Below are 141854 nucleotides of genomic sequence, written 5' to 3'. Positions count from 1 at the left end.
TTACAGAACTTTGCAAATAAACGCAAAGGAAAAAGAGGTACATTTTTGCATTCTGATAGCATGCAAAACAAAGGGTGGTAAAAATGTTTTTACCCACAAGTAAAATATTTATTTTTATTTATTTGGGCTAGAAAGTGCATGGTGCCCTACTTGCCTTCTTCATGAAGAAGATTGTAATTGACTTTTTTCATTTTCATTTCTGTATCCATAAAAGAAATACACAGAAATAGTTTCTCTTTAACAGGAAAATGTGAATTTGTAACTGGCATTTTTCTTCCTTTAAGGAATTTCTCTTTGGCAATCTTGCATCCACTGTGATTAAATTTTAGGGGATTTTGTGTTTGTGGGATTTTTTTAAAAGATCTGACTGAAAAATCTCTGACCAAATATTTTGGTAGGACAATACCAGTTTTAATCATAGTGGGTTTTGTGGCAATACGTTGATATAGTTAATTTTACTCATAAGAGTTACCTTAGTTCAAGAATGGAAAAAAATCTATTTGTTGAAATTTTATCTCGGTAACTTTCTGGTTCTGCCCAAGTGTGTACTTAGAAAGGTCAGTGGTGGAGGACTTAGCACATTTACCCAGTCCATGGCTTGTCAAGCCTCACAGGAGAACCTTGGTCTGACACATTTGGGCTGTGAACTCTAATCAGGGGAGTTGCTTTTTCTCTGTTTTCTAAAAAAAGCTGAGATCCATCTCACAGAGAAACAGAAAAACTGAGAATTTGTGGGAAAATAATTTCCATTCTTAGACTTAGTGAAAAAGCAGTAAAAACAGTAAGCCATTAGATCCAGAAGGATCTAATTTCCAATTTTATTTTAAAGTGTACTTTTAGACAAAAAAAACCTTTACCTTTGCATGAGTCAGGCAAAAAAAAAAACACAGAGGATAATACATATGGGTTAAATATATCAGCATTTCTGACCCACTGCTCTGTTTTCTACCATTTAATGGGACTTGGGAGTCAATAAATAAAGCCTGCACCCTAGTTTATAATGCAGGGAGCCCTAGAGTCCATCTCAGATTAGAATTGCAGCAGGGAACAGCTAATTTTTATTTTCTTTTAATATGGGATGAACAGCAGGAGAAAGAAAAGCCATCAGAAAATCAATTAAATGAAAACTAACTTGTTTCCAATGCCAACATTCCTCCAGTCATTTTCCCAAATACCTACCTGAGTAATAGTAATCTTTTAAAATCTTGTCAGTGTTAATCTCACAGTGCAAAACTCAGCTCTTGAAGCAAATTAGATCAATTCCATCTGTGCTGAAGTATGTGTTCTTGAAAGCTTTTAAAACATGATGGAAAGTATGACTACATACATAGTACTCAAAAAATTAAAGCAGAGAAAACATCCATGACTGTGAAAGGTCAGAAAATAGGTACAGTCATTTATGATCCCTTTATTCACAATAAAAGATAATTCACCTGAAGTCTAATAAAATAGATATGAGTTAGATATGAATTAAATATTAGTCTTTCTGGAATTCTTCAATGTATCTGAAAGTCACTGTGAAATATAAAACCCAGAAAATATATGTGTGAGTTTTGGGGGCTTGCATTCAGTTATCCCAAAATGCAAGTGTTCTGGGAGAAGTAGGACTATAGCTCTGTGAAAAATTATGTATTTAAATATGAAATTGTCCCTAATTTCTCATCTTGTGTTACAAGATCTCTCATTAAGCTTTTTAGCTAAAATCTTGTTGATATGTGAAACCTGGCTTGTGATCACACTAGAGATTTTTGATGTTATAACTGACATACTGGGAATTAGATAATACAGATGTTTTTGAAAGAACATGGAATAGACTCAAGGCCCCAGTTTGGAAACCATAAGCATTAATTATCTCTTCCTTGTTTTCCTAGCTCCTGTACGCTACTTTCAATGTGTCTTCCTAAATGGACCTAATGGATTTGGGCTGCAATTTCCTATTAATCCCCCTTCAAACAAGGAAGAAAAGACTCACTCAAAGACTTCCAAGAGAAAGACAAGGAAACCGGGGCAGTAGAGAGACTGAGTCCTGTGATCACTGACATTTTGCACTTTATCTTTTCTGCTGAGGTCCACAGTAGCAACAGTGGTACTTGTCGTTGCAAGAATGTGATCCACTTGCACGCATGTACCTGGAAATGCTTCCATGGGGCAGCGGCAGAACAAGCAGTAACGAACGGTGTTTAACAAAGATAGAAATGTAAAAGTGCCCAGTTTCTCATGGAAAGGCTGCAATGCTAACAAGGCATTGATATGACTGTGTGTGTGAGCATGTGCGTGTGTTTTCATGCCTCTTTCGTTCTTGTTTTTCTTTACCTACATGCTCAGCATTGAAGTGAGTCTGTTTTCCATTTAATCTTATCTAAGGAGTGAAAGGTTGAATGTAGCTCTTATATCAGCAAGATTGCAAGACTAGCTGCAATCCTAAACCATTTCTTCTTAATGTTCAATCAAATTGCTGACAGGAAAATTCCTCACTAAGTCATGAAAATGTGCTCTGTGACTGGTGCTATTTTTATGTGTCATTGACCAGTGTAGCCTGAAGCTCACACTTACTCGGAACAGCTCAATACACAATAAGTGAGTTGACTCCACAAGAAATGTTAATGATGAATATTTCTGTTTAACCTGAAACTGTAAATGGACTGTTTGCCCTTCCTGTTGGTGAAATACAAGCTCTTCTCTTCCTAAGGCCCTTAGTGAGAAGAGAAAGTGAAACCACTTGGAAAAGGTTAGGAAAACCACTGTTTCACTGACGTGAAGGTCCGAAGAAACAATTGAAGTAATTATAGTGCTTCCACTTTTCTTCTGTGGCTCAATCAGATTGTTTTGCAGTAAAAGCCATGTAAATGGACAATATACCAGCCAACAATTTGCTATTAGCTTAAGCCAGATGAAAAGCTAGGATTGTGAGATGCCATTTGCGAAGCTAAAGCAACCCAAATTTGCAGTAATTATGAGAATTTGATGCTATCTCAGATCAGTGAACAAAAACAAAAATCAAAACCAAAACCAAACAAAAATAATCAGAAAAAATGAAACATAAACACATGAAATAATCCAGGTATCTCATTTTACTAGATGAAATGAAAGAACTTCCTTGCAGCACACTACTGTAAATGGCTTACAGTAGAACTGAAAGTAGATGTGCTTGTCCTCAACCTTCTTTTGTGCATTTATGAAGAAATAAAGAATTTTTTGCCCTAAAAAAGAGACAAGATGACATTTGATCCATTTAAAGGCACATGAATGAAAATTGGCATCTCACCAGTCTATGTCTGGCAATGTAAATAATGCATTTTTGCACGCTGCTATTTGTTTGCATTTCCTTACTATATTTTTTGCATTTAGTCTGGGAAATATACAGCAGTGACCTTAGTTATATTGTTGCCTGCTGAAGCAACATGATCCTCTTTGTATAAACCTACTACTTGTAGAGTCTGAACGTGCCAAAAACTTTGGCATGTATATCACTTTTTTATTTTTAGTATAGACCAAGATAGCATTGGCCTCGTCCCTCTTATTACATTCTCCCTGCCCATCTATCTTACTTTAATCAAATAATTGACTCACATGAGTTTTGGACAACAGATTCTTTGACAGATTACTCCAATTCAGAAAGCTTTGCTATTACACTGCTGGGTCCAGTTGGTATTTTCTGATTACTGGTCATGGCCTTACGTGAACTGGATCCTTGGTCTTAATGTGCTCTGATATTGCACAGGTCATGTGCTGCAAAAATTGTCAATGCAACAAGCAGTTTAGGCAGTGGTGACCAGAAGGAGGTAGGAACAGCTCCTGCTCTAGAAGTAGCTATTCCCATGTAGAATCACACCATAGATATGAGTGTTCATGGTGAATGTCCCCACAGACCCCTGTGAAATCTGCTCTGGAGATAGCACTGCCAACAGCAAATTTTTTGATGGTAGAATTATGATCTTAAATTTTCTTTTGGTGTCTCTTTTTATATTTCCAGCAACTTTATCCTTCCCAATTTGTGATTTTGTATATATTATGATGGATGTTATTTCCCTAAGTTTTTACTGTGAAAGCTGTCTCAAAAATGAGATTTTAATTTTCTGAAAAATCAGTTAATTCAAGATTTTATCTAATGTAAATAATCAGGACAAAAAATTATATACTACAAGCCTGTATTTTTTTCATATTCTTTTGGAATTTTTTTTTTCATTATAGTTAGCCTTAATCCTTACTTCCTGTCTGAGATGGGAGATAACAAGAATTTGTTCTGGATCTCATTTCCATAATGTTTCAATTAGGTATATTCCAATGTTAGATATCTGAAAGCTTTGGAAATATAGACAGTAAATATAATTGCATAAGTGATGTAAAATCAGTCATTTAATTTTGTTTCCTAATCTACGTCACTGCCTGGAAAAACAGAAAAAACAGGTCCACTCTCAGAGAGGCAAGCATTTTTCTCTTTAAATTCACCTGGAAACTTAAAAAAATTTCCTGGTTTGCATGGTTTTACTCAAACTAGCCTGAAATATTGCACAAACTTTGCTGATTGTTATACATTTTGGAAAATAAAAAATATAAACCCTGCTTCAGTGGCCGTGATATGTTGTTCTGTGAATTCAAAAGTACAGGACAAGGTTTACGTATGCAAGCTCTAGAAACCTTTTGATTATAAAGATGCATTTAGGCTGGAAAAATTACTAATCCAGCATTGTATTTACTCCTAATGTGCTTTTAGCAGTACTTAGCCAGTTTTTTTACACACTTTATTGATTACACTCTGACATATGGAAAGCTAAATGGTTGCCGCAGTCATTCAAGGTAGGACTTCATCTACACCAAATCATTTATGTTCATCAAAGTGCTTATTTATAATACAACTGCACAACCAGTACAGACAAAGCTGTGATCTTCAATGACAAGTTAATAGTTCAGACAATTAAAATGGCCACCAAGAAACTGAGAGTGCAAAAAATGGTGAGATTCCCTACTCCCACACCCCACAGTAACTATGGCTTCCCTATGTCAGCAGTAGTTAAGGCAGATGATCTGTTCTGCACTGGGGTTCAAGAGTCCTTTGACCTGCAGAGTTTGGTGAGCCACCCCACGTGAGGTGTGTCACTCAGCGGTTTGCCTGCGCAATTTTCTCTGAGGTGCTAAAATCCTGATGAAGTCAATAGTAGTGTTCAATTTCCAGCAAGACCAGTGCGACAAGTTTTACACTGCTGCCTGACCCAGAGCTGTTCGCTTTTGCTGGTGCAGCCCTCAGACTCCATCCCCAGCCCTCAGTCCCTGTTCAGTTTCACACTTCTACCCATGTCACAGCTGGAGTCCAGTTTCATCCATTGTAAAACCTTCCAGCAAAATGGAGCTTTTCTCAATGACTCATTTCTATAGCACCAGTGAGTGAGGGAGTGCTCAGACAGTCTGGATAAGAAGACTTAGTCTTCTTTAGTAATTAAATATGCTGGAGCCCAGCGCTGTAGGTGCCCTGGTGCTGGTGGGGGCTGCAGGGTGACCTCTGTGAGGAGCAGCCCTGGGCAGGACACAGCCGGTTCCAGACAGCTCCAAAGCATCCAGCTCAGGGCACAGCTGAGCCCTGCTGCCATGATGGCGATGCCTCGGGGAAAGCATTTGTAAGGAAGGTTTGGAAATGCCACAAAGAGAGAGAGGAGGAACAAAAAGAGTGAGAAGCAGAAGGTGGAGCAAGATCAAAAGATGAAAAGGAAGAGGAGCTGCTCCACACCAGGGCAGAGGTTTCCCTGCAGCCTGTGAAACACCCATGCCAGAGCAGGCTGAAAGTCTGAGAGGGACAAAGCAGTAAAGAGGAATGACCGTGGGCCAACCATTACTGGTAGAGACTGGTGTGAAGGACTGACTTTAAGCTTGAGAAATGGGGAGGAAAGATTAATTTACTGTTTGCCTTTCTGTTTCCCACCATCCAAATAATTAAATTATACATTTTTGTGAGCTTATTTTCCCTGAGTCTTCTTTGTTCACAACAGTAATTAGTAAACATTCTGCCAGTCTTTAGCTTGACCCATGAGCTTCCTCATTCTAGTTCTTCCTATTTTCTCTCCCTGAGGGCAGGAGTGAGCAGCTGGGTGGAGGCTCAGCTCTTAACCAAGGCTGACCTACTACATCTAGTTGTTACACAGAGCCTATGCATGTCCTACTAAAAGTCAACAAAATGCTATTTGTCCCACACTTGGGGTCACCACTTAGAACACAATACAGAACATATGTAAATTGCCCATTGCCACAAAAATTTATCCTACCAATCCCCAACTCTAGAACTTTGCAGCTAGATTTTTTTTATACACAGCAACTGACTGCTTAGTGTAGTCTTGTTTAGATGCCTAATTCTCCATAATAAATACCCTAGGACAACATAATAGAAGTGCAGTAAACACAGTTTTAGAGAGATGTCTTTTTTGTGCTAGGACACAGGCACTCAGGAGAGCAGGTGAAACACTTTTCCCTTTCCTAACTCAAAACTTTTCTTCCACCACTCAGTATAGCAAGAAATGAGACTTACTCCCTTAGGGAGAACACTGGTCATTTAAGCTGCTTTGAACTTAAGACATTCAGCATCTGACTGCCTTCAGTTATGCACCATTTGCAGCACTTCTTTCCAGGGATTGAAGATTTTGGAAGCCAAAAAAAATTTGAAAGTATTACATGAATAGCAGTGTTGAAAGTGAAGATGTGAGGGGCTTATAATTGACAAAATAAAAAGAAATACAAAATGCTTTATAAGGGTTCCTAGGCAGAAACCACACTTGAAAGTAGTATTTGCTAAATATTCATCTTAAAGGAAGTGATATTTCTGCCATATTTTAGTTTTCCAGAAGGAAGAATTACAAAGGCAATTGAAAATATAAAACATGTATTATTTATAAACGTGTATTATTTATTAGACATCTAGCTTGCATACTATCCATTTATCCGGAATGGAGCTCTCCAGAAATGCCCAATTAGCCAAATACATAAAGATTATACATATTATTCACCTATGGGCAAAACAGAGTACACCTCCTAAGGCTGAATTCTTAGTCATTTGATTAAACAATGAAATAACCTAATATTTTTTGAATTTTCTCTTGGTTTATGGATTTTTGTGTATGCGTGTTGTTTGTGATACATACTCCGCAGAACAATTTGTCCCGAAATCCTCACATCTTAAGAACTGTGTTAGTTAATGTGATAAATACTTATCACACTGAAGAAGACTTTTCTTCAGTTTTCAGTTTTGTCTTTTATTATGATAAAGATTAGTACAATTTTTAGAATGCATTTTACTCTGCCTGGTCCAAAAGCCTAGCAATTTGTTCAGTAATGCTTCCTTTGGGAAAAGTATTGTAAAAACTGCACTTTCCAGATACCACTTTTATTACACAGCTCTTTTACCAATACTCACTAGATAAAATTTGTTTACAACTTTGAGCCTTTTTCTTTGGCTGAGTTTCTTATTCTCAAAGGGAAAAATATGCTCTTGCTCAAATAGTAACTCCTGTGTTCCCTTTGGCTTGATTCTTGCTCTATGTTAAGAAAAACCTAAGTTCAATTTTTCTTCTCCACCCATTGCAGGAAAAGACCGAGTTCAAAAGCATTTAAGGAACCTGAAGGTGCACAAGTCCATGGGACCTGACAAGATACAGCCATGGGTACTGAAAGAACTGGCTGAGGAAGTGGCTATGCCACTATCCAACATATTTGAGAAGTCATGGCAATTTGGTGGAGCTCCCACTGACTGGAAAAGGGGAAACATAATACCCATTTTTAAAAAGGGAGATAAGGAAGAACCAGGGAACGACAGGTCAGTCAGTCTCACCTCAGTGTCTGGCAAGATCATGGAGCAACTCCTCCTGGAAAATCTGCTAAGGCACATGGAAAATAATGAGATGATTGGTAGCAACCAACATGGCATCACTAAAGTCAAATCATGCCTGACAAATTTTTTGGCCTTCCACCGTAGGGTTACAGCAGTGGTGGACGAGGGAAGGGCAACAGGCATCATCTCCCTGGACTTGAACAAAGGCACTATCCCACATGACATCTATGTCTCTAAAATGGAGAGACATGGATCTGATGAGTGGGCCACTGGGTGGATAAAGAATTGGCTGGATGATCATGCTCAAAGTGTTGAAGTCAGTGGTGCAATGTCCAAATGGAAAGCAGTGCCAAGTGGTGTTCCCCAGGGATCAGTATTGGGACTGGTGCTTTTTAACCTCTTTATTGGCGACATGGACAGTGGGTTTCAGTGCACTCTCAGTGAGTTCACTGATGACACCCAAGTGTGTGATGCAGTCAACACACTGGAGAGAAGGAATAACACCCAGAGGGACCTTGTCAGGCTTGAGAGGTGGGCCCAGGTTATCACGATGAAATTCAACAATGCCAAATGTGAGGTCTTGCACGTGGTTTGGGGCAGTCCCAAAAACAACCTTAGGCTCGGCAGAGAATGGAAAGAGACTAGTGTTGAAGAGAATGACTTAGGGTTGCTGGTAGATGAAAAGCTCGACATGACTCAGCAATGTGTGCTAGCAGTGAAAAAAGCCATATGTATCCTGGGCTGCATCAAAAGCAGCATGGCCAGCACATCGAAGGAGGTAATTTTCTCCCTCTACTCTTCTCTGGTGAGACCCCACCTGGAGTACTGTGTTCAGGACTGGGAACCCCAACACAAGAAAGATGTTGACATGTTGGAGCAAGTCCAGAAGGGAGCCATTAAGTTGACCACTGGGCTGAAGCACATCTCCTATGAAGACAGGCTGAGAGAGATGGGGCAGTTCAGCCTGGAGAAGAGAAGGCTTCGGGGATACCTAATAACAGTCTTCCAATATCTAAAGGGGGCCTGCAAGAGAGCTAAAGAGGGACTTTTCACAACAGCATGTAGGGACAAGACAAGAAAGAATGGCTTTAAGCTGAAGGAGGTTGGGTTTAGTTTAGACATTAGAGAGAAAGTTTTTACTGTGAGGGTGGTGAGGCTCTGGAACAGGTTGCCCAGAGAGGTTGTGGACTCTCCATCCCTGGAGGTGTTTAAGGCCAGGTTAGACAGGACTTTGAGATACCTGGTCTAGTGGAAGGTGTCCCTGGCCATGGCAGGAGGGTTGGAACTAGATGATCTTTAAGGTCCCTTCCAACCCTTACCATTCTATAATTCTGTAATTCTAAAGTATACTCTGCCAACAGGCATACTCCTTCCCAGATTTGATTTTACCCGAAATGTTCTATTAATTTTCTTTCAGAATACCTAATGGTAATAAGCATGCCCATGTCTTAAGCCTTTGGGGTTTGTCTCAGTCACCAATAAAACTGTATTAGATAGTATGGCTGGTGGCTGAAACAGCAAACCGCTGAATTTGGGTAGTAGCAGAGGTAATAAGAAGTTTCTTCCTGTTAAGTGTGATATTTGCTTTCATAATTCGTTTTTTTTCATTTTTTGTGGTAAATTTTGCTCAGAATTTAATTTGTTCTTCCATTAATCCCATGTTAAGCTCCACCTACAAGAAAAAGCAATCTTCTTTGAAACTGAATCACTGAACTGAAACATCTTAGTTATGATAAAAAGTAACAGAAGTATTAATTAACTTGCTTTTTTAATTCTAAAGAGAGGTATTGCAAAATGGAGGTCTTCTTGGTTTTGAACCTGTCAAAGAAATGGGAAAATAAAGCTGCTAACATTAATACCCCAGGCATACTTTCCAGCTGAATGACAAAGATATAAATGCACATTTATCATGCAACCAACTCCTGTGGAGTTTCTTTTCCTTCAGAAAAGAAACAATGAAAAGGAGAAGTCTTGAGTATCACATTGTAAAATAAGGGCTTAGAAGAAGCGTTTCAGTGAAGAAAAGGCATGAAGACAACTTGATGACAGCCTTCCATACGTCTCTCTAAACTGCATCTTCCCGCCAAAGTCATGCAGCCAGCCTTCCCCAAAACAGCTGAGTCTCTTTTGCTTTGATGTGAGTGTGTATAAGCCTGCCTTGAGAAAATATTAATAAATCACTACTGCTTGATGGCTTTTCTTGAGTGTGAAAGTTAATACAGTGTTCTGCTGTCTTAGACATATAAGTGATTACATAGGTATACTAGCATACCTACATTCCAATTGGAATGACATGTTCTCTGATAAATCAAATTAGTAAACTAGAACACGAGCTGGAGTGATGAGTCAAATAACATCAAGGTTCTAAATTCACAAAAAATGTAAAAAAAAGAAGTTGAAGATAAAAACTAAAATACCCATTTTTCTAAGATTTTAAGACTTTTCCTGTTTAAATCATACAAATAATTCTCCTTTTTAGTTTATTGTCAAGAGTGTTTTTTCCTGTTAATGCCTTGCCAAGTGATTTATCATCTCTGGGAAGATGTAATAGAAGTGAATAGAATCCTATAGATTATAGGGACATTTGGATCCAGCTCCGAATTCACTTTTTTTAAACTGATTGATCATTTATCTAATTATTTTGGAATCTTCCCCAAAGACTAGAAGAGAAAATTGAAGTACCAAAGCCATTTTGTCATTTGTTTATTTTCAAAACAAAAGCTGAAAAGGCATTTAGAAAATTAGTACCAGTAACAGTGAGGTTATTAAATGCTGAATGTCATGAAAATGAAACATCTGGGTGCTTCAGCTTCCAGAAAATAAAGCCAGCAGCATGACTCTAATTTGCCCAAAAGTTAATGATTTAAAGGAACAAATAGTTTAGCATTTTTAACTGATAGGAATGTTGTTGATGTCCTACAGTTCAGTGGATTACAATTAGTGAAAATGACAAGTCAATGTAATCAAGGGCAAGAATACTTTAGAATTATTCCAGGTATGGGAGACCATTTCACATATTCATGGAGATATTTTACAAATTTATCAGTTTGTGGGCAGCTGTGTCATGGATGGGAGTGATTGGCAGACTACAGTGAAAAGGATTTCTGCAACGTAGTTGACAAATTCCCTAAAAAAAAAAAATCACAGAAATAGAGCACTTAAGTTTGGGTATGATCCCATTTGACAGCTATCACCCTTCATATTGAGACCTCTGCTATGAAGGGGTCTTTTATCACATGCAATCATTGTAATTATTTTTCTTCCAAAAAAAAAATATATATATATTTCTATGCTTTTATTTAGATAAATACATATGTCAGAGTATTAAAATCATTCTCTAACACTCTTTCCCTAACAGTGGTATGCTGTATAAATAATATCATCAACTAAGGTGCAAACAACTCAGTTGTAGGACAGAGCTGAGGACTTAAGGCTTGTAGTGGAATTCTCAGTTTAAGAAAATTCTGGTATCCATTTTTAGATCAGACCCTTCTTTTATTTTAGTCATATAAATGTCTTAATAAAAACTTTTAAGTGACAGAATATTATTCAAATTAAATTGTTTGATACTTTTAATGAGATCAAAGGAAGACCTTTTCCAATAATTTTACACATTTTAAAGCTTGTTTTTAAAAGATAGCAAACAATAATTAAATCCAGAAATACACAACAGAGGTGCTATCTTCTGAGATGCCAGCAATGAATGCTTTTCACACTGTGTCTGACTTCTTACCTACTGATGGCTCAAACAGGTATCACTTGAAAAATACATTTAGTGGAGCTACACCCTAGCTAGCTATCAGCACTTTGACTGTCATCTAAAGAAACACACAGAGAGTGAGGAGAAGAAATGTCTGTGTGTGTGGATGCAGCAAGGCACCTGGACTTCTGTGGACGTGCCCTTGCAGAGACCTATGCACACTCTCTCAGCACACATTTGTAAATTCCTGAAATTTAAAGCTGAAATAGGCCCTTATATATTAACCTGAGGCCTTTTATATGAAGTTATATATAATAACTCAAGCTGGAATGTAGTGCAATGCTTTAAAATCCGTTTCAGCCAAACTAAAGAAAGTTTTGTAGATTAAGCACTCTCTTTTTCCCATGCTGACTTTAGTCATAAGAGGTTTCAGTCTCCAGTGATGGAGACCTGTCGCTTCTTTCCACAAACAACTACAGTCACTTTAGTAATGGTTTATGTTACTGTTCTCCCATCAACACTGGTGAACCTATACCAATTTACTGTTATATGTGACTTGAAATTTTATTTTGCCAACTCTGAAGGTTCACATGAGGCAGAAATCTGAATAAATCACTTCAATGTAGTGCATTGATGAATCGATGCTAATCATTATTGTATTTCATTTTGAAAATCAGATTTTTCCTACTGGGAAAACCTTCAAGACACACAGATTCAAATAAACCCTATCACTGTTATTCTCCAGGAGATGGAAAAGTGGAAAAGCTGTAAATATTTTTAATTTTTTGTGTACTGAGATGTTTAGGTAGGACAACAACTTAGATCATGTTAACTGTGCACATATTTGTACATTAAAAATTAAGGTTTGTATATTAAAATTAACAAACTTAAATTATTTAAAAGTTTGAAAACTGACTTTATCTCAGTAGAAAGCCTTCCAAAACATCCAAACTAGTCACTGGTTTATGAAACCAATTTTAAACTTATGAAAAAAATGCCCAAAGAAAAACTATTGAGTGGAAAACCACACACATAATAGTGAGAGATTAAGGACACAAATACTAGTGCAACCGTGCTAGTGGAACCTCTCCTTCCTGAGAAAGACCTTCCACTCCTTCCCTCTCCCTCTCTCTCTCAGAGGTCAGATCTGCAAGTAATTGTTCACCCCAGGAAGAAATGAGAAGCAGGAGAACAGTGAAAAAAGATGAGAGCAAAGTCAAGGCACGAGGGACATGAGGCTCTGGGTGATTTGGAGGTAATGGAAACCAAGAAACCATAAGGTTAGATTTTACTACTCTCAAGAATTTTCTGGTCCTCTCTGGGGCAGTAGCATTCAATTTTGCAAGTATTTCTGAAGGGTTATCTTTGGATGTCCAGTTCTAATGTTCAAAACAGGAATTCAAGCCATTTCCCTTGCAAACCACAAGAAGGCTGTGTCTGCTTTTGTTTGGTTTTTTTTTTGTTTTTTTTTTTTTTTTTTTTTTTTTTTGTTTTTTTTTTGGTAATAGCTTTGATGGATATCAATCCCTGATCAAATAATTTGGCCTAGCCAGCATAAATCTGCAAGCTCTGCAGCTGAATCTGCTGACCCTCCAAAAAATAAGCACTCTCTTCCTTCATTCTCTGTTTTCTGGCAAGCACCCAAATACACTGAGATGTCTGTACCATACTGTACTGATGGACATACATCACTCTAAATTTTGACTGCTAGATCCTCTGGGGAAAAAAATGCCTCTGTGCAGTGTGATGCCAGTGCTCTTTGGAAAGCTGATGATCATGCACAGGATATTAGACAATGGAGGCTTGCATCTGTGATGTGCTGGAAAGCTTGGCTCTTCATGGGCACTGAACTGCTGTCACCTCACCAGCAACTAATTAGCTCACCCACCAGATATGGTCTAGGAAGTATTTATGGAGATAAGCTTCCTCATGTGTGTGAAGACTGGGAATTATCTGCTTCATTAATCTGTAAGAGCCCAGCTCATGTCAAGCAAGGCATGAGCTTGACATGAGCTTGACATGGGTCAAGTAGGGTGCTCCTGAACCCCTCTAGTCTGGTTCCTCTGTTAATTGTTGTTATTTGCAATCATCATTTGCAAAATATTTGCATGGAGTTTGGCACACATCTCAATAACATATAATAAAAATAATAATATATATTATTAATTATATACCATTATAATGATAGTTTAGCTAAAAAATTATCTTATCTTTAGCTATCAGGAGTCCAATGTGTAATATTGTGTTATTACTTGCTTTAATCTGAAAACTGACAAAACCAAAACAGTAACAGCTAAACTAATCTAGTTTAAAAACTTAGAAATATGTGGGATTACACAAAAATGTAATGAATTCTATTCCCTAACTCAATTTCAATGGAAAATAATTTCTGTTATACTCTCACTGGTACAAGAAAGGAAAACAGAAGGCCCCAGATCTCATCATTTTGTCTGACAGAAAACCAGCTCCCTACTAAAATTAATTAATTTTGCTCTTTTCTCTTCTTTTAATGTGTCCAAAGGCTTCTTCATATGCTTAATTTCTTTTATATTGGAGCAAATAATAGATAACGCAACTGTTCTTTCTTTGTCAAAGAAAAAAAATACTCACTAGTATCCCATGAGATGAGTATCTAAGCTCAGGAAGAGAAGTGCAGAGCCTGATATTACACCAGAAAAACTTTTCCCCTTCCCACAGCTCCTGTCTCAGCTTTCCACAAGATTCTATGAAATATTTGTTCCATTGCCTTCATTGTCTAGTCCCTCATGACAGAATAGAAACCAACTCAGTCTTTTTAACCACTATTTGTTCTTGCAAATAGCAGCCCTGGGTTTAATAATTCTGCCTTTGTGTTGCTAAAAAGTAAAACCTTATATAACAATACTAGGAATTCTCTATGTGGAACAAATATGTATATCTAACAGTATTTGTTTCCTGAAGAGTAGGCTCTAACTCTTGTGATCTGCATGGTGTATTGCTTCCAGAAATGTGATCCTGACTGCTGACTAAAATTCTGATGTGCAAGGACAAAAAGAAGAAAATGAGCACACTCGTCTCACTGCAGAAATAAAAATGGGATTAGATTCTCTGCCTAGCTCCAACTGTCAAAGCAAAAAATAAAAATACTTCAGGGTTTTGGTTAAATGTTAGATACCACTGGCTAGTTGTAAAAATGGTTAATAAGTGGGAAATTTTTAGACCTCACAGAATTTTAATAACTATTAAAGGAAAAGTTTGATAAACACATGTCAAGAGAGACACTGTAAGAGCTGATCCTGTCTAGGAGCAAGGATAATCGCCTCACAGCCCCCCTTCTAGCCCTAAATGCTATGGTTGAATTAGTCTATATATCCTTATTCTTTTCCTTGCTGTAGCAAGTAATACCTGAAGTAACAAGAAATTATATGCACCTTTAAATTTAACCAGCTTCTAAAACAGCTTTTGAGGTGTTTCATTGAAACTATTGCATTCGGACACACAACACTATGGCATATTTTCAGATATTTTTGAAGACAGTGGGATACGTTCAGTTTCTTTCTGATAAGTCAGATCTCACTTCAGTAGTAAAAGCTTTGTGAATCTTGCTGGCACGACTGCTCTTTCAGGAATGTTGAGCAGCACCAACATAAAGAAATTAAATCCTGTTGTTTAAGATTCCTGCAAATGGACTAACTTCTGCATCTGGAGCTGCTTTAATTTGTAGAGGAATGAAAAAAAATCCACTTGTATTATATATTTCTGTTACTTTAGTCTTTATGAGAATAAATTTATAAAACAAACTGTAAGCAGGCTCTGAGGCTGTACTTCTGATTTTCCAATGGGTCACAGTGAAGACATGTGGCTATATAGAAGAAAAGCTAAATCTCAGAGTGAATGCAAAACTGTATCACTCAAAAGGCACTGAATGCGATTTGTCTCACTTTATCTCTGTTTTGTCAGGTGTCCAGTCCAAGGCATTTAATGATAAGTCTGTAGTCAATGAAAGAGACTGGTAACTGCTGATGAGTTCACCTAATCTAAAATAAAAATCTGAGGGGTGGGATGAATCACCCATGAGAGGAACAAGCCTTTTTTCACTTGCTGTTAAGAGCAGATCTCAGTAGCTTTCACAAGACTAAAGCCATGTGAGACTCACCTATGATTCTGTGATGCTGTGTGACTAAAGTAAAGCTGGAAATGGATTTGGTTTTAGTATATGGCAATAATCTTGATGTACAAAAAAAAGTGCAATGCAGTGTATTTATGTCAGGATTTAGATGCCAAAACAAAAATAATAATATCAGATTAGGTACATTAGTGTAATTTCTCTTCTCTCTCCCTCTACCCTTTTAATTTGATGTCACCTAGTGAACTGAGATTCCACTAGAGTTTGTAATTGTATTTTTCTTCTCACCAAGTGAAGAGTCTTTGATGTTTTATGACATCTTTTAATACAGTACAGCTGCCTCTTACATCAGCATGGTTGAGCCAATTATGGTCCATCAGAAAAGAGAATACCTTCAGGTCTACAAATGTCCTGGTACTTCCCTGGAGGGGAGTTTTCAGAGCTGAGTCACTTGTGTGAGGACTTTGGCTCAATAAAAAGCACTATCCCACCTCACATGATTTTCAGCCTCTTCTTTTATCTTGTCAAAGATTGTACACTCTGGTGGCATCTGTGCACCCTGCTGCTTTTGCAAATGGCCAATTGTTTGAGTCATTAACCATTAACATTCCAGTCTCTCACACATGCCCAAATATCAGAGCTGGCTGCTAAGACCCTGATCTTTTAAAAATTTCATTTCCCTCCTGTTTCCTTCAAGAACAAAAGAAATTAACATAAGAAACAGTCTAAAATCAGAAATATACACAGGTGGCATTCAAACAAGAAGAACATAAATCAGCTCAAACTCAAAAAAAAAATTTTTACAATATCCCCTGATATTCCCCATTCCCACAAAATTATGTAGAACATAAGGATTACTGGAATTTTTTTGGATCTTATAAAAACAGAGAAGAATTTCTTTTTTTTTTTTTACTGATACTACTTGTGTAGGAGTTTTGTTTATTTTTCATTTGATTTATTACAGTAGTCTTGGATTTACAGAGATTCAAACCACCCATTTCATAATCACCATTTCACACCTTTGCAGGGACACCAATCAAACCACTACAGCCAATCATAAAACTTTGGCACCTATCTTTTGACTTGAAAGCCTGAATTTGCACTGCTAGAGTTGACTGGAACATTTCCACTCCTCAAACCAATGGGAGGTCATGTCCTTGAAGTGGGGCTGCCTGTCAGGTGCAATACTAGAGTCAGGTGTGCCACTCACCATGAGAGAATATTTGTCCCTGAACCTCTCCTGCCCTGGCAGTGAGCTCCTCATCAATGGTGCTGGGGAGAGCAATCCCATACTGGGCTATATTTGCTCATCAGTTGTCCAGAGTGCAAGATATTTCTTCTGACTCAACTCCGAAGTGTATGACAAATTTAGAGCTCTAAGTACATGTTGTCTTGTGCTTCCTACATCTTTAATGAAAGTGAACATACTTTACCCCTATCTACCATAACGCATAGAGTGCCAACACTGCATTTTTTTTTGTCTAAATCTATTTTTAGACAAAAAAAACTGTGTCGTGCCCACTGTAGAACAGATCTCCAATTCTTTTCCTCAACTTACAAAAAAAAAAAAAAAAAAAAAACCTATTTTTTCAGATATATCATATTGAGATAGGCAAAGAGGGATCAAGAGCATGGATAAGTTATGAGGAAGGGAAGTCTGAAATCTGGACCTCAGAAGACATATCACCTTTTTTTGTTATAAAGAGAGACAATTGTTTTACTATCCTTCAATATCCTGATAAAACAGAAGCACTTAAATTGATACTGAATCTGTAGAGAACAAAGAAATATATTTCTCTATATACAACATGCTATGAAGATAATTATTCTAGTTGTTGAACCATAAAGAATGACCTATATACATGAAAACTGGTTTAAGAAAAATTTAGGGCTATAAAACTCATTAGATACCTTCCTTTTTGGTCTGATACCTTCACATACCTACAAGCCTATCTCTGACAAAGTGTAAAAGAGTCAAAACCTTTTGAGATGCTTCATGCTTATCATGGAAAAATGAAGCTTCAGGACATAGAGAGCACTGAAGACCCTCACAGGACCCAAGGTCTCACACATACTGCCATGGTTTTACCACAGCCAGCAACCAAGCCCTGTGCAGCCACTCACTCACTCCCCGACCAGTAGCACCAGGGAGGGAACAGAAGTGTAAAAGCTAGGAAACTCTTGGGATGAGATGAAGACAGCTTAAGAGGGAAAAGCTGCCCATACAAGCAAAGCAAAACAAGGAATTACTTCACTGCTTTCCCCCACTTTATATACTAAGCATCATGTCATATAGTCTGAAATATTCCTTTGATCCGTTGGAGTCATCTGTCCGGACTGTGTCTCCTCCCAGCCTTCCATGCATCCCCAACTTCTCTCTCCAGTGTATCAATATGAAAACTAGAAAAAGCCTTGGCCTTGTGTAAGCAATGGTCAGCAAAACCAAGAACATTTCTACATTATAAACCCTGTGTCCAGCACAAATCCAAAATACAGCCTCATACCAGCCACTGTGAAAAAAGTTAATTCTACCCCAGCCAAAACCAGCACACATACTCACAGCATGCTTAAGTTTTAATAAATAACACAAAAAACCCCTGGATTTTTAATTATTGTACTGAACAAGTCATTATACCTCTCAATTTCACTATACTGTTAACATTGTTGTCAATGTTTCTTAAGCACATTTGGAATATTTCTGAAGGAATCAGCTTCCTCAAAGAAACAGATTTAGATATCTGTGGATATTCTCAGTTCAGTCAAAGAAAAAAGGAGAGGTTTCTACCAGGCTGAGCCTGGGAAAGAGTCCGAAAGGAATGTAAATAATTCATTATCTCTCTTGTTCACATTGTTTATAGATATGTTCTGCCACCATGCTTCATTCACAACGCAACAATGGTGTGAGATGTTTTTACTTTAAGACCAATGAAATTGGTCTACACGATGTTCTCTTCTCGCCTTCTGACTTGGAGTCTTCATTGTTCCCGTCCTGCCTCAACGGCGACAGATGTCAGGTCACATAATATTTATACACAAACTCTAAATGGGTCTATGGAATTGAATAACCATCCCAACACAAGATATCACAATGTCCATAGACATTGCATTACATCCACTGTGACAGCATGAATTCATGGACACCATATCCACACAGTTTTGCCTGTAACTAAATATATTCTTGAATTATTTTTTAACAAGTTATATAAATATGCTGTTCTATCAGATGAAATGACATTTCTATTATAAAAGATTTTTATATCAGGAAAAATCTGTATGAATAACTGTCTTCTAAGCATTTCAGAAGACAAAGCTGTAAAAAAAAGGTTGTAAAGATTGATGAGGAGAAAATAGGAAAATAAAATTGAAAAGTTTTATCTTTATCTTAATTTACAGGTTTTTCCTCATATTTTTCAACCTTTTTGCACACTTTGCAGATAAACTTGGATTTTTACTAAGATTCCGTGTGTCGGCAATTTTTGTTTTACAAAAAGTATCATAATGAAAACACAGTCAATGTGATTCAGTTATTCATCATAAATGCATTTGTGGTTGCAATGGTTTTTTGCAGGTACCTTTTTTGAGTGATTAAGGTATAATAAAGATATACTGTAATACTGTTAAAGGATATCTATTAATAAGTATTTTTACTAATAATTTGTTAATTAAATCAGTGAAAAGTTCACTTAAATTAAAAATTATAACTAAAATCAAATTTGCAATACTTCATTAATAAATCAAAATAAACTTCATTTGGCATGTTCGTGCTGTAGATAAGGAACAGTTCCAATTTGTCATGGTTTGACACTGGTGCGATGACAGCGCCCCCATGAAAATATACTTTTCTAAATAATTGCTGTGAGATGTGATCAGGAACAGAGCAGAGCAGGCCCAAGCTTAGTAACAAAAAAAAGAACTTTATTAAACTACTACTACTATAAAAACTACAAACACTAAATCCTGGATGAAGACTTTCCAAAACACCCCTCCTCCTCCCACTTAATTTCCAAACAAACTCAACAATGAGACACCACCCAGGATCCTGATCAAGTTGCCACCCTTCAGATATTCAAATACTCAATCTTTCAAGGGAGACAGGAGTCTCTCCTGTGCCACAGACTCCCCAGGAAACACAATTGCCACCCTTGTGTTTCCATGTCACACATGGCAACCGCCCGGAGAAAATCTGCCATGGTGACACTCTCCTTTCCATGTCACAGTGCTCTCACCACCGTGCATGGACAGACTGCTCATAGGGCTCCTTTAAGGATGCTTTGCCATGGACCAAAAGAGACAACAGTTCAGCTTCTCATTTTGGGACTACAGTCCCCCCCATTTTCCCCTGGGGCTGAGGGTCCAAGAACAGAGGTCTTCTTCTTCTCTTCTTCTTCCTTGAAGATAGAGGGCTTCTCCATACCTTCTCCAACTCTCCTCTGTTCTCTCTACTCCTCTGCTGGTAATCACTGAAACAAGTCTCTTGGCACACCAACGCACCACCCTAAGTGCAGCTTCTGTTAGGAGAATTTGGTTCAGTCTATGGCTAACAAGAAAAGTCCAGCCACAAGCCACTCCATCATCTCCTTCCAACTCAAGAATTTCCTCTTCCATCATCTCGGATCCCAGACTGCCTCTCTTCTACTTCAAATCAAGGAGGAGTAATATTTTACGAAGCCTTCATTTCTCAGGAAAGGATTAAAAGCTCAGACTCCCTGGATGGCTGATATCTCTGCCCAGCAGCCGATTCCCAAGGCCAAGGCTGGGCGCCTTCCCCCCACTCCTTCTCCTCCGCGCCGGCAAAGTTACAGGTGCCGTCCGGACTTTCTGTCTCTTCCCTCTGGGGGGGGATGACAAAGACATCTCCGCTTCTCTCCACCCTTCTGTCCACAGGAGCCGGCTCAGTTCCAGTCCTTCTACCCCTCTGCTCACCTCAACCAGGCCTCATGGCTTCCCCTCCCCCACCCAGCCCTATGGCTGGGCAGGGGAGGTCTGCACAGCACCCTGACCGGAACCAAAGAGAGCGAGCTCTTGGGAGTTCCTGTTTTTAACCCCGTGTGTTCTCAGAGGCGTATCCCTATCTTCAGTGGTCACTTCAGGTGCCAATATCCAAACTTGACCACTGATTGGTTTGACCCAACTTCCTGAAAAAATCACTTCCATGTCAAACCACGACACAATTAAACAAAAATCATTAATAAAAAGCAGGGAATGACACACAATTTATGAATGCCTTGTCTGCTTCATTTAGCACGTGATAAAAAATTTTATTGTGCAAAATTTTTTCATGTAGATACTGATACGCATATTCATTTTTGTGATAACACTTAGCTATGCTAAGATTCTTCATAAGTACTTCACATATGGAGTGCATTCAGAGGACCATGTACATGAAGGGTTAATAGTGAACCACATTGCAAGTTACTGAATTGCAGCACCACTGACTGGGTTACATCACATACAAGCGCTTCTACCACTGGCTGAAGTTCAGGGCTTAAATTTCTCATCATCTTGTCCTTAAAATTTGGCTTTCTCTTGTTTTTTTCCCCTTATGTATGTTTTAAGAAAGAGCTAGTCAATGAGTCAAAGGATTTTATGTCCAAATTCATAATTGCTCTGAGTGCAACAGACAAAAAAGAGGCAATTTAAATAATTAAATTGAAAGTACTTTTTTCCTTTTTCTGTGATGGGGAAATGAAAGTCCTATCTAGCCAACAGTAGCATTTTAACCCCCCCACATTCTCCTTCCAACATGGCATCTATGATGAGGTGTGTCTTTATTTCAATATTATTAAAATATGTGGGCTCTCCATCCCACACCAACGGGACTAACTCCTACATTCTAACTTCTTCTTCAGTCTCTTAGCTATTCAACAGATTGAGGTAACCTTCATTCACTTTCCATGCCACCATGATCACACTGAATGCCTCTTCAGATGTCCCTAGTGAATTCTCTTCACCAAATACATCATATTTTGTGCCATGCCTTTTTTCAAATTCTGAATAATTTATTTCCCGTACATAACCTTCTTATGTCTCCTTTTTTTTTTTGTCTTGTACTAACTAATACGTAAATAAGGAGTATTAGTTTACAAAAGTTGTTCTCGGGAGTTAATTAACATTTATTGTGCAATTTCTGTTTAGCCTTCAGATAGTACACAGCTATCAGCTACAGAAGACTTCAGCTTCTGAAAGCCACATACATGCAAATGGTATAAACAGTAAATTACTCTCAGATTAGAGCACTTATCCATTACAATTATCAATGTTTTCAGACAATTAGAATCAAGCATTTAATGCTGTAAGAGTGGCCCAGTCAGTCAAGAGAGATAAGAGGTGAAACATGTAAGTTTCCCTGGCAATTGTAAGCATTCTCCAGATATGAAGCTAGGATGAACCCACAGGAAAGATGAAACATGAAAAAAGGGGAAAGGAACATCACCTAATGTCATGAAACTACTGAAAGCAGAGTTGCTTGGCAGAGTTCATTTTGCATACTTGTTAGGTTACAGCTGTATTGAAGTCTATGAGCAAGTTAGGTGAGTGAGTGGATTAGGATCCTGGAAGGATATTTAGAAATAGGTTGGGTAACTCTGCAGTACATTGCATTGCATTAGCTACACCAGAAGGGTCAACTAGATTGAGAGATATAACCAGGAATGGGAAGTCAGAAGGATTGCAATTCTCCTGTCTACTCCATGAGCAATTAACAATCTAAATGAAAAAGTCACACAGTATACACCAAAGATGAGGTATAGTAAGCACAGTCTCTACTAGGGCAATAAAACCACTTAACCAGACTAGAAACTTTTTCCACCCAAATAGAAAAATAGACATATTTTTGCTCTGCTTAGTCCAATGGCAGAAGATGCCTAGGAAATAGTAAGAATGGAGTAGATGTATAATAGTATTTTCTTTGGAAAATCAAAAATATCAGAAATAACTTTCCTGAACTAAGGCTCTAACTATTAATTTTAAACAAATTCTTCTTTCATGAGTTTAACCACTTTTTAAACTCTGTAAAATATTAACATCCAAAACATTTAGGAGTGAATGGGCTCCACCGTTTAGTAGTGTGTTGTGTGAGGAATCATAGCCTTCATTTTGTCTTCACCTGCCACTTGCTAGGTCCATTTGCTTGACCTCATTTTTGTACTAGAAGGTATTGCACAGTCATTTCCTACTGTTGTTCTTTATGATACTCCTGATTTCATGGCATTCTCTTGAATCCCAAACCATACAATTTTTTTCAACCTGATGAGCCCAAGCCTTCACTGTCATTCATCAGAGAAGAAATATTGAAACTGGGATGTCTTTAATTGTGCTGTTTTATAAAGGAATGAAATAAAGCAAAAGTGCACTAAACATTCATATCTTTTCCTGGTATAATTTTTTTTATCTTCAAAGTTTGTCAAGAAATGCATGTGTTAATTTCCACTAGTACTTGCACAAATGATCTAAAACACAGATTTCCTGTGAGGGTACGCTTGCTTAGGTGTTTATTTTGAACAAGTATCTGAGCTCTGAAGATCTGCAGTTCTGAAGGAAATGGGAGATATCTCTGGTAGTGGTTTTTCAATAAATCTCTGGGGCACATTATATCAGGGGTTTAGAGTGCAAGGCTAACGGGTTGCAGACTGTTGACTCCAGTATAGTGAACATATGCAATGCTGCTTGACTCTTAAGAAGCCATTAAGCTTAGAAGCTTATTACCAGTGTTTATTAATAAACACTAAGAATAAGCTCTGTGCTGAAATAATTCAGAATTAAACATCTGGTTCCCTTTTAAAAGTTCTTTCCATAGAGACAGCTTCTTCGCAGAAATCTGGCTGTGCCCAAGTGGTTTAATTTTAATATGGCCATTAAACTGAAATACAGTAGCCTTTTGCATATGTCAGGCCTGGAAGCCTCAATAAATGCTTGAATACTTCCAACACACAGATTGCAAACACACAGACTGACAACATCCAACTATTCTGCAATGGAGAGGCACAACCCTCTACCAAGCTGGAGAACCACAGGATATCTAGATAGATATTTGTATATATCTAGCAGATTAGGTAAAATCAGTCACAAAAATCATTCATGTGTAAAATTATAGACTGCAGTTGATACCTTGCATTTCAACTTACCAAATTTTTGGCTGTGAAAATAAAAAGTATAGGATGAAGTAATGAGATATGGGGCCTAAGAGCACAGCAGAACAGCAGAACCCAATAAAACAATTCATCTCCTGACAAAAATAATCAATCATCAGATATCTGTTGAAAATTAACCATTAATTTTCCACACCATGGTGTTCAGAGAACTTGTTATTGTCACATGACTAAATTTTATAATAATATTTATGGTATACTATTAAGAAAAGGTTCTCCTGTGCATGCTGACTCTATACAAGTTCACCTCACCCTAATGTTTAAAGCTGACTGGGTCTTCAAGCTTGGCAAGGACAATTTCTGACTCATCAGGGTGTATCCTCATGTCTCCCAGGGTTATTTATCAGCAAAATACTTCCAGCTAGAGGGGACATTTGGATGAATATAGTTGTATTCACCATTGGCACTGACATTTGCTGAAGCTTTGTTGTCTGTCCTCCATTATATTGCAAGCAATCATGAGTAAAGCAAATATGGTGATCCTTGACATGATTTATTTGTTTTAGTTGGGTGCTTGCAAGGGATACATCCAATGACCACATAAATACCAAAACAAAACTATCAGTAATATTTTAATTCCTGGTACTACAACATGTCAGAAATGCACTAAGCCAAAATCCATTATACTCTGTAAGACACATAACATTGACATGCTACCAGGAAAAGAATGTTCATTTGTATGAGGAAAGCACCTTTCTAGCAGGCTCCAAGGTGAAACGACTTTGGATTCTGATTCATCTTGATGCTCCCAGAGGGAAGTGTCTTCAGGTTTAGCCCTGTGAAGGCAGAGCTAAGTCCATCTGCATTTGATCCTTCTGTTGGGAAATCCCAGGGGAAAGATCCCAAATATTTAACAGCCTGTCAATGCTCAGCTGCGCTTATTCATATCAGGTGATTTTGTTGACTCTCCCTTAGAATCTAGCTCATAATTAATGTTAGACTCAGCTGCCTAATGAAAAATGTATCATAGAACAAGAGATTTCATAAAGAAGAAAAGGACTGATCATCTGAATATATATTGTGTATATAATGTGTTGCACTAACAGCTTTCATTATATATCTCAACAAACTGTTCATGACATGCTCTTAGGAAAGCCCTGACAGAATCTGAAGTGAGATCCTGAGTCATTGTTTTTTCTCATACAGCTCTGGCACAGGAACACTTGGGCTCCTTTTTATTAAGAACACAATGGCTTCACTCTCTCCATTAGAGAACAGTTATATTAAGAAGTGATCTGACAGCTGTACCACTTTTCCCCTTGATATATTCTGGTGCATCAACAAATAAGTTACCACACTACAGTGATTGCCTCCCACCAGATATATCTTGACTGGGGTATATCTATTCCATTCATGTATAAACATGTAATGGAGCCAGTGAAGATAGAAACTAATTCTGATTGCTCTGAATCACCTTCTGAAAGTGCTTATCACTCCCCATGGACTAGAAAGGTAGCCTAGGCAAACTTACCTACCTATATTAAGTTCCTTACTTATTCCCAAAGAATAATAAATACAAGCTGCAAATAAGTGTCTGAAACACGTAATTCCTGTGACTCGTAAGAAGTAGATGAATGAAGATGAATGAAGAATCACTGTCAAAGCATCCAAAAATCTAAGCCAGTCTTTTCAAAAAGTAATACCAATGATTAATCAGTGTGACTATTTACATGCTTTTTGAAACTTCCTAGGTTTTGCATTGACATTTGCTGTCTGATATACACTGTGCAATTAATTTACTCATTCCAGTACCACTCTTCTCCATTCTTAAACCTATCATACTGTATTAGATTTTTTCTTTTTTAAAAAGGCCTACCATTCTTCACTGTCTCCAAGATTCTTTCCAAAACGCTTTTGTAATCAGACCTTCTTTTTCACTAGTTCAGCAACACATTACTGGAGTTAATTCTCTCTATATAAAATTTTCATGGTACATCCTCACCAAAATAGGCTTTGCACAGTACCCTATTATTTTAAATAGTCTCACCTGGAGTCATGTTCTTCAGCAGATTAATAACATTTTTTTTAATTGTGTGCTTCTCTAAAATATGGAAAAAAGTATCATTACACATAAGAGCAAAGGAATAGAAAAGTAAAGATATTTGTTGGAGATCATAGTGGACAGCAGTGTTATTAATGCAGAATGAACAAATTAAATAAAGGATACAAAAACTAGTGTTGCTCTGCAGCAGCTGAATAAATGTAATACCCATTTCCTTCCATGACAGTAGTTTTCTTCCATAGTCTTGTAATTTTCCCTGTCTCAGATGTCTGCCAAACCTGCTCCCACAATGTCATGAGCCCCTCAACCCTACTTCATGGCACACTGCATTTTTCCAGCAAATTAAGAGGAGCTCAAGACACTCCCTGTTGGAGATGTCCTGAAGTGCATCACCACTTGAATGGCTTACTGCTGTTCCCATCTCCACATGTTTTTGCACCAAGAGAAGAACCAATAAGGCCACTTCTCTTCCACCTACGGACCACTTCCTGTGACATGTTCTGGAAGAAAGTCAATTTCAGAATAAACTCCTCTGAAAAAAAATAGTCATGAGCAGTCATAAAGTCTGATCAATGATCCTTAAGAAACTGTTCTTAAAGAAGTGCTCATACAACTCTGCTTTATGGCAGGCTTTCTAGTACTTAAGGTCTGTCTATAAAAATTGCAGATTGGTGGTTTAGTAATATTTCAGCACCAAACTGGAAATTTTTGATTACATAATATATTTTTATTGCCTCATTGTTTTCACATTGCTATCTACTGTGTATAGCTCTCTTTGGATGATAATATTTTGTCAAAACAGGTATGAAGTACCAGGTAACACTCAGTCATTTGGTAATTTTCCAATTTCCAGTTGCATTAATTAATTCCACCTTCCCTTTCTTTTTATTTGGTCAATTAATGGCAAATAAATTACAAACCTCTAATTTATGAAAACCAAACCAACTCTGCTACTTGTCAAAGAAGCCTTTCACCTCAGATATTTTCTTGCGACAATTCCTGTTAATGGGTGCTTTGTAACAATATTTCATTTCTGTTATTTCCTCTCCTAATTCTCCTGAACCTTATTTAGTAAAGAGTGGCAAAAGAAAAATTTCTGTGGGGGAGACTCTTTATTTCCCTTTCTCTTCAAGAAACTTTGATTTTGAAAATACTACAAGGTTGAACTTAAATCCATCTGAATAAAAATATTTATGAAGTCTGCAACCAAATAAATGAATAAACTAAAACACTACAAGAACTTTTCAAGTTAAATTTAAGACAATTATTCTGAAATAACAAAAAAAAATACTTGTTCTAATAATACAAATGTTAGGTATGATTCCTACAGGCTAATTAAGTGGACTTTTGCTAGCATGGAATTGGCCTAACCCCACTGAAATATCTGGAGAAACAAGATTTCTCTATCTCATAATTTACAAGCCAATGGTTTCCAAATAGAAACACTTTTAGTCATTTTAGAAAAATCCCACAGACTTTAGTCCAACTACTAACTACTTTTACAACCCCATATAAAGATGAAATCAGAGCAAACATCTACAGTTGCTGAATCATATTGGTACTATGCAGTCAGTATCAGCAGTGTGGTATTTGCCTGAACAAGCAATTCTTTTCTATCTGTGGAATGCCAGAGAAACAATGCCAATAGAAGTGGTATTATTGCCTATCAAAGAACAATTTTCACTAGAACAGAAGCTTCAAAAGTATGAAGAAATTTATTTTAGAAGAAGTAACTTATCATCATGCTTTGTGGGAGCTAGTTGGCAAAAATCAGAAAACCTGTTTATTAGACATCATTTGGTATTTAAATTGTAATTTCTTGATGGGGAATGAAAATATTTGAACATGTTAATGAAACAGATTTATCCCACAATAACTTTTCTTGTGTTGAAAGTATCAGCATTGGGACAGTAATAGTTCTCTTTTGATTCCTCTTCCCTTTTTCTAAAATCTCTTGAAACAGCAAGATAGCCTGCCTGGATTAATAATTAATAATTAGTAATTTGAAAATATTAATTAATAAGAAATTAATAATTTCTCTGGATAGATTCTTGTAACATATTTGGAAAGTACAATTCTCCTTTCTCATGTCTTTATTGGTTTGTCCCTATCAGTCAAATTCAAGTAAACATTCACAATTTCTTCTTTTATTAATTTTCCAGCTATTTCATTTGGAATGGAAAGAACCCCCCTTTAACTATAATTTCTGAAACAAAACATTTTTTCCTTTGCAATCCAAATGCACTGTGCAGTTGTCCCCAGGATAAATCTCAAAAAGAGGGCTAAAGCACAAAATCTGTGCACTCAAAAGGGTACTTTTCTTAAATTTTTATGCAGTGAAACAACTCCCAGCTGTGACGTATAATTTCTACCTTTTATAAAGAACTTGTATAGTATATAATGTTTTTTATATAATAGAAAAGCGTTTATGCAGCATGATGCCTTCTTAAATTTCTCAAATATGCTGCTTTTAACTGTGACAGACTGGTTTCTCAGTTCCTCACTGATATCTCTGGTTATTACATGTTAGAATAAATCACTCTGTGATTTAAATTTTAAGTCCTAGATACCAGTGCCTAAATGTTAATGTTTTTTCTAGGATCATGTAATTGTTTCAACATGTGATGTCTTAAAATATGTAGACAATTTATCCAAACAGGAAAGATACTTGATTTTATGTCTGATCTCTTCAGTGCTAGGGGGGCTTGAATTTCTTCAATTTTCTAGTAGAAAGAACTTTGATGAAACATAAAATGAAACTATAATTGCTTCTCATGTGTGAAAAAGATCCCTTTTGTAACCCATTGGAAATCAATATGCCAGGGTGGGGAGCACAATTACAGGCTGGAGAAATGATGGTTCAGAAGAAAGTTCTTCAGCAAAATTAATTTAATTTCCTAAGAATATTGTTGAGAACAAAATAACTAGGACTGTAATAATAAAACTTTTATAAGGCCTAATAAAGAATAACATTATCAATTCAGGGATAATAGGAAAGAACTAGATGATCCTCAAGACTGGAGTAACAGGAAGGAATGATACTGAGGACTACAAAGTAGAAGGTTGCTCACAGAGAGACTATGATCTTATAGTTAATAATTCTGAAATGAAAAAGCATGAGAATAAGGACTGGTGTTTGAGGGAATGGTTATCCATATGATGCAGCTATGCAAACATACACAAAAGAATGTGTCTAGGCAAAAAATACTGATGCAGTTCCCTGTAGACGAAAAAGCAAATTATAAAGCAAACATTAAACTTCTAGCTTCTTATTTGGGTTACATTGTTTCTCCTAAAAAGAATGTCTGCTGTTCATCTGAAATACTAACTGATCTAAATAAAATATATCTTTGCTTCCAATTTAAAATTATGATGATAAATAACAATTGTCCCAGAATCCATTGCCTGCTCTATTAAAACCTATATATTGTTTGCTGAAAAGCTACCCAAATTTGTTCACGTGGTTTAGTTTTCAGCTCCTGAGGGCAGAGCAATTTGGTCATTGGAATAAATCACTAGAAAAGCAGTTTTATTCACCATGGCCACATACTTCATGTCAGTTTCCCCTTAGTGAGTTTTCACAGCGTCTTTCCTAACGCATTATTCAGTTATTAGCTATAATGAAATCCAAGTCCAATTTGAGTTCTCTAAGATATGAACCTGTCATTTTCCACTCCCTGAAATCAGAAAAAAAAATCAAAATGAGGGAAAACAGCACTTTATTCGGAGCAAAGAGAGATGATACATTTGTAACAGTCTCCCTTAAAAGTGTATGCACTCTTTTTAAAATTGCTAAGACTGCTGAAAAAACAGGATGAAAGTTAACTTAAATAATTAAACATACCTAGGGCATCTCACCTATATACACTGACTTTCAAAGTATTAATTTGTGAGGAGCATTTCACAAGAGAAAACTGGGGTCACTGTGACTTCACATCCTCTATTGAAAAATAAATAATTCAACAAATAACGTCCTGGCTACATTGTGGAAAGCATTCATTGCACCAGTGGAGAAATGGGGAGACATCCAGTGGTGAACAGAGTTTTTTTTTTTTTTCCTTTTCTGATGAGGGAGATAAAAAAACCCCAAATTTTCTCCAGTGGGACACTCTCAGACTTTTAGTAAGGACCTTGCTCTGCTTTATTCTCTCCCAAAATGCTTTATACATACAACATTACCAGAAAAAATACTCTTTCTACTTTCCTCATGAAAACTCATACATTCCCTATAAATCATTCCACAGTCAAACAATTCAGGGCTGCTTCCTGGCATCAAACTATCAATTCTTAACCTCCAGTTCCTTACTTTCTTGTGGAGACTTGTTTTGGAATGCTAGCAAAGGCAGAAACAGATGAAATGACCCCATTGCCTATATTGTCAAGGCTCAGGACAGCATAGTATTCTGTACCTTCTAGATATTTCATATTTAGATGGAAATGAGATATCTTTAGCATCAGTGATTCCTATTCCAGATGAAAACATGAAAGAGGATGGGCAGTGAAATGATAGAATTGGCATCCAGGCAAAAGGTGGTGCACAAGGCTCTAAAAAAGAACCACCGGTTCTTGGTTCTGCTGGGTTAAAATGGTATGGTGAGAATATGAGTAAGATCCTTTGAGGTGAAGTGTCTGGTCAAATCCCCAAACTTAAGAAAATTCCTCTTGATATTTGTCTAAAATTCCATGTTTTCACTCCCTAACGCAGCAGGCCCAAGGCAAAAAACCACTGGAGAGACAGAAATCTCTGTGTAGTTGGTCCTATATCAAAGCACTTCCATGCAGAACATAAGGACAGTAGAAAAAAGGTTGTTTCAAAGATGTCTTTATATTCTTTCCTGTTGGAAGTTACATCTGATTTTGCTTCATAACTAAATACATAGATAGTAACTTTTTCTACAAGTCAAGCTCAGATCTTGCTCCACATTTCTAACAAAAGGCAAAGCTCACATAGGTCCATGTAATTTCCTTCAGGCTTATCAGTGACTTTGCACTAAGAAATCTTATTTTCCGAAGCTGCACTATTTGTAAGATTTATGGCATTTTAATTACATTTTTTACTGTTATGTTTCTTCTGAGCTGAAATTCTGCACAATAATTGAGGGAGAAGAATTGTAAATCTTTAACTTTGCTTCTAACAATGTTTTTTCACTGGTATGCATTCTGTGTTCCTTGAAGAGTCTCTAATTAGTCCAGCATTGGATTGTCAGTGTAAAATCAGAAAGTGTGACAGTTTCTGATGATAAAGTGTTAACAAAAAAGTTGAAGAATGGAAAAATATTATCATATTTCAGTGACTTTGCTCAATGTTATGCTTAAACCTGTGAGAGCATAAAGGAAGCATAAGACTCTAGATACTTTATAATCTTTTAGATCCAGAAATATATCTTCTCATGGAAATCCTATCCCAGGCAACTCAAGCAGAAAGCTTTTAGCTGAGAAAAATACACCAGTGTCATTCAAAGTATTTTATGTGATGAAATGAATATTTTATCAATGAAAGGGATGGTACTGTAAAATATATAAATAAACAGTCATGTACAAAATTTCTAACAGTATTAAATACTCGAGCTTTTGAAGAAAATCTTCAAGAAACCTTGAGGAGGACAACTGTCCAGAAAACCACCAATACATTATGGAAAACAAAAGAAGGTACTGTAATTAACTTTAAACAGCATTAGAATAAGTATTCTGAACCAGCCCTTCCAGATGTTATATTGTTAGGGGGGAAAAAACCAAAAACAACTATCTGTTTTTAAGATGAAGTTTGATAGGTTTATGAAAAGGATTTTATGCTGGAGTCATGATACTGGGACAGTAATTACCGTGATACTATCTGTTACAATTTCATATAAATTCTGACTCTCAATGCTTGGACAAAACGTTTGGGCATACTCCTTGTCCTTACACTATTTCACAGATCCTGAGCCTTAAACTATCACTTTGTAGCAGTTTGTAGAAAAACGTGAGAGTGCATCAGGGATTCCATGCATTCAGCATGGAAGAGAGGTTGTGCTTCATTTATCATGTCCATCGTCACACTCACCTCTGGAAGTCAGGATCCTGCCAGGCAGGCTGCTGACTGCAGTGCCCTCTGTGGGCAACTGGGGAACTCAGAGGCAAGGAATGGAACACTTGTCCTGACCACAACAATAACAGATTGGCCTGAGGCAATAGAAGATGCTTTAGAAAGGCTGGTCCGATGCCAACAAATTAAACAAAATCCTATTTAGTTCCTACTGTGTGGAGAGTACAAATACAGAAACATTAGTGTGTGGACTCCAGAAAGATATGCTCTGAATGAGCATAGACTTCAATTCTGTTATAATTTCAGTCTCCAGATGGTTGCAAAGTATAGTCCTTAGTAAAAATCATTGCAAAGTCTGAGCTCAAAGTAATAGATACTAAATGTGTGACTAAAGAAATAAGCCAAACCACACAACTAAATGAGAGTGAAGGACAGGGAGAAAAACTAGATCCCATCCTCCATAGTAACTCTCTGATTTTCTAATATTAGCAGAGAATTAGCTTCATTCCTATTTGCTGCTTTGAATCAAAAGTCCCAATATTCTCTTTGCGATCTGTTCCATAGACAGTGCTTTGATCCCTTCCAAATCAAACACCAGTCAGCCTCCCCTTGGCCCCAAACCCATCCTTATCTCAATATTAGATGCAGTTGCTATGGCTGGGTTGGGTGCTCTGCACGGATACAGCTGAAGGTCACAGGCTGGACCACTCTCACACCAGACCTACATTCAGGGAAGACAAAGGAAACGCTGATAACACCCCATCCACAGAAATGGAAAATACACCATGTCCTTGCTGAAATTCTCCTCAAGCAACATATGCAGAAACTTGACAAATTAGGATGGAGGTTCAGAGAAAAATAAGCAATTCCTACAGCTACTATAAAATGCATATACTTGTTAGAGATATTATATATCTGTAGAGAAGGCTAAGATATAAGAAAATATTTGAGTTTTAACTTTCAAAATCATCCAAATTAACCATTTTGATATTTTCTAACAAAACTCTTACATTTTTCTGCTTGGAAATAACTTTGTTTTTAAATTAGGCTTAATATAGTTGATCTAAGCACAATAATTTTTTTAAGATTTCAGTGAATTTTTTTTAATTAATGCAAAATATAATTTATTTGAACTGAAGATGCTTTGAACTTCCAACTTGCAAAGTTTTAGACTGTGATGCTTTATTCTAATTTAAAATAGATTTTTTATTATTATTATTCTTAAATTCATTTTCAAGTAAAATGAGAGAAGTTCTCATTTCCTTCTGAGGTTGTCCATGCAGATGCAATTTATAAAAAATTTTATGTAAAAAATATCTCCATCTGTGTATTATTCAGGTTATGGCTACTGGAACAATCTTGTTCCAGATTTCAAGTTGTTGAAAGATGTATTATTGTATTATCCAGACAGGCTCTTTTACTGAGATGTATGCTTCAATTTCTTTTACAGTCTTTGAGAATGGCTGCTGCATTGTGTGCAAACCCGGAAGAAAGCAAACAACATTTTATCAAAATAAATCTCTCTCAGTTGAAAAGGGCCAAATAGAGGTTAATCCAATTACTTAATGGTTGTCTCCTTTGGCCTCTTCCTTCAGGCAGTTTTGCTTTTACATATTCCATTTCTCTCTGCTAACATGATTCTTTAAAGCTCTTCCCTTCATAAGGGAAAAAGTGCTTCATTGTTCTCTTCAAACAAAATCTTTTTCCATTATGGAGGAATAGAAATATGGTCAAAAATTGTGCATATAGTGTTGAAGTTACTCCGTTAAATCAAGTATTTAATTTTCATTTAGAGTGAACAGACCACTGCTTTTAAATTTGTTTGACCTATTCTTGAGGTCAGAACTCTTACTGAATTAAATATATGGTAGGAATAACACTGCAAATTTGATCAATAGCATTAATTGATTTGTTTGATCACATTAATGTTTGACTCCAGTAAATACTTTACTCCAGAAAAAGCAGGATAAATAGCAATAGGAATCAAATATGCTTAATAGAATTCTAATTTAATGAGAACAAAATTTAATAAACTGCATGTAAAAGTTTTCAGCATCTCTGCTTCTAGGAAATTGAGTGTGATGACTCCTGCTAAGATTATTCCTCAGGAATTTTAATGCCCAATCAGTAACCTGCACAAAATGATAACTGTCCTACAGGGAGGGAGGGCAGCAAAGGAGCAGTGAATGAGATGGCTGGGACAGGTAATCTTTGGCATCCACTTGTAACTTGTGAAAAAATCATTCTGCTGCCTTTAGGACATGCCAGGATGTTCATAGCTAGAATACTCAGAACTAGACCTCCTGTGCAGATGCACAGCACTCCTCTCTCATCTTCACAAACATCCTTGTTAGTGATTTCTGGCACTAGCTGAGGTGGGCATTATTTATTACTCAGCCAGCCTGACTCAGTATTTCTCTCTCCCTGGAATAACACTACAATATTTATGCTATAGACATTGTCCAGAACAGCTTCTGATTGATAGTGTATTCAGACACAAAAATCACTCTTCACTGCTAAATGAAAATGGAAAACTTTCTTCCCCTGTGTACTTTTGCTGTCATTCACTCAGAGAGCAAAATTTTAAGTTATAGCAATGGAACTAGGAATACAGAAAACAAATTTAAAATAATCACTTTAAAATCTGGGGATGTGGACTGAATATGGACTAGACTACAAGATGGGTAAATCGCTTGCTGGACAAAAAACTAGCTCAAAGTTGGGATCAAAGATTCAAACTTCAACAAAGATAATTTTTAATGCCTTGGGACAGAAAAAGGAAGTTCAACAGTACAGGCTAGCAATTGGCTGGCTAGGTAATGATTCTGCAGAGAAAACATGTTAGAAAACAAGTTAAATATGAGGCAGAAGTGCATCCCTGCAATGAAGAAGGCTAACAGCATGCTGTGCTGCATTAACAGGCATACAGTAAGGGACCTGGGGAAAATGGTTATTCCCCTCTTCTTGACACTTTTTGAGCTATGTGCTGTCCTGTCCCCTGTTTTGCCACACCAATACAAGAGGTGTGACTGGCAGACAGGCCAGAGAAGGGCCAGTCACATTGTTAAAGGCTTGCATGGGGAAAGGCTGAAGGAAGAGGGATTTTTTTCAGCCTGGAGAAGACTAAGAGTAAAGACTAACTGCAGTCTTCCACAACCTAAAGTGCAGTTACAGAAAAGGCAAAACCAGGGTCTTCTCACAGACACTACAATCACAATTTCTAGTGAGGAAAAAAAAGAAAACCACCATCAGAATGGTAAGCACCAGAACAGGTAACCAGAGATACAGCATAAGATCCATCCTCAGAGATTTTCAAGATTTCTCTGGTCAGTTCTTGAGTAAAATGATATAATTTGGAAAACAGTTCTGCTCTGTGCAGGAGGTAGTACCAGACCACCTGAAGAGCTTCCTCCTAACCATAACTGCCCTGTGAGTCCCCTAGCCTAAATTCCAGCCTTGGTTCTGCTCTGTGTTGAATTAAGTTCCTACCATAATAAATCATTATCAAGGTCATAAAAAGCTGATCTATATGGCTTCCTACTCATTGCACGGGAGTTGTGAAACACATAAAACAGCAGATGTTCCTTCAAGGACCTAGCAAGGGTGATTTACCCAAGGTCATGGAAGTCTATGGGAGATCTAGAAAGAGAAATAAACACTGCTTTCCAGCCAGCTTCCTGATTAATCAGCTATCCATTCACAGTATGGTAGCTGCAGCTTCTACAGAAACAGGCCTGTTGAACTGATGCCTTCCATCTGCACACCAGACAAAATTTTTTACGTGGTCCAATAGTGATAAAAAAATGTAAATCTTCAGCTTCAACAAACTGGAAGCTTTACAAAAGAAACCCTGATGCTGTGTCCAGTTCTTCTTCATCTTTGAGTATGTATTTTTGTTTTTGGCAAAAGGTCAGAAGCATAACAATAATGCATTCATATCCCCTTCAGCAGAGATGTTATTTTGATTCAGCAACTCCTATGATCTTAGCTGTAAACAAAAGAACCTGACCAAGTATTAGAGAAACAGAGGTTAAAATGATGGGATGCTTTAGAAGGAAAGGAGCAATATAATAACAATTAAATTATTTACTATTTCTGTCTTTCTCTTTATGTAAAAGCATCATGACTCCTGGTCTCTCTCATTAGTGCCTAATAAAAACTCTTGCAGATTCACATTGATTTGTAGTTTTTTTTTAAAGTGCCTTATATTGCATCAAATATTATGGAGTTATTTATACAAAAGAGTGAATTATATTACCATAGCAATCATGCCTCTAAAGTAACAGATAACAAAACTGTAGATGTAGAAACATGTCTTGTAAAGAGGTCAGTCAGAAATCCTGTCTATATCCAACTGGGATCCAGAGTTGCCCAACAGCCTCGGTGCATTATGGAATTTTTCCTTGTTTTTTAAAAAACCTGAGATATAAGCTAGGGCAACAGGCAGGCTGCAGGGTGTGATGAGCCACTGTTTTGATCTGATATAGCGATCTTATCTTATTGTGATGAAAAAAAACCATATAGATACAAGAATCCTTTTCTATAATCAACAACATTCCTCACAATATTGACACAATTGTTCCTATATAATATGTTGATGTGGTGAAGAAAAATCAAAAGGCTCATGTCAACAATTATTTTTAAAGTACTCATCATTTTATAGCTTCGGAGAAAAATAAGATAGGAGAAGAGAGCCTTTAAAAACTCTGCATTGAGATCAGGTTAACCATGCCCATCATTTTGCTTTTCCCTATGTCTGTTCAAATATGAATTGCTGAATGCACAAATATCAATAAGTGCAACCTGTCCCTAAAAGCCTGACTCTCTTTCAAATATATGAGTTTTATTTGATCCATTGCCTTATGAAAGGGATGGATAAAATGCCAGAAATCTCCCTTTGTGAGAGAAAATTCCTTAACCTCCACAGGTTTTCTGCAGTGGAGAAAATCATTGCTGGCAGGGTATGCAAACATATTTCAAAGAACACCTCCATGACTTGCAGTAACAGTTAGGCTTTAAAGACAACTTGTGTTCTGTGCAGGCAAATTTGAGTTTGCAAAGTCATTCACAAGGCTCCCAGAGGAGGAGGCTAAAAGAGGAGATTCACCTGACTAAACAGCTATCTTTGCAACAAGTCACCACAGGATTCGTTTCTCGTGAATGGAGAACTTGTCCACATTGTCAAAGGTAAAATTTATAACACAAGCATCTGAAAGAGATGAACTGTAATCTTCTCCATTGTCTGCTGAACAAGTCTATACTGTCTAGCTCAGGCAGACCCCTTACCTCTGCTTCTGCCCAGGACATATTTTTCCATTATTGATAGAGGTGGTACAAAAGTGATTCTGGTAAATACTGTAATTTAATTTTTCTTGAATAAATGTTTTTAGGAGTTTTTTTCTGAGTATCATACATACTTACACTGCAGTTCAACTGATGCCAGTTTTTTTTGGATGGGACCTTGGGGTATTCCTGCTCCAGCTCTGCTACAGTGTGCTCAGCACTGAGGTCAGAAGGGAATGCTCAGGGCTGTGCCCCCTTGGGACTGGAAACCCCCAGACCAGAGCTGACACAGCTTCCCTGGGCACTCCACACCTCTGTCCCTCTGGCCCCAGAGGAGAAATACATTTTCAACTGCTGTAGAACTGAAAGGAGACAATGCATAAAAAAGAGCTGACATTGTCTTTCTACATTACCAAACTTCCTAGGAGACCTGCTGAGGTACCTGTACAACAGCACTGCTCCACCAGGGCATGTGCTCTGTGTCAGGACTCATTCCACTTTTCCTGTCCAGGAGGAGGTGACAGAGAATGTGGCGACAGTAAATCTCAACCTCGCTATGAATAAGAATTTAAGTTTTAAATACTGCTGAGAAAATAAAGTCAAGATAAGGTTAGAGATAATTGTACAGCAGTCAAAGCCACTATCACTTACTGCTGGTTTAACTACAGAAAAAAGCAGAACAGTGAAGAAATGCTATTTTTGGTACACTCAGCCTTCAAATATGATTTTCAGGCTGGTCTTTGATAACATGCCCAATTCCTACTTTATATCTGCAATCAAAAAAGAACAGATCATCATCAAATGTACAAAAATCCTCAAACTTTAAGTCTTAGAATTATGATTTCTGGACCTGTTTTTCTAACTGGATGTGGTTAAGTGAACACAGCAAAGTCATGAACTTATGCTGCTTTGGAGTCTTGGGGGTTTCTTTCCTGTCATATTAAATCATGGCAGGGAAATAAAAAAAAAATCTGAATGAGTGTCTTTCAGCAATATTACATTTGAATATTTTCTGAGCATTGTTTCTGAGTTTTTAACATAATTTCATATTATTTAATATCATGCTGGAAATTAATATTTCATGTATGTCTTTCATGATAATACAGTATTTTTTCAGTACAGTTATCAAAAGCAATATTATATACACAAAATATTTTAGAAGATTCTACACTTATTAAACTGCAGTCAGGTTATTAAATTCCAAATATTATATTTGAGTTTAAAATCACTATGTTCAGGGGCAAAATAATTGAAACCATGGTTTAAGAAAATCTACATCAGCTGAAAGAAACAAATTAATTCTAACAAGAACCAGCTATCAGCTTGTTTTGTTCTTTCCTGTGAGCAGGTAGTGTAAATAGATACGCATATTTCCAAAACATCCTTTGGTACAAGTACATCAATCTCTATGGTGATTAAATTCTGAATCAGATCTTCAGGACATATTTTATCACCTCTGAGATAATTTATTTTATGTTACTTGGAATCAGTTGTAGTTTTCTTGATTCCAGAGAAAGATATATTAGTTTACCAGAACAATTCCACATCACTGAGTTTAAAATAAAAGAGTGGTATTACATTCCTGGCAAAGAAATACACTAATTTAAGGAAGCCAGTGATAGGGCTTGTAAGTTACTAGATTGCATTGTTTATTACAAGGCACATTTTGTTCAGATCTGACAATTCCATTGGTTCAAAAACCATGAGCCAGTGTTTTCAAAATTTCAATATCTTTAAAACTGTAAAGATTAATTTTATCTAATTTAATTGAGACTTCATCATTCTATCTGCCCATCAGTCTCCAAGATTCACTGTTGCACATTAACTAATATTAATCACGTTTTGACAGAAGTATTGGGGTCTCACCAAGTTCCTGCAAGTGCAGGGAAAACCACGAGTCAGGTGGAGTGCCAGAGGTGCACCAGGTGGTGGAAGGGCAGGGGTTGACTGGCACTTCTCTTTCTTGCCCCACAACAGCAGCAGCCAGCAGTCACCTTCTCAATGGCTTTGGATCAATTGGTGCATGACCAAGCACCATTATAAAGAAACAGGGTTAGCAAATGGGGTTCCTGAGGAAGACCAGCGCCTTTTGATCTGTCAGGAAATAAAGTTCCTATTCTGACCGACTGAGGAGGGCTTGTAGGACAATGGGCAGTATTATGTTAGGGAACACAGAATAGTTGCAGAAAGTTGGAATTATGATGGTGGAGGAGCAAGAAATGCTGTGCTAGAGTCCAAAGGAAAGTTGGGTTCCTCAGTTCTGCTGTTCACAGAGAACTGAGTTTATTGTTAAATCGTCCTTGTGTTGTGTTCTCAGGCTATCTTGGAGTTAAGTATTCCAGCCTTTCTCCAAAGGTAGGAAGTTACTCTTAAGTTTTTTCATTGACAGCTAACGTTCTCACGGTTCTGAGAGATGGAGCTTAAAAGAAATAAGCTAAAATTTAAAAAATCCACCCATAACCAAAAGAAATAAAACTAAAATTTAAAAAATCCACCCATAACCAAAAGAAAAAAAAACAGACTAAACAAACAAACAAAAAGAAAGAAAACAATACAGTTTGAGATATGTGGTTAAAATCAATAAATAGAAAATTAAACTGGAAGGAATCTTGAGTATATAAGATAAACTGCACCTAAATTATTGCAAACAGATTTTTACATGTCTTATTTTTTAATCCCTCCAGTAATAGAGATGTAAGTTTTCCTAGGTCCCCTGTTCCAGGGCTTCACTATCTCTACATCAACCTTACCAACACCTCCTGCACCAGTAGCTGGCACTGTCATTGCTAATGCACTACTTCAGAATAGCAGGAAACCTCTTACCAAAAATAAATTGATGATCATTATAGGCCCTGAAAAACTGGAATTTTTTAACAATTTTAGAGAAAAAGATGACATCCGTTCCTTAGCCATAATACAAAGGTCAATGATCTTTTCCATTTGCCTTAACTTTTGATAACATTGGGAAGAAAGGACTTCAGAAAACCATCCTAACAATGAAACATTTTAATAGAAACCTGAGTCCAGCAAAATTAAGACAGAAGAGAAAGTCTTGCTTCAAGTTCTTACCATCCCATCTACAGCTACACAAGTTACACAAATGTAACGTACAAAAATTCTTATCAGCTGCTCGTAAGTAAAATACTTCCTTTAGTAGGAGACACGCTTTACATCACTTTAATCTCGGAAGAATTCTCATTAAAAAAGCTCTAAATTTTAAGTCAATCATATTACTTTCTTTGTATTTTGGACAGACACTTGCTGACATCCTTCTGTAGAAAACCAAGTAAAGGTTTCCTTTAAAGAAAAATTCAAGATGCCTCTTACATGCATCCTTCCAGCCTACTTTTTGCTACCTACTATTAAGAAATTTTAGGAGTCTCACACTATGCCACTTCTTTAAATGACAAGAAACTTGACCCAGGATTTGGCCATAGGCATATAGATGCATATGACAGATTGAGACATAAGAGTAAATTTAATTCATAACAATAACTCCTTGTTAAAATATTAGAAGGAAAGCAGCTTCTGCCTATGTTTTCTAAAGGCACAGAACAATTTTCTTCTAAGTTCTTCCTTAAACAATCAAGATTGCTGCAAGTCAAACTGAAATGTGACTACTATGAAACCACTTCATTGTGAATATTTGTCCTTCTGCAGGTTTCTGAAAGGAAAACCATCATTTAAATGTGATTACTTTAGCCCAGGGAAGAGAGGCACTTACAAGGAAAAATTCTGATAGCTGTAAACGGATCTTACAGGAGTATTAAAATAAAACCAAATAAATACCAACATACCAAATAAAAAGATCTTTCTCCCACAGAAATTATGAAACTGAGTTTTAAACATCAGTTTGTTTTGCTTCATATTTTGAAGAGAGTGCTTGTGTGAGTATATGTCTCATTATTTAATAGTGCAGAGATCCTTAGAGTTTGAAAAAACAGCTAGATTAATATGGCTATGACTTTGAATCTGAATTTGCAAAGATCAGTGAACTTTTTTATTGGCCATATAAATGGTGAATGTGTCATACTCCCTTCCCCTCTCCCAAAGGAAGCAGTAGCCACAGCCAAGCTTCCAATGAAGGAACCTGGTTTGTGTCAGGTTTTGCTGCACAGGCATCACTGAGAAATTAGGAGTCACACTGACACCTACTTAGATAGCCATCAGTGAGGCAAACCTCTCTAATTTCCACTGCCTCACATCATTCTCAAGGGTCACTGCTCCCAGCATGTACCTTGCAGGTACACAGTGGTCAGCAGGTATGGCTCTGGGAGCCCAGGTGATGTACCAGGCTGACAGGTATTTATTGTTGCCTAACTCAGCAGACAGAGTTCCTCTTTATCACTTTTAGAGTTACCTCTTTCTGCAGACTCAGAATACAAACATGTTTGCTAACACAAGCTTCATCACCACTGCCTGCCCAATCTGGCAGCCTGGTCCCTGGACGCCAGCCACTAAAGTAAGTTGCCAGGAATTGGATGGAGATGGATGCCTCCAAGCTGCCAACACACCTTAACCCAAGCTCACTGGCTGCTGCTGTTCGATCCAGTCCCCTTTGTTTCCTGCTTTCACTCAGACTCTTTTCACTCACCAATACCAGGCAGACTTTGCTATAAGACAAAGCAGAGTCTTATTTATCTGAGTCAGAGGTAGTGGATTCAGAAGCATAAATCTTCATTATTTTCTTTATGAAATCTTCATTAAAATAGCCAAATTATTAAAAAAAATTAAATCAAGTAATCATTAAAAGCTGTCACACCTATTTTATTAATTTTTTTACTTTTGGTGTTCTTCCAGCTTTTTGTCTGATGCTGCTTATGGCTTTTATGGACACAACTTCAGGAAAGATGGAAGATTCTGCCTGTATGAGTATTGACTTGTGCTCCCTCCTCAGTACCTGTTCCAGCTTCCCTGTGTCTGGATCAGAGCCAGAATGAGCTCCTATCAGAAATGCAGCATATGAGTCCAGGGGTTAGCACCATTTCCACAGATGCCTCCCAGAAACACTCAGAGCTTGAAGTCAGGGTAAGAAATGACAAAAAATAGACTGAAAGTCAGAGTAATTTTGTTCTTGAGAGACCTTGAGGATTATCCAACCCTGACAGCCCTGACTGCTTGGATTAGCCAAATTTCAGAGGGCTAAAGCCTTCATGACTGTTTCTCTCTTGGACACTGAAATTACCTGCAGACTGTCCTCAAGGACCCTCCAAAGGGACAAGCATATTAAGCCACTAAGTCACTCTTTTTCTGGAAACAGACACTAAATAAAGAGGCCAGAGGACAAAGTGCAACTGTAAATGTCTGTGAAACTATATCCTGCTGGCTTATTAAAATTTTTCAATTCTGCTTTTTGTTAAAAGACTATGTAATTACTAAGAACACATAATTCTAAATACAACTATAAAATAGCAGCATTATGTAAAGAATAGTTGGAAACAACCCTGAGAATATTAGTTAGCCCAGCTCTGGCAGGATCAATTATCCCTGTGTCACTCATGAAAGACATATGGCGAAATTGTTATTAATATCTCCAGCAATTAAGATTTTGCAACCACTGCAGATGCCTGCTCATACAGAGCAAATCTATGACTAGCAGTGTCATTTTCTTTTATAAGGAGGAAGTGTTTCCTAATATCCAAATTGATAATTTCTTAATGAAAACAAACCTTATCGCTGTTTTTTTATCTACCAAAAGCTTGGAAAACAATTTATCCTCTTTTTTTTTGTAGCACACTTCCATATGCTTAAATTCTACTACATTTTCCCAAGTATTTTCTATTCTGTCTTCTCCAGATCCTGTTTTTTCAGTATTTCCCAAAGACCACCTTTTCTAGAGATTCTCCTGGACTCTCTCAAGACTTTCTCAAAGTGTAACAACCACAGCAATGTAGCTTGGCAACAGAGGTCTGAGAGGAATAGAAACCTGTGGGCTGCATTGCTGATAATATGTCCCAGACATGATGTTCACAGCTGCACAACCCCATTAACTTATGTTTAGCTTGTGATCCACCATGCACCACATTCTGTCTCAAAGAACAAGTATTTCATCCTGTTTCCGTTCTGACCATTTTTCATACCTGCCATTAAGCTCCAACTTTGTCTTTCAGACTACTTCTTCTCTCCTTTCTCTCCCTCCCATCATATAGCCAACCCAGGACAATTGGGAAGATCTGTCTACATACCTGCAGTGTTACTTCCCTGTTCTTTTTAGCTATTAAACAGAGACTTTTGGGATATACTTTGTACTTTCAGTTACCGAGTACGTTATCTTGTATATGCAAGACAATATTTTTTGCTTCTCCCTTATTTGTCGTCCCTGACCTTAGTATACCAATTTTTGTTCATATTATAGTCATGAGTTATGTCATCTCTGTTATTGTGGTGGCGCGTTTTGGGGGGGGGGACCCCCCGGGGGTGCCCCTGGGGAGCCCCCCTAGGCTGTGAGTTCGCTGGTAGCAGCAGGCAGGCAAGGAGACTCCACACGGCTTCTGAGGGTGCTCATTAGATGAGGGTTTATTGGGGATCCTACCCCCGGGAGGCAGCATGGTTTCTGAGGAAGAGGGGGGAAAGGGGAGTGAGGGGGGAAAGTGGAGGGGGAGAGAGGAGCTGAGCGGGCACCAGCCAGGAGAGCTGGCTAAGAGAGAGTGAGCACCGTCCCCCCAGCCCACTTAACAGGGGGATTCAAAGTGGGCGCAGAACAGATTGGGCCAGTGGGATTACAGACACAGGATACTGCAGGGGAGGATCCCAGGCTTGGAATAAACCATACATTTTCGAGAGGTGAGACTGAGCATACCATTTAACTAAAATATAACACCTATTATGCTGTTTATTTCACAGCAGTGATGAGATTACGTTTTTTGCATTAATACATAGATGCCTATATAGTATCTATGGTATTTAGTCTAGAAAGCTTTGATGAGTTGACCAACTGTTCCCATTTTTATTCTTTCAAAAAAAACCTTTAGAGACTTAGTGGCTACTAAGAATAATATTTTTGTATCTAGAATCTTGTTGTTTGTATTTAGCCAGGATATTGTCCCGTATCATTGCTGATGCAGTCTGATACCCCTCCTTCCTAAGTCAGAAAGACAAACATTTAGGATTATCTAGGTTGGTGAGATAATTCTCCACTTTTCTGAGGCGAATTCAATTTGTCACTGGATCACTGAACTTCATTTCCTGCTGAAAGGACCAAAGCTCATGCTCTTGATGAACATTAAGATAGCCAAAATTTGAGTTTCAGTTTCAAAGAAAGTAATTACACATGCAAATATGTCAATTACTTATGGAAATTACAGGTTATATGAGTACCTGTTCATTTGCATGCACAATTACCCAAACTGAATAAGAAACCATGACAAATTTAATGTGCCAATTGGGTGTGCAGTCAGGCATTCAGCTAACTCATGCCTAACCGGGCACACTACATTTTGAAAATTATTTTCCCAGGTTTGTGTTTACCTTTAACATTTTGGGTGATGGCTCTATAGTAATTCTCTCACAGTTATAAAATTGAACAAATGGTAATCACAGCTATCCACAAAGAACACACAGCAGCACTGCCTTTAAGCCTTTTTTTCTATTTTTCTTTCCAGTTCAGTCTTGTCTGAAAACTATACAAGGTCTAGGCCATGATGTTCATGTGGTCATTAATCAGTTTACAGACTCCATTCCAGATAAATCAATTAATTTTTTTGAAAACACAATAGCACCAACATGCAGAGTTATAACTGACTTTTCTGACGGTTTTGGGATTTAAGGATTGAACTACATACGTCTAATGCTTGTTCAGCATGGAGTTATGTTTTTAACAAGGATGACATTTAATTCACTGGGGACCAGAATTTTGGTGACAGGCAAATACAGATATTTGTGGATGCCTGATATATGTGCATAAGTGTCAGGTGGGCAATCACAAATCAGATACCTGCACACATACCTACTTATATTGTGAGTAGCTCTGCACATAGGCAAACTGATATAGGTATACAGATCCACTCCTAAATCAGACATGGGTTAGTACCTGGGGTGCAGTACAGGCATTCACATTCATGTCAGTCACAGCTAAACTGGCTGAAAATAGCTGAAGAAGAGTCTCATCATAAATCATGAAAGATTTCAGGAGGAAACAATAAATGTAAAGTAAGTCTCATGAAGATAAGTAATTGTAATTCTGCATGTATAGCAGCAGCTTGCAATAAGATTTTATGACTCAAAAATGAGACTATGATGATCCTGTGAACAATTTGGAAATGTAAGTCCAGTACTCAATAAGTGTTACAAAAACAATTAGTACATGTGGATTATTTTTGAAATTAAAATGTAATTAATTTTTAAATTTTAAAAAATATTTTTTTAATCAAAAAGGTCATAGAAAACATGAATAAGAAGTATGGTATATTATTTTTTATAAAATATAAGTTAAAGGGTATAAAATGAAATTATAGGCAGCAGGTTTAACATTAACAAAAGGAAGCAAGTTTTATGAGGTATACAATTAAACTGTGAAACCTTTTGCCACAGGATGATTTGGATAGCAGAAATAATAACAGGTCCAGAGATTTCTGAATAAAACTTGGAAGTTACACTTAAGTATTCTAGAATATGATATTGGAGATGTCCATCCACTAAGCTTCTAATCTCAAGTGCCAGAAGTGCAGAGCATATCAGGAGAGGTAGCATTCTGTCCTTCTTGTATCTTGTAGCTTTTTCCTAAGTATGAAATGTTGTTTACTGTCAGAAATAGACAATGTTGGACTGTTGACTTTGGTCCATATGATTGTATTCATAATATATCTCGATCCTTTCCTTGGGAACTTCTAGCCGCCTTTTCCCTGTCTTGTGTTTTGTTCTTTTTTCATGTAAGTACAGTGTTTGTTCCCAGGTTTATTGAACTGCAACCTAGATTTTCTGACCATTTCTCCACCTTGTCAAGATCATGATATTTAAATCCACTTCCTCTCATCTTCTCTGCAACAATGATTACCTGATTGAATGGCTGACAACAGTAACACTAAATCTTTGAAGATCTACACAATAAAATTACCTTAAAGATCATAAAACTGACTGATGCCATATACAAGGGAATTATAGCATTTTAAAATTGTGATATAGATGTCAGAATAGATCTGGAAAGACGGAATATTATGTTTCCCAAAAGTCTATATGATTTTCCTTCTATGTGGTTATTTTGCATAATATCACTATTAGTATGGAATATCCTAAGAGTTGTTTCTGGCTTATTATAAATTTATAAGATTGGTGCAGCTACTGTTCTCAGTTTGTAGGCATATGTTAAATTAAGACAAGTTAAAAAAAATGTTTAATGTGATATTATTTTAAATTATTTCATATTACACTTTCAAAGTAGATTTTCCTTCTGTTACCAAATGGTGATACTTAGAGGCACAAAAACCTTAGTGCACTGAAAGACTGTCCTTAGGCTGAAGAACCCAGAGCTCATTATTTTCACTTCTGGCAGTAGGGCCAGGAAGGCAAAGACCTGCTATGTTCAACATAATGTTGCTCCCTCTGAAGAATTAAAGTATATTAATGCTAGCAAAGTTCTGTGCTAAATGACAGCTTGACTAGTGGAAACTTACATTTTCCAGGCTTAGACTGGGGGCTGCACATGCACAGGGATAGACAGCAACCTGTGCAATGGATTGCGCAAAGGCAGACTTGGGAGACATCTAAACTAATCATTCAGAAACAGAGATGGAAGGAAGGAGAGCAGGGAAGAATTTAGACATTTTATCCTGTTTTGCACCTCTTTCTCATCCTGCTCTGCCATCTTTTTTCAGAAGATAAGGAAGAGCCAGTGTTTTTTTTTTAAGTATGTCTGGAACAGAGGGCCTGCATAGCCACTCAAGCTCCCACTCTTTTTTTTTCAACACCACAGTGTACTAAGACCTCTCTCACATTTGAGGAGCAATGTATTCAGGCAGGAAACTGCCAGAAAGAGAGGAAAAAAAGGTATTTTTATTCACTTCCCCTGGAGATGATAGAACTTATACCAACTCACTTTTCATGAACTTAGCTGAAAGTGGACTACACCTGGATTAGAGGTCACACTCGTGATTCTAAATTCCCTCAGTGAAATTAGCCCTAAAGAAATATTTTAGTACTTTTCTCTTTAAAAGGTATTTTGATTCAGATTCTGTAACTTAGTCCCCAAGATGACTGCAGCTATGATTTTCTTTTCTGAGATTTCTAACTTGTTTGACAAAAGTAATTTGTAAAGTCTGCCTTTCATGAGGTGCTTGATTTAGTGCCACATATGAGTCTTATTACAAAATTAGTCTCTTTTACACCAGTAGAGAACATATTAAATGGATTAAGAATGCACTAATTGGCAGATGCCCAAATGCAGCTGTCAATGGAGAGTTATACTGAAGTGAAGAATATTCTAACAGGATGATCCCTGTACAGGGATTAATTCAATAATGTTTTATTAATGCTCTCTAATAATACACAATATCACTGTTGGTAAAATGTGTGGATGACACATAGATTGTCAGAATAGCAGATAATAATGATGTAGACATCTAATTTGTCAGTATGGGCCCTCTCAAACAAATGATCTTTTTAAATGCCAAGTATCTCTAGACAAAAGCATCTGGACCAGGCCTGGGAAACTAAGTATTGCATATGAAGCAGGGACTTGGTGACAACCAGACAGAATTAGCAACTGAGCATGAGATTCCAAAGTGATGATGAGGTGAAAGGGGGCTAATGAAGACACTGTCAGTATGCAAATAGTGGAGCTAAGGTTAGGGACAAGAGTGTATTTTGTTATGTGACACTGGTGACAACATGAATACTGGTGAAGAAATTTCCAACAATTGTCACTATCTTCACACACAAGCAGCAACCTTGCTCACGGCCAGTTGCTCATCACATCCTGTTCCCCTGTGTCACATCCTTTGGACAAAGCCTATGAGTTGGTTCAGGAGTAGGAGAGTGCTGTCAGCACTAGGCAGCAAAGCACTGCTGTGTGTGAAGCCCCTTTCCATCTGCCCCTACTCCTTAACACTTGGTATCACCTCTGCCCAGTGCCCTATCCCAGCAGGATGAAGCAGCAGACTCAACCCCATATCCATGCTCCCCCACAGCCTGATAACTTCATTCTTATAAAAAAACATGCAAGTATTTATCTCACCAATGAGGCCTGATGTATGGCCGCATGTTTTTGGACATTTGGACAGGCATAAATCAGATATGCTGTGGTATTCACAGTCTCTGAACAGAGAGAGACATGATTCTCTGTCCCAGGATTTTTCCTGGGAAGTTGTGAGACGCAGTGAGAAAGCTCAGAGAAACAAGAAAACAAGTCTTATCTCTATTTGCTGATCCTGTTGTTTGGCACATGTGGAATGTGTTATGGAGATTGTTTACCAAAGAGTGATTTGCTAATTGGACACCGGTGATGGTTGTTTGGATTGATTGGCCAGTTGGGTCAAAGCTGTGTCGTGACTGTCTGGAGACAGTCACGGGGTTTTTCTTTAGTATCTTTTTTAGTATGATATGGTTCTAGTATAGTATAGTATTAATGTAATATAATTTAGCTTAATAAAAGCAATTTATTCAGCCTTCTGCAACATGGAGTCAGAGCGCGCTATTCCCCATGAAGGGGGGTCGCACTGCTACGATATAATACACATTTTTTTTTAATAAGATATATCTTTACACACCCATTATATTCTTGATATTTTAAAAAATATTTATGTTTATATAGTAAAACAATTAGATAAAAGTTTTATAAATCTTCAAATAAGATTTATAACAATAACAAATCTAGACCCACAAGGTTTCTCTTCTTACTACAAACAATATAAACAACACAAAAAACACATTATAGATTTATGCTATAAAAACAACTTCCCCCATCCTCAACGTCTTCTTTTCATCAGATTACATAGCTGAAATAAGCGTATATAAACTATTATTGTTGACTAAGAAGATAACAATTTATTGAAAACAAATCTACCACCCTTGAAGTCACAGCACTACTGAAGATTAAGATTCAAGCTGCTTAGAAAACACAGAAATGTCTAATAAGGTTTTTGATACTAAAACTTTCCAGTTAACTAGTTAAGACTGCTCACAATAACATTTCAGACTCATACATAAATACATCATTAGATAAATCAGTTTTGTTACTCTGCTAACTGGAACCCTTTTTTCCACTAAATGAACTTATGCCCAATGCCCAAATACTGTCTTCAAAACTTTTAGGTACTCATCCAAAGTATACCTGCTTTTCTGCTTGAATATGTAATATTTAAAACACTCAGTAAATACCTTCTTAAATATTGAAATAGCAAATTTTGACAAATACAATATCATGGTCACTCCTTATACTCTCTCTCATACACTTGAATTTGACAGGAAGGTTCCTTCAGGTCATCCCTATATCAGAAAAGAAATTTGACCCCTGACCAGCCCATACATGAGAGCGGGCAGACACATGCATCACATTAAGCACGCACTCTTGTTCTCTTCCTAAAGCAGACAGAGAGAAGGACCTTCTCCACCCAGCTGAAAGGGTGCCTTGCCTTCACATCCAAAGACAGAGACAAGCACATGCAAGTTATAATCACAGTGAAAGCTAAAGATATAGCTGGAAATAGAATGTCTATCCCTCCTTAAAAGAGATGTTTTGAGTTGTCCTTTATAGCCTCCCAGCACTCCAAAGAGCTCCATGCCATCCAAACTGAAGACCCAAGCTCTAGCCTACTCTTCTCACTAATGCCTTTCAGAGACACAGTACAAGACACCATGATGTGAAGCAGAGGATTGCAGTTTCGTAGGGGATGGGGAAAATAATGCAGACTTTCTCAAAGGAGGGCCTGAAGCTGCAGTCTGAAGTGCCAAAACCACCTAAATCTGATATCTCATAAATTCTTCCTTCCCTTACATTAAAGTTGTTTTGTTTTGTTTGTTTGTTTGTTTGTTTTTTTAATGAATAATGCACCAATCCTCTAGCATGAAACCAAGCTAGCTCCAAATCACCCCAGGCTGATTCCCCAGAATCCCAGAGGAAGACTGTGATCAATATATAACGTCTTTTAGCAAGACTTTAAACACAGTAGGACTACAACCAATTAATGTATTTTAGAGAAGCCAGCCATCCTAAATCATTGGTAAACACAAGTCCAGAAGATTAGACTGCTGGAAAACCTATCAGTGAGGTGCAATAGATTGCTATTATTAAAGTTTCTAATGGGTTCCCATGGAAGGAGTGATTGATTTCCAGTAAAAGGCATTGGATTCACAATAGGAAAGCTACCACCAGGTTCTGTTTAAAAAGAAGGTCTGAAATGTATAAAGTAGTTTGTGTACAGCTTTCTCTTTTCCTGCTGTTAATTCTTCAAATTACCTTTTAACTGCTACTGATACCATTTCTTTTTCATTCATTAGTCTTAGGTGGCCCTATCACAGAATTCTCAAAACAAACAAGAAAATATCCTTCAAACCTTTATAGCCAACATTGTTACCATCCAACACTTCACAGAAATGTGACTGTATAATGAAACAACACATACTCAGATGTATAGACAATTCCATGGCTGGAGCCAGAAGAACATAGTATAAGGATGTACAAGAGGGTAAGAGCTATTCCATGTGTTACAAGCTCAGACAGGTCATGGAAAGGCAGAAAGAAGGGTTTTTTTTCAAATTAAGAGGAGCAAGTTGCCATTCTGAAATAAATTTGGGCCACAGAGAGTTCTGATTCCTGCTGAGATGGATACTGCCAGGCCACACTTGGTTTTCAGGCTCCCAAATTTTCTGATGATGCCCTCAGTTTTTCAGGAAAAAATAGCCGAACTCAGACACACCAGCAATAGGCTGTGATTATGCAGCCTGCAATTTTTGAAGGAGAGCCATACACCTGTTGGTCCATCTCCAGCTTCCTGTGTCTGCACAGCAAGCAGTGCCTTTGGCTGCTTGCAATACCCCATGGCAAAGGGTGGGTGGCTGCTTAAAAAACTATTAAATTTGAGAGCAGCTTCCAACATTGGATAAAGCTCCAACAAACACATTGAGGTAGACATCCTAATACATTGAACACTTTGCTGCCATCCCTTCTCTCACTTCCCTTTTACTCTTTTGCCTGCCTTAAATCCGCCACATATGGTTAGTTGTCTTTTTAAATTATGGAACAAATGAGTACCAAATTTTTTTTTTCTGACTGCTGCAAGTAGCAAATAGCAATCCTTCATTTGGTGACCAATAGGTCCAGAGAACCAGAGCTGTGTCTCCACTCCCTGTTCCCATATGAGTCAATGTTCAGCTAGTGCTCAAACACACAAATTCATTGCTCAGAGTAAAGATCTGAGTTATTGACATCTCCCAGGCAAGTTACAGGTAACTGCAATCTCAAATGAGTCAGCACTGCTTATTCTGAAGATTTCCTTCACTCTATGAAAAATAGAGTAATTTTTAATTTAAACATGTGATAAGTTCCAACTGTTCCACTTAAAACAGCTGTGGATCTCTGGGTTATGATACCCACTCGACAAAAGTATGGTGAGACCTTAGAGTGAAGCCTCTGAGAGAAGTCTTTGAGTCTCCATTGCTGTTTGAATAGAGACTGATTTTTTCAAGGAAGAGATTTAGCAGACCACACAAGAAGTATTCTCCAGATCCATAGGCAATGAGTCCATGGATCCAGCACGGGACCCTATGATTTTTGGATTTTTTTATTTTTTAAGCAAAGAAGAAAAATGTCAAACTGTAGTATACACTCATCTCATAAGCTAGTTTGATGTTCATTATGTGTTGAATGTAAAGAGGCACAATTTGTTAAGAGACACTGCAGTGTCTTATTGATCCATCACCATGCAGATCAGTGGTTCAGGAAGCCTGAATTCATATTACTCACACTTCTGAGGACTTGAATATTCACCATAATAAAGATCAATGCAGAAAGGTTTCCTGCCATATCACAGTCCATTCCTTTTGCCTTGTCTCTCAGAAGAGCAGCTGGAGCACATTGCAGTACTTCTAACATGAGCTGATACATCTGAAGGAGGTGAAGGAGAGGTCAGATGTGTGCAGCAGGGCCTCTTTGATGATGCAAGCCTTATTAAATGCATTTTATTAAGCAAGAATTGTCCTTTAGAGACCTACCTCTTAATTACACATAAAAGGTATAAAAACAGGTTCTTTCATTGTTTAATAACTTCTAAAGAAGCAATTCTCTCCTCCTGTGGACTGCCTCCGTGCAGTGCCTGGACTGTTTCAGATTCCCATTATGCCTCCCCTGCCAGTCGTACCAGCAGCTTTCCCTAGCTAAGATTTCTGCTTTAGGATAGGATTAGTAGTGTCTTAGAAATGACTGTTCCTCTTTATTGATGAGGGTGCAGATGGAGTACCTTCCATTGTGGTACATTTAATTTGTGTGAAGAAGAAATGGTGAGCAATTTAAGTGTCATCATGAAGAAACAAGGACCTATTACGGATTTAGATCAACAGGAGAATCATTTTCAACTTTGAAAATTATATATAGATAGTTAAAGGTGCAGATATATTTGCAAGTATAGACCCAGATATTTGGGAACTTGTTTTTCAATGGTGATAGGAAAACATTGATGTAACAAACTTCTTCCCATATGGCAGAAAGACAGATTATTTTCTCTTGAACACAGAAACAATACTCAAAATAATATGCCATACATCTGATACAATTCTATTGTGAATTAATTCAATCACCAGGACCTACAGTCCTGTTCCTCTGAACCTAAGCAATAGCAGCCCACTCTTCCTTGTGCCACCCTTCAGATGCTCTGCTCTGTGTACCCCTCCTGCCTGATATTATTCTTAGGCAGTGTCATTTCCATTATACAGCTTTTTAGAGCAGGAGTGATTTAAATGCATTTTTCTCATTCCTAGCTATCCTTCTGAATTGTAGAACTGGATTTTTGGAGAAAATACATGACAATCAGGTAATTAACATATTTTTCTAGTCAAATTTATATTTTTCAGACGTGTTACACTCACAAAGGAAGAATAGGATCTTTCTGGATAAGGAAAGATGTCTTTAACATCTTTGTGGACCCCAAAACTGGTTGAAGTCTGTATGCCAGAGAGATTTTCCAGTTGACTTGCCCTTGCACTCTTGTTTTAGAAAATACACCACTCTCCTTGAAAAAAAATTTCAAAAGCCACATTTCCTGCTTTTTTATGCAGTGTGCTCCACAAGGCAGGAAGCAGAACCAGAATACAATTCTCTACTTAGTCCCTGTTCTTACCAGTTCTCCTCTCCCATTTTCTCCAATGTGGATGCCAGTGAAGGGCAGTGAGAGTTAATCTCTTGGCTGCCCTTACAGAGAGCTCTGCGTTTCTTAGTGCACAGCTTATCTCCTAGGGGTGATGACAATAACCATGAATTCTCTTCTACACTGATCAGAGCAGGGATTCAGGTGATTACCTCACATATAGATGTCTAACGTCAGGTAACGTGAACTTCCCACATCTATCTAAATGACAGCAAGCCCCTGCAGCTCAACAGTCTTTGAAGAATCCCAAAAGAGGACAGCTCTTACAACCAGCAAATCTCAAATCCATCGCAGTGTTGGACACTAAATAAGCCTGTAGCATACAAGCTATTTTAGTGAAGGCAGGAAAAGCCATACTGGAGAAGACTAAAGGTCTGCCTAGTCCTGTTTCTGACAGTGGGCAGCAGCTGATGCCCAGGAAAGATATGAGAACACTGAAAGCAGAAATGGATGTTCCCCTGATGAACTGTCAGAATACTTGGAGCCCTGTGTCTCAAGATCTCCCCGAGACAGTGGACATACTCCTTTTGTGTTTAATGACCCTAAATAAATAATCCTTTAATGAATATATTTTAAAGTAATATATATTTTGAGCATCTACAGTGCTCTGTGGTAATGGTGAAAATATTTTAATTAGAGGAAAATATTTTAATTAGAGAGTGAATGAAGACTCGTTCTTTCTTATGCATCCTGAATGTGATGCCTGATAATTTTGTGTGATGACTCTTTGCTCATGTAAGAAAAGAAAAACCCAGAAGACTATTCAGTTTCTCCAAATCACTCATGAGTTTTTAGGCTTTTATTATACTTCAAATCCCACTGGCTGTTTTCAGGGATGAACTGTCTTACTGCATTTTCTCTTCAAGTGCAAATACCATTACATCATCTTTGTTACCATGCTATTCAAAATTTTTAGCTTTATTATATTCTCTCTGTGCAAGCAAGCTCAGTACTGTACTTTCTAGACTAACTATTGATGGTAGTAAAAAATGATGAAAAGAGAATACAATTTTTTAATAAATAGCACAATAACATGTTGTGCTCTCTGCTAAAGTAAATTGATTTTTAGTTGAGAGCTGATCAGAAAGGAAAGGGAACCATTACATGCTGGAATAATACTTTGAGCATGGCATTATTTATCCTAATGCTTTAGTTCTTGGCTATCACTGTCACTCTAGATCTTCACTTTTCCCTCTCTCTTATCTACCCCTCCCCCTCCCCATTGTGGTTATTTTTGCTTCCTTGGTACATATGGGCTCCTTGTCTATCATAGTATTGAGAAATTTGCTGGCTTTCACATGTGAAAGTGAAAAATTAGAGTGATTGTGACACCCATATCAGAATTGTAGGATTTTAAAAAGAAATATGCAAAGCCAGAAACTTATTTATTAAGGTGCATCTCAGAAGATCTGAGGTCGAGGTCTTTGGCTGTCATCAGGTGACAGAGGATGAGGCTTTGGGAGGGATGAATAGAAAAGAAAAAAATAAACAAGCCTTTGAATGGATGAAGATGATTCTGAAGGACTGGAGGCACATTCTGATCAAATCATGACCTTCCTGAAAATCACCTACAGCAAACAAGAGATGCTGATCCAAATAAAAGATAAAAAAGGAAATTTAGCTTATAAGAAAGGTACATGGATTTTGAAATTATACTTGCCTCATATTATAACTAATTGTAAAAATCCCAAAGATTTTAGCACAACAAAATATCCAAGTTTAAGAAGTATTTTATGCCATTGTTTTAACAAACACATCATCAAAGGAATAATTTTATCAAAACAAACATATTTAAACTGTTTTAAAAGATTACTTCAAAAATGTACATGACATTGAAATGTTTTACAGTTTCCACTTTGCTGTATCCAAAATCTTCAGTAGAAAAGAGCTTCTTGAAAAAATTCTGACCAGTCTCACTCAGGAAAATAGAGAAAGATAGGAAAAATTCAAAGGCTTAAAACTCTCCCTTCCTGTGCAGCCTGACTCATCACATAGGTGCAGGAATCCAAATAGGGTGGCATTAATCATCTGTGCCCTGGATATATGGACCTCACTATCTGAGGATGGAGGCAATAAAGCTGAGCAGTGCGTTGCTTAAATTTATAGAGCAGGTGCAAGCATTAATGATACTTTTCAGAAGACTAGTCTTGCATTTTAAGATGGGAGTTAATGACGTGATTATTTTTCTAGTTCAGTAAATCAGGAAGTAAGTGACTTTTAGTGTCCTCTTAGGCTCTTTAATCTTATTTCAGTTCATTTGTTAAAGGAACCAATATATATTTGCGACTTAATACTTTATATGACAGAAGTCAAGCACAGAGCACATTCAATTTAAGATCTTCTCTTCCGTGAGAAATTGGGGTAGTTTGGCAAATTAGACACAAAACCAAAAAGAACACGAGAACAAAACTTCCTTTAAAAAGTGCAATGCTAATCATTCATGATAATGCTTTAATAATCAGAATAGCAGGCTTGATTAAAAAAAAAAAATACAATGTTTTAGTTATAGGTTATAAACAGACAGAAAATAAATTTTAAAATCAAAGCCATTTTGAGAAGGAAAATCAAAGTCATGTCATTTGACTCAAAATGCTCTTGCAAGTAATGGCTGCAAACTTGAACATTAAAATCAATACCAGTACTGCTACTAGCTTCTGGTAGTTTTCCTCACAAAATAAAAAGTCCCTAGGGAAACTCTCTCAGCATGAAAAAGCTGACAGTTTTATTCTCTGCCTTCCCAAAATTAGTTCTCTGATGGCACTGATACTTTTCTCCCTAGGGTGCAGCAGTTCTGTTCAGTGAAGCTATGTGGTGAAAATCCCATGGAAACTAAAACCCATATAAAGTACTACTTATAAAGAAGAGGTTTCCATATCTGAAATGCAAACCAAGGAGCTGTGTTGTTGGTCTCAGTGGCCCCTCATTATATAATGACTTCAGCCAAACACAAAGTTACTTCTGCAGTCTGAAAGCCACATATATCACTCTGCAAACAAGCAGCAGTAAAAGGCAGCAGGCAGGTGCCTTTTCATTATATGGTGCCAGCCAATATACAATTTTCCCTGATAGCCTTTTGTAGTAGATAAATTCTTACCTGACCTTTAAAATGTAAATAAATAAATAAATAAACAGTGATCATCTTATTAGTGTTTTTTTCCCATGTGTGATAATAAAGACAGGATAAAATTAATTTTTTTCCAGCAGAAAATATTCAAGATAAACCACATTATTTGCATTTTATTGTCTTTGCAGAAGTGTAAATTGCTATCATCTTGGGCTTTATATTGCACTGTTAAGGTGCTTCTAGGAAAGAGAAACTAGGCAGGAAATTGGCATCATTATGCATTTTTAAGGTGCTTATATTTAATCATTAAAACCAGCAAATGTTTGAGTAATAAACTTGCAGGAATAGACAGTCAAAAATAAACTTTTGTAGCTGCAGTATTGTGAAAACATCACTTGATGAATTACCTTGAAACAGAAAAAAGGACTCATCTCCTCCACTTCCAAAAAAAAAAAAAAAACCAAAAACAAAACAAAAAATTAATAACCCTCACACAAAAACCACCTCATCATCAATAGAATCGGAAGACAGGAAAACAGCAATAAATGAAGATTAAGGCAATTCTTCTGTAGTAGGTCCACCTGCTTCCTTTCATAATTCAGAACATTAGCAGAGAAATTTAAAGGCAATGAACTTGAGAGAACTTAAAGAGGGGGAAAAGCAATGAAACCAGGTCACATTCCCAGCTTCCATGAAAACCTCTGCAAGATTCTCCACCAAACATCAAGTGGCAGAGGATGTTACTCACAGGAATTATGACTTCAGGTCAATCTCAGTTAATGACTGAATTTTAATTAATCCACACTGCACAACAGTTGCCTCTGTATTTTACTAAATTCTTATAATGAGGCAGTTTTATCATAGTGTGAAACTACCAGTAGGCTAAATCTTAAAATCACAAAATGGTTTGGATCAGAAGGAACCTTAAAGATCATTTAGTTGCAATTCCCCTGCCGTGGGCAGGGACACCTCCTACTAGACCAGATTGCTCAGAACCCCAACCAACCTGGCCTTGAGCACTTCCAGGGATGGAGCATCCTCATCACCCTCTGAGTAAAGAACTTCTTCCTTACATCTGACTTAAATCTCTCCTCTTTTAGTTTTAAACTGCTCCCTCTTGTACAATCAGTATCTGCTCATGTAGAAAGCTGTATTACTAGAAGACATATTCCTTTTCCCTTGTCTTTAATTTTGGAGGTTGAGGATCATCATTCCCTTAAGTGATTGCAAACCACATCTCTTTAAGAGACTGTGTATCTGACAGGTAAGTTTGCAAGCATTTTTTCAAACACTTTCCTGAGTGCAACATTATTATTTCATTATTAACTTTAGTCTGTAATTTTTTTTTCAAAAGACACTATATGTCAAAGGGTTTTAATGACACTAAAACAACTTAGGAGACTATTGTGGTTTAGACTGGGTGTGAAGGGGTGCATGAAATTGATGCAGCACATGAACTCAGAACCATGGCTACAGTTTTTAAAGAAAATAAAGTCACATGAGCAATAAATTAAATCAAAAAAAGATAAGTTGTGCAGGTCCATGTTTCCTTTCTTTGTTTTAATTTTTCTGCAAACAAGACAATTTGTTTCTCCTTGAGGTCTTTGTTATATGAGCATTAAAAAGATCTAATAATGATAATACAGAGCCTTAATAGAAAAAAATCCAGTTGATAATATAATGCACAGTTGTACCTAATACTTTATTCTGAGCACTTTCAGATTTCAGGGTATATTCTTGGTTTGTGGTCTCTTGATCTGAACTGTAAAAGGGTATAAACATTAAAGAAAAAGAAACAATTGTAAAGCTTTGAACACATTATTTTTCACTATTGTGTTTATTTAGAAATTAATTTGAGGCTTCATATTTCACATTCAAACTTTATAAATTTTGGTTTGTACATCAAAATCTAAAAAAAAGAGTCTCATGAAGATCAGCATCCCAACTGCTTCTTCATCAGGGTTAAACTTTATTTGGTGATTCTAGGATTGGGATATGGTTAAAATCAGTTTCATTTTTTCTTCTTTTCTTCATGAGGAAGAAATTACATGTCTGTTAAAAAATGTTTTTATTTTCGGAGACTGAAATGAAAATTAATGCTATCAAACCATAAGATTATCACCACTACTGAAGATAAAATTTAAACAGTCATATTTAAATAATATTTTTCATGATTTTTTTTTCTGTAAATTTAATGGTGAAAGTTGCAAAGTTGTATATCTGAATAGAAGACAATCATAGTGTAAAAAAAATATTATTTCCATTTTGACCAGTGTTGACATATTTTTGCTAAATAGACACTTTCTCGGTTGCTAATCTCCAGGGGTTTCAGCAGTTAAGCTGATGGATGATGGGAAGAGGATTTCTTGACAGCCCAGTAATCTGTCCAGAGGGGAAAGGATGCTGTTGGTCAGGGTTCAGGTACTGGAAAGGCCTTTGACTAGCCAACCATCTGGACACGTCTGGAAGGCCAAGGGCTGGTTTTCCCCACTACTCAGCTCATGGGAATGAAAACAGCACTGCCGAGAATCATGCAGGCAATGCGACGAAATACTTTATTTGCTACCAAGACAGAGAATTTTTGGCTTTGTGAACATTACTTTGTTTATATTTTGCTTAACAGACAAAGATTTGTATAAACACTGCCAGTACTATTGAAATTATTAGCAAAGCTCCCAGTTTCACTATCTGCTCTTCTACCCTTTATCACTGCAACACTACTCTGGACTGCACCAGAGCTGCGGTAGCATGGTCATAGACAAAATTCCCATACTCCTGCACATCCTCCTGGCCATGCCACTACACTGATGGGAGTCACATTGACATTCTCTTTTTCACTGGAGGTCCTGTATGAATTCCTGCCCACAGGGAGTAAAAAGCATTCCTCTGCCCACCTACCTAGTTTTATGGTACTACATGTCTAAAATGTCTGCGTTGCCCCAGTGTAGGTCCCCATTGCCTCCCAGTTCCCCCAGAACAAAGGCAGGTCTGGCAGTCTTTTTCCCATCCTCCAGCCCACAGGCTGGTCTCCTGGTAGGAGCTGAAGGTACTGGAGTCGCATGTGAACTGCAGGATGCTCCAGCCAGCTGCACATCAGAGCCAGGCAACCTGAGCATGTCGCAACATGCTGTCCCATGGCGACACAAGATGCCAGCTTGAGGCCTCTGCCTTCTTCCCACAGAAAACCAACATTAGGGAAGGGGGTCCAGCATGGGAGGTGGGGTGAGACAATCAGACATACACACACACACACCCCCACACACACTCCAAAGGTGCACACACTGGGATCCACATTGTTTGCAGGGAAAAGCAACCTGGCAACATATAAATGGGTAGTGGTTATAACTCGGAACACAGGCATTGCAAACCACATTATTATAGGGGCTTCAACTCTGCTGTCAGAGGGATGCAAGTGAGGGATTTCCAAGGAACCAGAGAGCTGCAGTGGCATGTAGCTTGTACAGTTATGTCATGATGAAATGCACCCTTGTGCAGCAACAGCTTATATATTGTGTACAATCACGCAGCACCTGGGAGCTGAGGGACTGTATTCCCACAGATATAAAAAATCATCAACATTTTTTCAACATGTTGGTGTGAGGAATGCATCTGCATACACCACTGAAATTATGTGTGAAACAGGAAGCTACTGTAGCCTATTTTTTTTTTTTTAATCTGTGTAAACCAAAGAAAAGATATGGAAAATGTACAGAAGAAATGAATAAATGTTCTTATGTCTAAAGAAAGGCATACCACAAAAATTACACAATGAAGCACATAAACACATTACTGTAATTTACTGGGCTTCTCCTCCCATGGGAAAAACAAAATCTAGAATGAAATATGTTTATTCAGTAGGCAGTGCTCCAATGTCACACAGCCTGCTCTATGCTACACTGGTTAATCTCTCCTGAGAACAGAAATGTTTTCCTGGAGAAAGGGACATCTCTGTGAAGAGCTAATACCACTTCTCCCTGATGTGGCATCAAAAGAAGAGTCAAAGAACACAAGACGGAGCTGGGGAACACATTACAGATGAAGCCTAGAGGCAGGAGAGCAGGAATTATCTTGGGGGGGAAACAAGCTTTTCTTGTGTTGCATCTCTACGTGATCTTCACCTGTGAGATAAAAGAGACTTCCAAGTGACAGTTCAAAATGGTATTGTAAATGTGAAATATGTTAACCCTCTAAAACTTATTGATGGGTCAAAAGAGACAATCAGTGTTACCAGACTTTCATGCTGACATACCACTCAGTATTTTTCTTTCAATACCTTGGTAAAAAAAATGCAGTTCATCCAGTTAAAGTATGTCTTCCATATATGTTTTAGCTCAAGGAAGCCAGACAAACACTCCCATGTACAAACACAAAAATATATATGTATTTTAATTTTCATTTGGTCATATTTTATTTAACAGAATGTCATTCTTCCTCATAACCAATGATGATTAAAGTAGTAGCACTCTCCAAAGCAGCCCATTGATCACAGAGAACTGATGATATTTAAATATACAATATAAAGAGTGATGTTTCACAAAGTTGCTTTATCTTCAGACTTTAGGCTAGAACACAACAGACCAAAATTAACCATTTCACTAGGTCCAAGAATAAAATTCAAACTGACAACAAGTTGTGAAAAGAGAATAGTTATTGAAATTTTACAGAGAAAGAACTTGATTAATAAACTTGTCCTGGCTTTACAAATCTCAGACCCCCTGAGTCCTAACAATACTAAACTGAGAAAAATAAATTTTATCCTGAGGATACAAGCATTGTTTGTAAATTACTCCTGTAATTTAATTTTGAATTTTGATATGGTGCTATAATATTTTCCATAAGGTCCAAAGTAGATTGTTGTATGCAAAAGGAACATAATTCAGTAGTTACTGCTATGCAAGTACTACAGATCACAAGAGCCTTAAGGCACAGATTGCCAATCTGCAGTTTTAGATGTCACCATGACTAGTTGTTAATAATTATTCTAATAACAGAGCTGTATTAATAGATTATGTGAGTGCCTTTGTATTTGCATTAAGTGCAGAATCAACAGAGTTACCATGATTTGTGCACAGCCTTCACTGGGAAACAAGTACTTCCATAATATGTAGTTGATTAAAATTTGGGGCAGTAGTTCCTATGTGAAGAGTGACAACTAACAGTCAGGGAAGGTAACATCTTAAATTACAAGAGTTGTTTCATCTACACTTATAGCCAGACTCTTCCGCTTTGTATTCCTTTATGATGTGGTTGGCCTTGGTATCATTTTCCATCTCACCCTGTTAACCAGAGATTTATAGAAGGGACATATTTAAAATACTGGTCCTCAAGATCTACTCTGCAGATTATCAATGTGCTCAGGTTTTTTTTTTTTTACAGTTTTCTTCAGTTATTCATAGAATAAAGTACACACAGAAGACAGGATGATGTTGAGCACAAGAGAGTAAGAGAAGGGATGAAAAGCTGGGAATGTTTTGCAGAACACATTTCATACAGCAATCCATAGGGTGAAAGAGATAGAGAAGCAAATTATTTAAAAGAGCCATTATTCTCAAGTTGAACACTAGCAAAGTGCAAAACAATTTTTCTTAATAGTGTCAAGTAATCTAAATGTGCCCCTCTGAATATATTGACAGCTTTAGAATGACATTTTCTACTATTTAATTCCTTCTACCATTGCTGCATCAAAGATGCACATGAACCTCAGGGACAACCATACTTACAGGAAAGTGATTATACACTAAGTGTCATCAAGGATACAATGCAACCATACCCTGGAAGTCTTTAAGTTATCATAATCTTGGGCATTGCTTGTAACAATCACCAATTTAATATTCTTAGGCAGTTAAGTGTAATGCTTAAAGTTGTCGGTTTCCTTTAAATCATCTCTGCTCAGAGTGACTAATGGTTGCAATTAACACCACCAGCAACACTGTTTAAAGACACAGGACACAGATCACCAGCTACAGCTCGAAAGCTGCATAATTAGCACAAGACACCGAGGTTGGCAGGGGAGATTCCCACACCACTTCCACTCACAGCATTCCACAAAGTAGGTGCTGATACTGATGTCAGGGCAAGGCAGGCAGTAACTCGAGCAAGGGCTGAACTCTCCCATAAAATTTTCTCTGCAGCAGGGTTTTGCAGAATATATCCCTCCCTTCTCTTCCTACGGACAGGTTGGGGGGCTCTACCCTTCCAGTTCCTGCATGCTACATGATACCCACATCCTGGGAGCTACTGTGGAAACAGCAGCAGCAGAGGCACTTCAGGTTTAGCATATGCATCAGGTTTAAATATATCGAAACTGAGTTTGTGTGGGAAAGTGAGAAACATGTTATCTCTCCTTCCTGATGACAGATGCGTCATGGGGTTTTTAAGTCCTCTCTAATATTACTGAGCAGGTGAAAGCCTCCCTCATAATTAAAATGGTTAACCAGTTCACTCCAAATCCCTAAGTTGCTTCCTCCCTAGGCCTGCTACCTTTCCTTACAGCCATAAGGGTCCTTTCATTCTCTCCTTCCACAACTTCTTCACCCAGGTAGCATTTCTCATATTCCTGGGAACCATCTACAGGTGAGGCTCTGCTGTCATGTTCTGACCCCTTAAATCATGTTCATAAGCTCAGCTACAGTACCTGCCATTTTACATGGCAACTAATTTTCTAAAGATTTGGGAAACTCCATCGTGTCCATGCATGGTAGACCATGTGAAAAATGGAAACTCTGCTCATAATGTAGAGGTGGGGGGACTCAGGCTACTGATGAATTTCTTGGAAGTGTTAATGCAAATTCTATCACATCATTTTTGCCATTCATACAGCTTTCCACTGCAAGCTTGCTTCTTTCTGTTTTGATTTTTTAATTATTGTGTTTTATCATCTTCTATTATCTCTCCCCTTGATTTTTTCTACTCTTAAATTTTTATTAACCAAGGGACCTGATTTGAGATGCCTGCCTTTAGGCACTGCTGTTTGTTGCTGATGATGCGACAGCCTCTTTAGGGAATCACAGCCGCATTTCCATATCAAATAAAAATCCTAATTAACTCCCGCCATTTGTCTACTGCAAATTGACAGATATGTCAATTCTCTGGAAGCTAATTCTCTGGAAAAGGAAGCTTTGTCATACCTTTATTTGAGAGGACTTACTGTGAGCCACTGGTTCCGAGAGAACAGATCTGGCTGACCACAGTCTCTGCAGACAAAATATTTTGGCCACAATTTAACAAAACGTGTACCATAAGGAATTATCAGCATCTTCCTTTGGAAGTCTCTCTATTTCAACTGTTTGCAGTGCTTCCTCCCCCCCAGCTTTGGATTTCACAGCAATAGCTGATCAATTCAGATTTTGAACTCACTGCAGAAATTTTTTGCTTCTCTATTTTTAAATTCATATCATGCAAGTGTTAACACGTCTTTTATCAATCAAAGCAGTTTACACACACAAAACACCAGAGAAGGAGTGACAAAAGAGTGGGAACTTCTCACCCATGTTTCAACTTCACTACTGCCCAGCACTGCATAAATTGTTATTTTTTAACAAAAAAACTACTTTGCAAATTGTGCAATCCAACAGGGGTCAGTGTCGTTTTGTGCCAGCAGACGCTTATGAAGGAAACAAATTAAGATCCCAAAAGCTGATAGGAAAAAAATTCCAACACAACTGAAAGCTGAAATGCAGACTGAAGGGAATGTCCAAGTCAATCTGCTAAATACAGACTTTTGACACAGGGTCATTCAAAGTTACAAGGAAATACAGGACATGGGATTCTATCTACCTGGCTTGCACTTTCATTTGAGGTCACCTAAGCATGCCTCTAAACAAAATGTTGAAGTTCCTTGTATAGTTAATGGAAGATACATATCTTGGTTTGTCCCTGACAGAATCCATTATGGGGCAAATTTCCTTTTGGGGGAGTCTTTGGATTAAACTACTTTTTTTCCCAACAATCAGACAGGGAAGAAAGGCATTTCATTTGAGGGACATACACCCTTTTTGCCATTTCCTCAGCAGAAATGGTTAAATGTACGCTCAGATTTAACTCCACAGGAAAGGAGATCACCCCTGGTTTGCAAAGGTCTCGTGGTAAAATGTTCTAAAGAAAGTAGACATGAGTGAATCAACAATAAGACTTTCTTACACAAAATAGACACATTATTTTTTCTCCTGCTACAATCAGAGTGATCAAAGTATCATCTTTTCCATATAGAAAAATGTCTTCCATTGACATATGTCTCAAACTCACTGTGTCCCTGTTTTACTACCTGAGAAATGGGATAACTGTTATTTTCTCAATTTCATAGAGTGTTTTGAAGTTTGTGGACAAAAGAACTATTCTCAGCACCAGAAGTACACACTCACAGGCCACTTGCAAAATACCTTTCTTTAGAGGGACCTGATCCAGCTAGCCATGTGATTAAGTGTTTTTTTCAGTACAATCCTTTGAGACCTTTGCTGTTGTCTTTCACATTGATAATTATCTTCCAAATTTTTCTTGGAACACAACACTGCTAATAGCTCAGCAGGACATTCCCCAGACACAATTCAAGATTATAAAATCCAAACTCCCCTGAAAATCCCATTTTAATATTCTAAATAAAATCCTGAAGCCTGATTGATTTTGGGTTTTTCTCTCTTGCATGCTCTTTCAAACATGACTTTATCAAAAAACTTGACAAATACATACATTGATAATCATAACAGAAACACTATCATAACAGGGGTATGACCAAAGCTTATTGCAAAGTGTTTTCCAAGTAATGCTAAATGGTAGTTCTTATGATGCTTGACAAACTTTAATTTCCCAAACAGAACAGGAAAATAATAAAAGGCATGAACAAAATACTGTCAGGTTACAATTTTGTCAGGTAATGTGCTTAGGCTTGGCTTTGACTGTGATTAAATAATACAAAGAGCATTCCATGCAAGGTACTGAGCTAAAACATTTGAGAGAGACATTAAAATGAATTTGCTCCTCCACATATCAGTGACCTCTTGAGGTCCCTTTTACTCCTCTTTTCTTTAATTCTGTTTTCAGTTTGTGACTAGGCATAGCATGTTTGTAGAGTGCAAAACATCTTAAATATGCTATACAGTAAATTTACATTTTTGTAAAGACATCTCGAACTATTTTACAACTAATAACTATTGGGAGGGAGTCTGTGTATTTGTTGGAGCTTAGTGGGTCTGATTACCTGTCGCTATAAAACCAAGAGTCTACTGACATCTCTTATTACAAGGAGGCTTTGGTCATGGAAGTTTACATAATTTTTCCATATATTTTTAAGCATTTGTGTCTTGGAAAAGTCATCACGTAATAGCATATTTTTAGGTCTTATCAAAGGCCCAAAACTATAAATTTTTACACTTTTTTTTTTAATTCTCCTTTTTTTATGTAGTTGGACAGGTATATGCAGTTTCTCCACTAAGTTCCTTATATTGCAGGATATTTTTATATGCATATCAGCATATAAGCATGCATAATTACAACAAGGTTTTATTCTACCCAATACACAAGAAAGGTAAGAAATTAAGAGGAGTTCCTCCCAAGCATGTGCATTCTGTTTTTAGCTCTTCAATTCTGCTATAAAAATTAGACAGCAATTCCTATGATAATAAAGATTGGAAAAATTTTCAGTCCAAATTCATCTAATAAAAATTGAACTACCTATAAAGATTTTTTACAAGAAAGGTGGAACCCCTTTATGTACCCTGATATGTAAAAGAGAAATGCCTTCAAAGAATAGTGAGAGCAGGTAAAGTATATTTATTTCTCTTACCCATTTCCATATTCTTTTTCAATGTCACAACTGCAATTACCACTGTCAGAATTTGATTCAGTGAAATAAAAGCTGCAGCCAAGAAGACCTGTAGCCCAGCTCTTTAAGAGAGAGGATCTTATTGAAAAAGCAATTTTGTTCTTGCTGAAAGATGAGGTCCCAGTTACACAAAATTATAATATATCCTACTTTCACTTTCTGGAAAAATGTATTCATACTCATTACCTTAAAATTGAAATCAGACATCAGAAAATATTACATAAATTACAGTTAAGTGCATAAATAAAGGATTTTCAAACAAAAATATACAAGCTCCAAAACAAATTTTAAGCTTCATACAGTGGAACAGATTTGCCTTTTGTGATTAGACAGGTGGTGTACTCTGAAATCAGCATTCTGCTGTCTTACACCGGTCTGTCCTATGTATCTAAAAGGATCCATGAAGATTTTGATCACCACTGTGTCACAGCTTGTATAAATATGGAGTACTGACTAAATCCTGAAGCCCTTATAAGGAGAAAATTTCTACTGATGCTTTAGTTTTATCTGCTAAGAATTTTTAAATCATAACCATGGTAATACACTATTCTACTAACCAGAAGTGTGGAAATTTATAACATACATTCAAAAATGGCACTTATGCAAATACTGGAGACACATCTCACTTATACAACATGATTTTACAAGGAATGTGAAAAATAGAACTGAATAAAATAGTATATAAGAACTGATCATTTTTTTCAAGTCTCTTAAACCAAAGAAGTAGTATTAGGACACTTTCTACTACTGACAACTTGTAGAACAGACTGCTAAGAAGTTCAGGCTCCATATCTTTGCTCTCTGCATTTCCTAACACACACCATGAAAACAGAATTAGGAAAGCAGAAAGGCAATGAGTTGTTCAGACAAGTTCCTGCAAGGTGATGGCATATTAGGGCATACACTATTTATCAGTGCTGCTAATGACCCGTGAAGTAGGAAAGCTTTATCTGTGTGTTGCCTGGGCTAATCAAGGGTGATGCTGGAAGAGTCAGGTTCGTCTCAGCCCTGAGAAACGCTGAAGCTGCCACCACAGGAGTTACAGCTAAACTCGAGACGACAGACTTTCAAGTCTTCACTCTCTGCTCTTAACCCATCTCAGCCTACCAAATCTTACAGCTGTAATCATCCTGGATGAGAAGAGGTGACCTACAACCAGTAACTTGGAAACTTCACCGATCACTGGAGTGATGGAAGAAATGTTTTGAACTCTAGCACTTGGGAGGCAGGGTTGCTGTGAACTATCAACTCCAGTGTGGTCAGTGTTTTCTTAACTAATCCCTGCACTGCCTGAACATGCTCCCATAATACTTCTAATTATTCAGATGTCTTGCTGGGCACCCTGTGTGTCCTCCCACTCTGACTGTCGATTTAAGTCCTAATAAGAAATTACATTCTCGCCTCAGTACACCACAGGCTGCACACACATCAGCCAGCACACGGAGATGACACAGCCCCATGCCTAGTGAAACCTGTTGCCCTTTTGAGGTAAAATGTATTTCTCTATTATGGCACATGTTCAGTATATACAGTTACACTACAACCAAAACAAAGGTGTCCTAAACTATAGGCTGTTTGACTAAAACTTATTCCTATTAATCTTTGCTTGGAGTGGGATGCTGTTGATCTATGGAAAGTTTTACTATCTTAATAATGACAGTGTCTCAATATACAATCTATAATATATCTAAGTACATTGAATAGGTATGATTTCTGTATAAACCTTCAATGAAATATACTTATCTAACAAAGTCACCTTGTATGCTTGTCAGAGATTGGTAAAAATATATATATATGTATCCAGTCTCCCAGTGCACAGGATTCAGTGACTAACCTCTGCTGCCAGGCTTTACTTTCAGATACTGGTTATTCCACTGTAGTTAGAGGACTAATGTCTCACTCCAAGGGAGAACAGAGTTCTGGAAAAATTCTTGATGTGCACCCAAAATGCAAGAGAAGTAACTCCAATGTGTCCCACATTACATGACCCAGATTATGGTACCAAGCCAGGTTACTTGTGGAAATGAAAAGTTAGGGAAGAAACCTCAGAGACCCATACAGCTAAATGACAAAGCTATCCAAGAGTTGGTTGCAGTTCACCTGTGATCTTTCTCACAATGCACATCGTTTATGCTAAATAACAATCCTAGACCCCAGTGTTATTTGAGAAACCAATTCCCACAGTTAGAAAACACTGCACTGATTACAGCATCTCCCAAATACTTGTATTCCATCTTTATCTTAGCACACTACGTGATCATTGCAGAAAAAAATCCAGTAGTCAATGTACTTGTTGGCTTCCCATGGGAAGGACAACACTTAATTTGCTTTGATATTTTTCTTTGTTCAGTATGTTTCTCTCTGTGTACGTGCGTGTGTGCATGTGAGAACACACACATTTTCTTCTCTTTTTTATGGTGTGCTTCACTCACATATTTAATAGTCACTCATTTCCATAGCACTTGTTTACCATAACTTACAAAGTAAAATTGGAGGATTATATTGTATTTACAAACAAGTTGGCACTTACAGAATAAATTATTGATTCCTTTTCTTTTTTATTTAATTTTCTTTTTTTTCTCCACTTCTTTTTCACCAAAGGGCTTCCAGAATTCAGGCAGAATAGTAACACCTGCTGCCAATATGCTACATTAACATGAGTAAATAGGATTCCAGCTGATACACTCTTTCCCAATGATTTGCTTGTTGCTGAGAGGCAGTGCCTTCCACCTCAGTTCATGTCCAATGCTCAAAAACTGTTAGTCAAGTGAAAGCAAAGGCTGCATGTTTTCTTCCTCATTCTTATCCATGCGTTTCAGCACCCCAGGATCCACAACTGACTGAGACCTGCAGAAGGACAACATGTTTATTTGACATTTCTAGATCAAGACAAATGAGGGTAAACCTCAGCTTTCTTCGGTTTATTTTAATTTCTGTCAAGGTTTAAAAATAAGGGTACAGCATGACCCAAGCATCTGATCATTGCAAATCATCAGGAGATACCTTCCTGGAGGGATAACAGGGCTTTAAAGGGCTCACTGCTGATCTGTAAATATGGGAGCAAAAGGTGGAAAAAAGTGGATCCTCTCTTCAATGCAATCGTGATGCAGGGAGTACCCTCCACACACAAGCGCAAACTAAGCTGTCCTCTGGAGTGACTTAAGCACTGACTGTCTCTCCAGAAGGTTATACAGCAGTGGGCTGGCAAAGAAGGTATAATTCAGCCACCCAGCTGGCTAATCACACACTGCAATTAGCGGGATGTGTTAGCTGGAAGTACAGGTTGCTCCTTTTCTGAATAGCATCTTAATTCAACAGTGCGAGATCCTAAGTCAAACCTAGGAATAGTGCCATGGTTAGCAGGATTTCTGAAGCAGCAGACAAATGTGTCAAACTCCCTTTTCAGCTCAACTGAACAGGGCAGGGCAAATTCAGTGATGATTGTAAAATTTCTCTAGATTCTCTGATTCAGCCCAGGAGATTGACATGATACCACTGCCCTGCAACAGCCATATGTGGCAGACAAAGAGGAAAACTGAGTCTCCACCAAAATCAAAATGTTCCATTGAAAACAAAGCCTGTTTTGTTAACCAAAGCCTGGAATGATAAGATGGGGTCTCACATCAGCCATGTCTCAGCTCATCCAAAAACAGCCACTTCTGGGGTACAGTAAATGCAACCCTGGTTAGACATTAACTTTAGTGAGAAAAATCTCACGCAGGAAATGCCTACTTCTCTTTCCTTCTGTAAAGAAGATTTGAGATGACTAAAGAGCATGTGTACATCTCTACAATGCAGGCATTTATTTTTGATCAGTGGAAGCACACTGTGCCTGCAGCATTGCTACAGATTTACCCATTTAGAGGTCTACAGTGCAGAGAAAAACCTTTACAAATTCTAACCTTTCCTAAGATAAGCATATGGAGTCAATCCGCCCCTCTTATAAACTGGCATCATCCAATGAAACCAATGAATGAGGCTGATGAGGTCCTTCTCAAAAAAATCTAAAGAAAACTTACAAAAACACAAGAAAAAAACATCTGACTTAAAGCCTAGGTGAAAACTTTGGACACAAGGATATTTTCTAATAATATTTATTCCATTCTCATACTAATATTAAAATCAAGAAAATTAGCTTTAAAAATATGATCATCTCTCTTGTGATAAGCATAAGTTAAACTTTTTAAATTATGAGTGTACAATAATACTTATCCTAAACACTAGTCAGTTCCTCAGGCAGAAAACTAAACCACTGAATTAAAAATTCTTTTTTAAAATCTTCACAAGGTACCGTGCCAATGCAAAGCTGATTGAAAATTTGCTGGTGGAAAGCTGCACTCATGGAAAATCCAGTTCATCATAAAAATTGCTGTGGAAGCAAATTAACTTCAAAGGTTTGCCAACTGGATGTAAGTGCGTTTTAGCACTTTTCCTCGAGTTTTTTCATTGAGCCTTTTCCTCGGCTGCCAATGACTGAGCAGACAGGGTTTCCAGTTCTCATCTGGGGAAAACTGAATGGGAGCTGGAATGGCTGCAAACCTGGCCTCCAGTTCCCAGTGAGGAAGCTTTGACCAAAAATTCCCAGGGCCTCCAAAACCCCCAATGCCAAGGCAGGTGTGAAAATCAAACTGCACAAATCCTGTTCTATGGTTTGTAAGCTCAGATGCCCAAATGCCTTAAAGAAGAAGGAGAAATAGTTTGCACTCCATTTTAAACAGAAATTTATTGTCATGCTTCATCCCATTCAGCAGCAATTCACAAATGAAGGTATGTGAAAGGAAAAACATTTGTTTAAGTCTATAGCTCCTTCTCTTTTGCCTACATCTCCCAGATAAATTTACAGACATTACTGAATACATGCTGAAAAAACACAGTGAGACAGAGTTATACGACTGAGTTATACCACAGAGTCCCATTGCAGAAGTGAGGAACCAAACCACACCTCTGCAAAGTTTATCAACACAGACACCTGCCCTGCTGGGTTAGGTGAGAGGAGGATGCAGGTCTCTAGCTGGGTGCCTCAGGATGATAGCCATGGGTGAGCACAGCCACAGGCCAAACCTGACTGCTGAGACAGCTGCAATGTTGCCAGATTACACAAACAAGTTCTCCCCAGAGGTCTGTGCTAAAGATGGCATTAATTCCTCCTTATCTCCATCATCCTCCCCCGAACCAACCTTCCTTTCCAGGTGAGGTCAATCAATTCACCAAAAATTCAAAGAGATCTGGAGGAATGTCAGTGGGTCACATTGGGGGCAAAAAGAATTGGGGGGTAAGAAAGGAATGAATTCTCAGTAGCAGTTTGGTTTTAAAAAGACATTCTTTCAGCAAGTAAACTAATTTTAAAATGGCAAGCCAAGTTAAACAAGATAATTGTTGGAGAGCTGCTAGATGCTTGTGAAATTTGTTCTAAGCTAAGCACTTTTCATCACCTTAGTCATGGGGTTTTATATGTTAAAAATCTTATGCACTAACACGTCATAGAGACTGTGTGTTGAAACTGAGAGAAATAACCCATCAGTTGCTGAATACAAGTTAAGTTTAATTTTAATGAAATAGAGTTTATCTGTTTTATCATAACTTTTCTATTAGTGTTTTAACAGAGTCTGTGCACTTAGTACATTGAAGTCTTGGGATTTTCTGTCAGTCTTAGTACTAGCACAGTAAGTCTACTTAGTATTTTTTATGTCCAGAAGCAGGGAACAAGGATTCCAGCAGATGCTGGAGGCATGCTAACTGAGAAGGAATGCATTGAAGGTGAAGAAATTTTAGCATAATATAAATTTTACTATTATATAGGTACAGATTTTAACATGTTTATTTTCTGTACTAAGTCTCCTACTCAGTTAGCTCACCCAGACTGAAAGAATATCAATTTGAAGCTTATACTGAAATGTAATACTGTATGAAAAGAGTTTTCAAGAACAAGTTAAATGAGAATAAAAATTATTTGAGAAATAATTAAGAATCTGGTCAACTCACTGCTTTTCCACTAAATAATATGCTTGCCCAGCACAATCTGAAAAACTCTGCTCCAAACAGGCTGCTCCAAGCAGGCTGCTCCTGCTTATCACAGGCCTTCTCATATTTTATTTTGTTGCACTCTTGGATGAAGTTATTTACTCTCACAACATCATTTTACAGCAGAAATACTTCTGCATTTCAGGTCATTAATTCCATGTTTGTGTCTAAGACAGCTTCTCTATTATCTCATAATTCTTGTATTATGTGCAAATCATATATAAGTGTATTGCTCACCTTTCCCCTCCCCTGGCTCTTTGTCCCATTTTCTCCACTAACTGTGTTAGTTACACAATTCTAGCTTTATATATCTGGGCATTGGGGATTTTGGAGGCTCTGGGAATTTATGGCCAAATCTCCCTCACTGGGAATTTGAGACCAGGTTTGCAGCCATTCCAGCAGCCCTCTCGTATAGTTTCAGAACCTTTTTTAACTTCTTATCCTAGCTCATTCTTATCCAGTTTCTTGCTATTTCCTACTTTCAATAAAGTGAAGGTTTTTTCAACACAAAATCCTTAAACTTTATTGGGTTTTTTTCTTTTTTTTTTCCTATAGCAATTTTTTGTTTTCTTCTCTGTTTCCACAAAAATATCTCCCTTTTAAACCACACTGTCCTTTCCAGTCTAGGCAATATTTTCCAGCCAATATCATCTTCCTGGCTGAGAAATCTGAAAATATTTTATGCTGTTTGATCTGTTGCCAGAGTTTTTTTTTCCCTTCTGCATCACATGCTGTCTCCTGAAACTGGGTTTTCAGCCTAGCATATCCTAACTTAATTTTAATGACTTTATATATTGGTTTCTGCCTTGTTTGTTCTTTTCTGATCCATTGCTAGGCCTGTCCCTTATAAGCTGCACTCTGACTTTTGCTGCCCTTTCTGCTGCCCTTTCTGCTACCTTTTCTATCACAGTTGCAATCTTTACCCTTTTCTCTCCTACTGCCCTGGCAAGCTTGGATCAGATTCACCCCTTCCAAGTTAATGACCTCACTGCTTCCATAGCTACTGGAGAAGTAACTAATCTCTTCCTATACTTTATTTTGAATGGTAAAATGCAGCAAGCAATTATACTGTACCTTCTCAAAATAAGAATATCAGAATGCCAGAATGTTTACCAGACTTGAGTATAACAACTGGCACTGATTTTGGTCCTGGTTCTCCTCATATTTTCTCAGGCATGCAGTCACTGTGACTGATGGTTCAGATGCTGTAAATATGCTGGTACCTATAGGCTGGTGGATACCAGGCAGTGGGCTATGAGATAGAGGAAGATAAGAGCTAACATCACCAGCCAGAAAGATAATTGGCCCAAATTTACCCTCTGCACAGAGGCTCACTCCAGCTAGCACTGTTTCTCTAATAAGTACTGTAGGCTGAGGTGAGATAGCAGCTTATTCCAAAGACAGTGCTGTGTACACAACCGATATGGCGCCACAGAAATAATCAGCTGCACTGAGTTCATAACTCACATGTGTAATAATCACAGCATGGTCTCTCATCAACACTGATCTTTTTAAGAAAGGGGGAAAAAAAACAATTGTCTTCCTATATCATAGACTGAACTACCTACAGCTTCATAAAGGAGGAAGAAGGCAAATGTTAATCTTATGGCAATACAAGAAGACACCAGTGCCTTTAACTCACCTTTTCATGGATTTGGGAGAGAGGTCCTTTTCTATATCCTTCGCAGGAGTGTTGTAGGAGTCCGCATTGCATTCACTGTCATCATCATATTCATGGTCAAGCAGTGTTCTCGCCCACGTCCCCATGTCATAGGGGGGCAACATTCCTCCAAACTCTGAAGGCAGGATCTCAGGGTGTATGAGCTGATGCAGGCTGTTGAGGTTGTTACCATGTAGGAATATCTGTATGTATGCATGCAGGTGAAAACACAGGGGTATCACCAAAAAACATCAAAGCCCAAATGACATCATCGTTATTAGGAGGATATTGTACAATTTAAACATTCTGGTTTGTTGGGCTAACAGAGGAAAGCACACATCACCTCTGCCTTAAACATGGTCATACTATGTACATAAATCTCCAAAGTGATTAAAGCATAAATAACTTAAAATGTGTGCAGGGAAAGGGACTTAGGGAGGGTAAGCACTGGTGTCTGGTAGCTAGAGGGACAGAATATTAGATAGACAAACTGCCTTGTTAATCTCTTGTCAATTGCTCTCCCTAATTCTGTGAATTAAGTGAAGAAATTAAGATTATAACAAGTAAATAAAAATAATATTCACCATATACAACAAGGAATATATATTGACTTTCAGCATGCAGCCATGAGTTCTATAAATAAGATAAATTGTGCAGTGTAATGATAACAGTGCTAGAAATATTTTCTTGCTTATTCTAGTTATACTAGTAACTGCCATTTATACTTGACAATACATGAAGTAAGTAATAACAGTAAAATAATCCCTGTGACAACACTGAGGGAATAGCTGATGGACTATTTGATATTTTCCATCAATGTTTTGGTAGACTGATATTCATATATATTTTACACATATATATCTGTACATTAGTATGGCATGATACGAATACTTGTATTTATATTTATGTTTAACTTTAGTGTTTCTCCTCAGAGATCTTTCATGTTCCACTTCACCTTGCAGGGACTCCTCTGGGCAGCTGTACCCTTAGTATGATTTATAAGAGTTAAATTCAAAAGGCAGAAAGACAAAGACTAAATATATGCTTGTCTTTTATTGCTTACTTCAGACCACCTTCCAGTCAGCTGTGGACCCAGGAAAGCTAGTATGACCGTGCAAAACCAGTGATTTTCTTCCATCTCAGAAAGGAATTTATCCTTTGTGAAAGAACATTTATTAATGGTGAAAGTTATTTGATTTATGGTGCCTTTACAGCTAAGTGTTTCACTTCTTAGCAGTTGTTTTTATATATGCCTAGTACTGCATTTATCAGAATAAAACTATCACTTACATATCTACATGACAAATTAAAAAAATACATAATAATTCAGGATAAAAGCAACAGATAAATAATAAGCCTGATAAAAATATCTAAAGAAAATTATCTTGGGTTTGAGGGGGTTTTTTTCCTCAATCATTTGTCCTGCATCTAATATTTTTTTTAAAGCTGATTTTAAATTTTATGTGCTGGTCATAACTTTCACAATTTGACACTAAGTTTAGAACTGTAAATCAATATTTAACCACCTGACTTCTTTTTATGGGTATTTGGTATTGACAAAAAACAGTTGCAAAAAGTCAGCATTTCTGAAAATATAAGCCAGGTGTCTAAATAAAAATTTAGATGTTAACTGATAAGCCTCCATGTTCAGCTGCCTTGTCACTTATTTTTAATGCTGTAACCCTCCCATGAGCTGCACTTCACTCCCTAGTTATGCATATGCAGCACTTGGGTTGAAAAGGCCTCAGACATATCTGGCACTACAATGTTCTTTGCGGAAGCAGCAGTCAACAGAGTGCAACTGAATCCTGCAAAATGGGGCTTCATTTGCATATTTATAACAGATATTACATAAAAGGCTTTGTGATCTAGAGTTCAAAATCTGTAAATTCCAGAGGCCTCTCAAGCATAATCTGTCAGTAAAAAACAGCTCAACACCAAGGATCATTGTGGCCTTGCAGAGTGTGTTTGAGGAGAAAAAATACAGAGCTGCTTACAGAGCTCATTCCATTAAAAAAAAAATCATCATGTTCTTTGTAGTGCCGTTGTACATGATGTTGATTGTGTTTTCCTGGATGACAAATTTCCTGTTACAGAAATAATATCATTCTATATGCTGTCACCACCAAGCTCTAATTTAATTGCACTGATGCAAATGGTACAAATTCAGCAACATCTCAGAGGCTGCTCATGCTTATGCACCAATGCATGCACACAAATTCCTTTTTATTGGTTTTCATTCAAATTAGTATTTGCGAACTAATACTACTAGATGCCAGCTGGGTATTTTAGCTCATGCTAATGTCAAGGAAAGCACACTAGGAAAGGACTTTATAGCCACTAACTCTGTTTTTAAAAGAAAGACACAAATAATTTTAACAGAAATTAAACAGAACTGAATTGAATACAATCTTAATAGAAACTGTAATGTTGGCAGTATTTTTTTATATAACTCCCAGGAGCAAGCATACGCTTACATTTTAAAATACATTTAAATGCACTGCTTGACTGTGTCCTTAAAGGATAATGTTGTATAAGTTTCTAAAACAGTTGAAGGTACCCTTTACAACACAGATATATTTAAACATTTTCCACCAACAGCAAGCTGATATCTCATGTTAATCTACTTTATTAGAGTATGATGCATCTGCTGATGATAATTGCCAGGAAATGGACAATTAAAAAGAAGAATACCCTTTTTCGTGTCTTCTCCTTTAGAAAGGGCCGGATAACTGTGTAGAGGGCATGGATATACCACGGCTGATTGACGAAATGTATTCCTCCAAACCGAGCTGGAAAGCTGTCCTGTGCGTCACAAAACAAATACATACAATTTGAGCCGATTCTTAACGTGTAGCACATGCATCTAAGCATCTAATACCTTTTTTTTTTTTTTCTGAATGTCTTCATCTTAATAACAAACCTTTAACTAGAAGAAAGATTATTCAAAACTGCATCCTGTCAGTTGAGTTCCAACCTTTCACACCAAGGAGCAACGCACCTTGGACAGAGTCAGCGTGGAGGAAATGTGCTGAGATAGCTTTGCTATTCGAATAAAGACACAGCATTTCTAACCTCCAGAAATGCTTTAAACATTTATGATTTGACCATAATCCATCTATGCAATGTATTTTTCTCTTTTCCACTTCTATGGATTGTATTAATTTTTAATATTAGCAATATCAACTCTTCCAATGTCATTGAAGTGCACGAAAAATGTCCCTCGTCACCACCTTAAAAAGAAAGTATAAATCTAAACTACTATTCAAAATGTATCCAATATTATCCATATTTCATAAAACTGAGACTGCATTAAACATTATGCACAAAGTGTTATGCAATATCCAAGACAGTAATTCTTGTCACATAGTCAGAGGCCTTCTGGGAACTTAAATGTAAGGATAGCATATCTGTATTGAAGCAATGGCTTTACTTGCTGAAAATCACAAAGAGCAGAAAACTCACTAGGAGAAGATTCTGATATGCATTTTCAATTTCTAAGTTAAGAGAATATGCCAGAGGGTTTGGCAGTTTCAGGAGGGCAGCTACTCTGTCCTGGAATACAATTTTCAAATTGGTTGTATTGTCCTCATTTTGTCTTTGCCTGGTTGATCATATGCACAAACAATGCAATAAGCCAGCTCCTATGTTTCCTAGAATTGCACCACTGAGGAAGGAGGAAAGAGGTGTAAGCAGGTGTAGCTGATGCATGCCCCCTTTGTTTTCATGGCTTATGTCAGAACCTTCTCAGTGAGGAACCTTCTCCCAGTTATACAGACTTCCTAAATTAATGGCTTTCATTTGAAGCTTAATTCAACACGTGACACAGCATAGGCAGCCACGGCAGTCCCTTAGATCACAACCAGGTTCCTCACAGCAGCAGCAGCTCCCATTTGACCATACAGGTAACAAACAAGGACAACCTTTCCAGCTACACCTCCTCCTCTTCCTCCTCTCTTCCTCCTCCTATGTGGATGCAATAAAGGCAACTTCAGGTCCGTGCCACTGGGATCAAAGGCTCAAAAGGAGGCAATCAAATGGTCTGACATGGTGCTTTGTGCTAACAGACCTATTTTGCTTCCTCTAGAGACAAAAGAGGAGGACCTGTAGAAGCACCCAGCAGCCTCAATGTAATCTGCAAAGCACCACTCGAAGCATAGGGTCATACAGCACACACCAAAAAAATGGCCAAGAAAAGAATTGTAAACTATTTCAGCCAATCAAGAACTGTCACAAAAGGAAAGTAGAAACTGCAGGAAGGAAATCTTTACTAAGTGTTTCCAGATAGGAATAAACTTTGAAAAAGTGCAACTGTCTGCATATCCACAAAACCTCTTTAGTCCTGCGAGTGTGTTTAGACCTATGGGAATAATGAAGCACGAACCACTTACTCCTCTCAAAGAATCCATTCACATCCTGTCAGGCACGCCTAACCCAGGGGCTCTTTACACAAGGTACCTCTTGCCTTCAAATTGTAACAGCTTGCTGGATTTTCCATCAAGGAGGCAGCACCTTGATAATAATTTACAGGGAGGATGACAGCCACAACACACACTATTCACATCTGGCTGGCCAGAGCACAAGTCAATACAATCAATGTTTTGCAGCTTTTCTCCAGAAACTTTTGATTAACAGCAGCTTTGAAAGAAAACAATCCTATCAAAAGATTGCTGCAGAAGCCTCATTCTGCTAAATGCACAATTCCTGTCAGCACTAACTAAACGTCCAACAGGATGGTTGATAATTTGACACATAATTCACCATGTTCAGTATTGTAAATCCCCAAACACCATTCTGAAGACACAGCTACGATGTGCAAAAAAAAAAGGTAGTAAATTATGTTTGTATCACAGTGATCCAACAAATCCATTTGGGAAGGATAAATCACTGGATGACACCTTAACCTTTAGTTACAGGAGATACAATTCATCTACAGAAGGTTGTGTTTATTTGGATTATCACAGCTGGTTCTCCAGCAAAGAAATCAGGGGCTCTATGCTGCATACCATGCACAAAAGAGCACATACTTAAAGCTGCAGAAATCTCAGCAGAGCTGAGAGTCACACAGAAACTGAGGACAATTTATGAATAAGAAAATCTCAATAGGCACACTGGCATGTACAAACACAGATTCAGAGCAGAGTGCCAACAGCGTTTGTATTCTAATGTGGCCTCAGAATGCTCTGTATCTATTTGAAAATATAAAATTTCCAGCAGACAAAATGATTATCCTTAAAAAGTACCACTTTGACACATCTATTATCTTTTCCTGCATCTTGGAAACCATTTACATGGAGGATCACGAATATATGTGGAATGATCCTCAAATAGAAGATGCCAGTTGATCTTAAAAGCCAGTTTGTTTCAGTGTTTCTCAGAAATTCTGAAAGATGGGTAATTACCAGTGTCTGTGACTGAACCAAGGTGCACAGATTCAGAAGCACTTACTAAGGTGTAATTAGGACCCCCAAAAATTTGTGCCAAAAAAGAGAAAGGGTGATTTGCTCAGAATGGCCATTGTATACAGTGCAAAGCTGCTGAAAGTAGATCCAAAAGCAAATCTCAAAAGTACCTGCTGAAAAAATAAAACAGCAGAATAAGCAACTGCATCTGCTGGAGAAACAGGTGTCAGAAGGTTGTCTTGCTCTTCTCAGATGCACCTGATTTCCACATGGGGATTTGCCAGACAGATGGTCATCCTACACAAACAGCAGGTAGGAATATCTTTCAAATCACTGATTCTTCTGGGGATTTATGTAGATTAGGTTACAAGCATGGTGGCAGTCACAACTGCCTCTGCCTGTAACCCATGAATCACATGAATTCTAAGCAAAAGGATTCTCTTGCCAGAAAACAGTAAGAAATGGAGATCAGCCGTAAAGTGAGCTGTGCGTCTGACTGGAAAAATAATAAATCTGATGGGGTATTACCAAACTGCAAAAAATAACTAATCATGTATACTCAGTGGGTAGATTTTTTCTTCACATTCACTGTAACCTCTGTTTCAGCAGCAGAACATAACTTTTTCTTTTCTCTGATGAGCACAGTTTGTGACATGGCCATGCCCTAGACACAGGCAAGCAGGCAGCTATTATCAGAGACCACAGGCCCCATGACACGAGGCTTGTAAGTGACAACTAACAGTAGTCTGCCAAGGAAGAGACATGCCCCTAGACTACTGTCTGCAGCACTGAGGGACTACCAGTGCACCGGCAGCATAGCAGAATGGTCCCAGAACTGGGTTTCCACCTCTTGTGAAATGATTCTGTGCACTCACAGCACAGCAATTTCAACCTCTCTGCCAAGCATAATTTATACAGTCTATCTTTACAAGCTTTTTCTCCAAGGGCCCAGCTGCTGTTGCCTACTGCCACCCTTGGCACATACTAAGAAGCCAGGTTTACACTTGCCAGCCATCACATTCCACCCTGTGCTGTACTCAGCCGTCACCTGAGCCAGAGCTCAGGGTTTCACAGAGGGTCCCCTGCTCCACTTTGGCCTTAAGGAATTCTTACAGCACAGGTAGTAACAGTAAAACCAGTATATGACATTTTCAACTTATGGGTACTTATGAGAAGAAAGTGCCAAATTCCTATTGAAAACCAATGTGAGTCTTCTTAATGGTATCAGGACTGTTATCATAAAAGTGATCCATCTTTTTATCATTAACAAATGCAAAAAAACAAAGAACTTCTTAAAGGCCTCAACATTCTTCACTCCTTGAGCATCCTGTCTACATTCAAATCTCTGAAGTCTACTTTTAATGAAGCAGCCCTCCTAGCTGAACTCAGTACTGTAATCAAATTTGTTTGCACAGCTTTTAGAAATGTAGTCTCAGATACTGCTGAGACCACTGTGTGCCCAAAGGTGCTTTGGCAGCCCATTGTCATGAGAGCCTTAAAAGTATGCCACACATCTACAGCAAACAGACTGTCTGGACACATTTTGCCATATATTAAAACCAAGAGAGTGCTTGGGCATGTGTGCTCTGGGGTTGTTTTTGAGGGTTTGCTGTGCTTATGTGCAGTGAGACTGTTTTTGCAGACAGTCTAGAGATGTCCTTCAAAGAACAATGTAGACAAACATAATGAATACACTCACACCCTTTACTTAAGGCTTCACTTGAGTGCTCTGATGAATTCAGGCTGTTGCATCTGCAGACAACAAGAGTTTACAAAGTCAAAACTGCAACAGCCCTATCTTCATAACAAAAATTGTAAGTTCAAAGAAAGCATACAAAACTATTAATATCTTAACTGTGACTTAAGACTAACTCCTCAGGACAATACATTAGTCCTCCTTTAGCATTTCATAAAAGTCAAGCGCTTCAGGGAGAAAAAAAATATATTATGATGAACCAAAATGGTATCTTTATAATGGAAATCTCCACTAGAAGGAAATTGTAATGTCTGCTACAAAAATGCATCACAACTAAACTTCATTTTTAGCAAGTTAAAGAGAAGACTATGGAAACTCATGGAAAGAAAAGGCTCTGACTAGGAGGAATAGTTCACATCCTTAGTATCCAAGAGGTGAACTACTAGTGGAACCAAGTGTCACCGCCATCTACATCAGGAAAGGACACCCGTCTTGCTACCAAACTGTAACTCTCACCAAAGGTGGGAAAGAACAAGGCATTCCTAATACCAAACTTCCAGCATCCATCCATGACATGAGTACTTGCAATGCCTCAAAACAAACAAACTTTTATGTCAAGACTGATCACCTACGCTTCAGACATGACTGGAACCAGTGCTGAGATTGGATGATTAGGAGTCTGGAAAGTGAATATTTGGCATCTAAAATAATTTAGGTTGGATTTTTTTTTAAGTAAACAGATGCTAAACACACCAAGGAGAATAAATAACAGGTGAGGAAAGAACCTTTCAAAACAAAGGATAATGTTGACACCAAAACAAAAGGGAGAAAGTTGACCAGGAACACAAGAAGATTGGAAGCTGGTCAACAGCTTTGAATCACCAAACATGCAACAAGACTGGCATCCTAACTCATTTTGAGAAAATTAGTAAATTCTCAAGAAGCTAAACTTCAGCTTGTCTAGGAACAGGAGACTTTCCCTCCGTACCTCTCTGTTAAGGCTCTTTTAAGGTTCAGATACAAAAAAGAAGACTCAGGTGGTGAAATTTTGCTTGACCCCTGGAACAGCTGTGCTAGTGATTTCCGTCTGGAAGACCAGCATGTTGTTCTCTCCTAGTCTGAGCTTTTCATTTTTATTATACAATGTTGAGCCATTTCTAAGAAAAACAAAAAGTGCCCAAATAAATTTTTGTTACTGTGTTCAACGAAAAGCACAGTACCTAAAGGCAAATTGTGTTATTCAGTGATATTCCTACAAAACAAGATTTAATTATCTAGAACTGGATGTTGTCATTTGGCTAAGAAGCTTCCAATGAAGCAATTTGACTTTTGGCAGTCCTTTTCATTTCTATTAGTCATTTTATCTTACAACTCATATAGTAATATATTAAGTTCAATGAAATGAAAAGAGAGATGGTATCCATCCAGTGAGACTATTACTTGTTTTATTGAAGTATCTGTTCTAATTTTAAATAGTCTTCCACCTTTCATTTCAATATGCTACTCATAAAAATTATATCTTGTTTAAATTAATTAGGTGGGATTTAGAAGTCATTTGACCATATGTCTCTACATGTTTATATATAAAAATAATAAAATTAAAATCCTACATAGATTTTGTGCTTTCACTGTTTGGATAGAGGGATTATATCACTCCAATTTTTAATTAAGTGGGCTTGATAAAGAAAGTATTTTGTGTAAAGCCTTCATTTTAATTTGAAATTGCTTTATTTCTTCACAAATTGCCTTCAATAGGTTTTGACCTTTTTTTTTTTTTAAGTTTTAATTAAAAATTGGGAAATTATTTTAGAAATTTTTCTCCATTTTGACAGGGACTTGGGGTTTTGAACATTGGTTTTTGCCCTATTTGTTTAGTTTAAACCTTGAAAATAAAGGCCTTAATTTTAAAGAAGAAATTAAAAATGTTGTTTTTCAAGGACAATACTGTTTTCAGCTATCAGCACTGCCTCTTTTCTAACACTTAATTTGGAATGTGATATATTAAAAAGAGGGAAAGGAACCTAAAAATTTTTACAGCCTGATGCTATTTTCCAAATATGCAAAGCCAGAAAGAGAGTAAGAAGGAGGGTAGAAGTAGGTTCTTCTATTCTGAAATGATAAAATCATTCTTTACAATAGACAATTATCAGATGGTCATTTTTTCTATGGAAATTCCCATAGTGAAAAAAAAAAAGTCTGTTTTCCAGGCAGCTTGTGAATGTCTTATTAGATTAAGATTACAGACAAAGAGAAAAAAACACTATGCTGCAATTTGCTGTGCAATTACAGTAGCAATACTTTCATAATACCGGTGAAATAAAAATAATGTGGAAAATTACTGTCCATAAAGGATTCCATACTCCAGTTTCAGAAGGCAGAAGTCTTTGGCCAGGGACTGCATAGCAAGATCTGAAATGCCACACCAGCATCTCAGCTTTACCACCCCTGTCCTGAAGTCACCCTCTTTTTGTCAGTGAGACTGTCCAAACAGCCCCTGGTCTCTACCAAACTGCTGACCACAGGATTGCTGTCAGGATGCTTTCAATCATGCAGAAAGTTTCCCACAGGCCTGAGGTCATTTCAAAGAGGAGCATTAGTAGCTGTCAGATACCATCCCCCTTCCTTGTACCTGACCACTTTCAAATATGTGTAGGTTAAACAGCACCCGGGAACGAAGGGATATTTTAGGATAATGTTAAGATGAGGATTAAAAGAAACAAGGTAAGGCAGAAACCTTAGAAATAAGATAAAAGTGAGGAGCAGAAGAGATTAAATAAAAAAGTAATTCAGGAAGAGATATCAAGATACTGCTATGATCCACAAGAGAAAACCATTCATCTTGTTCCATCTCTAGCCTCTTTTCAAAATTTTTACAGGAAGGTAGGGAAAGAGAAATAGAAAGTATTCCTTCACGGAGGACCCATGTTTTACAGTCACGTGTCAAGACTGATTTTAGGTGCAGACCTAAACTCAAGTACAGTAAATAAATACCAAATCCTATATCTTCCATGTAATTGCATATATCATTCCAGCTGACAATTTCCTAGGACCAGACCCATACTAATTATTTTCAGTTTTTCAGGATTGACTTCTGTCAAAATTTGCAAGAAGCTAATCTGAACCTGTCCAGGCAATGGGGCACACAGGTCTGCTGATGGATAAGATGAAGAAAGATCCTGCACAGGGGCAAAAATGCATGTTTTCAAATAGCACTGTATAGCTATAGTGCCAGTAAGTTACTGAGATGAAAGATACCATTTCTCCTACCATAATATTCACTTTTTCTCCCCTGGAAATGGAGAACTTCTAAACTGGTGCCTACAAATTTATTAATCAAAGCTCCTCCAAAAATGCAACTCTCATTTTCAGACAAGATGCATTAAAATTGGATTAGCCCTTTGTAAGTTTCAATGTACAACAATAAAATAAACTGAAAAGTATAGTGTTTCAAGAGTTATTCAATAAGCCATGTTTCCTCATACTATGAGGAATTTATCTCCATCACTGCAGTAAGAACTAAGAGCCATAATCATTTTAGCCATCCAATTTTAATCTGTCACTCCATGCAAATGACAGTCCTGAGAATTGAACTAAACCGTAAAATTGGAGTGATAGTGATTTGAGAAAAATCATCTGAGGACAGCCACTGAGATCTAGAATGCAGCATAATTAAGCTTTAAATTACTGAGGCAATTGAATAACTGACTTGAGATCCATTAATAAGTATTATATTTTATTAAGAGTAGAGGTATCATGAACTATGCAGCATACATAGTTTCAAGAGGTCAGTTCCCCACAGGACAAATCTAATTCAAGTTCCAAAAAGTGTTCCAATATCTTTGTCATAGTACAGAATGAAGATTTATTTCAGCCTTTCAGCTTTAAGGAAAGCCTTAGTCTGAACTGCTCAGCTACACTTTATCTTTACGAAGATTCTTTAAAAAATATTATTTCCTGCATGCTAACTGCAGTTCAGCTTCCCTCTTCTTCTGCACTCCTGAATGATGCTGGTGGTATACACATGCAATATGTGCCTGGGAGTCCAGGGTATTTCAATATTGTTTGAGGGAGAACTGTCATTCAAGTTATTACTCTAGAGGACCATAAATCATTGTTGCTGAATTCTAACTTCAGACATCAACCCCCTGTCTTTGTAAAGCCATATTAAGGATGGGTGTCTCTGGAGGACAGAGACACCCTTTCTAAGGAGGAAATCTTCCAATAAAAACCAAAGATTTATAACAACTGGGAAAATAAATAGTTACATGTTTTACTATACATATCTAGGACAAGGCTAATGTGTTTGCTGAGCTATCAGGATATGCCAGTAATGAAGAAATGGGATGGTGGGATCTGTCCTAAAATCACACTTTTGAAACTCTTGAAAATTCATGTGCAAGGAATTGGGAGATCAAAACCAGAAACGTGGATGTCTTCTTGCTAAAATTAAAGTGGAACCCATGCGAATATATTCTCAAAAAGAGAAAACAACAGTAGCCTCAGCTCACATCACATGGATATCCACAAAGAAAAGAACTCAACTCTGAAACTGTCTGGAACGCCGGGTCCAGTGCTGGGCTTCCCAGTACAAAGCAGACAGAGACATACTGGACACGGTCCAGCAAAGAGCCAGGAATATGACTCAGGGATTTGAGCATCTCTTATATGGACAGAGACTAAGAGAGCTGGGAATGTCCAGCCTGGAGGAGTGAAAACTCAGGGGAATCTCAGCAATGTACATAAACACTTGAAGGGAGGGTATAAGAAACTGAAGCCAGGATCTTTTCAGTGGTGCCCAGTGACAGGATCAGAGGCCATGGGAACAAACTGAATGAACAAACTTATGTTCTTTCTGAACATAAGAAACCATATAAGAGCACACACTTCTAAACAAGTTAGACATTGATGAAAAGTATAAAATCACTGAGGTTAAATAGTCTTTTTACCCGGTATTTTTCAAACCACTTACCACAGTTGTGCTATTTTTGAAATTCCTCATCAGCAGAAGTAACCAGTGTGATGACAGACTCCTCAAAGGCAATTTAAAAATTATTTGCTGGTAGATGTTAATATTTACCCTATGCAAGTTACTCAAACTTCTTGGTTTGGCTGAGGTCACTCATCTTAACAAGTTACTGTCAAAAATGTGTTTGGCTTTCTCCACCTAAACAAAGGCTTACCTTACCTGCAAACACTGACATTTCATGCATCACACTCTCTGAAACAGAATTACAAAATGTAGCCACTGCCAAGCTGTCTGCACAAAACTGTGCAAGTTCAGTTTCCAGAGGGTGGGAATGAGCTGCTTCCCTAGTTCTGGTACCCACTAGTGAGCCCACCTTTTCAGAAATGCCAGAGGGCAACACGGTCAGCTCACAGACCAGGGAAAGTCAGCAACAGTCAGATTAACTCCATTCATTAGCCACACCTCTAGGAAAGAAGTTCAATTTCCATTTTGAAACTGACAATTTGCTACTCTACTCTCACCTCTAGCAACATAACAAAGGGTGGCTGCATTTGAAAGTATGTCTTTTTTCTAAATACAGCATTATTTAAAAAGATACTGCTTTTGCATATGTAACATCTTCAGATGTTTATAACTAGAGATTGCAAAATGTTTATTGCTCCACTGCTAAAACTTTATTCAAATTGTAGCATCTTAAATGCAATACAATATACTAGGGTAGTGTAACCTACTTTTTACAGAAAGCATAAGAATGTGTGCAAAAAGATCCTCCCTCCCTCACCTTCCACTGTACTTTCCTGATTTAGCCACATTCTGATTTGCAGCCCTCTTCTACAGCATGGCTTAAATTTTCTGCTTTCCTCTACTCCTGTCACTCCAGTGCTAGTGGTTGATGCTACCCAGAGAATTAAATCCCCAGAACAGGGATGATGGCATATGGCATGTGTGAGTGGCCTTAATGGAAGGCAGAGACGCCCTGCTGGCTGTCTCTTGCTTCCCATCCATCAGCAGCACACAGGGCATCGTGCCGTGCTGTCCGGCACATCCACGCTACTAGTGCCACAGCCGTGCAGCCGCCCATCCACGTCATGCAGGCTACGGCTGGAAAGGCCCCTGCTGTGACCACCATGTGTACCTCAGAAGGAGGCTGAAAATACAAAACTCCTCACTTCAGTGAAAATATCATTAAACATTAAACCATAAACAAGCTTCTACCTCTGCTTAACTGAACAGTCAAGAGTCATTCCTCAGTAACATAGGACAAGCTGAAATAAAATCAGAGCCAATGCTGATAGAAGCAGACACGGTCTCTTCCAACCTATCCATTCACAAATGGATGCTGTTGTTGAGCTCTTGTACCTGTACAAAAATAGTTTAAGCAAGCAAAATCTTCTGTTAGGTATTACCAGGTGCAGGGTCACAGCAGGATGCAGATACAGACTCAAAGTGCACCACATTTTCTAGCCATAAGACATCTTCAATTGCCGATGAACAGAACTGCATTGAAATCTGAAAGGAACGTGTCAAGCAGTGCATGTGTGTCTGTGTATAAAAATCATTATGCCTCAAACAGCAAATTAATCTCTTAAAAAAATTATTAACATGGATAATTGGGCACTTTCCAGTAGTCTATTCACTTTAACATAAATTTAAGAACTCAGGCTATCAGCATAGGACAAAAAAGGCATTTCCTATCTAGGAACAAGAATCAGTTCCTTTTGCCCTACTGGTAGATCAATTATGTATTAGAGCTGCTGCTGCTTGACTTTAAATCCACATTAGTTTACAGACCGTAAACAAATTTTATGTTACCATATTAAAAAGGGAAAACACTAGAACAAGTTATACATAAACAAAAAGGAAAATAGATCAAGCAAGAGACCAATTAATCAGTCAGATGCTGGCAGTGAGGGGACAGGCTGCCTACTGCCAGCACACAGGGAAATAAGAAACACGCAGATAAATCACTTAAATTTCCTTAAATGTAATTAAATCCAACCTGGAATAACCATAAGATGATTTTTAACATGTTTCTTTGTTAGCCTTAGTTTTGGCAATTCAGACAAAGAAATTTACTGATGTGTATATATGCGTACAATGTATTACTACAGATCTATAATACCTGTTCTCATCCTGAATAAACAACACTTCAAGCCACATTCTGTACATCAGACACCAGCTGTATGTTTAGCCATTTGAAGATCCTGGCTGTGTATTTACTGAAATAGATAATTTAAAGCAGCACTTTAGTCAGCTCTGCTCATTTTGGAGTCTGGCTGATAAACCTTCACATGTAGCTGAAGCATTAAAAAATCTTCTGTTTTCTGAGCTCAAATTCCTGCATCATCGTATCCACTACAGTCTTTCAGCACTAAAATTAAAGGCAGCATGAATATTTAAATGTTCTGTGACAAGAATGCAGCAGTTAAGTCTGCCAGTATACAAAATGTAAAGGCTACCTTAGAATTTGAGTTCACTGGAGGGAGGGAGGTAAGGAAGGTAGATGTAAAAAATAAAGCAGGGGGGAAATTATCTCAGAATTCTTGCTAGCTATTGCTACTGTCCCCCAGGAGCTGTAGTTTGAGTGTTCTAAGCTTCAATTTCCTTACAAAGACAATGTTATTTGGTTGAAATATTTTTTTCCTACAGTGCACAACGGTGTCTCCTGGAGCCAGGAACAGATACAGCCTAGAGGTAAATGGGGATGTGAGGTATCTGAATGCTCCACTCAATGCTGGCAGCTTTCCCAAAATTAAACATTTCAATTTTGACCCATTTGATACTTTTAAAATGAAAAAATCTCTAGAAGGGAGATATTTTACATAAACATTTTATTTTAGTTGTTATGGAAAATTTGTGATTTTTCTTTGAAAGGCATTAGAGTCAAAGGCTATAATGTTTCTGTTTAAATTTTTAGAAGAACTATAGCCTTTGTTTCTGTGGATAAGAATGCAGCATCTTGGAGCTATTATAAGAAATATTATTCTGTTACTTGCTGTGATCATACACAACACAAGCTTACACCAGGATAAGAAATTGAATTTCATGCAGCTCTACTATGAAGAGTTATGTGATTAAATAAATCATAGACAAGCACAATCTTGTGTGTCCCAAGACACCCTCAGTATTCAAACAGATTGCTCTGTTATTTTAGGCTGTCACACTGCTGCAAATTTCATCACCCAGTCCTGTGACTGCGAGAGACCTCACCTGCAAAGTGAGGCCATGCAGAATGACCTCCTGGAAGGACTCAAAGTGATGCCCAGTGGTTGTTGGCACTGCAGTAATTGGTTCCTCTCCTCTGACTCAACTCTGCCTCAAAATTCCAGCACAACTGAACAGTTGGTGTGCTCACTGAAGCTGCCAGCTCTCAGCAGGAAAAAAGTAATGAAGGTTCTTGACCATTTCTGGGTGTATAAAGTCCCATGGTGCCATTGTATACAGAGAAGCATTAACCTCAATGACTTGGTCATATAACAACTCAAGGAATCTCATTCTGCCTATCTAAATCCTCTCTATGCTTTCAGCTGACTCCAGCATTTTTACAGCAGCATTTCACAGCCTCAAAGTGTCATCAAGAATGGGAAAACACCAGACACGACAACATATCCGATGTACGATGTGCTCATGTCATCACTATGAATAAGAGTTTATAGCAAATGGGTCTGATGAGCTTGACTAACTCGATGACATTCCAATCCTTCTACATCAGCCTGCAGGGGTGAGTGCGGGATCACCAAAGATCTCCAAAGCAATGTTCTTCACATACAGCTCACTTGCTTCAACTCACTGTGGACTTGCAGTAGTTTGATTGTATCAGGTGTACTCCATCATTGCTAACTACAGAGCCAGGCCTTTCCCTAATGACATGTACCATTAGAAGTAGCAAGATACACAAAGTAACATTCTACAAAATCCGAAGCAGCATCTACAGATGCCCAGAAACATTAATGGAGGAGAAACTCAATTATCTACACTGTGAAACTGTTAGAGTGAGTTATAGCCACCGTCCCTCTCCCAGACAATTTGGAAGGTAAGCAGAAATCAAGTACCATTACCAAAATGATCTTTGAATGTAGTTATATGCTTAGGTTAACAAAAATAATAATAGTCAGGACATAGCCACTACAGCAGAAGGGCATGTCTGTTTTATTAGTACATAGTTACACTCAGCAAGAATCTAAGGAAAACATGAAGCAATTTTCAATTATTATGCTTCATACAAAACAAACATATTCACTTTCATATGGTAGGTATGGATTTTTAAAATTCTATTCATCACACACATTAAACCTTTTAAATACCATTAATTAAACAGAGTGGCTACTCAAGCACTATGAGGTCTACTGTGTAAATACACAGTAAGGAGTCCTGAGAGATGTTTTTGGCCACTACAGTGACCTCTACTGAACAGCTTCTTTTTTACAAAAATTGGTATTACACCAATGCTTCTGTTCATATCACCCCTGTTGAAATTTTTATTGACCATATTCTGTAGAGGTGTAATGGTGACTAGAAATGGCTCCAAGATATAAACAATTCTTCATGCAAAGTATGCATCGTTATTACTTTCTTAGCCATCAGGTCTTCAGCATCTCAATTCCTTTTCAACATCATTGAGAAATGTATTGTCATTTACATTTAAGGTAAGTTATAATTAATTAAGTTCTGTCCATATTCCAATTAATTCAGCAGGTAATTCAAAGGTTTCAGCCAAGAACCCTGGGATCAGTAATGACACTTGGTAAATGGAGAAAGCGAGGAAGAAGAGCCCAGATCTGAATATCAGTTACACGGGACACCAGAACTCACTCACAGATAAGCAGATCTAGTGAGAGCATGCAGGGGTTTTGGACAACCTCATTTACAGCAACATAACTGCCTATGAGAAGCTGAACTCTGCATCAGGTGAGAATCAAGTCCTGTCTGAGTACACAACTGATAAATCCAAAATAAATAAATAAAACCCACATGCAGGGTTGTAAATGTTGATGATAATAACTTTTTCTTACAGTCTTAAAGAGTAACTCATCTGGGCTATGTGATTCTCCTTTTCCAGAACAACATACCTGTCTGAAAACAGTTCTCCACTACTGGGTATCTACTGAATGCTTTTTCTATGTAAGAGGCTTCATATGTGTATAATAAAAACAACTTATTCGCTATCATCAGCAGGGTGGACAGCCCTGGTGGGAACAGGAGCTAGATTAACAAACAAGCTGAATTCATAGTAAATAAAAAATATGAGCAAGACCTTTGCATGGTTTTGCATTTCAAAGAGGAAAAAAAAAAGGATTTACAAGCATTTTATACTTTTGAAATAAAACTCTCCTTCATTGTGTTGGTTTTCTTTGACACTAACATAAATACAGATGTAGATGTGTTTGCAAAAAAATTATCTTTTCTACAAAACTATTGTTAAACAAGTGTTGACAGATCAATATAACTCAGCATCAGAGCAAAGACCTTATGATGTTTATTCCAATAGAGCACAAAGTTTATAAAATAGATGCATTGTTGCATGATCAGTAGGCTGAATATAGTTTTAAATAGTCCACACAAGCTATAATTATTCCCTGATCCATACCTATCATACTGACATGTGCTTTTCAGTACTACACAAAGCAATAACAAGTATGGATGCTATTTACTATCAAAGCATGTGCACAAGTATGTACATCATCTACAATTTCTGCAGATGAAAAGTATTCCCAGTGAGGAGCATACTGCATTGCCCTGGATATGGCTTCCAGCCAGGTAGGGAAGATATTTTCTCTTCAAAATGAGAGCTCTGAAATTATGCCTGAAGCATAAATCAAACCAGAATTCAAAATTGTGAAATTCAAGCAAGTAACTCTCTGTCCAACCTGGCAGGCCTAGCTTTGTTTAAGTCCACATCAAATTGACACCAACTCTGATGATCTCCATGGACAGGTGACCGCTGCCAACTCTCCAAAGCTGCAGGGCTTCAGAAGCACAGGAGGCTGCACCAGAGCTTGCAGAAGCATGAAGATGGGCACAGAAAATAAAGAGAAAACATAAGTACACAGAAAGACACCAGCATCATGGATGGGAAAGTTTGGACCTCCTGCACTGGAGCATTGTGTCTAGCTCAAGAGGAAATAGGGTTTGGATCAGTTTTGGTGAAAGTCACCTGCACAATCACTACAGGTAACCACTGAGCCGTGTCTGCAAGGATGAAGAGCTGCATTCATTACTTTAAATGTGTTAACAAGAAATTTGATTGTTAAAACTAATTAAAGATATTGAAAAGCTAGATTTTACTCAACGTTATGTTACACTAAAGGAAATTAGATCTATTTAAGGACTCTAAAAATAAGAGAAAAACAAATGGCACACACAAACACGAGCCTCTATTTCCAAGTCTCACTTCACAGTCTGGACATCTCCCAGCCTCAACACACTCACCTATTACCTGTGAAAAAAACACAGAAATTTTACTTTCTAGCATCAACTCCTCTAACTCTATGTTCAATGATATTTTCCTGCAGTGACAGCTCCTATTTTCACCCCTCCTGCTCCTTCTCATTAACATATAAATGCATTACAGTACATTTTATTCTAAAAGACCTTGCTGTTCATCTCATTTCTATTTTACAGTTATTGCTCAAGAAACAGTTGCTGCCATTATCCATCCTCTCTGCCTTCTTCCCAGTCTCCCTGATCCATGCAAACTGTCCTCCCCAGGTTTCAGTGCTGTGGGTCACCTTTCACCTCTTCACTCACAGACTTCAGTGCTTATTCCTTGCTCACTTCACACTGAATATCATCCCTAGAGAACTCCCTTCTCCTATGAGCATTTCAGTGTCATTCCTGTGTCAATACACATATAACCTCAACTCGTGTCTTCCACTGCCAAGCCTCGCCCATCATTACTACTTGTCTGAAAGCTCACTAACAGCACTAAGCTCAAATTCACTCAGTTTTTATTTTTTCTAGCGTTGCAGCAATCCTCATAATGAACTCAGCCAGCAAACTCACAGCCCTGGCTTTCTCTGTAAAGTCCTGTTCTCCTCTAACACCACAGTGTTTGCAAGACCAGCACTTACCACGTCTTTCCACATACAATGTTGTGGGAAACCTGACCCTGTTATCTTTAATATCCTACCACTACATTTTGTGCTGCCTAAAAGTTATTCTAAGGGTTGAGGTTTTTTTAATCAATATGTGTTTGATGAGCCCAGGGCTATGAATTTCAGTCTGTGTTGAAAGGATCAAACCCAAGAGAGAAAGGACAGGAACATATCATCCACCTAATAGAAACAAGAAGGGAAACTAGGCTGACACTATTTGGGTGACCAGAATTGTGATCTCTGTGAATCCTGACTGAATTCCCTTCTAAGTTTTTATTGTATGTTGAAAAGAAAATCAAGGTTCTGAACAAGGAGGGGTGAGATAAACAAGCAACACCTGGCCTAATGTGATGCACTAACAGCAAAAATATTCATCTTGAAACCATCTGCTTTGCAGCAAAGCATGTCTCCTGCGATACAATATGTGAGTCAAAGCAGATTATGCCCGGGCTTTGCTGCAGAACGTGGAACAAAGCAAGTCATCCCAAACCAACCCCCCCATCAGACCGTGACTGCTGCAAGGTTGGGAATGCCAAATAAAAAGCTGAACAGCATGCCAGGGCTGCACTCGCTCCATCCGGCCCTACCTCAGGAAGAGAGACAGATGGTGCCAGTGACTCAGAAGAATGCCAAAAGGCTCTCATCTCACAGCAATAACCTATGTCCCAGCCCTGTGACAGTCTGTCATCTGAGCAAATTATATTTTTCAAGGACATAAGTGTGAACTTGATGCTGGTAGGAAAACATGACAGAGTGCTCTCACAGACAACTTCTCTTTTTGCAACCTGGGCAAACATAATTCTACTCTGCAGTTTCACCTGTGTGCTTCTCTGTGTGAGAAGGCAGGGCCTTGGGTAATAATGCCTAGCAACATAAATTACAGCTTAGTGTACTTCTTCTGACTAACTTTAAATTGTCAAAATCTATCCAGGAATAAAAAGCCTCAGGGAAAGCATAAAAGATTTGTGAGCAAGACTTCATAACCTTAAAGGAAATCAATCCCAACTTTAAAATGTGCAAAGAAACCCCCAACAAACCAGATCCTCCAGATTCTGCTATTCTGCTTTTCTATTTTTTTTTTTATTACTGTATTTGCAAAATAGAACAAAGCAATTGTATGTCTGTTCCCTGCCTCTTTAATTCTTTTTCCATTTGCAAAGTGCAAAATAATGGCTTCCCATTTCTACTTTGGGGAAAAAATTGCTATTGTACTTCTTTTCCCCAAAAGCAGGCACTGAGTGAATAAACACAGGGAACCACCAGCTCAACATCCGGTCCCATGCAGAAGGCAGGACTAATTTAGGACAAACGGAACAGCGACAGAGTTTGCATGGATAGGCCAAGACCTGGGCACAAATGAGCTGCTAAGAAAACCTGTGCCAGTAGTAGCTCCTGTGATGGCATTCTTAGAGACACAATGCTGTAATGACATAAGCACATTAAGCTTCATGGGGAGGAATAATTTTCTCCTATTAGACAAAATAGCACAGAATGAGACAGCTACATCTTGGCCCAAAGTGCTATTTTGGGGAGCTGTTCCACAACAAAAGCTTTATATTGCACCTTTATGTCCCTTACAACACAGATACTTCTACTCTTCCAGTCTCAGCTCAGTACACCAAACACTTGGGGGCTTGTCAGTAACCACTCAGTTTCCATTTGCCCTCCCAACTCAGAGTTGTTTCTCAAAAGACGCACCCTGCTTCACATGGGCCCTGAAGTACTCTGCCCTCTGTCCCATTCTTTTTTTCCGATGTGTCAGTCTGAGTGTGAGTTCACACATCACCTCTGTGCAGGTAGCTTACATGGAGATATCCCCAGTTTCCTTCTGAACAATAATTTAAATTTGCAGCCTGTTGTTCTAAGAAATGTCCAGCTAAAGCCCAATGTAGCAAGTAAAACACGTCCTTAACCTGCCAGCCTTACCTCTATTCTCAAACCTTGCACATGACAGAGCTGAGTCATTCATCGTTTTCAGGCCCTGTCATATTCGATTTCAGCTGCTCTCAAGCCCCACACATCCCACCTCTGTTTACCTTCTGCAAATTCTCCTTGCATGGTGTTGCTTAGACAGTGTAAGTGGCTGAGAAAGTGCGCTCACTAGTGCAGCAAATTATCTTTTCCAAAAACACAGAAGTGTGGCTTTCCTGTTTTTCAGGGAGACATCAATGCTGCAGATGCACATTTTTTCATCTCAGCCCTCATGTCTGCCTTCCTAGCCTGTGATTTAATGAAAGATTAAAGACTAGCTTATGAAAGTTCACCACGGCAACTGCTGATGTCATTGGGAACAGGATTCACAGTCAGGGCTTAAAGAAAGATGAAGACCATATTGATAATTGACAATATTTCTGACATTATTCATCTACCTAATTAAGCCACAACTCCATGCCACTACATATGCTCAAAACTGAATGAACAGGAGATGTAGCACCATTAATATGCTTAGCTATTGGTGTTACATAAAACTAGCCCACAGAAATTAACTGTTCATGGAAGGTGTAGATTATTTTCTCCTTTCTTATAAAACAGCAGAAAAACAGAATTATTCATGCATCTACTTCATGGTGCCATGCCTTTAATAATCCTACTGAAAAAAGTATGTGCATTCTAAATGCTGCATACTACATGCCATAAATTGAAGCAAGATTTTTTTTATTCATTTAATTGCAAGCACATTCAAGCACTGAAGGAAAGGAGACACACTGACAGCCTGGACAGCTTGTCTGGTAATCATTGTCATGTTTGCCATCCTTTAGGGAAGAGGTAAAACTTTTGTCTGTGTACAAACACAAGAAAAAAAACCACATTCAAAGTAACCAAAGTGTACGTATGCTCTCCTTCTGACTCTTTCTGAAACAAGTTACTGCTAAAATGCCTTCATGGTAGTTTGTTGCTTGCTGCATCCTTCTACAGCAGTGCAAAAGCAATGTACTGATGGGCAGTCAGTCCACAGCATGGAGATACAACCAGTAAAGGAGAATATCTGCCACAAACACGTAACTTTCAGGGATGGCAAATAAGGGGCCATTCAGGACTTATAGCAGATTTCATGAGGAAACAATGCAATTAGGGAAAGAAGCAAAGGTTGATTACATGGATTTAAGAAACACTAGCAATGAGTACAAACAGTTACGCTTCATGTATCTACTATGATTACGAGGATTTTGATGACAGAAATGAGAATGAAGGTAGACAGACCATCTTCTCCCTGCATTTCAGTGAAAGCCTTGAGACCTGGAACTGTGCCTGAGTGCTGGACACACTGCGAAGAGGCTCTGCATTTCTCCTACACGGCGTGGCTGCCATTCTCATGACAAAAACAGGATTAGGTTGTCAAAGGGGAGCTCTTAAAAGAAGACATTTACAGTCCCCATATGAAATTAAAACAATCCACCAAGAAGATTTAATGGGACAGAGTCTCAAGAGAATGAAGAAAAAGATACACAGTAAGGCTCACCTTGCATGTAAGATACTGCTTAGCTTGGTTTCATTCCTACAACTTAAAGCAAGAATACACATGGTCCAAGATGTTCCCATGGATCTTCAAATAAATTCATTCTTAACTGGCTTTCACACAGCTGCCTTTAAAGGCTTGCGTGCTACTTTCATTTGATACTGCATTGATTTTCTCTGAAGTTTCCTCCTACCATGGCTACCCTGATCAATTAGTGTGCTATAAATAGAGCAGTCAGATTCCTTTCACTGGTCTCATTAAATTGCACTCCTGCTGAATTTCTGTGGAGAACAGAATTGGATCATACTGATAGCAATGGTATGAAGACGTCCTAGTGTTTTCCAGAGAAAATCAATTGCTCAATATTCCTAACAAAACACTTTGAAAAGCATGACCCAATGGATCCCAGCTAATGCCCAAAACATATGTTAAACCTTGCTTGCAGTTCCACATCTCCAAACCACTGAAAAATAAAGGATGAGAAAATAAGTGGTTAAGAGGCTCAGGCAGCTTCTCACTAATACATAATCCCTCATCAATCACAACTATTTACCTGCATCCCCCCATAATGGAAACATGTTGCTGGAGGTATGCAGTTAACCCATGTAATTCTTCTGGAAAATGAATTAAGAATTTGAGGAAGAACAGAGTCTCAAGGCGTGCTCGGTGCCTGTCAAAGTCACCATGTAATTGTGGTGTGCTCATTGACTAAAACTAGAGGGGAATGATAATATCTGGTGCTATGGTAAAGGTCAGTTACTGCAGCAGATGTGTGACAGCTATGATTTCAAAAATGTTAATCTTTATTTTCCAATGGCACGTCAGTATAGCTTTTAAAAAATTTGTTTTAGAGATGACATTTTAGTCAATGAGATTGATAACAACCATAAAATAGGAGATATAATTGTCTACTTTTAAACATTTCAAAATCTAAACTGAAGGGCAGTTTTTAGGTCTGTCTTCTGCCCAAACCTTGGTCTATCCTTTCATAATTATCCTGTCTTCTCCTGACATCCTTAGTGTCCTCTTTTTCCCTCTGTTAAGCACTATCTTTCAAAACATTTTCCATCGTCCTCACAAAATGAATCTACATTTTCACCATATACTCTTCTGCAGGTTGAAAACCCCTATTGCAAATGCCAGGTTTATAACTGCACTTGAATTACTGAATGTATCAATGTTTCTACATGGACTCACCGTGTCTGGAGCACAATCCATGGGGCTTCTGTGTAAAGACCAGAAAGATCTACTGCAGATTTCAGAGGACTGGCTGTACCTTGCAAAGACTTTCTGAGGAGAATGCTAGAGGACTACCAGTACTTGATGATTTGCCGTGGTTTCTTTATACTTTGTACGGTGGCCTCCAGCCAGAAGATGCAGTGCTCTAAATTTATATTATACTATTTAATCTATACTTTCAGTCAAATAGTTTGCCCTCCCCTGAATCACAGCAGAATCAGCTTCTCCTTCCAGATAATGTTCTCACAGGTGGAAGTGGCCAAGGGTTGAAATTCAGCTTTTCTCAAAAAGGAAACCCTACCCCAAAGGATTCTAACAGCTATAAAGGATTCATGAGAACCTACTAAAAAGAGCAGGGAAGTAACAAATACATTTATAAACAAAATCTTTAATCACTGCTTAAAGATTGCATTTGCCAATGACACCAGGTGATATTAGAGTCAGTCCTATAGAATAATGGACAGCAATATATATTTCATACTCAAAACTTATACTGTGAGTGACAATGCAAAAATGCAACCCAAAAGAACAAGCAAACACCTCAGCATAGCCAGAACTGTACTGGGGGAGATGCTGACTTAGTGTCAGGTGCTGGAGTGAAATTCTTTTTCTTTGATTGAATGTAAATTTATTTTCCTCAGAAAAGGACGATATGTTCAGCCACCTCAGATTTCAGTCCATATCCATGTTTGGATATTCATTATGTGTAAACAAATCATTACTACCTAATCCTTTTCATTACAGAAAACACTGGAAAATATTACAAGCACTATTTTCATATTCCACATAATAAGAAATGTTTTTTAAGAACGTATTCTGACTTTTGCAAAATATGCAGGAAAAGACTACAGAAATGCTTTTTGGGGAAGGGAGCTTTTATTTAAAGCCTGTTATCCACACTGGACTATAATATTTTAGAAAGAATTAATACCAGTTTTTTTTTTCTTCAGAAATACAATTTTCTTCATTTGTTATATATCTAAACTTTCAGCTCCTGGACTACTTTAAATCACCACCAAAGTATCACTTATTTAAACAGTTATGCCTATTAAAACAGACCAAAATTGAATTTTCTAAATTGTTTTATGATTAGGAAACATGAGATGAGAGAAACCTTTACTAGCCATATAATTTCACACTTTTTATGGTGCTGCCCCCAGAGAAGTTTCCCACAGTTGTTTTTAAACATGTGAATTATGACAGCAGTGTTCTTCCTGCACAGCAATCACTTATAAACAAAGTCAAAATTTTGCTTATAACCAAAGGCAAATTGGATTCATAAAAAATAATTGTCAAAGGAGGTGAACACTTGCTAAGGAATATAAACCAAAATCACAAAAAAAAAAAATTGTATTGTTTTGTGGGTTGAGCACTGTAAGACTCTGCTGGCAGAGGCACTATATGCATGGGCAGCATGTGCAGAAGACACTAACATAAAGACAACTGCACAGCCTAGTAAGATCACAGAGGATTTATTGGCATAATGGAAAATAAAGGTTAGACTGGTTTCAAAAAATAATTACAAAACGATCCATTGTGTACTTTTGAGGTAAACATGAAAGATGCGTACATAAAATGGATTAATAACACAGGTAAATTGAACGTTGTAAAAAAAAAAAAAAAAAACAGATTTAGGCTCTCCAAATAAAGAGGATCCTGCTGATTTTCACATCTCAACATCTCCAGTGCCAAAGAAGTCAGGAGGAACTTCTTGAGGTCCTGAATCCAAATCACTGCTGCTGCAGATAGGTACTGCATCAAAACAATTCTTTTCTATGGGTTACTGAGAGTCACATACCAATTCCTACTTTGGCCCCAACAGCACACAATGAAATAGCAAAGGGTTTTATAGGAGTTGACATTTTGAAATAGAAAAATTAGGACTAATGCCGAGAGGAAATCTGAAGAGCAAGAAGTCTTAGAGAGGTTTCCAAAGAATGTGCCAGACTTGCCTTCGAGCTTTTAAATTAAACTGTGAGAAGCACTAGAAAATATAATGCACAGGATAATCTTGCCTTAGCAGGAAGGTGAACTATGATCTTAAAACATGTCTTCTGTCGCTAACATTACAATTTACAACAAATTAGTTTTATTTCTGAGTGACCTTACAAGAAAGACTACTATTTATTCCCTTTATTGCCTTAAGATACTGAAGAAAAGAGAAATATTTAGACCTTGACTGAGAAAAATCACTTTCAAAAATAAACAGATATTCTGAAGCTGAGGAATGGTTATAACCATATAGTTGTTGAAGTGTAGTCTACCAGAGACAACAGAAAGTCATTCACAGTGACAAGAATTAATTGCCTATACTGAGTTTGTGCTACAAGCCTTTCATATTTGTGTCACCTTAGTATTGTATTAGTTTTTGAGCATAATCAGAGCAATTTAGTCACTCTTTATAGTTAGTGCAGATAGATTCAGTTTCCTGATAAAGAGAAGTAAAACAGCAAAATCTCAAGAAAGAAGCAACCTTCATGTACGAGTCTCTTCTATTTTCCTTCTCTCAAGATGCAATCATTTTACTTGGATGTTTTTCTCTGTTGACAGAATTGATGGAAAAATGTAAACTATGAGCATTTTCATTGGTTTCTACACTAACCACATCTAATTTGTTGAGTAGAAGAGACCATCAGAATAAAAAAAATTCTTCTTTTTCTAGATCATGCCATGTCATTCCAGTAACATCCTCTGAAGCTCCCAATGTCTCCTGCCTGGCCCCATGAGCAACGAGTCATGTGTACCAAGCAGGCCAGCTCTTGTGGAAGGAATTAAAAGGAGAGTTTCCTTAACAGCCTGGTGTCAAAAGGACTCACTGGGTATGTGAACAGACCAGGACTCGCTCTCCAGCACTACTTTCATGACTGCTATGAAGAGCAATGGGAGCACTGGTTACAAGAAGATTTGGAGATGGGAAGTTTGAAGGTGATTGGAAGCCAGATGTGGAGAGCATTTGGCCAGTGGGATCACAAAAGACTGAAATCTCCTAAGGAGTCTAAGATGAACTTAATGTGTCATGCAGTCATCTATGGTGACTGAGGTTTTGGAGGATGCCATCAGAATAGAGACAAAAAAACCACATCAGTGAAGACTAGTACAAAGTAAGACAATGTCAGCAGGAATGGGTTGAGGAACTGGGGAAACAGTAGGACAGTGGCAAAGCCTGCTCAGAGCAAAAAGGGCAGGAGGAATAAGCAGAAGAGTCTGTGCCAGTTCGATCAAAATGTCTGAACAAAAGCCAAGCTCCCCACAACTAATCACTCCTTGCTTACAGCAAATATCGGCTAACCACTGGCAAAGAGCCCTCTGTCTGTCTTTGTTCAGGTTCACATGGAGGATGACAACCTACTGCAGGCAGATACTCCACTAGATCCAGCAGCAGTGTTTGGAGGATGGATATTTGACTCCATAAAGCTTCCTTGCAGTTTTCAGTAAGATGCCACAGAGAAGAGTTTCTTGGGGGGAAAGGAGAGTTTAGTTTGCTGCTTCTTCTCATTTGTTTCAGAGGTGGCAGCCCATGCGGCACTATGTGCATTTAAAGAGAATCTAATGAGAAGCTCTTAATTTAGCCATGCTAGAATTCAGACTCCTAGCTTGGGTGGTCAAGATCAAGGCTAAAGTCTTGAATCTTCCTGATCAAAAATAAATGTCAGCTGGACTCCAAATATATAAACCATGACTGAAAATCAGACCATAGCCTGTCACAGTGGGCACCCCAAATTAGAAAACATTTTAATAGTAATCTTTCAGTAAAATTATTCTTAACTGGGGATAGAAAAAAAAAGAAAAAAAAAAAAGATTATGGTATCCTTTAATCTTAAAAGTGTGTTTGTGAGAATATATAAATCAACAGTCCAAAGGCGTTCAACAATTCTTTTTTTATGAGTGTCATAAAAGAATCTAGCAAGGAAAATAATTCTTCTGTCTTCAGATAACTGATTAAAAACTGGGACCACACTGAATAATGGCTGTGTCTATACAGACATGCCTGTTTGTAGCTGAACTCGAGCTATGGTCGAGCTTTCTCACCCATCAGGTCAAGCCCATCAAGACAGCAGGTGAGCAGCAGAAAAAACAATCACTTCCAGTCCACCCTATTTCCACAGTAAATTGCTGCTAAGCCTTTTTATGGTCTTTTTACAAGTAAGGAAGTCCAAGTGTAAGTAAACTCTTGAAAATAACAAGCTCCTAGGAAAAATATCCCATTTAACTGCTGTGGCTGCAGAACATGAGTTGAACTGGTATGAAATTATGCTGTTTACAAGCACGTCTCTCTGTTCTCTGGGAAGTACTGGGTGCAGGGGACCCTAGCATTTGCAAACAACTTAATTCTTTGATTAAAAAAAAAAAAAAAACTGAATGAAATTATTTACTAGACTTCCTGATAATGGAAGATACTCCCATTAAAAGCTTGAGTCTGCTACTTTTTAATATTCTGTCAAGCAATATGCAAAGTGTCAGGACCCCATTCTCAAAACACGGTAGAGAATTCAAGCACTGAGTAAGAGGACTGGATGTTTTTAAGTCTGGTTGCAAAAACATTCAAAGCTCTATTTTGTGGTTTGCAGCACACTGCTGCTCACTGCTAGTACAAACTGTTCCTTCAGCTCATTATTAACAATATTATGCACTGCACAGAGCATGTGACCATGTAATTATATGAAGTCATGATACTGTTTCCAGTGACATCCTTAGCTCCAGAAGTTCCTGCCTCAGGAATCCTTGGCACTGCAGCATACTGGTTACATAGATGTAGTCCAGAACAAGGTGGCAAAATTTAAGCATTCTGTCTTGTTGAACCAACCCTGATGTTCAGCAAGATTCCCTGCAAGACACTGATAGAGCTCACACTTAAAGAAAATGGGAGTAGGAAGTCCTGTCACTTACATCACCAGACTGTACACAGTCTGTGTCTCGTACTTCCACCTTGCACTGCTGCAGCAAATCTGGTTGGGGATATTGTTCTTACAGCTCATAAGAACAGCTGTGTGAAAGATGTTTCTCAAAGTAATTGTAGCTGCAAGGATGCTGCCTTCATTTAACTTTCTGGTTTGCTCTCATTTTTACAGGACTGAGTTTGTTTTTAGTGTATGAAGCCTTCCTCTGTTACAAAAAAAAAAAAAAAAAAAAAAAAAAAAAAAGGGACACAGTTACACAGTTAAAGGACCTGCCTTGTCCTCCATAACACTATCACTGTTTCTCCCAAACACCCCTGTCTCAAAAGCAAGAGTCTTCTGCAACAATGCTGACTGTCCACATATGCTGAGTTCCCCATTAAAATGTGTATTGTCTCTTTTCCAGTAGCTTTTTAACTAGAGGAGAAGCATTCACATTCAGCCAAGTACACACCTTACAAATCATTGAGATGTACAGCCTGCCTGAGTGAAAACATGCATGAAAAAAGTCTGTCATGCGTGCACCTTCTATGATGCACTAAAGAGAAATCAATATTTAAGAAGGAATTAGTGGCCCAGGTTTTAGATTACTAAATATCAGTTAATCAATTAATGTGATTCATGCATACCTATAGTCTTTCATTTTGCAAAACTCAATTATAATTACCCCAAAGCTATCTGTCAGAGTTAATAATTCCAACTTTCAATATAATTTTCATATTGAATTTTCAGTCTTTGAAACTGTTTTCAGCTGCCTTATGAAAACATTGCTGTCTTGACAATTAAAACAAAAAAAAGAAAAAAAGAAGTCCATATGGGGGTTTATGTCAAAAAGGACTATCACCAAGAAAATAATCACACTCAGAACTTTCTCCCTCTTTCTTCCCAGGAGTTCTCAGCTAGATGTTTTGGTAGCAAGGGTCAGGGCAGTGCCAGAAGCAGTAAAACAAAAGGCAGGTTTTCAGAATGGGTAAAGAAGTGGAATATACAAAACTTGACTTAATCATGCCATACCAAAAGTCCACCTAGCCTTATATCCTGTCCTTAACAGAGGCCAAAACAGAGAGCCTAGAGCAGCTACAACTTGGATAACATATGTGATATTTCCACTCAGCATCCACCACATCTCCAACTTTGTACAGCCTAAGGAATTCTGAACTTTGATTTGATTTTTATCTATTTACCATTCCTCAGTCCATCTCTCTTTTCATTTCCCCTAAACACAGCTAAAATTTAAACATCCAGAATTCCTCATGGCACAGAGTTCGACAAGTTACCCAAATGTTGTACAAAGGTGTCTTACAAAGAGCCAGGCCCCCTCCACCTCATCACCCGATGATGCTAATTTCTTAAAATGTAAATAAAAAACAACATCTGCAGCTTGTCCACTCTCTCTAGCCACCCATGATCTTTTTTGTATTTCGGTCTGACCTCATCAGGGACCCTGATTTAAGGAGGAGGTTGGATTTGCCAAGCCTCTGAGGTCTTTCCCAAGTTGAACGCTTCTATGGTTTTACAGATTTCTGTACTTTCCCTCTACAGGTTTTTATTTTTTTTCCATCTAGATGAATTCCAGCCAATTTAATTGTTCCTTATACAGAAACCACCTGATACATTTTGGATTTTTTGCTCAAAGTTCATCACTGTCTACAGAAATTCAGGACTGGTTTTCTTCAGAGCTCTCAAAAGTTCTCTCTTCTATGGGAAAAAATAGCTGAAGCATACAGATTGCAACCCATTACTGGTGAAGGAGGAAAAATCTTGTAAAGTTATTGAAAGAGACCTTATCAGGCACTCAGGTATTGAAGCACACAACACTATAACACTTCCTGCTTTCAGGAACACAGCTGCTAAATAACACGAGCTTCTTCACAAGCCCAAAATCAGTGATTGGCTACAGAAATCAATGAATGGGGAAAAGTGGGCACCAAAAGACTGGAACTCACAAATATCCACATATTGAATACAGTAGGGAGAGTCAACACAAAGTCCTAAAGTCGAGGCATGTGTTCCAGCTCTCAAAAAATGTTTTCCTTCTGACTTCACACTGGGGAAGGTGTAGGAGCTCTAAGTGCAAATCCTCCTTCTCAGTGATGAAGAGCAACAGGAGTGCTATAGGCACAAGCATCTGCAAAGAAGAGTGTTGCTCCTTTTTCCCAAAAGCAAACAGCCAGTATATGATCTAGGACTGGAGCATCAAGAGTGCCGGCCGAGTGCCCCCACCTCCACATAAAGTTTTCTTCTTGTCTAGCAAAACCATTTGTCCTACAAATCAGCACTGACCTACACTGCACCAATTGTTTGGTACCACACTGTTGTGATGGGTATGCCAGAATTTCACATCAGATTACAGATAATCACTGTCCTGTAAGTGCCATGATCAAAGTCTCTTTTCCTGGAAACAGCTACCTAGGAAGCTTTCCTAATTTTTGTGATTCTTTTCACACTCCCTTTTAACACATATGCAGACAAAGTATATACCAGAACTCATCTTCTATATAGTAGAAAACTGTATATTTACTTCTCTTACTTTCAAAAGCAATTTCCTAAACATTAAGCCATTGCAAAAAGCCAAAAAATGCCGTAGCTTGTAAAGTCTTTGGTACATACCATAATGAGTATTCTGCTCACTATGGAAGCTAAGCAAATATAAGGCAAATTCAGTAGATTTCTTTCAGGAGGCAAAGGGATTTGGTTAACATCAAATCCAGTGGTCATTAATCCCACTCTCACTGTCCCCTTCCGCCTAAGCAACACAAATATTTAAATTCTCCAAATGGTAAAGTTCAGCATCTTGAGCCCTGTTAAATCTTATAAGCCAAAGTAAATTTCATTTCTCTGATTAAATAGAAAGTATTTACAAAGATCATAAATAAATAGTGTGTGTGAATTTTTCTTGTTATTTTTCATTCTACCTGATTAAGCACTTTTTACTTTGACATCATTCAGAATTATGTTTTTGTTATGTATTTTCCTTCAAAATAAAAGGCAATCATTAACATGTCTTTTCCTTCTTTCTTCTGGAGTATTTCACGCCCACTTTTGCCTCTCTGCAGTAAACAGCACTGAAGGCAGTGGGCACAAAATGGTGCCATATGTGCTGGCCACCATCAGACTTGGAACATTCGAAAGTACAAAGCTGGGGGCATGGGTAAGTTAAGGAAGCCAAAGGACTTCTCCTCAATTCAGTCATGAGCCAATCGATGGCAGAATGCTGAGTCTTAGAGTCCACCTGAAATTTGGAAGGTCACCCCTCATATTTTCAGATTCAATTCAACTGCAGCTCTTCAAAATAATCATCTCTGAATAATGCCCAAGAAGAAAACACCACCATTTGAAAACAAAGACTACTAATGCATTTGCTCTGGTTCTAAAGCAGAAAACAATGGCTAACTTTGAAAAAAGCACAAAAAAGAAAGCAACTTTTAAAGCAATAAAAGGAAATGCAGGACTCCTAGAGCACAGGTCTCTCTGCTGCCTTCTAAAGTAGTTGTGAAGATGATGAAATCACACTGTTGCATAAGGAAACACAACAAAATGAGAACTGAGATCTTTGTCTCATGTCACTACCCTTCTGTGTGCAACAGCATCCTGAATACTAGTTGACCCATTTCATAGATTAAAACTCTAGTATTACTGCTATACAAGTTTCTTCAGAAATCACACTACCACAGTGAAAAAAGTTCAAAAGTAAGGCTGTTATTTTGCTTTATGAGTATTACAAATGTATATATGATAGAAACATTATAGATAGAAGAGGAATACATGTCCTTCTAAAAGCAAGGCACAATGACACAGGAGTGAATTACAGATATTTTTAACATGGCAACTCGGGCTTCTGTAGAAAACAACTACCTTAACCATTTTAGTTTCTCATTTTAACAAGAATAAAATACCATGGGAAACAGATGAGAGTAATGCAGTACCCTTTTCACCAGTGTGCCTGTGCCATGTAAAGTGCATTTACAATGAGATTAAAAGAATTTAAATTACTGCATACTCAATCCCAGAGACTGCTGCTCAGATTAATCTTGACCCAGAAAAAGAGCCAAGCACATGCTGAACTTTGAGTAAATAAATAGTTCCAGCTAACTGTGTCCAATCACAGGGCCCCACACTTTCATGACAAATGATGTAGAGCCTGTCTCCAAAAGAATCAACAAGACCAACCTGGCATGGCAGCAACAACCCCTATTTCATTAGCCCTGTCCATAATTACAACATAAACTGATTACTTCTAACTTCCTGTTGCAGAAGCTACCATCTGAGTTCACAGAAAGCCAGTCACTTTGGAATAAAGACAAAAAAAACCCCTCATATCTATAGCAAGGAAGGAGCCTACACATCAGGAGTTACTGCAGTTAGCTGACTGAGTTCACACTTTTGTCACAAGCAGCTTGCCTGTACACCCACACGTCAAGGTTTAATAGCCTTGCTATTCATAAGTTGTTGGAATTTTGTTTTGCTTCAGTCTTTTTTATCAACCTAGATTTGTAATAAACTGCAAAACAAAGAAGAATTAGGAAAAGAAAGAAAATAATAATGGTACCTGAAGGCCCTCTATGGCTAATCTAAGCATGCTTGGTGTGAGCTTGGAAGCCTGCTTGAAGGTGAAGTTGCTCCAGTCTATAATCAAAACAAATCCATTCACTTGCAGCTCAGGATCTTCTATCATGGCTTCTAAAGAAAGAAGTATGGCACGCAGAATGTCCACCAGCGTGTACCTGAGAATGAGAAGAGGAGATTTGGTTGGGAAAGGAGCAACAACCACAGAAGTGGAAAAGTTCTGAGTACTCTCCTTTTGTCACAAGTTTAAATCAAAGAGTGCAAATTTGTCCTCAGAAGTGCCTAAAGCTGGGAAATCCTTAAAAGCTCAATTAGTTGAGCTCATATTCTGGAGCAGGATTACATACCTATAGACCGTCAGCCAGCCAAAACAAACTACAAGAATGTAACAGATCAAAAACAAATTTGAACTTTTCAATAGTATCCTAAGCTGCCATAGTATCTTTATGTGGAATTACATGTCTGTATAAGAATTTCTACACAAATTTCTAAAGTCATAATGATACCAAAAACCTGAGACTAATACCAGAAGTGTAGATCCAAAGTTTCCTCCTATATTTTTCTAAGGAAATTAAATAATAGGTCCTAAAAAATTATAAACTAAAATTGGGAATTTCCACATGCTCTCCTTATCCCACTCTCTGTGTAATTTTTTCTCTTAAATCCACAAGTACAGAAGGCTGATTACTCAAGGATCTTAAAAGCAGAAGGTGATACACACTAGGGCTTTGAGGTGTTTGTCTATTGAAGGTGCCCCTATTGATGGCAGGAGAGTTAGAACTGGATGATCTTTGAGGTCCCTTCCAACCCAAGCCATTCTAGGATTTTAGGATTTTATAAACAGTTACCTAAACAGACATAAATTTACCAGTCCACACCATAATATCAAATGTTAAACCTGAAAAATATCAGAAAAACAAATATTCCAGAAATTAAAGAATCAACTATTCAGTGTACAGATATTTTTAAGCAAAGCCCTTTAAATGTCTCCCATGATGGCATCAAACAGAAGTTTTCAAAATTGTGAGTCCCTAGAGAATTCTTCATCATTTTGCATATGTAGCAAAAAGCATGTGTGCCTACTTAGAAATTAAATTAAATTCTACTGAATTTGACTTGCTTTAATACAGTGAGTACACTGCTCTGTTGTGAACATAACCGTATTTTGAAAATATCTTGAAAAGGAAATAACATAAATGAAATTAATCTGCTGTAGCTGACTCCTCACATCTTTCCTCTTTGTTTATTTAGCTAAATAAAACTCAGTGAACTTCCCAATTATGCATTCATAGGAAAGGGATCAAAAAAAGGACTCTCCTAATATCTGAACAGGAGAAAGTGTGTTTTCTCCAGAAAACACTAAGGGAAGCTTTAAAAATAATTTTGTAAAAACAAAATTCTTCTCTTCATTTTGGAGACTTTTTTTTTTATTTTGTTTGATTGGCAGGGATAAAATTAATCATATTCACTCCTCTGAACTTTTCTGAGATTTAACTCTTTTCTAATGCTTTAATTTTCTGAGATCTAAGGTTTATAGGAAGTTTGGAATGCCTTGGTCTGAGGATGATTTTGACCACAGCTCATACAAGGAATAAACATTAAAAATGTTCGAATTCTAAAATTAGCCTCAACCCTACCTGACATTTAGGTTGTCCCATTCAAAAGATCTCAAAAGATCTCATTCTCCACAATGCAGAACCCTACATTCAGTCCCAGAATAACAGTCCCATGTTCCAGATGTACATCTCTAATGTCCTCCCTAAGGAGTTTAAGGAGACTTCACATGCCTTGGATTAACAGCTTCCTAGTTGCACAGGGTTGCTAGAAATCTGGTGCATCTGACGTAAAGATTCTTTGTTTATGAGGCCAGTCAGCTCTCCAAGATTGACCCAAAAATGCTTTTTTAATGTATACCTAAGTGTCCAATACAAGATGTATACATGTAAACAGAAATACACCTAATTATGTGTTTAATTCATTTAAGTCAACAGGAAAACTGTCAGGCAGCAATGGGAATGGGATTTCAGCTGCCACAGAGATAACAGTCACAGGGCTGGGTCTCCACAAATCTGTGGCATATTCACCACCACCATAACTCCAACTGTATGTCTGCTAGTGTAAGAAATACAGTCCAATATATTTATGTTTACTCACTGAAAATAAGAGAGAAGCCCTGCACAAAACAGGTTCAGCTAAAAGCAAGCAAGAACACTTTCTGCCAGAGGGAGGTACCTGAAGTATTCTTAAAGTCTAAAAAGCTACATCAGGAGCACGCAGGGACATGTCACTAACAATCAAGCTTCCCACCTCAGGGCAATTAGTTGAAGATGGGAGCTATTCTTCGTTCTGTACTGGATCTCTTCTCTTGGTTTCAATACCTTACTTAAGTACAGTGCAGAGGACCAGAAAGACAAACGCATTAGCAAGTCTTTAAAGCAGCTTTTACTCCGAACAGGTGCTAAGGCAAGCCAGAAATGTAAACCCGGTATGGTAGATGAAATCTTATGTGATGCAAAACGCTGAGTATTGAAAGTATCAGCTGAGCAGCTCAAGCAAAAAAGCATGATTGAAGAAACTGCACGGAAGCTTTCACACAGCACAGAGTTATTTGTATAAAGACTCATCTTTCATCCACTCCAGCCCCATGTCGTCCAACATTTCACCTCACTGCTACCACTGTTTGTGCCAGCACTAGGATGCACAGGCTATGCCATAAAATACACTCCACCCCTGGCTGGACTTTAGGGAAATTAAAATCTTATATAAAAAGAAGATGTAAAAAATTACTCTGGATTTTGTTGCTGAAACTCCTGTTCCACACTGAAATTACTTTCCATACAGATACAGAAATATGACCAGTCAAAAGTGATGAAAATAGGACAAGCTAGTGAGTGTGAAATATATTTGGTCCAAGGCAGCTTTGACTGCCTTTCTACTTTGAAGGAAAAGAAAAAAAAAAAAGAAAATATTAACCTCTATTTTGAAAATACTTTGGTGTACAGTCAGAGGGAAATATGGCTCTGTTTTATGCTTACCAACCTGTGCTAAGTAAAAACGTGTTCTTAAAGAACAGCAAGCCACTCATTTTGCCCTGGCACCAGTTTTCTAATGACTTGCCCCAGTGTTGTCAGATAGGTAGGGTGGGCTGGGCCCAATTGGCTGCAGTGCATGTTCTGTAGCAGTCTGAAATTAGGCTGTGAATAAATAAATCCTAATTTATTTATGGCTAAATCTAGTTGCATTCACTTGTTTAAACAGACTCTTATGGGACATATTGTAGCTAGCAAGATATTACTAATTGCTAGGATAATCAAAAACTCACAGTTAATTTAAATCTATTTAATGCCTTCTATTTATAAAACCATGCTTAATTCAATGGAAAACTTGGACAAGTTTTTTAGTCTTGTTATTAATGTGAGTAACAAATGCTGGAAATATGTTATCACATATATAATGCATTCTTAATGTTCCTTTTTTATGTGAGTCCTAGTTCAAGACTGAAGCAGGGACTGGTGTGCAAGACATATTCTGCTACCTCTTGAAATTTTTGTTCAGGTTGACTTGAAAGTAATAGAGCCCAAGAAGGTGTGACAAGTTAACAGCTACACTGACAGTGATTCTTTCAAATGCTATGGGACAGTTACCATTTCTACCCCAACAGTGACACAGCCTTCAAGGGAAATTTTAAGGGGGTCTTTATTTGTCAAGAACAGAAGACCTCAAACAATGTACTGAGGATCCCACTCTCTTGTAATTTAACAGTGGCAGCAATTTCCCTTTTACAGAAAAGAAAAGTTATATGAGATTTGATTTTTTTGTTTGTGGGACATGAACAGATTCAATGTATTTCCAAGGATTTCTGGGGAAAACAGTCTGGAAGACGTGGCTATCAACTCTTGGCAATACTTCACCAGGACCTTTCACCTTTACCTCTAAGTTATGTGGTCTACGCATCCTCTTCTATGCATCCACTGTGATCTCCACCAGGCCAACACAAAGAGAAAAGACAGGGAGAATGCAGGGTACAGATCTCTCATGTCAAACTCAGCTGTGTCAGCTGTTTTCAATACTTTATGCTCTTGATGATGAGTGGCATCAAACATATCATCTGTTTAACCAGATTCTGGTTCCAGTCAATTCACTTTTGCCCTGAATAACAGATAATCTGATTTAGCAGAGTTGCCCTACTATCTCTATGGCTGTTTTTCATCTCCTCCCTAAAAGAAAGAAATCTGAAGTAATTTTGAGAATTAAGATTGAACGGCATGAATCTGCCTCTCAGGATGTGAACTAGAATAGATAAATGTTAAGTCTCCTTTGCTTGAATTTGAGCCATATGTCTTTTGAAGGTCTGAAACACATAAAGAATGCACAGTCTGTATTTTAAGCTCCTCACCATTTGGACAAGAAAAGCCTTCTGTCAAATGAGCTCTTGTGTCACTGTGATTTAAAAGAGAAAGCTGGTCAAGCTTCTGAGCCATCATCCCATCTCTAAGGTACTGTTCTGGCTCAATATTTTTAGAATTTCACCAAAACAAGAGCCCTCAAGATACCCAAAGGAGTAAATTGAAATGATGCCTCATATCTCCTTGGTTTGTCAGTCTGGGTACAGATTTGAATGCTGAAAAGATGGGGGATTTAAAGTTCTCTTATGGCTATTCTGCTTAAATAGTGGCAGCATGCCCTGAGGGTACCTTATCCTAAATACAAAAAACATCACCACTGTTACAAAAAATGCAAAGGAAAAAAATAGAAATAGTTTCAAGTATTTTACCAGATTAGCTTTAAGATTCAGATTTAATGCCATTCATTATGCCACATATTAGCCCAGTGTCTAACAGTCACAGCCACAGATGAAGATTCAGCTGATCTAAATTTTACATTGATCATAAAGCTCCCTAGCCAAAACCCCTACAGTTCAAACACAGGTCATGATAGGCAGATAGGGATACCTGGGGGAAAACTAGAAAAAAATAAAACAGCATCAGTCAACAGGAGTAACTGTAGCAAAAATTACAGTGTTTACTCTAGTTAATAGTTATCATCTGGAAGATATAACTTCCAAACAAAAAATTGACTCTGCTAAACAGTTGGGTTTTTTACTGTTAATATGTTACTACTGTTAGCATTGCTATTTATTTTGTCATACTGCCTCCATTAGAGTTTGAAAAATACCTTGCCATCTTGTCTGTTGTTTATTGTGAGCTGAGGAGCAGACCAGCCTCCTCATAGCTACAGAAGTTAAATTTTCATTTAACAGGGGAAAAAGAAAAGTTTCTAGCACTTGTGCATGTGAAAACCTAGTTTTGAAAGCAAACCCGTGGTCTCCGTCTTTGCTTTGCTGTAAACTGTCTGACGCAAAAGCAGAATCAGCAGTAAATAGGTGCAGGGGATTTCCATATTCATTCACACCATGAGGATGGTGTGAGCTGACTGGGTCACTGTGACACCGACAGAACTAGGTATCATTTCACTTTTCTAATGCACTTTCTAGGGAAAAACCTGATACAATTAATAAGGTTTCAAACACATAGCATCAAAACGGACTGATATTCCCGGGGAATGTGTTTCCAGGTGCCAGGAAGCATACACAAGACCATGCATGACAACAGATCCCTTGCAGCTGAGAGCTGAAGTTAATTGCACTATTAACTGAAAAAAACTTCACCAGCTGGACACATTAGGAAAAAGGGAGTCTTCAAATGCACAAAGACACCTACAAACCAAATGTAGTTAAGAATCAACAATCTGGAACTAATAGGGAAGGATCCCTTCCTGAGTGCTATCCAGCTTCCTGGCAGGAATGCCACTGACCTTCATTTTCCCCATAGAACAGACAGGGTGGAGAGTTAGCCTGGGTCACACAGAAAAACTGCTGGCCTACTGAGTGTATTATCTTTCACTTTTCTTTTTTGTTTGTTTGTTTTACATACATGTCTGATTGTGTTGTTCAGATGGCAGGACATCTGGTACAATTTTCAGGCCCTGCTTTAATTTAATGATTTAACATCTAGTACACTGGCTTGTTTTACCACAGGAATTTTTTGCCTCCCACACTTTTCTTTCTAATTGGAACTATGTAAATCATAGGCTGACAGTGCTATATAAATCACTTCTAGTATGTCTGCTATTAATTTAAATAACAAATTGGAACTTTTTTTTTTCTAATTGTTACATCCTGGCGATATGAATTTGCACGTATATGATAAAAGTGGAGGTTTGCTGTGCTCTATTAACTTAGTTTATGAAGCACACAAAGAGAGCCTAACCAGACAGGCTTCAATAAGTAATCCTCCTATTGTTACTGTAAGAGGAACACTGGGTTATGTACTGCAAGATCTCAAGTCATTTAAGGCATAAGCTTGAGACATATTGCATAGCAGCCCAGGCATAAGTTTCACAATGCTCCCCAGGTTCAGCCACTGAGTATCAGATAATGGAAGGCACTAAATTGATTAGAAAAGAAAATGACCTAGCTCCATTCCCAGATGTGTCACTGACTTGTCATGTGCCTTGGAGCAAGCCACTCCCCGCAGCTGGGCTTCAGCTCTCTCTGCTTTGTCTAAGTGGTCTACGTGAAAACAAATCCTTTGCTCGGGCGGAGAGGCGTGCTGTGAGCATGCAGTGCTCAAAAGCAGTAAGCATCCAATTGCAAACACATCCATTAAGTACTCTAATGTACCCCAGCCACTTTGGTGTCATAGCATAAATAATATTAATCATACCAATAGGACTTCATGAAAAAAAACTCCATAAATTCATTGCTGTGTCAGCTGAGCTCATGTACTTTAAATATAAGCATCTCCAAAATCAAGAAGAAAATAAACCTATTCTTTCTACATGGCAATTATTACTTTAAATGCTATTTTATCTCTGCACTTGAATTCTTGGTATTCTTTTTACTAGGATCAAGTCAAGTAATATGACAAGCGTCACACAAAGTTTTAGGATTTTTCCATTAATAAGAAAGGTCATGCAGTATACAGTAGGTCATGCTACCTTTAACAAAGGAACTTCTTCATCATAGACATACAGCTTAATAAAAGTCCTAAACGTGTTTCTTTGCTAATTCTTCCTTCAGGGATTTTTAAGAGCTTGTGGAGTCATTTTTAAAATTAAAAGTTGACCTGGTTCTTATGTGGGAAACAAGGAAAGTCCTTATCTGGGAATGGAAACACACTCAGTGAGTCCTTAGCCTCATCACCACTGCTTTTCATTCAGCTTTTATGCTCCATCTGCTAGAAAAGCAAAACAGAAAAAGGATGCTGGCCCCAGCTCTGCATTTATTCATCCACTCTTTCTAGTCGTTACCCTGGCTGTGGGCAGTTTTGATTTGGGCCAGACAGCTTTCTCCTAGTCCCAACACTTGATTCATGGGTTAACAAGGGACAGGAAACTTGTCCCATAGGCAGTGTGGGTGTGGCTGACATGTCTGAAGGAGAGGAACGCCAAGGTGGGACAGCATCCCTCTGGACAGAGACGGTCTGTAGCTGTAACACCAGCCGGGGCAGGGAGGGGTGGGAATGTTCCCTGTGATGGCAATCCACACAGCCCCCAAGAGAACAGCTAAACAAACACCTAAAGGGCAAATGTAAACATGCCTCACCACCAGATTTTGTCCTTTCTATCCACACTGACAGTTGTTGGAGTCACCCCAAAGTTTCAAAGTACCTGAGCTGAGGATATCTGCACTGAGCACTCAGCACTAAGTTGATGGCGATAAGGATGGCAACTTACAAGATTCTAAATTTTCTCACTAAAAAGTGAGAAATCAGATCTTAAACCTGCACTCAGGTTGGGAGCCAAAGAAAACAGTGCAGTGCTCACAGAAGCAGGTTTTAGAGAGTTTAAATGTACTGAAAACAAGTCATTTTTGTGGATATAATTTTAGACTGCAGGAGAAACTGTGACACCCCCACAATGTATTTAGAATAAACAGTGTGACATAATATCAAACCAATTGCTAAAAAGGGCCTTGATGGGAGACAGCTCTTGAGTCACCCTACTAAATCGTCTTCAGGTTAGATAGTCCCAAAAAAAAAAAAGATCAGAAACTGTTCTAGAGACTAGTCTTCAATTTGCTATCAAAGCTTTGTGTATTTGGATCCTATTATGCAGAGAATTGACATTGGGAGCAGCATGAGTGGAGAAAAAAGTGGTTACAGAGATTTCCATCCTGGCATTTCCAGGTGGCTCAGGAAGCGCTTTCTTCAGCCGAGGGAAAGGATTCAGAGTCCCAGCTTCCTGCACAGGCAAACTTTTCAGCCCAAAAACCATGATGGATGCTCCTGTTCTACACACAGCATCTCCCACTTTCTCCCATGGCACCTGAGCAGCTCTATGTGTGCTGATACAGAAAGACCAGCCGAGAGTGCAACCAGCCTTTGTTTGGGGGATAAGCACATCATCTATGTGCCAGCTCACTTCGGCTCAGGGGAGGCAGAAGGGTGTAAACCTCCTAGCAGACAGTTGAGAAGAGCACTCCAGCAGTGTCTACTTGCTTCCCAAAATTCACACCCCAAAGGATGAGCTGGTTGAAAGGGCCCTCAGCCACAAAATGTATTTCTTCTTTATTCTCTCCCTCTGCCTTCCAGGCTGCTGCCCAGCCCCCTGTGGGCAGCGCCGGGTGCGTCCCTGCTGCCCACCCTCCCTCCCTCTGCGCTGGCACCGCTTTCCCACTGACTGCCCGGGCGGAGAAGGGGTTGAGGTGGGCGAGTGGCTCTGCTTTTACCTGCTCTGGTCCCAGTTGGCAGCAAAAAGGACGAGGATCTTCCTGCCGTAGTGGTCCAGGTTGGCCAGCCCGCCGGGGAAACCATCCTTCAGCGCTTGCTTGATGCCCGGGTCTGTGGCCTTGAAGCTCTTAAACATGTCCAGGTTCTGCTGGCGATATTCAAAGTACTGGGCCAGGAGGCGAAACGCCTCGAAGTGCTGAAACTTCCTGGCCCGCAGAAACCGCAGGATGAAGGCATCGTCGGTGCGGAGGAAGCCGATGTCCGGCCGGGTGATGACCATGTCCCGCACCTCCTGGATGTCCTGGTGCAAGGTGTCGGGGTTCTCGTTCAGCTCCAGCCGGGCTTTCTCCAAAGTCTCCGGGGAGAGACCTGCCTGCAAATGAGTCATGGCGCTGCCCTCCTCCTCCACCCCGGCTCCGCTGCCTGCGCTCCTCAGCCTCCCGGACGCTTGGCCCCCGGAGGCGGGGTGCCCCGGCACGGCCGGCCGCCGCTCCCCCGCCGCGCCGGGCCTCGCCCCGCCGCTCCCCGGCCCCGCCGCCGCGGCCAGTCCGTCCGCCGAGATGCGAGCGGCTCCCAGGCAGCCGGGTCCCGGCGGGGCTGGCACCGAGACTGCCCCCGGGCTTCTGGCGGAGGCGCGTTATCTCTCTGACATAGCGCCCTCCCCGCCGCGGGGTCCAACGCGCCGCATCATCCCCGCAGCCGGTCCGCGGAGGCGCCGAAACCCGCCGGGAACGGGGCTGCGGGCTGCCGGCTGCTGCTCACCGCCCGCCCCCGCCGGTGCCGCTGCCGGTGCGGATCTCGGGCAGGGCGGCAGCGAGGAACCCGGTCGCTAGGCAGGGCGAGCTGCGCCCGAGGATGCTCCCCTGGCCCGGGGCTGGCAGGGGAGATGCCCTCCCCGGAGCAGCACCATTTACGTAAGATCAGCGCTCACCCCGCTTCAGAAGCGTCTCCCTGGATTTGAGGGAGCGTTAAGAAGGAGGAAAAAAAAAAAAAAAAAAAAAAAGAACAACAAAAAAAGCACCACCGCCACCAAACTAAAAGAAGGCAGAAGGCAGCGAGGAGGAGGAAAGCCGATCCGCAGGTACTTCGCCGGTACTGCTGCCGAAGCGCCTCCCGCTCGCCGGCGCAGAGCCCGGAAAGCCGAACGGAGCCTCGGCCTGGAGGATGCTCGTGCCCCCCTCCCGCGCCCTCCGCAGCTCCCCGCCCCGGCTCGCAGACGGCACCAGCCGGCGCGGGGCTGCCCGCTGCGCGGCCCCGCCTTGCGCGCGCCCCCGCTCGGGCCCGCACCCGCTCCCGCTCGGGGGCGCGCCCGCCGCGCTGCGCCCCCGGCCGCGGAGGCAGCGCGGGGCGGGCGCTCCGCCGCTCCCCGCGCAGCGCAGCGCAGCCCGCGGGGTGCGGGGCTCACGGCGGCGGAGCAGGGCGCGTCTGCAGAGCCGCGCCGCCGCCTCCGGCGCCGGGGGTGCGCGGAAGAAGATGGTGGTGGCCCGGTGCGGGGCGGTGGCCGGGGGGCTGCGGGGTCAGCGGGGCCCCGCGTACGCCCCCACGGAGCATCCCGCGGGAGTCGGACCAAGCGTCCGGTCTCGAGGGCGTGACAACAGCGAGATGTTGTTCATCGAGCGGTGGTTTTCCGAGCAATCCTCTCTTGAGATCGAATTTCCTAACATGAAGCACTGTGAGCTCAAAAATCTGGGAATAAAATAAAGCAGCCCTCTTTTGTGCCCTCGTGTTGGAGGCATGTCTTTAGTTGCTTTATATTGCAAAGGGCAACAATATCTTGCTTCTGTGTGCAGAATATTTCCCTGAGGAAATACGTCTTTTTCATGTAGGAAAGTTTGATGCTGCAGTCTCTTTTGGGAAAAGTTTCCACTGAAAAGCATTTGACCTTTGTCTGTAGGACTGGACCTTCCCGATGCAAATGCGCCTGTGAAAATCAAGCTTACACAAAAGACACGTCAAACATGGGCAAGCCTGTAACATGTACCTCCTCGGCGTCCTCCTTCCTATGGGAAGGGCAGCTCTTCACTACTGCACAGGGCTCCTTTCCCAAGGTGACAAAGCCAGAGCACACGGGCTGAATTACTGAAAAGGCACTGAGGCCACTGCTCCGTTCAGAGGGTATATCTGGAGAACACACCAGAACAAAGTAAAGGATGGGTTCGCAGACAAAGAGTGGGGCTCACAGAAACATTTCAGTGATAGCCTGCATGGTCTGCAGGCCATCACCAGGTGCTTGGCAGCAGGAGGGAGCCCTCTGCAGTGAGCAAGGTCCAAGCAGTGAGCAATGCTTCGGTAGGAAAATTGTCATTCTTTTGGAGGCTAAAGAGAGTTTTTTCAGGTTTACTGGATTTTATATGGGCTCCTGTGCTGGGATCAGACTTTCCATATCCTAGTTTAAGGCAAAACTTTTGGAAGGACGAGTCTAATTATGCCCAGTCATTGTGCCCCCGCTCTGTTCAATCTGAATTTCATTATGTGATTTGAGATGTCTCACAAGAGAGAAAGATGTGCTATCTATCTAAGGACTGAATCACTCTCTAAAAATGCTTATTTTTCTTTGTCTGATAAAATGACTTTAAATTACCCCCCTTTTGTAGATGTGATTCATCTGGGTTGATACCTTTTTCTTAGAGCAGTTATTGCTCCAGAAATAGTTTATGCACTTTTTTTATTATTTTCTATTATTCTGAAATCTTCATTTCCCTTTGCTCTTACTATCTTCCTCTACATTACCTCCACAGAGAGCCTTTCAGAATAGCAGTTTCCATCACCCCTGTGGAACAAACTGTCAGATTTTTCCTGCTATCATTTTTTTAATTTTGATGCTTCTGCTCTGCCTTTTCCATTGCAACTAAGCTAATAAAAGAGTAGGTCATGTGACAAGTGCCTTAAATTCACTCAGTGAGAGGCAAGCCGCAGGCTTCCAGTGTCTGGCAAAATCAAGTCCATAATATATCCTGTCTGTGACCTTGTAGTGGGTTCATGCTGGCTGGATGCCAGACACCCACCAAAGCCACTTCTCCCTCCCCCCCACAGCTGGACAGGGGAAAGAAAATATAACAAAGGGTTCATGAGCTGAGATAAGGACCAGGATAGATCACTCATCAAATACTGTCATGGGCAAAACAAGCTCAAATTAAGAGATATTAATTGAATGTATTGCTAAGAAAATCAGAGCAGGATAACAAGAAGTAAAGTAAGACCTTCTCTGCACCCTTCCCTCCTTCTCAGCTCTACCTCCTCCCCCAGTTGCACAGGGAGACAGGGAATGGAGGTTATGGTCAGCTCATCACACATTGTTTCTGCCACTGCTCAGGGTGAGGAGTCCTTCCCCTGCCCCTCCCCATGGGTCTCCTCTCACAGGAGACAGTTCTCCATGAACTACCCCAGTGTGAGCCCATCCCACAGGCACAGTCCTCCTCAAACTGCAGTAACATGGGTCACTCTTCCATGGGGTGCAGTCCTTCAAGGACAGGCTGCTCCAGTGTGGGTCCCCCATGGGAAACCTGCCAGGAAACCTGCTCCAGCATGGGCATCTCTCTGCATGGGTCTGCAGTTCTCTGTCAGGAACCTGCTCCAGCACAGGCCTCTCATGGGGTCACAGCCTCCTCTCAGGCATCCACCTGCTCCAGCATGGATCTCTTCCGTGGGCTGCAGGTGGATTTCTGCATCGCTGTGGAACTCCATGGGCTGCAGGGGCACAGCTGCCCCACCATGGGCTGCTGCGTGGGCTGCAAAGAAATCCCAGCTCTGGTGCCTGGAGCACCTCCTGCCCCTCCTTCTGCACTGACCTTGGTGTCTGCAGGGCTGTTCCTCCCACATATTCTCACCCTGCTCTTCTCTGGCCACAGTCAGAACTGTGAAGAAACTTTTTTGCCTCCTGTTAAATCTGTTATCCCAGAGGTGTTTACCACCATTTCTGATGGGCCCAGCCTTGGTCAGCAGCACATCCATCCTGGAGCTGACTGGCATTGGCTCTGCTGGACATGGAGGAAGCTTCTGGCAGCTTCTCACAGAAGCCATCCCTGTAGCTACCCTGCTACCAAAACTTGGCTGTACAAACCCAAGACAGACTTCTAGTAACACAATCCTTAATCTGCTTTAGTTTTGTTTTGCAAATGAAATCATAACACATGTATTAGATTTTCTCCTTTATTCCAAAGCATAAATGCACTGAATAGACAAAAGGAGCAAGCTGGCCAAAATTAAAATGTTAAAAATTTTGACAGGAAAGGCTATTTCTAAAGGTTCTTAATTTAAAAAAAAAAAAAAAAAACCACACACACACAAACAAACAACAACTAAAAAGGAGAATTTATCTGGAAACTTTCATTATTGTTCCATTTTTTGGTTTTCCCCATTTTGACCATATTTAAGGCATTCTTCTCACCATTTTTTAAATTTAAAAGCTCAAAAAAAAAAAACCACAGGGAAAAGTATGAGGGAAGAGGGTAAAGAAATATTGACGCCAAATATATTAAATTCATCAAATACTCTCCACTTTCTATACACTTCCTTTTTAAAGACAGGTTCAGTCTCCATAAAAATTGATTTAATAATGTAACAATTTCTAAATTTTACTCTGCCATATTAAGATTCACTGAACTTGAACAGCATTTCAAGAAAACCATTTTGGCAATGAATTGTTGGAAGATAGATCAAAACACCCTCGTGGAAGACAGTGTGGAGGTGGAAGGAGGTGCTTTAGCCACTGAAGTGAGTAGATTTAGGAGGTGGACACTATGAAAAGCACACATAGCAAGGCAGCCTGAAAGCAGAGTAGGTGAAAGAATAAGATATTGGTCATGTTCTATCTGAGCCACAGACAACAATAACTCTTTTTTACAGTATTTTGAGATCTTGCAAGTAAAAACACAAAAGATCTGGTTTAAATATAAGTAACTTGGTAGAAGCAATAAAAAACTCTGTCATCTATAAGCAGATTTATCAAAACAATTAAATAGGATAATGAAAAAATATGTGTTTTCCAACATGTTACCCCACCCTAGTCATGAGGGGAAAAATGGAGCCATCAGTGCAATTAGATGCAACCTACTGATGGCAGATTGTAATTTATTTATTGTGCACATGCACTTTTTCCTCTGTAAAACAGTAGGGGTGTCTGACTAAATCCGTTATGTAAATCTCAGCATCTTTTCACTTGCACTTAGAAATTATTATTTTTCTTTGAGGCATTTATAGTCTCTTTTGCCTGAACTTGCTACAATTAAAATCCAAGTGCTCTGCAATTCTACAAGCACTGCTGTTAGGTACCTGATTTGAAATAAAACTTAAACACAAATAAGGCACAAAAGTGTTTGTGTAGGTGTTTGATATCAGACATCTTAACTCATGTTCAGAATTAAATTGCTTAAAATCAGCAATAGACCAGTGTATTCAGGAACAAAAATAGAATGCAGAAATAAAACTTAGAAAAAAATGTTGGTGGATAAGAAAATAACTGTATTAACACCAACGCTGGTACCACACTTTCTCTGAACTGGTTTAAGATCCTAGACAGTCTTGCTGTTGTCTTTGATTTAGAGTAACATTGTCCTCAGCATCCTCCTCTGGGCATTCATTCAGGACAGTTGTTCGCTTAGGATCCAATTTCCAAGACGGTTTGTCTTATGTAGCTGTGATATAGCTAAAGAGCTGAGAAATATATTTAAAAGTACATATAACCAGGAATGTATACATTCACAGCCACTCCTTTTCAGCAGTGTTTTCGTGGGTACATATTAAATGTGTCCTTGAAGCTTTTGAAAAGTGCTAAATACAAATTTGTCAAAAGCACCTAAATCAAAAACAGCTAAATTCAAAGTCTAGGTCCTATTTTCAGAATCAAATTAGATTCTTCAGTCAAACACTTTAAGAGCATAAGACCAACTATAGGTGGTCGGAACAAGCATCTTTGTCAGTTCATAGTGTGCCTCCAGAGTGGCTTAATGTGGAAGCCTCAGGAACAATATCAGCCAATGTTAGACTCTGTGACTCCTGAAATATTTTCTTCAGTGTGAGTTAATCTTTGAAGTCTGCTGTAACTTAACAAGTTCCTATACTGCAACTGGGACTTAGCAACTGATTATAAAATCATAGAATAACTTGGGTCAGAAGGTATCTTAAAGATCCTCTAGTTCCAACTGTCATGCCATGGGCAGGAATGCCACCCACCAGATCAGGCTGGCCAAAGCCCTGTCCAAATGGGCCTTGAACACTTCCAGGGATGAGGCATCCACGGCATCTTTGAGCAACACATTCCAGTGTCTCATCATCCTCACAAGAGAGAATTTCTTCCTAATCTAAACCCACTTCTTTCAGTCTAACACCATTACCCCTTGTTCTATCACTTGTGAAAAGTAATCCTTAACCCCTGTCAAAAGTCCCTCTCCAGCTCTTACAGGCCCCCTTTAGGTACTGGAAGGCTGCTATATGGTCTTCCCAGAACCTTAATGATCTCGCTCATGACCTTGTCTCACTACAAATAACTAATAAATCTTTGCAGTTTTAATCTCAGTGGAAGCCACTTGAAGTTGAGGATCAGCTTAGATCTCATTCTGTAACTAGGTGAGTTATAGGAATGCAGCCCTGTCTTGGAGCATGGTGGGAGTTCTTTACTTAAGCATATTTGTAGAAAATGTCAGGGTGCTTGACCTAGAAAGTCCCATTATATCTGAAACAAAGGAACTTCTAGAACTGAGCTCTGTAGGAAATCTGGCTGCAAATCCAGATGCCAACTGGCTGAAAAATTGGCTTCTGAGAACAAACTAGGCATCTGTCTTTTATTCATCATCATAGGTCTCTAACAACATAAGGATAAATAGCTTTACAGGAGCCAAGGCATAGCATCAGACCCTAATCAGAGAAATATTTCAGTATGACAAGCCTACTCACAGAATCATAAAAGAAAAAAAAATGGAAAGTGTTTTAAGAGATTGCCTAGTTTATCTATCCCCCATCCTGATGGATGTTTGTCTGAATGACATTTAAAACCTCCAGCAGCAGACACTCCACAACTTTTCTAGACAGTCTGTCCCAGAGTTTCACTATCCATTCAGTACATTTTTCCCAATGTCCAGCCTATCTATCACTTGCTGCAATTTAGCCCCCCTTTTTTTTTTTTTTAATCTTATCTACTGTAGACTGACAGAATAATTTATTTCTTTATTTGGAGACTGGTATAAAGTCTAAGGTAAAATCTCCTCTTTTTTTAGCTGCACAGCCTTTGTTCTGGCCTTTAAAACACTTCAGATGTACGTTGTGAGGGGATGGGTGTCAGGAGGGCATTCACATCCTGGGAACTGCATTTGGATGTGCTTTCCTTTCCTCTCTGCAAGAGATCTTTATTTATGCAATCCTTACTGTTGGGGCAGATGGACTTCCACAGGTGTAGCTGTAAATAGCAATAATTAATCTGTGATTTAGAAAATCCAGCATCTCACAAACAGATGACAGACAAAAGTAAAAATTTCACCTGGCAATATTGCCAACACAAATATCTTAACTGCTGTATTAATTTGGAAAAGCAAACCAAACAAAACAAACTTAGGTAACTTCAGGACTCTATCAAGCAAGTTCAAACATTAATTTAGTGTTAGTAAAAAAGGTATCTGGAAATGTAATGAACTTCATTGTTATATTAATACCACATTAACTGGGAGCAAAGCTTTCAAACATATTTCACTGCTATAGAAATTTGCATCACGAGATATGTAGGGAATAAAAGATAATGAATTCATAACTGAGCCAATATTTCCAGTAAGCTAAGTCAAATGATCAGTTAGGACACTAAACATTCCTCAGTTTTGGTACCTAATTAATATAGAATGCTGAAGAATGCTAAGGTTGGAATAAATGTACATTTTATTAAAAATGTATGAATGCAATCCTGGAACAAAATTATTCATTAAATCATTTTTAATGCAGATATGAGAATGACATATAAGCCTGAAAAGCTTTCAGTGATGAGCTGTGCCTTGGGTTTCTTGAATTCAATATTCAGACTTGCATACCAAAGGAGAAGGTGATCAGACTTGTCCTTGAACACATCCCAGCATATGCATCAGATGGATGAGAGCCACAACTTCAGATGAGATGTAGAAGGACAAATCTCAGTTCTTTCATTATACTGGCATTACCTGTGACAGAATAACTGTAAATTCATGTCATTGGAAAACCAGGTAATGTTTGCTTTGGCTGCACAAAGTATGTGTGTCTGTGATTTCCAAACATCTCATTCAGTTTACAGCTCAGGAAGCTGAGTGCTTTCCAAGCTCATATCAGCTGTTTTCTTCAAATCCTGATGGGAGAGATGCTGTAGGATGGATTCAGTGCTGTGAAGGTACTCAGAAAATTCCTTTGCCAAATCTGGGGACATGTTTTCATCTTTTTAAGTGTGGTTATGGGAAACTTCAGTATCTCCAGCTTTAAAATCTCTTGTTGAATTTTCTTTTAGAGTAAGTTGCAGCTTTCATCTGACTGGAAATACTGCCTTGTATTGTTTCATAAAGAATGGTCTTCTGTTCCTGTTAATCCAGTCTTTGAAAAGTTGTCACTGGCTTATTACTCTCCTGGCTTACATTTCTGTCTGTGTGTTTTTCTAACTATTTATCTTGTTTAGAGCTCATTTTCTACCGAACAAGTAAGCATTTCCTATTACTTCCTGGCTTCAAGCTCTCATTTCCTGATATTTCTTTATAATATTTTTTAGCGCCTGCTTTGTCCACGTGGTCAGGTAACTCTGTAGTTCCTCACTGAAAGTCTCTTTTACTTGCTGTGTGATGTGGATCCTTGCTGGCACACACAGCATCACACATTTTATCTCTAGACGTGGCACTTTGTACCACATCATGCTTCTTGATAAGGCACACAGGAATTTTTTTCTCTTTAACATATCACCTCCTGAAGGTGATATGTTAAAGAGAATTAAATGATATATCATTTCCCTTGATATGTAGTTTCATAACCAGTTCCATAGGTACTTCTTGGTACAGTATTATTCTTAGTGTTCTCTGGTCAAGCTAAATTCAAGTTATACCTGATGCAATAATGATATATGTGACTCTGCCAGTTGCAAGCTGGATGTGATTTCTGACATTAATCCTACAGTATCACCACACCATTTCTGGCACTGTTTGATCCCCAGCATCTAGATGCAATAGCAAATCTGTCATTGTTGATTTGGTTACAGCCACCGATCAGATTACTTGGTACAATCTGCAGGTGAGCTCTTGGTAAACATTTATGTCACCCTTTCACACACAGCAGCCTTAAACTACCTCCTTTCTGTAGAAGTCGATTATTTTCATCTACTACAACAATACAGTATGGATAGAAACATCCATTCTGATCTTAAAGGTCATAATTTATACCCTTTTGAATGACTGAGTTTGTGAATTTGGCTTGATTCTGTCAGTTACTTTGAAATATCAAAAACTGCTTGAAAGCAAAGCAATTGAATAAAGCTGAAGTCAGACTGTTCTGTGGCAGCATTTTCTGCTTGTTCAGCAAAAAGTACTTGCACTCCATCACAGCACAAATACTTCAGTCATGAGCTGTCTTTGGTAATATAATTTCATTAGAATTTTCCAGTTTTCTCCTTTCTTTGAAAACTTGGTACATCATCCATATATTTTGTGATTTTCTATTTTGTTTTTAGAAAATATCATGAAGGATGAAGAAGCCTGCTGCCTTTTAAATTTGTCTCTAGCTTTTTTTTTTCAGTTAAAAAATTCAGGCTGTTTGAAAGCTTCATCTATTTACTAAGTCAAAAAACAGACTGCATCCAAAAGCTATCGAGTGGCAAAATTACCTTTTGCTGTAACTTGTTTCAAAATAAATGGAGCCACTGAAAGTCATTAAACCAGAGTGGGAAGAAAGGTGGCCTTATTTTCTAAACTTACACACATGGAGAGCTTGTTGTCACGGCATCTAACAGACAGTAACGGTAGCAGGCAACAAAAGTTCAGCTTTCTTTGAAAACACTGATGGAAACAGCTCAATGCTAACAAATGTAGACACTTTAGGTTTTGGAAATTAAGTTCATTCTGCTACTGCTGCAGGTGATTTGATTTTAGTACCTTAAAAATGTCACTTAGGATTCAATTCTTTTGCCAAAACACAGCCATTTAGAGTCTTTTGAGATGGCTTCAGTAATGGCACTTGGTCTTCAGCCCAGCCCTATGCAGGTGCCACCTGTATCTCAGGGAATCTCACTTGGTGGTAGACACCTGCCTTTTGAAAAGCAAATTAAGCACTATTAAATAGCAACAATGTAGGATTGCTTGTTTACTTTCAGTCCAGCTTGAACACTAACCTGTCTTTTGGCTGTCAGACTGTTTGTAGAGCTGTGGAATGGTAGGAGGGTGTTGTATTGCAGTTTTATGTCTCTGTAACAGCTCTGTAATGGTTTGCCCCTTCACCCCCCATTTTCTCCCAATGGTTCCACCCCGAGCTTTCCTGCCTTTCCCTCAATGCCAATCTCCCTGAAAATGCTCAGTCATTCCCCTGTCCCCTCCCTGGCACCCTGTCCATCACTCGGCTCACCATCCCACTCTCCCAGAATCTTCCACCTTGGGTGTCAAGTAAGTGGATGAGGGCCAGGGGTCCCTCCCTTAAACTTCCCCCATTGGTTTATGTATCTGCCCATCCTTCCACCTTCCTCTCCCCCAGATCCCCCCACTGGTGAATGGGCGTCCCTTCCCCCTGGTTACCGCCCCGGTATTTGAGCTGTTGTGAAAGCTTCGAGGGCACTTTTGGCTGTCAGACGCTCTGGCCTTCTGAGCTTCTCAGAGCTCAGATTAAACCTGAGACTGTTTTCCCAGCCTTGAGTCAGCTCCCTTATTACCTCCTTGGACACCGCCTCTCCTCCATACAAGGCAGACAGCGCAGCGCTCTGTCTTAGCCGCTCCCCTACTCTCCTCGAGACACAGGGGAGTGTCCCCTGCAGCCGACCGTGCCTCTGCCGGGCAGGCGAAGCCAGGGAGCTTCAGGGTGGGCATGGCAGCAGGAGGGGAAGTGGACACCTACACCTGACCTGTTAATTAGAGAGACAAGCAACTACTTTTAGTTTTGCCTAAGTCTAAGGTGCCTTTATCACTCAGAAATTCAAAGAAGGACAAGTACAGAGTTAGATGGCTGGCGAGCACTTTTGATAAACTCCTGAGATCTATCCCGGCATTGTTTGATTCATGCTAGAGGCTAAACAGCATTCATAGGTTGCGTGGCTCACCTTTCTTCTCTGCGGAGACTTTGCCCAGAAGGCAGGAGCAAAGAAGAGCTGAGGCTGCACTGAGGCACACAGACATATTTGCAGCAACAAAGGGAACCCTTTTTGTTGAACTCAGATGACCCAGGGAGAAACCCCAACATCTTCTACAGTTGTTCTTGGTGACTGAGAGACCAATGGGTAGAAGAGATGCACTTTCAAACAGCTGAGATTATCAAAAAACTGAGCATGTTCAGGACTAAGAAAAGAAACTGTGAGATCATTTCTCTGTCACTAGTTGGAAGTGTAGGAAAATAAATGGAATCAAGAGGTAACACCATGGTGGTGCCAGGACTCATCAGGCTTTGCCCTCACCAAGCCTTTTTTGCACTAGCAATACTGAAGGTGAGGTACCTTGCTGTCTTCTCTTTCAGTCTCACCAAGTTTACCAAAGAGCCTAGAGAGGCCCTAACCCAATAGGTCCTGTAAATAAAAATAAAAATAAAATATGATCTGCATTTTACCAGTCTCTTGTATAGCCATTAACTTCCCCCAAGCCCTTTTCCACCTCTGTAAGTTCTTTTGAACACAGGTGTTCTTTTCTGACCTTTAGCTCTCAGCTTTTTTCAGTGGATTATCTTAGTGAGGTGATAGCAGCAAATCTGGAACTAATTTACTTATTTTCACACATCAGTGCTATGAAAATACCATACCAACAAGAAGTCTTGGTCCACAAATCCAGAGGGACTTTTCATACTGCCTTTGAGAAGTAAGGGAATTCTCTATGTTCTTAAACTTCTCTAGGAATACTTCTTGTAACACAGCTTAGACTAACACAGCAGTCCCCGTCACCTTAAAAATATATGGTTCTCTAAAGCATAGTATTCATGAAAAGTTTAACTGCCTTACTGTTGATAGCGAAATGAAAACAATTATATATACACCACAGTGCTAACTAAGAAACCTACTGCTAAGGAATTGGCAAAATTCAGAGAAAGATAAAACCTGAATCATCAGATGAAATGTCTTCTCACAGTCTGAATATTTTATCAGAAGTTCATAGAAAATGCATCTGAATGAATAGAAAATGCTACTGATGAAGAAGCAGGTGTACTTCCATAGGTTCTTTACCTTTCAAGAAAATGGGCATTGTATCATATAAAAAGGCACTTTGTTTATTGAACAAAAGGCATTTGATATTCTAGCACCATAGAAGTGTTAAGTAAATCTTCGAATACCTCATGTCAGAATGACATCAGATTTTAAACTATCAGGATGACACAAAATGAGTCCAGGATATGCCCATGCCTGTTGTAAGAGAACTGCACAAAATTAATTCTGAAAGGACATTTGGCATAAGCAGCATCTCTGACTTCCCTTATACAGTTTCATAGTCTGTGGCATAGAGGTAAATTCCAGTTTAGCACAAAAGCATTCAGCTTCTTAGCTGCCACAAATGTTAATGAGAATCCTTTGGCTAAACGTCGTCCTGCAAATTGGAAAGTTTACATTCAAAGGTCAGAAGGTTTCCATGGCACTTGAAGACAATGAAACATGTTCCCAGGGCACTCTTTATTCTGCCACCAAAAATCAAGTTGCTGAGACTCAAAAATCCTCCCAGTAGCATTTATTATGGTTCATAAAGAACAAAAAAACTATACTGGTTATTAAAATATCAGGAATCCAGCCAGATTCTCCTGCACTTTACTACAGAAATAACCACAGAAGCAAACTGAGTCTGTATCAAAAATTAGTGATTCAGGGTATTTCTAGGCTTGGAAGTTTGGATGAGGTACACAGGTGGTTTTGAACTTGTTTCTACCTGCCAAGTTTATTTCTACCATGAAGCCATGGCAAAACCAACCAGAAAAAAAAAGTCAATAAACTCATTTACACTGTAATGCTGTTACATACATATAAGCCAAAAAAATAAAGTGGACAGCCCCTAAGTGAGTTTGAGATTTTTGGGTGGTGTGAAAGTCATTGTTTAAACCTCCAAAAGAGTCTGAGATAGACTGTTGTAGAGAAAAGGATGACACAGAAGTCTCTGCTCTCAGGGGCTGAAATGTGTCCTATGATTTGAATATGGCCATTTATCTGGTTCTGTAGGATTTTTGGCAATGGGCTTCAGAAGAGTTGTGAAAGACATGCCATAGTTTCCTCTTCAGAGAAACAATTACTTTATGACAGGTAGCTTGCATTTCTTGCCATTTTATACACAGCAACCCTCCTAAGATGAAGTGATTGGTCCAAAATGATTGGAACAAGAAATGCAATAGCATCTTTTCTATTACTTTTTCACAACATTATCCCTCAGAATCTGTCCAGGCACAGATTTAAAGCTGATTTCTTCAGATAGCTGCAGCAGCAAATTGGATCTGTCTTTCACAACTTTATGAAAAAGAGTTACAAAAATATAATTCTTCTAAAGGTTCCCTACCATCATCTGTATTGTATGGCCACATGCTGTATTAAAAATGCTAACGTTTCCTGAAGAAGGAAGAAAGAAAAGTAGATAATTGGATTTTCTTCTGCATGTCAGGAACATACTACTCAACACCAGGCACTGAATGGAAGAGATACCACTGTATAGTAAGTCATGGTAATTGAACAGCTGACCTAAAAGGTCATTTGACTGTGAACAATAGGTATCTGTTAAGGGTTTATCACTGCTTCTGATTATATTATCAAAGCCTTGCTTTGAAAAAGTCACAAATGCTTAAGAGGAGCAAGCACTTTCTTCTGTTATCTTAATTTTTATTCGTGTAACTACACTAACCTTAGAAGAATTATCTGTGATTTATAGTAACCAGAGATAAGAATCAAGACAAAGATTGCTTCTTTAAGTTAGATATGTGTCCCATCTATTTCATGAGGCTATTTCAAACTAAATGTAATAAAACTGGATATGTTCTGTTTGAGCATTAATACAGATTAAAGACAAACCACAACACATTCTTGATGAAAATTGACACAAGAGATGAGCTGCATTAACTGAATGTCTAAGGTAATAAATGGTGGACAATGCTGAAAATACTCCTTCATCAGCCAGACAAATCACAAGATTAAGAAATCTTGTTTTATCCACTATCATTCTTAGATGGATCCTTTTGTTAAAGTGTGGATACTGAAAAAATTTTCCTCAATGAAAGGCAGAATCCATTCTCCAGGAACCTTGTACTCATGATGATGAACTTGAAAAATAAACCTTTTTTTTCTGTTCTTTGCATTCTGTTGATGTAAAATTAGGCATTTTTTTATTTCTTTGTAATAGTTGCAAGAGTTTCTACTGTGCCTTTTATTGAAAAATGGTGATTTTGAAATGTGCTGCTTTCATGTTTCATATTTTCATTTATTATTTCATATATTTTTTATTCCATATTCCTTTCTTTTCTCTGTCACTAACTCTCACCCCATTCATCCCTTTTCTTTATTGCCAGTTAGACTGGTGGCTTGCACAGGAAAAGAAGGAATGAATGTGAAGGAAAATTAAAAGAATGAGAAAAGGAAAACTGAGAAGAAAAAGATAATGCGCGAGTCAATATTATAGTGTAAGTTAAATTAGGAAAATAAAAGATCTTTATAAATAAAGTGCCTAATCTCCTGAAAGATTTGTCAGCTGTACTTTCTGAGGTCATTTAGCCCCAGTTTCTCTGTTCTGTGAAACTCTATAATAAGTATCATAACTATCAACTCCAAAAGGCAGAAGTCCTGGGTTAGGAAAACAGAGCAGACCTGTCACTGGCTAGGCTATGGGCCATTCCTTCTTGGCAGCACATCCCACACTGAACCTACTACACCATGTAAGAGGACTCCCAGATTATGACAATTGCCATCATGGTGATGGCTGTACTGAAGCCAGTGGCCACAAGGAAGTGTCCCAGAATCCCTGATTATCGACCTGAATGGGTGGCACCATTTGCATTCAGATTTCCCAAGGGCCGAGTGCTTTTCAAAGTGATCCTCCCCTTTCCAAAGTGATCTGTTACTTAGTGAAAGCCAGTGCCAAAATTATTGCATGAAATCTGAGCCACTGCACTCTTTCCTCCCTTGTGCAGTTCCTTCTACAAATGCTACATAATAATAAATATTAAACTGACAAATAACATTAGGCACATTAGCATTATTCCTACTAAAAATATGTGCCTGCTCTTGGTTACTTAGAAAAGATCCCATTTAAGCCAGCTGCTTCTCATTTCCTGGGTATGCTAGCTCTTTTTACCCAGTAGGGACTATGATCTCCCCAGTTTTACTCTGAATTTGTATCTTCAGTACTACAAGTTATTTATATGACAAGTTTGCTCAAGTGAATTTGATTTGCCATTGAAGTGTTGAAAATAAACTTACAGATGTTTGGAAAATTAAACTTGACCTTTCAAACCTGTGGAACATCACATTATACTATACTTCCTTGCCATGTAAGCTCCAGCTACTGATGATGAGTAAGCACAGATAACATCAGCTAATTTAACACAATGCTCACAGAAGCATCACTGTTTCTTTATTGACATCTACTTTTATTTCAGTTGTTTTTTTCTCTATGACATATCTGCATAGACAGCTGACATAGCCACATCAGCATTTGTGACAAATGGCAGTGAAGGTAAGTTGCTATGATAGGAATGTCAAATGGTGTGGACATAGATACAGAATGTCAGCTTTGCAGTTCTGAAATGGAGAGTCTCCGTTTTAAAATAAAACCCACTCAGAATGGCAAAAATACAAAGGGATATGTTAGCTAAATGCTGTGGTTTGATTTAGTTTCTATCAAAGTCTGAGGCTTATCTTTGGGTAGTTAGCCTTTTTCAGAGTGTGCTGATCTGTAATTCCTTTGAGCATTACTGCTTGAACTTAATTGGCAATATAAGTGAATGATCAGGGTTAGTGATGCCAGTGAACATTTTCTTCAGAACAACAACATAAAGCACTTGGATCAGCAACAGTAGAAATCACCTCATCAGTAACTGCCAAAAAAAAAATCTTTTATTATTATATAAGAGCACATCTATGAGCTTTCATGCTCTACTGATCTTGTGTTTCTAATACAAAACTTCAAAGTGTCCCTTGTTGCCTCTTTTTTACATGCTAGTGGAATGACGGGTTCTGTATCAATCCTTTAAAAATGCATATTACAGAACCCTCACGATGGAAACCAGAGTCAGCCTTCAGCCCACTGAAGTCAGAATAGAGTCTGATTGATTTCAATGAACACTTCATTGTATCCTAAACACACATATCTCTCAACATAGCTATGAAAGTACTTGGAAATCAATTAAACTTGTCAAGACTTGAGGAGCTAACTGGCCACTTTCCCATGATTTCTCTTTTCAGTTTATATAGTAGTGAGAGGTCATGGGATAGACTTGACACTTGGCATTTTCTTTTTCTTCTCCGTGTCTTTGCAGAATTATGCCCGAGACCCTCAGGCTGTTGCTGAGGTGTCTGCAGAGGGCAAAGCAGAAGAAATGAAAGGTGATTCCGGCAGACAACAGACTCCTGTTAGTCTGTCAAAAGAATTTGTGCTTTAGGTATTTTTGCCACCATTCTTGTCAGCTTCAGGTTGGCATCTTGGGAGTTTACAGAAATCCTTGTCAGAATAATACAAGCTGAATTATAGAAAGAGGAATGTAGGAGACAACACACAAAAGGAGAGACTTAAGATTAATTGCAAAACTGCACTTTTCATTTTCAATGTTTTTTCTGCTAGCTGGTCTCAAGCTGACACTTCACTCTTGTAGGTGTCCTTTAGCACAGCTAGATTACAGAAGTAGAAGGAAAACTGAGGGAGGAGAATTTCTTGGGCATCATGAGAAGTTAGGCTCTTTATCTGTGCAGAGAAATTAACTCTCCTTGGAAAATTGTCCCCGAAAGGATACAGGCTAGTTAAGTGTTTTGGGTTAATTTTTTGGTTTTTGTGGGCTTTAGTGCATCCTGGGTTTGGATTCAGATTAGGGGTTCTGATCTTTGTTAGTTTGCCAGTTCTGCGTACCCTTGTGCATCCCCCGTGTCTTTCCCGCCCCCACCATGGTTAGCTCCATGTTGCCTGCCATTGGAGTTTCCCCCTGTCACTCTTGTAACCACCCCCGTCCTTTCCTGAGGTTTCCCTGACAGTTACCCCGTCCTTGCAACCCCATTCACCCCGGAGCCTGTGTCCGCCCCTGTCGCGTCCCCGTTGGCCATCCCAGTTCATGTCACACCCTCATAGCCTGCCCCCATTGGGTGAGGGGAGCTTGCGCCTCACTCGGCCCGCCCCCTATAAAATCCCAGTCTGCTCCATGCTCGCTGCCATATTCGTCCACGTGAGGTTGGGAGCGGACTGCAGCTTCTCCATCGCGGCTCTCACGGCCAATAAAGCATCCAGCCACCACGCGGATGGATTTGGACGAATTCCCTGCCTCTTCGTTTCCTCCCTCGCACCAACAGCAAAGCACGGCCAGCAGCCCACCCCAGAGTGTGGCAGCAGAAGAACCCGGGAATCACGGCAAGCCCCGGCCCCGACGAGAAGTCGAGATGCTCAAGCCAGGCGCTCGAGAGCTGACTGGGGCCAAAAAAGTAACACACTGCCGCAGGCTTTTTTTTCCTTTTTTAATACTTCTAGACTTTTAGATTATATATCTAATTCATGTCCTATAATGTGCTTGAAGTCTTTTCTCTTTTAGTATTGTTGCAGTACCCAGTAGGCAAACTGTAGGTTATCCTAAACTCCTGAACATTTGGAAGGGACCAACTGTAACATTCTTAATTTGTATAGGATTCTTGGGATTTTTCTCAGCACATACCTTTTTAAAGGCAGTACATCTTGCAAGGACAAGGGCCTGACACAGCTCATAATCAAGATTCGTAACTCTCTTCTCAAGCTAAATGAGCTCTCGTGCAATCAGAGGAGGATGAATGCATAGTGTAAAAGTGATTGCAGCAATGCTTCCCCATGTTCTTCCAAAGCTTTTGTCCTAAACTAGTCAGTGAAGCTTTAAATTGGATTTACTTCAATCATTTTCAGGCAATATTTGGAACACTTTCTATGATTTTGATCAATCTAGAGCATGTATATCCATTATGTGGATATGTAACATAATATGTAACATTTTGTATGCTCAAAGTAGCTCAAGGATACTCTTCTAGACTTAGTGCAGCGCAAGAACATTGAGGAAATAAGTTCTATGCAAGGAGATATAGGTGGGGTTTTTATCAGGACGCATTAGCATTTCATCTGGAATCAAAACCTTCTGGTGGAAGAGGCTCCACTCTCACTTACTTCTTGTCAATATTGGTCAATTTGCAAGCATCAAGATAGCGACATGTCCAAAATACCTGCAGGACAAGCAGGAGGAACTATATTTAAATTGTGCCTACCGGAAATGAAGCAGTAAACAATGTTCCTCTCTACAGTTCCATTTCAAATGCCTGTGACTTGTTGGGAAGAGAGGTGTACAAAGACCATTAGTGGCCTCTTCCTTTAGAAAGGGCAGGAAAGATTTCTTCATATTACACAGCAAATAACTTCTCTTTAAAACACATGTCATTTCTAGGAAGGAACTTCCATTTGGGAGAGTTTTGCTGGCCAGAAAAGGGCTCTGGCAGACATGAGAAGGCTGCTACCAAGGTGCCTTATGGTCTCTAAAAAGAAATGGAGCAGTACATTTCACCTATGCATTATGGAAATAATAATATAGTGAGGAAGGATAAGGTGGTACAAGTGTATAAAACAGATATGAGAAAGAGAATGCTAAAAGTTTCTTTCAAGAGGGATTGAGGTTTCTTTTTTCACTCAATGGCATGGTACAGTGGTGTAGTGAACAGTGGCACCCAGTGAGACAAAACATAATTCACAAAAACATTTTAAGCAAGATGAATAGGCACACTTACATGACTTGTGGCAAATAATAAAAAAAAATTTATAGATTGGTCCAGGAAGTCATCAAATGACATTGAGCAATTAGTTGAAGCTTATTAATTCTGCTCAGATGTCCAAGAAATTAGATGCCTCATCATCCTGTCATATTAGTATTTGCTTCTAGCTGAGACCTGAATTTTTTTTCTCAAATTAGGCCAATTTGATACACCTTTTTGGTGTATTTCCTTTATCAAAAATGTAGACATGGACCTAACTAGTGTATTATTAATCCACTTCTAAAACTTGTGGGGAAAATACTACAATTTTTTCCTGTTTTCAGTATTTTTCTTTCTTTTTATTTTTTTTCATCAGTTTAGTCTACATGTGTGAATATGAAAATAGGTGTTATCTGTAACCCGTGCCAGCCTACAGGATGAAAACCTGTGTCAGAATGGGCTAAATATGCACACTGTTGCAATAAGAGTTATTAAGGTGCAATCAAAGCATATCTCTGATACAGCTGAACAGTCCCAGAATCAAAGTTATCTTGTTCCTGAGGTAAAAAAAGGCAGAACTGCTCTTGATGGGTGAGGATCAGGTTAGGGAACATTTGGACAATACTGAACATGCACAAGTCCATTCTCCCATGAACACTGAAGGAGGTGGCAGATGACACCAAGAAGCCACCACAGCAATTGGGAGAGGCATCCTGAGAAGTGGGAGAAAGAATATGTCACTTCTGTCTTCAAGTGGAGCAGGAAGGAGGATAATGGGAACTAAAGGTTATTTAACATCACCTCTAATCCGGGGAAGGTGCTGGAGCAGTTAATCCTGAAATAATTTCCAAATATAATGAAGGTGATTGTGCATAGTCAGCAGGTATTTATAAAGGGGTCCTGAGCATTGTGGTCTATCCAGTCCTGTTCTGAGCCAAGGGGCTGCGGTAGATGATATCCAAAGGTCCCTTCCAATCTCAGTTATTCTGTGATCCTGTGATCTTTGCTTTAGGATGATAGTAATTCCCACAAGTTCTACTTCCTAAGGAGAATCATAAAATTTACTGTTCTAGTCTTATCTTGAAAATTGAAGGCATAATACTCAGGTGTTATTTCACCTGAATAAACTTCAGTTAAATTTTTCAAAGAAAGTATATTTCATAGCTCTGTCAAAAGAGATGTAGTCAAATATATTCTTTAAACAACTTCAATAAAGAACTTGCACAAAACCAAATATGAACAGGGAAGAAAATCAGAAGGTAATCAGCAGTTCCACGGAATTCAAGGAAATAAAGACATCCTCTAACCCAGTCTAAATTCTCATTATGTCAGAAAATCTCAGAAGATACTCAAATGTCATTAAGAGTGAGACAGCTTGCTGAAATCTACAGATCACATTTTCTCAGACACGATTTTTATTATTCTTCATGTGATTTTTGGAAGGAAGTGTAATTTCTACCTATAATTATTCTCACATTGGCCAGAGACACTATTTTAGTGAGCACAATATTGGAGACATTCTTTACATACTACTGAGAGAGCAGACTTTCATTAGTTCCATCTTATTTCCCTCTAGGTTGCCTTTGGACTGCATCCATCTCTCCACCCAGTGAGATTTAATATTCCAGCTTTTGCAACAATACCTATAATTACATGGTGATAGCCCCACAGTCTTACAGTAACCTAGTTCATTCCATTCTATCTTCTACTCCTCTGAATTGATATTTGTCTCTGGAGGAAATGAAAGTTGAACATTATTTTCCTGAAGGTAAAAGGGGTTTTTATACATTTTTAAACTGATCACAATGGTTATTTGATTACGTAAACATTCAAAGAATGTAATAAAAATCCCCCTCTGAGAGTCATAGCTACTGCTGCCCCTTCTCTCCCCTTTCTTCCTGCTATCAAGGAAATAACACAGGCAGGTACTCTAACACTTCGAAGTGAGTGGAATATGGATTCTTGAGTAAGTTGGATGCTTATAAAAAGTTACATCTGAGAGAGAGTACACAAGACTGGAGATAAAAGTGTGCAGTGCCCATGGCCCTCACCCTGGAAGTTGAGAAGTCTAGCAATATATAGTTTTCTACGGAGCATTGATGCTCCCAGTTCAGATGTAACTCCTATACCATTTCCCTTTTCAAACCTGTAGCATGACTATGGCACTTCTGAAGCCATCAGAGATGCCCTTTGAAGTATCAAGCAATGGATTGATCTATAAAATATTTCACCAATTGTATGGTGTAAGGTGATATGGTGGGGATCAGCTCTAGGTCCTTTACAACACTGCTGCCAAGAGATCCAGATACACAGGTAGCCCAGGACACCACTACTTCATGGACCACCCAGAGCACCTGGCTGTGGGTTCTCACGACAGATCCTACCCCTGTGGCCTCTGAGAGCTGGAAAACCCCAGCCAAAATGCCAGTAGCTTGTTGGAGTCCAGTCACAGCTTGTTCACTCCCCAAATACACATTCCACGTGAGACTGCCTGCTTGTACCGTTACCCTTTAGAAGGCAGAAAACCCACTAAAGTTTAATCAGCCTTTGCACAGTCTTCCCTGATCTGTAGTTTTTATTGTTTCTTTGTTCCTTTGCCTTACCAGTTGCTGGTGATCATTCCCAACCATGATCCCAACCCTCAAACAGCTGTATAGTATATTTTCTGCTCTCCCACTCTCTGGTCCAGGTATGCATCACTTGCCCCTTTACCAGATTCCATCTGCCAGCACATTATAATGGAAAGCAAATTCAGTTTCCCAAGATTGCTTACCACATTGGACTGCCTGCAATGAGACACTGATTATCTAGAATTCTGTCCTATCACAGTGAATGGCAAAATCCACTATGAGTACACCACAGTCATCCTAAAAGAGGATCACACCTATTTAAAAATGAAACAGGTGAGCTTTTCTGAGAGAATAAAATGGGAATACTATTGCTGTAATGCTTTGTATCTTTTGTATTTGTTGTAAAATGCCTGCAGGCTTCCAGAGATCTTGCAATTATTAGAGTAGACGACAGGATATATTTATGTGTTGCTTAGGAAGAGGAATGTTTTCTTTACTTTTATAAACAAGTCTTCTGTATCTTTTGACACCTGCAAGCATAATTTGCCTGGTTCTACACATCACAATATTTTTTGCTTCCTGTTAAGTGTTTATCTGCATTAAAACACATAACGTTATTCAACTAAGAAGCTAAATAAAGTTAAGAATCAATATTATTTTTTTATTCCCTATAATTTTAATTTTTAAAAATTGATGAAGTGCAAGAATAGTTTTTAAATATTGTATAAGCAAGAATATAACCAAAATCCTAGAATCATAGAATTATTTAAGTCAGAAAAGACCTCTAAGATCTTCAAGTCCAACCATTAACCCACTCCTGCCAAGGCCACCAATACACCATGTGCTTAAATAGTCTATCTATGCATCTTTTAAATACCCCTAGGGCTGGTGGCTCAACCACTACCCTTAGCAGCCTGTTCCAATGCTTAACAACTCTTTATGTAAAGAAATTTTTCCTAATACCCAGCCTAAACCTTACCTAGCACAACTTGAAGCTATTTGCACTCATCCCATCCTTTGTTACTGGGGAGAAGAGTGTTATAGTTTGGGTTGGTTTAGTTAGGGATTTTAATAAATGTTAGTTAGGTTGGTTATCTGTACCCCTATTTCCCCCTCACAATGGCCCAAGCTGTGTACTACGGGAGATCTTACACGTCAATCTTGTAACCACTCCCTGCTTCCTCACAGAAAGTTCTGTGTCAATCACCCACCTCTGAGTTCCCATTTGTCCCAGAACACTGTACCCACCTCTCTTATGTTCCCATAGGTTGTTATGTTCCATGTCACTCCCCTGTTGTCTGTCCCTATTGGGTGAGGAGTTTTTCCACCCCTGTCTGCCCACCCCCTATTAACCCAATGCTTTCTCTGTCCCGTCGCCATTTTGCCCTGCCTCAGCGCCAGGAGCAGCCGCTCCGACCACTGTTGCGGCCGCACGAGAAATAAAAGTTCTCGGCCTTGCCGGCAAAGTGAGCCTCTCTTGTCCCTTTGTTTCCTCTCCATGAGAAGCTACCGAAGCTGTGAATCCACACCAGAGCGCTCAGCACTAGTAGGGAGGTGAACGCCATTGCCCTGGAGCGCCCGTCCACGTGGCAACCATGGTGTCTGCAAGGACAGCTCTAGCCGGGCATTCCTGCTGCCTGAGGCCATGGGGGTGAAAACCCAGCAGAAGAGGCCAACCCCCACCTTGCTACATCCCCCTTTCAGGGAGTTGTAGGAGAGCGAATGGTACAAATGCATGGTGCAAAAAGTTATTATGATAGAAAACACAGCAAAATGTGTTCTGCTGTTAAGACAGATATCCTTGGGGTGCAATTTACTTAACTTAAACCAATCAGAAATTTAAATCTTGCCTAAAATAGCAGTCTAATCACAGGGGGGAAAAGAGGCACCTCCAGGCAATTCACACACTCTTTCCTGAGATGGACGTCTAAGGTATGTAGGATAGGTCACCTTTTGGAGAAGGTTTTCTCTTGCTACCTTTCCTGCTGATAAGCAGGAAACCAGACAATGAACTTAGGAGAGATATGGACCTTTAAGAATATCAGCATTAGGTGTAATTAAGCCCCCTCTAAATAAAGTCTCATCTTTCCCAGGGTTTTCATGTTGTTCATGTGATAGTCATTGTGCATGTAAGTACAATATGAAGGCCAAATGCTAACAACTTTTTACATGGGATTCCTCCCAGAAATTGACTGGGATTTCCACCAAAACCATTAGAAAAGAGGCCACTGACTCTGAAAGCACACTCACTGTAGCTCTATTCATTACTCAGCTCCCCTAAGAGCAGCAGCCTCAGGTTCTGAATCTTCCCATTGTGCATCCATCCCAGCTCACTTCTTGTCCTTTGTCTTCCATGACTACCAAAATAGCTGTCAGGATCTTTTACTTCAGGTTATGAACATTGCATGGAGCTTCAATAGCAGTCAGAAAAATATACTCAAAATCCAAATCCTTATTGATCCTTTCAGATATTGTGAACACTAATGATTTCTGTTTGTAGCAAGTGCTTCTTTGAAAAGAAGCTTCAGGGAAAAATATGGTGCATTTAGATACAGACAAGTGAGTTTCCCTTGAGAAAAACTGCTTCTCTGTATCTCAGGAAAAGGGAGCTGAATGAGCTGCTTTTTTGGTAGAAAAAGTAATTACTGTTCCCTGAGCCAAAGTGGATCTGTCTGGCATTGCTTGGGGTAAAGCTGGACACTGAAAACAGTGCTTGTCTTTAAGCATGAGAAGGTCCTGGAAAGAACAAGCAAACATCTTTTCTTACAGACGTGTGCTTTCTGTCCCAGCTAGTGCCTTTTAGTCCCGTAAGTTATTAAATGAGATCCTGAGAGCTCGAGGGTGGTTTGGCTGGGCCAGCCCGCAGGTCAATATGCCAGCAGCATGCTTTCCTTTGAATTCCCCAGATTTCACTGAAAACTTAACACAACCAACAACTTGGCTTTAAAAGCAGTACTCCAAGGTACTTCCCCTTGGCTTTCTCAGTCTCATCCAATACATTCACCAGCACTTGCTCTTACTGCAATTTTGTGTTTTGTTCATAAAGAAAGTAATTTTCTCTGAGTCGGATTTTTGTTTGCAATTGTCAGTCAGGCTGGTGTTTTGAGCCTTGCAAAGACATTTAACATTGCAATGCAAAGGTCAATGGAAAAACCTGGAAGTGGCTTAAATATTCTTGTAGGCCTTGGTAGTCACCACTTGCAAAAGACAGACTGAAAAAGAACAATGCAGATGCTTTGCACATAGATCTGGAAAAAAAATCTTAAAAAATCCCAAGGTAATCTAAAAATTGTGTTATTCCAAGAAAGAGGGCAACACAAGATACTTGTCAGTAAATTTAAAATACAAGTTAATGGAGGCTGTGACTGTGGGTTCAGCAAAAGTGTTGTTTACATTGTCAGTGCAAATGAGAGATCACAAACAGGCTACACTTTTAGGGGACTGGCTGCAAAGATGGGTAATGTAAGCCCGATGCACAAGAAAAGAATTAAAACAGCATATGACTTGTCTAGAGCAAAAATTAAATGCACAAAATACTGTGGTGATACAGTGGATAATTGATTTCTTTGACCTTATTTATTGGCTGATATTCTGTCAAACAGAAAAGTATTAACAAGGACATTTTAAACAATCATGTTAAACAGTTAAGCCAATCATGTATATGGCATATACAAATCTATCCCAACATCGCTTGTATTTCACATTTCTTGTAGTTCCAGAAACATGAAAGACATTAATTAGAAGGCAGCTCCATTCATCTTCCTTCTGAAGCATTGTATAAAAGCACAAGTGGTTTTAAAATGGAAGTTACAAAGTAATATTTAGCTTTTCTTTTTTCTTCTTCATGAAGTGCATGAATCCTGACAATGAGGGACACCACAAAAAAAAAAAAATACTGCAAAAGGAAAGCAATTGCATTCAGTATTCAAACTGTCTTATTTCACAGTGCTGTATATGAACCAGGAGATCTTGGAATTGTTCCCATAGAGCAAAACAGAAAAAGAGCTCATGCATCTTTTCCTTCATGTAAAAAAGGGTTCATGTTCATTAATGTCTTAATTCACCATTCCAAATCAAAATAATAATACTAAAGACATCCCAGACTGTAGAGATAAATTTCCTTCTAAAATAAAGAAAAAATTTGGAAATTATATAACATTTGTCTTTTCCTTACTAGGCTAAATAGTGAAAGAAAGCACAGAAATTTAGAGCATATCAAATTACAGTGGCTCTCCCTGAATCCAATGATATATTATGAAAAAAAACCATGACCTCCATTTG

The 141854-nt window shown here is 38.7% G+C and overlaps 1 protein-coding gene across 1 annotated transcript; it reads right to left on the bottom strand.

Annotated features, from left to right (window-relative positions):
* Positions 1-65884: 65884 nt before the first annotated feature.
* CLVS2 (clavesin 2) lies at positions 65885-117143 on the bottom strand. Its single transcript, XM_068184377.1, has 5 exons — positions 115970-117143; positions 107222-107396; positions 76618-76728; positions 73906-74126; positions 65885-69089 (listed from the first exon to the last, which is right to left on the bottom strand). Exons 1-5 carry the CDS (start codon positions 116356-116358, stop codon positions 69002-69004), a joined length of 984 nt encoding a protein of 327 aa, XP_068040478.1. The 5' UTR covers positions 116359-117143; the 3' UTR covers positions 65885-69001.
* Positions 117144-141854: the final 24711 nt, after the last annotated feature.

This window comes from Anomalospiza imberbis, chromosome 3, assembly GCF_031753505.1.
Source record: "Anomalospiza imberbis isolate Cuckoo-Finch-1a 21T00152 chromosome 3, ASM3175350v1, whole genome shotgun sequence".
Taxonomy (NCBI): Eukaryota; Metazoa; Chordata; class Aves; order Passeriformes; family Viduidae; genus Anomalospiza; species Anomalospiza imberbis.
The sequence above is the reverse complement of the archived record's forward strand: the minus strand, read 5'-3'. Positions and strand labels throughout refer to the sequence as shown.

Bases quoted from the DNA above. Each gene is read 5' to 3' on its own strand.
- CLVS2 (XM_068184377.1), bottom strand. From the start codon at position 116,358: ATGACTCATTTGCAGGCAGGTCTCTCCCCGGAGACTTTGGAGAAAGCC. The intron at 76,729-107,221 runs GTACCATTATTA...TGTGACGCACAG, and splicing joins TAGCCATAGAGGGCCTTCAG to GACAGCTTTCCAGCTCGGTT. The intron at 74,127-76,617 runs GTATTCTTCTTT...GCATACATACAG, and splicing joins AGGAGAAGACACGAAAAAGG to ATATTCCTACATGGTAACAA.